Here is a 139,034-nt window from a genome sequence, read left to right as displayed (position 1 = left end):
TGCTTGTCAGAGGAGAAAGTGGAGAAAACATCGGCCTGGCTGACGAAGAGGATACGGGCTGTTTTTGCACCGTCAAGGAAGCGCATCAAATTCAGTCTGCCAACAGGAAGAAGCTTTCCAGAGGTTTCATTTTTCAGCTTCCTTCCTTATTTGCATTGCTTTCTATTTTAGTAAGTTGTGGAGTGCTGGTGAAGTTCCCAGTGCATGACGAGTGCGGGTATTAAACCAAGGCTTAAAAAAGAGAAATCTGTTGAGCTCAGTCACTACTGCCTTGGCTCAGTGGCCGTACTGGACAAGAGAAAGGTTCTGGTAAACAATTTGACTAACAAAGATTGAAGAGGCATTAACATACTACTAGCACCAGTCAACATCATTTCCGGGAAAAATCAATCTCAAATAAGCCCAATCTTTATTGAGACGACAGGACTGATTGCCAAAGGTAAGGGCACAGAGGGTATATGGGAGGCATCCAGCATCCAACTGCTAAAAGTACAGCAAAAGAGCTTTAACTGATTCAAAGACTCATTAACTGATTCACAGATTCAAAGCTGGCTGTCATCCCCAAGAGTCCAAGACCACAGGACCATGCAGATAAGCCAACAGAGATGCTCTGTCTGTCCCCTCTGGCCATCAGTCCTGAGGGAGCCATATTTTTAGCAGCTATTTGATTCAAATTCATAATAAACAACAGGAAGAAAGCCCTTGATGCTTTGGTCACACAAACATTCCTCACTAGCTGGCCAGCAAACCCTCCTGTCACTTTTTTCAGTGAAAACAGGAAAATCAGGGCTCAGCATTGTTAGTCTCTGAGTAAATAAATAAATAAATGCACATTTCCATCACTGCTCACCAAAAAAGGGTCACAAATGGAATTTTCTCTCCTTTATCAAGTGACATTTAGAGGAAATACCATCTTGCAGCTTGGCTATGCAATAGCCCAGGAAAAGCTACCCCAGACAAGTGCAGTATCTCTCTGCACCTGGCACGGTCCCAGCTTGCCTGTCACTACAGACCCCACTCCCACACTTTTCTCCATTGGGTTTCCTGCAGCAGTGGTGCCTCAACGCCTCTGGCCCTGCTCAGCAGCCAGCTCTGACTCCCACACTCAGCACGGAGAGCACAAAGGAAAGCAGCCTTCTGCACTGCTTGCTTATCTCCCTCATAATGAAGCAGGGCACTTTTGTTTATTGAGTGCCAATGAATGGCACAGTCTTGGCTGCGAGATCAGCCTCCAGGTCCTGCTCTGGGCATGGCTGCTGGCAGGCAGCTGGAGGCTACATCTGCCTATTGCTACGAGCTGATAAGACGTTGGAGCTGCCTCCAGCTCCCTCAAGGCCATATTATTGAGGGACCCTGAGCTCCTTCCTCAAAAACTGGTGGTTCAACCTCTGCCTTCCAGACATTGCCATTGCACAGCAGTTTTCACAAAATAACTTGATTTAAGCAGCAGGATCTTATTTTTTCTGCCCAGGCTGTGACCAAATCATCTGTTGTAAGGGATTTTTTAGGGTGTTTTCTTGCTACTCTCAGTGCAGCAGGATCAAAGCCTTGCCAAGATCTTCTTCAGCCCAACAGTAGTCACGCTGCAGCACACGAAGGATGTACTGGGCCCCAGAAGCCAGCAACCTGTGTGGGAAGCGGTGTTAGAAGGGAGCAGCTCCAACCAGCAGCACAGCACCTGTTCAACCTCAGCTCTGTCTTCAAGGGAAACCAGAAATCACAGATTTCCTTTTTCTCCATCGTAGAGGGAATGAAACCTAAAACATTTGTCCTTCTTCTGGAAAGACATTGCTGTTTCCAGAGGGAATGTGAGTCTGCAGAGGCTGTGCTGAAGAAGAAGCAAGAGGAAGATTCATACCTAAGCTCACATCCACCTCCAGCTATCTTGTTACAGAGTCCCTTGGCCAGCTCTCCTGTCCTACTTCTAACTGCATTCTAAAGCTTCACTTTATCAGCACAACAAAGCATAATTAGAATCTGGGGTTACCCAGAGCACTTGTATCCTCACCCCATGCTCGTGCCCAAATCTTTAAGCTCTTAGTGCTGCTTTGGAGCTGAGACTGTCCCATGGGCAGACCTGCAGCATCCTGGTACCTTTTTCTAATATCTGCTTTGTGGATTATGAAGGAACAGAACTCAATAATTTCTCAAGCTATTTGTGTTTTTATTAGAAGTAGCAGAAAATACCAGTGCTGTTTCTGACCCATGCAAGCATGGTCTCCTCATGTCCACAGGGCAGCAGAAACAGGAGTAGGACTTGCAATAACACCTAGAGGAAGCATGCAGAGATGTCTTATCTGCTTCCTCTGCCTGCTTCGTTTTTCCACCTACTCCATTGTTGCTGTCTTACTCATCTCCTGCCTGAGAAAGGCAGCCCCAGCCTTTCAGTCCCTCCACTTGGGAATGCATTCAGCTCTGTGTATTCATTTGGCTTTTAACAGATCATTTTCCCACCAATTTATCCAATTACTTTCTGAACACAACATTTATATTTTGGCCTCAAACGTTTCACAGCAATGAGTCAGCGATAGAACTATGCACAGTGGGGAAAAAGCAGCAGCTTTTGCTTTTTGCAGGTGCTGTTGGATCGTTTCATTTGGTGCCACCTAGTTGAGAAACAGTGGATAGCAACCACCTACACAACCTTCATTCCTTCTCAGGAGATGTAATACTCCGCTGTGAATAGAATAAAAATTGCTCTGTAATATGTTTTTCTGAGCATCCTTCCTGTGCTTTGTACACTTTACAGTTTCGCTGTCTCCTACCTGGAAAAGGCAATAGCTGCTCTGATGTTCAGTGAACAAACTGTGCAGACGGATCCCAGTCTCATCCTCCTAAAGCAACCATCAGCACGGGTTAAACCTTCAGACTTAGAGGAAGGAAGGAAGGAAGATAGAGGCAAGATTTTCCATCTTCATGACGCCTACCTGGCTTCTTCATTTCCCAGTCGCAGAGCTGCTTCAAGGAAGCTGAGAAATGGAACAAGTATCAATCAGAAAAGAAATCAGATTCCTTTCCCTTTTAAAAGAAACAGCAGAATAACACTGTCTAGTATGGACATGAATTAAAACTGTAGGGTACCAATCAGCAGGAAATTTTATCAGCTGTTAGGATATCATCTGTGCTCCTGCCAGCTTGTAACAAGGTCTGCAGGGTCACGGCTGAGCCACCCACCCAGTCCTCAAAACACTGCACGTATCACCTGTCTCTTAACAGAGCAATGCAAATGTTGCATTGAATTTTGTAGCACTGTTGTCTGGCCTCAGCTGATCAGCTGAATGCAGACCTCTCAGGCTCACTGCCTACATGTTACCTTCAGGTCTTTTACTGGGAATTATACACCAATTTACTGGTGGGAGCATGTAAAGAATTTTCAACACCTGCAGGATACAGCCAGGTTTCGCTGGTGTTGTTGTGTAATTAATAATCTGATTTGAGCTCGACTTAGGCTTTCATTTCTCAGGTGTTTCTTTTATTAATGTTTAAACCATGAACAGGCTGGAAGCATTTTATCTGGCAGTCAGAGGACTGCACTGGTTAGCAGGAGTTGGAAGTGAAGGTAAACTCAAGAGAAATGCCCTGCTCACCTCCCAGGAACACTCGATCATTCTGCTGGAGATCTGTAAGTTTATATGAAGTGGAAGAGGCTCGAATGATGAGGGTTAAGGAGGTGGAGTCACTATAATCAAAAAGGAGGAGAAAAAAAATGTTTTTTTGCCTTTATTTTTAAATTCATGTTTGTTTGTTTTATAAGAAGATTTTTCAAGCTGAAATGTGTCTGGAGGAATTTTGGACCCGTCAGTATCGTGCACAGTAAAATCTAAATAATCAGGAGGACACTGTGAGGTGCCTGGAAGGCACCAGAAAAAGCCAAATAGTAGCTGGGAAGCAAAAGAGAATACTCATGTTTGTAATGAATTTCTGTCCAAAAAAAAAAAAAAAGAATAAAAAGAGAGGAAAATAGGAATCAAAAGATAAATGCCATTTCATTTTTTTGCTGCTTCAACCACGTACTGCAACTGTATCCAGCATTTCCCATCCATAGCAACTACATGCTTAAGAAAGAGTTACTGTGTCTCCAAGAGATTATGGATAAAGATAACACACCTGGAAAGAACAAGGTTTCTGTTGACTTTCATCCAGCGCAAATATTTGATGCCAAGTCAGCTGAAGAAAAGGGCTCTGATTTCCCAGCACCTCCATATCCTCAGCAGAGTGCTTCGCTCAGTGTCGCTGCAAGGAGAAAATCAGCCACCACCAAGGCCACCCAGCCCAGCAGCTGCTATGCAGCAGCAGACCGGAGATAATGATACACCTCTGAGGTAGTAACTTAACGTCCCTCTCATGTTATCTGCACAAGTTCTGATGATATTGCCTAGAGTTTGGCATGTCTATCTCCTGTCCTATCTCCTACATCTGCCCACCACCCCCTCCAGCAGCATTGGTGCTGCCTAGATCTGCTCCCCATGAGCCCCAGTCATACTCCCAGCCCATCAAGCTTACTCCCTAAATGTGTTTCCTGGTTAACTCCTCTTTAGCACAACAAAGCTGACATATGGTGACACCATTAACTCAGCTGTAGTCTGTCCTGCAGCCTGGGATACTCAAACAAGAGTTCTTCTCCCCATTTCCATGCAGCACTGCCCAGCTCATCCATGTATTTCTGCCAGCAGGCATAAAGAGACCCAGCTCTAGCATACCTCAAAGCATTTATGGAATAGCAGACAATGCAGCGACATGAAACAATTAAGTGCTTGTTTTATTTCCAAGGAGAGCAATATGCCCAAATGCATCACTCCAGAACTGGAGTTAAAAATGAATACCTTGTTGGTACACGTGAAAATTCCAAGCAAGAACATATGACACACACTACCAGAGATTATATGCATTCAAAAGCGAACTGTTGACATAAAACCAGCACGAGACCTGAGGGGCAGCATGGCCTAAGAAATCAGCTCTGAGTGATTCCCTAGGCCCAACGCTACAGCTCAACTTTACAAGTCCTTGTCCAGTGCTGTAGCATTCACTCCGTGCGCTCCATGGCCTGAGATGCTAGGACATCTTAAGAAAAAGGAGTAATTTTATGCCCTTCTTTCAATAGTACTATTTGCATGTCTGAAATACAGCATCCGGTCACTGATGATTATTCACTGGGGGAAAAGGGGAAGAAAGCACAAGGACTTCTCAGACCTGAAGCTGCGGGTCAACTTTGGATGTTACAAGCTGACATTTTTACACAGGCTTTCAGACTGAGAATATCCCTTAAATACTGCTTAGAGGGTGGGAGTCCAAACCCATTGGGAAAGAGCTGAACAGATGTAGATTACAGTAGACATCCAAACAGCTTGTGTGCAACTTCCCACTGTTATTAGTGGGCCATTAGCTGAGGCATACTATGAGGTGTGTAACAGGAAGAGAAGGGCACCTCAGTAGTCAGTCACTGCACAGTTAAAAAGCAATAAATGCTTATGGCCATTTACAAGGTATTCGGATCACAAAACTGGGAGGTTAGCTCAGCACAATTGATGCCAATCCCACGACAGTGCCTATGCAACAGCTGGCCAGACCAGTTTCTAAAATGCAAATTAACATCATGCTTTTCACAAAGCTCTGCAAACTTCTTTACAAGTACACAGGCACATTTCACAAAGAGGATGTGAGGAATATCCCTTGGAAACTGCAAGGGGAAATTTACTTTCAGGCAAGTTAAGGCCTCTTCAGGGTTAAGGATTTCCACGTATTTGTAAAATAAAACTGGAACTCTGTCAAAGACCACCAGTGTGCAAGTCTCATCTAACAAGCCTGGCAGGTGCTGGAGCAAAAATCCTTAGATTTTGTTTTGAGGGAACCAGAAGAGATTTGGCAGAAAACACATTTTCATGGTGAACACAGTTCATGTTTCACCATGAGCAATACACGTAATCAATAGAAGTAGCTGGACAGTCTCCACCACACTACAGGACTTCACACCACGATCACACCTCTACTTTCTTACCAAGCACAGGACCAAAAACAGACCTAGAGGCAAATGCTCACACCCTGTTCCTCCAGAAGAAGACAGTTTCACATAAATAGCTATATGTAAGATCAGTATTAATTCATCGAAGGCTACTTTAGCCACTACTCAGCTGACAGACACTTTGGCTCTGAATTCCTCCAAGTTTCTGAAATCCGACACTCAAGGTCAAGAAGTACAGAAGAAGTTCATAAACACACTATCAACTGCCTGGCCACCATAAACTGCCACTAGCAGAAGTGGCGTGTTAGTATAGACCTAACAGAGCGTGGTAGTCTGCTCACAAGTTGATCAGCATTCAGCTCCTCAGGAAGACACTGGCCCCAGGGGGAACAGCCCTAAGAAACTGTCACACAGAGATTCCCTATACAAAACCTGTTCCCTTCTGCTAGGCACTACGTCATGGCTATCGCAGAGTCTTCAGTGCTGCTCTCCTGCTCCAAGCCCACACGGCGGATGGACTCCCTGTATTTCTGCCGTCCCAGCTCAATGATGGTTTCGATCTCATCAGCAATGTCCTGGCGGCCGCTCTCTTTCATGGCTGCGATCAGCTTGCTCACACAGTCAGGATCCTCTGAGTTTTGCTGGGCCCATGAGAAAAGCATGTCCAGGATTTGCTTATCAAGGTCTTCTCTGAAGAAAAGGAAAAGCACAGAAGTAACCAAGACGCTCTCCTGACTGGCGACCCAAAGAGGCTTTACCTGAGTCCAAGCCAAGGGCTGAAGCCCCACAGTAAAGTAATCCAGACACAAACAAAGTCCTCAGTGGACTTTGGGATTAAATTTGGAATTTAATTCCCCCATAGGAACAGTAAGTTGGTCACAACAAGCCACACTCTCTCCTACTTTCTTGACATTTTGGCCAAGATCTTTTGAATATAGATATTTACAATTAATGCCGTGGTTGACTGCTCATTGTCAAAGATGGAGTCTGGCCAGGTGGCCAGATGAGAGAACAAAGTAGGAATGTGATGCATCTGAACAACAAAGTTCATCAGGCTGGTTATTTCTAAATATTGCTTTCAAACATCAAGCTTTGTTTTATAACAACACGATAAAATAATCCATTTTCCATGAAAAATGTAATGCTTTGAGAAGAATTATTAGTTAACTCATCTTTTATCCAGTGAAACAATGTCAGCGAGAAAACTTTCCATGAGTCAAGCATGAATTTATCCTGCTGTACTGCAGCTACACGTGCTGTTGATTCTTGTGTCCCATCTTACCTGTGATTGTATCCTATGCGCTCAATCTGTTGATAGGTCAGGCCCAGGTTCAGGCCAATGGTCTGCCAGTCAGCTCCCACACGCCTGGCGATGCTCAGCAGGTTTGCCTGTGTAAGGTAGCCAGTCTCAGCATTGCCCAGGTTCAAGGGAGGGAAGGAGAAGCCATTCAATGAACTGGAGGTCTCGCCCCAACGGGGTTTCAATCTCTGTGTCATAAGAGAAGAGAGAAAGAGAACCTGCTAAAAAAAAATTCTTTTCGTAGAGGACAGTGGCCATTCAGCTTCCACACTGAAATTTTCTGTCTTGTACTGGGAGGAAGGCAGATGCTAACCTGGGGCTGAAGGACAGCTGTAAGAAGCAATGAGCACTCACACGGACAGCGATCAGCAGTGCTCAGTGCCATTGAAAAATATAAAATCATAATGCTCATAGTCACAGCTCATACTGGAAACCTTCCTTCTTGCTTTACAGAGCATTTTTTAAAGAATCATCTAAGTTCTTCAACTAGACTCCCAGTTGAGGCTGCGTATGACAGAAAAGGATCATGCACACAATCCGAAGTGAAGCGTTCAGACTACACACGTATTCATTGCTTTAAGTTTCTTGAAAGATGGTTACGTTCCATAAAATAAGGTGCCTTTCTTACTGTAAAACACAGCTTGCCCTTTAAAAGCCAGTGGCTCACGCCAGAGCACTTTGGACCAATCCCTGTAACTACCTCATCCTAGCCCATTCTTTTCCTTGCCAGCATGAGCTAAGTGACTAAGAACTGTATAAACAAAACAGACGCTTCCTCCTCCTCCACATTCCTCATTCATTCCAATGATCCACCCTCCCTTGACCATGCATCCTTCCAGTGCCCTGACTGGCGAGATGAGCACGAGTTGAAGACTGCTCCCAGTTTTTCACATTTCTCCTTTGAGAAGTGGTCATGGAGAGTGAGAGCTCTCCACCATGACAAAGAAAGAGCACATGGGAGATTTCTGTGCACATCTGAGAGAACTCTGACATAAGAAGATTCAAGGAACTGTGTCTGGCTGTGTTTCAGCGATCTGTCACCACAACTCTACCCTTCATTTTATTTACAGAAAACTTCCTTTTCACACAAAAATATCTCAAAAGGAAGAGAAGGCACTTTCCTTTCTTTCATGTAGATGGGCAAGATGATTTCTTGCAATCAATCTTTGCAGCCGTTGTCATAATGGAAGACAAAACTGGCTGAGCAGGAAGGCCCTGCTCTTTTCCCACATAGATTAGGAGACAAAGTAACTCACGGGCAGTTTGATGGGCAGAGTAGCGAGCCAGAGGGAGTCTGGTCCCCTCCTCCTCCTGGTGGCATCTTCAGGGATGCTCTCAGGAACTGCCCCTCGGTAGAAAGAGACCTTTGCAAACAGAAAGCATGCAGTGAGACTCGGATTCAAGCACAGTGGGCAAATCTGTTTGCACCATGATGTTTCTGCCTGAGAAAGAATGAATTCAGAATTTCTCGCCTATCCCCGGTCCAAAAATATGGCCTCCCAATTAAGCGTGATGGGGAGGGGCACTGAAGTTTCTGCTATAAAAACTAGTCTCTGCCAACACCTCAAGAGTTAATGGCAGGAATGTAAAGTCAGAGAGCTATCCTGATGAGTGATCCTTCCAGGTATAGTCAATGAAGTGCAAAGCCACGGGAAAGAGCAGAAGAGTCATGCCCAGAGCTCAGAGATCATCATGTGGAGCATCATAAAAGCGATGACGATGATGATGAAGAAGGAAACAAAATGTCAGTGTCATTGGTTGCTCACCTGGCCTTTTACAGCTTGGCCTTTCCTGTCTACAGGGGAAGTCACATAGATTTCCTTCATGTTCTTCAAGTGGGAGTAAAAAGTAAATGAGAGACGTCCATCCACACAGTCAGGGCGATCTGTGTCAGAAAAGCAGACAACACTCAACTTGTACAGAAAAGTGTGCATGTTTTCAAGCCTAGGCAACAGCTCATCATCCACCAGCATCCCCCCAGCTACCATCCACTCCTACTGAGACCTGAAAGAACTGCAATCCCCCCTGTCCTCTCTGGCTGCTGAGAAAGCAAGTCCTACGGGTGAAAAAGGAGAATGGCCACAAGGTGGAGACCAAGCTCAAGAATGACAGGCAAGGCTAGGGAAGGAGTGCAGATGGGGTCAAGTCCCTCCTCGCCTAGAATGTCTCAGTTTGCAGCTGTAACACATCTAGTCACAGTAGGGTATAAAAAAAGCCACTGTGAGTTTTGGTCTTGCTCCCTCTTTTCCTTCTCCCCTAATGGAAAGGTAGATGAAGCAAGAGAGAGAGATGCGTTACGTTTGGTAAAGGGAGAAAAAAAGACCTCTTTCTATACGTTCACCTAGAAACAAACAATATGAGTTAGATCACCATAGGCACTCTAGCGCACTGGCTGAGATGCCAGGAAAAGCGCGTTACTAGCTGCAGAAACAGATCAGTCATAAAATTAAAGGGATATTGCCCTTTGAAGGCTACAGCAGTGTAACAGGAAACATGAGCCTGTAAAAAGCGCTTTTTACAAACAAAAGTTGAATGACCAGAGAACTTGACAGGTTAAGCGTCCATGGGCCGGCTGCTGTGAGCAGTGCACTGGACGTAGAACTCCCAGAAGAAACAGGCCTGGAAGTCAGAGAGGCACAAGCAGAAAGGAGCCCAGCACTACCATACCCATATCGATGCTGATGCCTCTCTCAAAAGCTGCAAAGAATTGCTCTCCTTCAAACATTTCCACCATGTCAGATGGCTCAGGTCCTTGGTAGCGGTCCTGCAGCTTCCTCAGCACTGGGTCAACCTGGCAAAAAGGACAACACAGGACCCCATGTTCGGTCTGAAGCAACTATCTGTTCCCAGACCTGCGTCCCTATGCCTATAATGCTCCTCTCTCTCATCTTTAATTTAGAAAAACAATTTTCCACAGAAAGGATGTAAACAAATGAACAAATGCCCACATCCTACATCCCAGACACATTTACTACAGAAAAAAAAGAAAAGTAGTAGTATCAGCAACATCTCTGTCTTTTTTAACAGGTTATTAGCCTTCAAAGACAGGGATTTACTTGCTACCATTCCCCTCAGCACATAGCTGAGGACACCAGAGAACTCGTTTAGGTAGTGCAGCCTGGAGTAACACTGTAAGACCTGGGGTCTCAGTGCAGTGCAGGAGTTTCTATTTTTCTTCCTATTTGTATCAGTAAACCTCCTCTTTTACCCCATGACCATCCCTGGCAAGAAAGCAGATTCCCAGCATCCTCATCTCACTGTGAGTGCCATTGCTGCCTTCTCTGGAAACAGAATTCTAGCCCAGTATCCAAACAGTTGTCTATGCCTACAGGTCTTTTCAATACAGGAGAACAAATAAATCAAAAAGAAGCAACCAAATCAGAGCATTATACAGAGGCTTGGAATATGCAGGCCAGGCCAGTTTTAGCAGACTGATTAAATAACCCTTGCGTCACTGAGTTGCGCTGTCTGCCAAGGTATAAGTTCTCCAAACAGAGATGCATTTATTTTGCTAACACCTGAAGTAACACTGCTGAGGGATGATAACCCTAGGACAGAGGCAGCAGGAGTTGAGTGCTTATATCTTCATCAGTACTGAACCAGCCAGATTAGCTCAAACTGCCCTCCTGCACAGCATATACTAACCAGATATTGCACAGAAGCATATTAAGGAGGTTCCATTGCTCGAGCTGTAAACAGCAAGGAACATCGGAAAAACCAACATTTCCAACCACTTGAAATGAAAGCAGTGCTTCTGCTGCCCACACTAATCACCTGAGCCAGAAAAGTAATGCATTAACTTTAATATTGTGAGTGAAGCTTATGCCAACACACTTCGCCTCATGTTTTCTGGAGGCTAACAGCATTCACGAGGCCAGATACTCTGACTCAGCTGAGTTTAACAGCCCAGTTTTCAAGGTTTGCAGGGGAGGAAATCACTGCATGCCATCCACCATTGCATGGCATCCACCACTGCATAGAATGAGTCTTCCTTCTTCTCCTGATTCCCAGTGAACAAGTATCACACTACCAACACAGGGCGATTACAGCATACCTCAGCCATGACCTTGGGGCAGTGACCAGGACCATTTGGCACACTGTTGCCCTCACATTCTACAAAAGGAGGCCCAGGGAGCTCAGGAGAAAGGCAATGCAACCCATACAAGACCTTGTGCTTGGGGAGACACTGTAGGAGGACTTGTTCAGGGTCCTTCTTCCTCTGCAGAGCAATGAAGTTCACCTGGTACATACGTAACCGCTCATAAACTTTCTTAGCAATGCCTCCAATGTAGGTCTTGGTGGTGTACCACAGCCAGTACCTGTCAGACAAGGAATTAAGAAAAAGGATGGTTCCTGCCTAGGAAGAAAAGTTGATGTCACATCCATGAGATTGCCAATAGTTTGGGTCTTCAATGATCATTTCTTCATAGGGGAAAAGACCAAATCAGGATTTGAGAGAAGATGGGTTTCTCAAGCAACACTTCAGGAGCTATCTTATCCTCTGATTCTCTCTGATAACAAAGAAGTACTCAGACTGAGGGTGAAGGATGGTATTTAAAGTGAAGAAGGCAGAGGAAGAAATTGAGAACTTGGGAGCTGAGAAGAGTGTGGTCCGGAAACCTGCAGCTGAAGGATTACAAATTCAAAGTGGGAAGCACTAAATTGAGTGCATTTGTTCTAAAGACACTGAGCTTGCAAATCTGTCTGGACTTTTCTGCATTGCCAGACAAGAAGGGCTGATAGAGGGCAGCAGAATCACAAACTTTGCTCCAGTGAAAATACACAACAGGCAAAGGGATCAGGGTTATTATCAGCAGGTAAAAAATGATGGGTAGAAACAAAGTGGGTCTGACTTGCAAACAGAAAGAGAAATAGGTAGGACTAATGGCATGACCCCTGGCTGGGGTGTGGGAAAAGCAAGACAGAAACATCCCATCATCTCCTCAGGATTAAACCCGCACTTACCAGGAGAAGTGGGTGACTTCAAATACTGCATAAAGATGGGTGAATTCCAGCACCACTTGACTGGTGATGTCATCCCAAGTTTGGCCCTCCACATCCCCACAAAGAAGATGTAGCCTTGACCGATCCAAGTTTAACCCTAAGGACAACAATGATCAAGAGACGTTGCATACAGCAGAATTCTTTAATATGAGGTAAATATATGTATCTGACTCACTACCTTTATTCACAGCTTTTCAAACCCAGCCACAGTTTTGGGTGATTTACTTTTTAAAAGTGCCCAGTTAAGTCTTGTGCCTTTCCCTACAGCATCAAGGACTAAAACTCGGTTAAAGAAGAGCAGTAATAAAAGAATAAGGCAATCTGAATGCTAGAATATTCTCCAACAATGTAGACTCACAATACAATTCTCATCATCAATACCTAGGACTATTAAGATTTATCTCTTTCTAAACTTGCAGACTGAAGGCTTTTCAATCCTGATGCACTTCTGACATAAAAATACCAGGTAGTCTTACAATAAAGGCCAAGCCAATATCCAAAAATCTTTTATTTCTTCACAAGAAAGACATGACATGCCAAGGAAAACTGGATTGAGAAGACATAGAGTATTCAGCATGTCAACAGAGGAATCCCTGGCAAATCTACTATTGATTCAAGGCTCTTCACATTAGTATTCAGAGTGGGAGATGGCTTCATGTATAACTGTGTAATAGATGAAAGACTGCAGTGGCTCAGAACCTGATCTATCAGCAGGAAGTAAAATAGAAAGTAGATCCCTGGAGGCAGCATCTTCATTTTCTGCTTCAAGCTATTCCCAGTCACGAATCAAAGCCCTTTTACAACACATTTCCTTGTTTTGTAGGAGTGTCTCTCCAATCCACCATACCAAATCCAGCAGTCTAAACGCACATGTGGTTCAGCAGGGAAATCTATTTGCCACAGCAATTCTCTCAGCTTGTGCTGGTGGTTCCGTGAGGCCCAGTCCTGGTCTGCTGGGCCTCAGCTACCTTTGGCTCCCGCCATCCTGCACCAGCATCAACCACACAAATGTACTTCATCAGTCAAAGCTAAAAGCTTTGTTATTTTCAGTAGAGTCAAACAAAATGCCCAGCTTGCCGCTTGCTGTTTTCCACACAGTGTTTCCATTTTCCAATTTTGAGAATAAACTGACCTGTGACCCCAAATGGGAGCGGGAGCTGAATTTTCACGGGCCTGAGGAAATCTGCCAGGGAATCCTGGGAGAGGCAGAGCAAAGGACTGGCTTTGCATCCTGCATCAGCTGTGAGTTCTGCTATCTCTTCTGCAGAGACTGGCAGCACCTGAGCATAGAACGCACGGCAGAGAGAGGAGCAATCAGACACCCAAATCCCTTCGTTTCCCACACAATACCCCCAAGCACTCAGTAAGCAAATACAGCTCTTGGCTCACAGTGGGAAATGAAAGCGTAAGGAACTTTGGCTGAAGTTTGCTTTAATATTGGCGTCAAGGGCGCAAGCTGGGCCAGACCAAGGTATTACAATAGCATTTAGCAGCATCCACCAACTATATGGAACAACTAATTTTAGTGGGTCTGCTCTAGAATTAGATCTGTGTAAGTAATCACCACAAACCTCACTTGCTGAGCTGTTCTGCCAGGCTTGGTATGTTTTGTAATGGAACAAGAAGCAAATGCTTCTCTTCATGGTATCTCCCTGCTGATCTGCAGGAGGGAGCACCAGGAGGAAACCCACTTTCCCACAGGGGGCAGTTTGAAGAACAGCCTGTTTTGCAGGCAGAAAAACTAAGGTAGAAAGTGACAGGAGATGGGTCTGTCCATGAGGCATCCATGTCAGGCACTGCTTACTCTAGGGCAGACATTTCACCATCTGTTCTGCTACTTGACATAGATTAGCTGCACCAAGGGCTTACCGGGCTCCTTTATTTAGGCATACATACCTGCAGTTTGACATTGCGAGTCTCTTCAGTGACTCCAGGAGGGAAGGTCACTTTGATGTTTGGATCCACACTGGAAAAGAGCAAAGTCCCCTCTGTTGGCACTTTGCATTCATTTTGCACAAGTCGAGACACAACAAGGAACCAGGAGAAGTGAAGGACACTACAATGAGCCACGTGCTTCTGTAACAGAAGACAGGAAAGAAGAGAAAACATATGGGCATACCACACAACATGATAATGGCAGGAAAAAAAAAAAGAGGCAGTAACATCTGAGCAGATAAGAGCACCAGGATGGAAAGAGCAGCAGGTCATCACCTTCAGCAGACACACCTCCACAAGAAATCCTACAGCTGAAATCCACTCCATTTCATAGCAGCCAGTAAAAACACAGCTCATGAGATATTTCAAGCAGACTCCCTCATGGTTGGGCAAAAACAAGGCGAGCAACAGGAAAGATGTGTGTCAGCAGTCATTCCAACCTGCTTACCTTTGACTTTCTCTTCTTCTCCACTTGTGTTCTCAGGTCACTCCAGCTCTGCCCACTAAAGGTCCGAACTACCACCTCACGCTGGTGAAGAGTTTCTGGGGAGGCATATGGCATCCAGATCTCTACCTCCTGGCACAAAAGCAGACCCGTAAGACACCAACATAAAGCCTAAAATCAAGCCTAGCTCTGCTCAGTGGCATCCTGTGCAGACAAGAAGGGGAGGCAAAACACGGCCTGTAGGCAGGGAGTAGGGCAGGAGATGGGAATCCGCTCTGCCTTGCAGCCTCAGGAAAGGTGACAGGAGACACCTGATGTGCTGTGTATTGTGACTGCAGGAAAAGCAGCCGGTGGGCACAAATGGCAGAGTAACTTTTCCAGTGAGTTGCTGTCAGCCATGACAGAGCTGGTGACATAAATATTCACCAGCACGAATGAAAATGACACAATCAGACTTTTGGGGAACAATGTGAACCATTTTCCCCACAGATTAAGGGCAAATGCTGAAAATCGTGTAGAAAGAGGGCTGTGAGTTAGGAAGGTCACAGCTCAGCTCAAGCAGAAGTACTTGGAAAGGAAAAGGAACCAGAACAGCACAGTACCAAGGAAGCTGGCTGTGTTCTTTGAGTCTTTGCAGTGCAGCTTCTTTGACAGTAAGCCCTGCAGCTACTTACAAACTGCAGGGAGGGGGTTAGCTGGCTCTGAAGTCCCAAAAGACTCTCCCAGAAGACTCTGCTGAGCTACTGCATAGGCAGATTGTTCAGCAGCAGCCTGTGTCTGCTCTCACCTGCTGGAATTTGACCCCATGAGGCTGCAGCTCCAGGACTCTACTCAGCAGGACATCATGGTGTCTCAGCTTCACCCATCGAGGGTCTGGTGCCAGGGTTCGGAAGTAGATCTGCAGAGGGTCAGAGGCAGCCCCCGGTGGAAAGCAGAAACGGATGCCAGAGGCCAGGACCACTTTGCAACCTTCAGAGGTCACTGTAAAACTTTCAGAAGAAATACGTGAATGTGTGGCAACGCAACGACTCCAGCTGTCCAAAAAGTCAGCAGAGAAATCTCCCACCTTGTATGTGATTGGCCTAGTGAGGCAGTAAGTCCCCCGTGCACACACAAAATGTCTACCATGCACAATCTTGTCTGGGGCCTTGTTATACTACTGTAATATAAGTTCTTAGTTCTTAGAAGCATACCTATCCTCTTCTGATGCAAGGAACAGTCTCCGTAGCTCTGTGGTACTGGATTCATCTGCAGCAACCAGGTTTCAGTAGGAAGAGGAGGCAGAGGTTATTTAGATCAGGGTAGACAAGAAAGGTTGAATTTACCTTTCAGTTTTGGCTTAATCCTAATCTGACAAAAGTTGCTAAAGGAACCCTGCCCACACAGTAGCGGGCTTCAGATGAAGCAGCAGCAGCAGCAGCAGGAGGATAGGAAGAAGCCAAGGGGTCCCTCGGACACACTGGAAATGCTGATTCTCTCCCCAAGCAAAACTTAGGAGTTAGAAAATCTTCCACTCTACCAGTCCTGTGGCTCTCAGGGCCATGACTGATCACCTATGGCCACCTGTTGGAACCAGTGCTTGTTCTTGTGAATGTGAGCGCTATCGCGAAACTCTGCTCAGATTCCTCCTCGTATACCATCTTCATCTTAGAGAAAGGCCTGCTGCCCTGCAGCCCGGGAATAAGGGCAAAGCAGGAGATAACTGCACAGCTGAATCATCTCTGATTGCTCCCGTGCTTCTAGCATGAGCCACCACAGCCTGAAGGTCATGCACCAAGTATTTTCTGCTAAAAAGGTGAGACCCCTTAATGTACGCTCCTGATCTGCTTCACACGAATCCAATTTTCACTTTCACTGTAAAATCTTTCCAAAGAGCAGGCCTAGCAAGGCAGTTTATGGGACCTCTAAGACCTCCAGAACAGGCTTGGGCTCATAAAAACAAACCGCCTGAATCATTACAACCTACTAATAACACCAGACAAATAAACACTAATCTGATTGCCCCCCCGCTTCTCTTTTTTAATCCAAATCCGTTCATTCCATGCTGGGCTGAGCAAGGGAACAGCTGGGCAAAACCCACAGAAGCAGAAGCCTTGCAATTACCAGCCTGCAGGGACGGCTCAGTTTCTCCTAAGGGGTTGCCTCGGAGGTGCACGAACGGTGCAGTCTGGATCTCAGGGGGGACAGCACGGAGGCAGTTATTCTGCAGATCAAGCCTGGACAAGTTGGGCAGTCTGGCGAGCGATGCAGGGACTGTCACCAGAAGATTGCTGTGAAGATGGAGCCGCCGCAGAGACTTCAAATTGGCTGCAGGTTAGAACAAGCAATGACTCCCCATCCATGCTGTTAATTGTACTGCACATCAGCTCTCGCCACACGCACACACACACTCCTGCCTTTCAGCACTGGATATTCATCCCCTCACACATGTGCAATAAGTGAGAGGTACAATAGCTCTACATATCTTTGGATCCCAAAATAAATGAGGCCAGTGAACTAGCAGAGAGGCAATGCAGCTACCCCTGTTCTGTGCTTTACAGCATCAGTGACAACCCCTGGACAAAATGAGAGGAGTCAAGAGCCAGCAAACCTATGGGAAGCTGGGCACTGGAATTCAGAGCCTGGCTCAGTGCATTGCTCCATAATACTGAGCCTGATTTCAAGCTGTTCTGCTTCCTCTTAAGCCCCAGCTCTTCTGTTTCCAGTCCTGGATGCCCCCAGAAGACAGCCAGGCCAGACTCAACTACTTTAGGTTGTATGAAAATCCTAGGAGCCTTTCTGATTCACAGAAGCAGAAAGCATGAACCCTAGATGCCCAACTAATGCCCACAGGGACTGACTTGACCCAGCAGGTTTTTCCGGATATCCTTCCCATTTTGGCTCTAACGTAATGGACACTTTGTGCTAGCAACTCTGGGAACAGAGGCAAAGGGCTCAGGGATCCTAGCCTGTATCAAAAACTCAGCAGACTCACGCTATTCTTGTCACCTAAGAAAACAGGTACCTAAGGATTCTGGGATGCTTGGTAGCCGATTTCCAGAGAGATCCAGTTCCATGCAGCTCTGCAGATTTCCAACCTCTTCAGGGAGAAGTTCCAACACATTTTCTGAGAGATCCAGGTCCTCCAGTGCTGCCAGCTCCCCAATGCTCAAAGGTAAGTCCTTCAGCTGATTTTTCATAGCAGAGAAGAAAGTCAGCTTGCTCAGAGAGCCAAAGTTCTCAGGAAGTGCCACCAAGTTGTTGTGGCTCACCAAGAGTGCACGGAGGCTGGTGAGGCAAGGGATGCAGCTGGGCAAGGTGGAGAGGCTATTGAAGCTGAGATCCAAGTGAGTGAGATATCTAAGGGTCCCAAAATCTGGCGGCAAGGTTGTCAGGGAGCCGTGCTGACACGAACCAAATTCATCTCTGACATGGCCACCTAGGTGAAAAGGGAAGTAGGGGAAGAAGACAAAATAAATACAAAGATACCTCATCAGCCTCAGGTAATGCTCCCTTCTGAAGCTATAGCATGGATACTCAGATGATGGTGAGTTTCTGAGCAGCACTGATTACAAAGTTTGCTAGGTTTTCTGCACCTTGCCTCAGTTTCCTGATCTGTGACAGGGTATAACTATGAAGACCTGCTGGGTAATCAAGAGATGTTACAGTGAACTCACGGGGCCCTGCTAAACACATGTGGGGCAAAGTTCAGAAAGAACCAGGCCACTCCACACATATACCACCACTCAGTGTAGTGGCTCATACTCTTCCAAGCCCCTGAATCTTTTTCCCCTAGTCCCAACCAGTGGACAACACACAACACTTTATGGACAAGGGAGACCTTCCTCACCCACCCTCCAGACTCTGCTTGCGCTGCTGGGGAACAAGCACCCCCAAGGAATGAGACCTGCCCTTGCAAGGCAGATGAGAAAAGCAGTGAAATGTGGCAAAAAAAAAAGGCAAGTCATTGAATATTGTGAAGGCTAGATGAAAATGCAGAGAGAGAAGGGTACAGGTCCCGCCCCAGTTTGGTACACTCAAACTGGTGAAAGGTTGCACCTCAGAAAAAAGAGGTCAAGTCCAGGATTCCCCATTTCTTCTTTGCCTCCATTTCTCCTTCCATTGCTCTACTTGTGAATGCACATAGCAGAGGGCAACTTTTGTTATGCTGCATTATGGAGAAGAATGTAAACAAACAATCTAAGAGAAACATTCTACCTGGGACGTAACAAAATCTAGTTGAACTACTTTATTGCACTTCAGGATGTTCAGAGGATGCGTCTGTCTCACAAAACAAGCATCATAAAAAGGTATTGCCGTTAACATCATCTTACTGTAGGAGAAAAGACAAATGAAATGATCTGTATGAGATTTTATAAGAAATCCATAGTAGGTAGAGAAATGAACCTCAGCCTTGAGAGCTGTAAGCTGGAACCCTGAATTCTTTTCTCTCTCATGATTTTAAAATTTCACCGCCCAAAGATCAAATGACTCAATCTATACAAAAATTGCATCATTCATATTGAGACCCTCCTACAGCTAAGAGTTAAGGAAATCAAGAAATGATATAATATTCAGACATGTAACAGTTATTACAGAATACCGAATGACACGCACTCCGACAGGCACATTTTTCAATTCCCCACTCCTTACACAGTTGTGCAAAAAAATGCTCTTCTTCTAGAGCATGGATAAAGAAAGTGTCGCAGCATCAGCCTAACCAGACTCCAAAAACCGATCTGCACACAGCTGTAGAGGCAAAGCAAGGACATAAATGTCTAGAAGCTGATTCTTGTTCAAATCTGCATGCAGCTCTGAGCAAGGCTAAGAGCCGATGCTCTAGCACAGGGCACTAGAACAAAAAAGCTCTAAGGCAGCTTGTTCTGCAGATGCGGAACGATGGAAAAACCCCAACATGAAGCTAGGCAATGGGGTCCGGGAACTCACCTTTGAGCACCAGGGACTTCAGGCGCTTCAAACGTGGAAGGATGCCCAGCACGGTGTCAAGCAAGCGATTGTTACTGCTGAGCCGGAGGAGCTCCACCTGCACCACCTCTGCCTGTTGCCTCTCAAACAGCCAGCGCAGCCGACAGCAGCCGTCGGGACAAACATCCAGAGTGAGTCTGTTGTCTGCCAACCAGGAGCCTGTGAGCGCAGGAGCCTCTGAAGCCCCCTCCCCACGCTCATCCCTGAGCCCCAGCAGCTCTGCCATCTTCTGCATCTTGTCCAGGGGGACCAGACATGCTCTGACTTGCCAGGCGGGCAGGCACCGGCAGCACTGGGATGCAGCCGGGATGGGGAAATGGAAAAAGGATGGCTCTGAAAGGGAACAGATGTGCACAGTGAAGGCCTCCCACCTCAGCCCAGGGTGGCTGGAAACTGTTTAGAACTACAAGAAGGCAAGAGGCGTGTTGCCGAAAAGCTTTGCGGGCAGTGGGGACAGAAATGCAGGGGCTCTGCGGAGCCTTCTCCTTTCTAGAGAAAACCCCTAAGTTTTCCCAGCTGACACCTGCAAATTCAGGGAATGGAGTAAATATCTGTTATTCCAATTATCCATCATAATAAATATCACTAGGAATTTTAAAAGGTATAAATGTAAGTGCCTATGCTTTGTGCAGAACACAAAGTGCCTTAGCAAGAAGGTTTGCGTGCAAACAGGGAAAGAGTGGCAGGGAATGCTGACACAGGAGCAGCAGCTCTCCCAGGCCAGCGTGCTGCTCGTGGGCTGACATCAACTCTCATCCAACTCAATTGCGAAATTTGGCAACAGTGGCTAGTAAATGGAAATGAAAACAGGCAAAGGGCAGTGGAGCAAATGCAGCAGGGTTGGGGAGAAGGTATTAAAGGCAGGGCCACTGCATAGGGCATGGGACTGCTGCCCTCAGCAGCAAATAGGGCACAGAGCCACAGCAGGTAGCTCTCTCCCCTCCAGCAGCTCCAAAAGGAGGGGGAAAGGGGAAAAGTAAGTGGTGTGCTAAAGAGGGTTTCACGCTTAAGGAGCAGAGGTACAAAACTTGAACAAATTAATTAGTCCTCCACCTTCTCAGTATTAAGATGCCTTCGTAATCCACCCACCCTTTGGGTTTCCAAAAGTGGCCGCTATCACTGTGGTATGCTGCGAGCACAAATATGTAAAAACAAAGGCACTGCCTTTGTTTTTACACCACCAGTTACATACTGGGGGTGTTATTAGCCGTTATTTCCACTTCCTTTATCTTTTGCAACTCCTCCCGAGCTTGGTAATTAAAGCAGTTTACGACGCGAACATCGTATCTTTTAAAACCCTGCCACGGACTGAGGCAGCAAATAGAAGCTGGGTTTGAGCGAGGGATGCGGGATTCCAAAAAACGCCGGGCAGCACAGCAGCACCGCCGCTTCCTGGCCACAGAGAGGGGAGAGGGATCGCACCTGGCTCCCGGAAGGAGCAGAAACTCTCTTAGAGACACGCGTGGCAGCTTTGTAAATCTGTGGAAGGCTCCGAGCAGCCCCAGAGCCCCGAGCCCCCGCTCCCGGCCGCACACCCCGTGCCCCGCAGAGCACTCCCGCCTCGCCCCGCGCACACACACCCTGCGTCCCGCGCCCGGCCGCGCTGCTGGGGCTCGGCCCCGCCGCTTCCTGCAAAGTTGGTGCCAGGGCGGGCGGAGGGGGAGGTGCCGAGGCAGCCGGACGAGGGGAGGCGGGTGCCAGGGGCGGTGCCCTGTGCCGCGGGACCGGGCCCGCGGGGCTGGGGGCAGCGAGCCGCGCTGCGTTTGCTGCGCTCCCCGCGTTGCTGGCGGAGCGGTGCCCGTGTGGACGCGCTGATAGCAGCGGAGACCATGCGCTTCCCCAGCTGCAAAGCCTAGCAGTACGCTACCACCGGAGAGAAACCGCTCTGCCCTTGAGGAGAGGCTCTTTCCTCAGGGAAAGCCTTGCTTAGGGGGAACTAACAGTGCGTTCTGGGACAGAACCTTTAGAGGGGAACTTTCCGGTTGTGCAAAGGGGAAACAACGAGCCACGTGTCTGCGCCTCAAACGCGCATGCGCAGACCTGTGCTGAGAAGAGCGGCGGGTGCGAAAAGCCCGCGGCTTCCCATTGGCTGATCCGCTCCCTCTGCCTGGTCCAATGGCAGCGCGCGTTGTTGAGAGGTGACGGGAAGAAGGCGTTGCCGAAGCCCCGCCCTTTCCTTTTCGCCGCCGGGCTGTCGCAGCGAGCGCACGTTCCGGGCCTGTCTCACACCGCCGCCTCGCCAAGTAAGCGTGGGGCGGCCCTGTGCCCCATACCGCCACCCCTGCCGCGGGAATGAGCGCTCCCGGCCTCTCGCGGCTCTCAGCGGGCTTGGGCCAGACCTCTCGGGGCGGGGAGGGGGGCAACGGCGGCCATGTGCTCCGCCGGCCTGGGCCTGAGGAGGGACGGGTCGACAGCGCCTAGGTGGGGAGGGGTGCACGCCGCGGGGCGAGGAGGGATTTCGAGATCGGGAAGCGTCGGGCCGCGCTGGCTGCAGGGCATCGGGGCAGCGAGAGCTACTGGGCCCGGCGGCGTTCGCGGCCTCTGTACTGGGCCTACACTGGCGGGAGGCGGGAATGCGGCCTCACCCGCGACAGGTTTTATTTAGTAAATAGAGCAAAAGGAAAAGAAAATAACAATTATCAACCTAGTTCTGTGGCATTGAAGATCTCGGTTTTTGTTTTCCAGGATGCGTTACGTTGCAGCATACCTTCTTGCAGTCCTTGGTGGCAATGAGTCCCCCACGTCAAAGGACTTGAAAAAGATCCTTGACAGCGTTGGCATCGAGACAGACGACGAACGCCTGAACAAGGTGGTCTTGCCCTCTGATTTCAGGGGTTACATCCCTGTTGGCGATGAACCTTGGAGCTGTTCTCTTGTCTTCAGTGTTTCTTTATTCCCCTTAGTGTTGGTCTGGTCTTACTTCTCACTGATCATCTACATACGTGATTTCCAAAACGCTGCTGAGCCAATCAGAACTATTTTCTACAGCATCTTTGTAGAAGTCTGTCTTTACAGTTCTAGATGTATCTCTGTTAGTTGTTGCTGCCTTTTGACATAAATCCAAAAAATCCCAAATCCACTGGGATGGTAGCTACAGATGATATTTATTGAAAGTGATTTCTTTTCTAATATAATATGTAGTTTGCACTTAAATGCTTAATTTTGGCTTTTGGTCAATTTTAATTAACAGCAAGAAGATCTGAAGATCTGATATTCAGCATTACATTATTTCTTGGTGTACTGTAAAGAAGGGTTTCTACCTTCAGCAAGAATTATAATGAGAATATAATAAACTATAATGAGGACAGTGAAGGCATTCAATAATAATACGGAGGACAGTTTTAGAAATAATTGCTGAAATGGTTATATTGAGAAGCAGACTTTTTAAGAGAGAGTATCCTAATTGAATGTTTCTTGTGAGGTAGCAGAGCTTCACTCCTTTTGAACTTAAGGATAAATGGCTACAGGAGTGGGAGGGGAAGTCTTGCCACTTGCCCCATATGTGTAGCAGAGCGCTTCTGGAGAGGAGGAGAAAGCTCTAGACTGTTCTCCCATCAGCACAGCCCAATAACCTGTAGACCCAGCTGGGAGCATCCTTATGGTTTGGGATCTTGGCTTGAACTTACGGTGCTCCTGTTTAAACACTGGGTGCTACTGCCTTGGCTTGCTTTTGTTTCATTAATACTTTTATGCTTGAATTGTTTCCTCTGATCCTCCAATATCCTGAAAGTGTCTCTGGAACTGGTGTTGGTCAAGATTAATTCATCCTTTTCTATTTGTACTGGCTGCATCTTTTGCCAGGGTAAATCTAGCAGGCTCTTAAAAAGCATCTTCTAGTTGAAGCAGGCACACAAGAATGTCATTTTGCAGATCAGCATGATGCGTAAGCAGGAGGTGCACGTTGAAAATATGCCAAAAGTTCTTTGGTGACTGTGGTGTTCACCACTGGCACCTGTTAGCAGGAATTCACTAGTAGGATCTGCGAGGTACTCTATTGTTTTTATAAAATGCTTGCTTGCTTTATCATTTTTTGTTTCTATGTGTTGCTTTCCTCATCCCTGCTGATAGAACAATGGTAGTTAGACTGAAGTTAGGACTCTGCCCTAGTGCAGGGGTGTAACCAGCTTGGCTGTGACATTTGGTAATGTTAGGAACGGGGCCCTGTTGTGGTTGTTGGTCTGATGCCCAGCACTTCAGAGCCTTCCAGTGGATATTGAGCAAGATATGCAAACAGTCCCGCAGCGACTAACAGACCATTAGTGGGCTTTCCCAGTTGGCTCAGTGACATCTGTGTATCTTGCCTTCTGTAATGTTCGTGGATTCATTGTGAATTTATTGCAATAGGTTTCATGAAGAAGCTTTTGCAGGGAAGAAAAAAAAAATCTAGATGGAATTCTTATTGCAATGTTCTGTTCCTTCCACTGAGAAATAAGGAATGCTGGAGCTGTGCAGGCAGCAGGATGGAGGCATTGCACATAGTAATCAGTACTTGTTTAAATGTAGCTTATACTCATGTTGTTTTGAAGCTATTAACATTGTAAATGTAATTTACACAGGTTATTAGTGAGCTGAATGGAAAAAACATCGAAGACGTCATTGCTCAGGGTAAGTACAGTCTGGAGTGTCACAGATAATTGCCTCCGCTATTTTGGTAACTTAGACTTGAGAGCACGGAATTGCTGCCAACTTCCTGATTATTCATCATTTTCCTCTTTCAGTTGAGGACTTTCATGCCATGTTTCTGCTGAAACGCTTGAAATCCAGCAGGTCCATTCTAACTCCCAGCAGGTTGGTGCCAGTACCTGCTGGGTTTCGCTTGTGGACAACATTATACTGGAAGACTTAAATGTGTATGAGCTTACTGGTAGTTTGCTCATGACATAGTTTTCTGGACATGTTGAAGGAAGAGAGAATTAACTGTTCTTTAGTTTTGGTTTTTTTTTTTGCGTTTACCCACTTGTACATACAGCTTTTTTAAGGTATTTACTTATTTTACTTATTTATTGTTAAGTGTAATTACATGTCAATTCATTTAAAGGCACAGTTACACTCACAGTGATTAATACAAGCTTCTCCAGTCCATATCTCTTCTGGGGCTCCCCACATCTGGTACTTCCTTTTCTCCAGGACAGAGCTCTTAAGTGCTGAAGAATGCTTGAAAGCTTATGCTCTTAACTGCTGGCTCCTATTGGGTCTGGGACTTTTAACTTTACTTGACTGAGTCATAGGGTTGAAATAATAGAGTTGGGGTAGCGCAAAGAGCTAGATATAATTATTTTCTGTTTTTGAAAATACTTAGGCAAAAGGGAACTTTTCAGCATATGTTTGCTTAAATGTTGCCAGGACTTTGCCTGGTGTTGCTGCTGTTCTGAGTGGTAACAGGACGTTCTGTTGGTGTGGTTTCAAGGCCTAAGAGAGCCATTATGCATGTTCTCGCAACGCATTAACTGTTTCTTTATGTAATACTTTTTCTTAAAACAAATTGTTTCTTAGAACATATTGACATGCATATGGAACATGTTTGTTTACTTGGCTAGTTCATTAGAGCTTGAAGTAACAAGGAATTATTTGGAAACAGATTCCCAGAAACTGGAATGTAAGTAAGCATACAGTGTACATGACCTCTGAGGGCCAAGGGAGCCTTGGTATGTGAAAGGTAGATGCCAGAGAGCTAACTAACTTTTCCAAACACAAGCATAAATCAGAAGTGAGTTTGCTAATCTCAAAGGAGATGCAATAGGTTTCATAGTGTGTTGGAAAATTTGGTTAAGTTACTGTACTCTTTGCCATAAATATATATTTTTTTCCTCCCCCACAATCCCAGTCATGCCCTCACAGTTTTCTGTACCCTTAAAACAAAACAACAACAAAAACTACCCAGTGTTTTTGAGATATCTTGAGATTATCCATTTCTGGGCTATTCTGCTTTATCCAGAAAACACAGTTTTTCTGTATTGTGTAAAATCGGATGTGTTTGCCACTATTTTTATATGATCGCTTTTGAAGAAAATAGTGGACTTTGTATGCAGAAGAAAGCTTGTTAGTATGCTGTTAGTGGTCTCAGGATAAGCTTTCAATGTGAGGTTTAGGTGGTTTTTTTTGTTGGTGGGTTTTTTTTTTTGAGGTTTCATTCTTGCAGGTGCTGTTTCTTGTTCCTTGCAGTGATAGTGATGGAGTGACAGTTCAGTTCATGAGACATGGAATGGGTTTTTTTTTTTTGTTTGTTTGTTTTTTTTGCGCTCCTGTTCTTGCCTGACTGTGCTGGTGATGAGCAGTTCAATAGTTTCTCTTCTTTCCTGTTCAGGTAATGGAAAGCTTGCCAGCATGCCGGCTGGGGGAGCTGTGGCAGCCCCTGCTGGAGGGGTCTCTGCTGCTCCTGCTGCAGGTGCTGCCCCTGCTGCCGGTGAGTATGACTGGAGAGGCATTGTTACAGGACAGTTACATTTTCTCTGTTCAAATCTTAGAATCTTAGGATCATCAAGATTGGAAAAGACCTCCAAGATCATCTGGTCCAACCATTCACCTACCACCACTATTTCCCCACTAAACTGTGTCCGTTAGTACAACATCTAAACCTTAATGTTTAAGTCCCAATTTCAAGGTCTTTCCACTTTAACAGTTAGCTATGTAATTGAAAAATGAAGTAAACTGTTGTTTTTGCTATGGGCAATAAGAAACATTTGCTCTTTTTTTATCCACTTTAAAGTTTGTTTTGGCTTAGAACTGAAGACTTCACCGTTTAAAGGACATCCCTTCAATAGTAGTGTCTGTGTCCCTTCAGCGTTTGTCTACTGAAAGGGAACAAAAGGTCCCACTGAAGATCAGCCATGGAGGCTGAAACACTATTAACGTGGAAGCTGAGAACACTAACACATGTTTCTTGAAAATCTATGTGCAAAAAGGTAAATACTAACCCTTGGCTTGTCTGTTTTCTTCAGCTGAGGAGAAGAAAGAAGAGAAGAAGGAAGAATCTGAAGAATCTGATGATGACATGGGATTTGGCCTATTTGATTAATTATTTGTTATACAGAAATTATTAAAATTGTTTGTTTAAATTTTTTTGAGTTTGTTATTATAATGACGTAACTGCTGTTGAATTCTGACAGCTCTTTAAATAGCTCTGACAAAGCTTTAACTTGAGCTCTGTGTGAAATAGAGAGGAGCCAATAGAGAGGAGCCATGGGAGTTTACTTTTGAAGTTGTCAGGAAACTGCTGAGCTTTTATGAAGCTGGATGCTTGTTTTTGAGACTCCTATTTATTAAATACTATGTATAAATATCTTACCTGATAATAACTTCTCCATATTAATTTCCTATCTCAGTTATTCAGGAAAAAGTCCTGTTCAGCAATAAAGAGAAAAAATAAATTTGGGGCATCTGGTTAATTGTTGTTATACAACAGGAAACCATTTGAATTGAGAGCAAGTCTGAATTAGTCCAGAAACATTACCATTTCAGAGACAATTAGAATAATTAGTTCTCTGTAAACATCTACAATCAGTGGTTTCATGGCTACTTCACGTTTCCAGGATCTAGGGGACAACACCGGTCAAATGCTTGACTACTTGGACTCTATGTAGCATCCATATGATTAACAGAACCTCTAACGAAAAAAAAAACCCAAAATGTCTCCTGTTCTTAGTGGAACCCTGAGATCAATGTAAAGATGTTCTTTTTGTACTCTTATACCTTTTATATCTCTTATTCTAGCAGTAGATGAAATATATAGGATATTAATCTCCTTGATTTAAACAAAAACCCAAAACTTTCTGAGGAAAATAGTATTTTTGGAAAGCTGCATATGATCTCTGGTGTGCCTGGAAGAATGTGTCAGTATGTGAGGACAGCAAGTGTTGCTTTTATAAAGTTGCTTTCATAAACTATCGTATGTTAGGAAACAGTTCCAGCAGGCAAATTCCAATGACTTTACACAGAGGTCTTTGGCTGTCGTTGAGTAGTGTGCAGGTAGCACGTGTGATGATCTCCCTGCGCCAAGTCTCCACAGGTAGTTTTGAGAGAGAGGGGTCCCGGAGCACTCTGCGCTCTAATTCTTTGTCAGTGTAAGTTGTAGGGAAAAAAGAAGGCACAAGCTTATAATGCGATGTTGGCTATGAGTCATTGGATAAAGCATGGCAAGTACTTCTGAGAGGACAGATGGGTGAAATCCAAGTAGGAAAAATGATTTTATCTTGTACTGAGAGAAAACGCCCTTCCCGGGAGCCAGCGCAGAGGGCAGCTGAAACTTTGATCCTCAGATCATGAGTTGGCTGTCAATTTAGCAGTTAACCCTTGGTGTCCTATGAAGACACAGGAAGCAATAACTTTCAACTTCTTAATCTCAAATCCTAGCATAACAGAAGTAGTAGTGAAAATTGCTCATGTTTGTTCAAGTTCTCTGCCAGAATTGTAATGGCTGTGGCTTGATACTGGAAAGGCTGCAGGCATTCCTATGTGTTTCTTTCCTCCCTGATTTCTCCAGATCACTGGAAAATAGTGGTTCTTGGATGTGGTTTTACTGAGAGCTCCCCAACCTGCACTGTTGCCTTTCTTAGCTGCTACAAGAGCAAAATCAATGTTTCCACAGGATCTAGCTATGCCCTGTCAATCCATTCAGAAGGGTTTTTCCATGTACAAAGGAACTGGTTGTAGTGGGACTGAACTATTCCATACGTTTTTGCTGTGTCCAGGCCTGCGGGATAAGGCCAAAACCTATCCTACCAGCTGCTGTTTTCCACGATTAGCCACTTCAGCAACTACCTACTGTGGTGCGAAGAGAGGAGCTCACCGCTCTGGTGAAGATCTCATTGAGCTGGGATCTCTGCTTTTGCTCTGTGGACACAGTTCTGAGTTTTTGAGTATATTGCCCCCATATCCCACCAATGTTTCCAAAGGCACGGAGAGCAGTGGGGTAGATGTGCTGTATTCCATGATGCTTTCAAAGAAAACTAGTGCCTGCAAAGACCTAGTCTGCTCCCCTGCATAATTAGTTTTAATTAGAACACATTTTTCCTGACTTCATACGGAAATCTCGAAAGGTACTGAAGGGAAAGGACAGCCTTCTGCCTGGTGATTACACTGCTAACTGATTATTAGTAGATTGACAGTAGGGGAGAGTGATTTAATCATAGGCTTGACACTGAAACACACGAGCTTTCCTCACTGATAGGCAAATGCTCCATCGCAGATTGGCTCCGACTGAAAACTATTCCTTACAAACATTACTGGTCAGGGAGAGTGATGTGACATGTTCACTACTTGGAAAGCAGTGAGAATGTCCTGGACACAATTGGAAAATAATAAGCAAAGGATCCCTGGAGGCCATTGTCACGTTATCTGGTTTCACTCTTACTATTAAGGCCCAATTTTGCAAGTGGTTACATACATCCTGAACTACGTAGGTTTCACTTATGTAGGGTAGAGATGTCTGCAGTAGCTTTCCTATGAGGTGAAATCCAGTCCCCAGAGAGCAAGACAATAGACTGCTCCATTGCTTCAGGAGATGCTCCTCTGAAGCAAGTCATAATGTTTTCCATGGAATGGTCTGATAGACACACGCCTCTCAGGTGAGAAAGACATTTTTCAGGCTTTCTTTCCACTGACATCCACAGCACAGTGGTTGGGTTCGTGACCAGTGTTCCAATCTCCTGACTGCAGGCAACAATATTAAAGAAAGTAATATTCTGAAGACAACAGTCTAACAGACTCTCAGCTTTCATTTAAAGTTATTAATTCCCCTTTAGCAATCGACAATCAAGGTTTTACCTGGGAAAACAAAAACAAACAGATTTTGCTTGTATGGTGTTATCTCATTTATACTAACAGCTCACAATTCATTAGACTAGTAAACAAATACAACAAAGGAATTGCACGAGAAGTTTTCTCAGTGGCATAATATGTAAGGACAGGAGTGAACTTGCAATGTTCTGATTTGAATTTCACGCACAGTTTCTGTGTAAATCTTGCTGACCTGACTTATCACACGGTTACAAACATTTACGTGGCTCTACTTCTGTACTGAGGAGAAAAAGATTAGTTGGGGGGAGAATTAATTTTGGAGAAAAACGCTGTTGTTTTTTGCCGGCCTGCTTGTGCCAGTTCCCAGGAAGCATTCCACAAGCGATAAGTGTTCACATGGTTTATTTCAATCACCCATTTCAACAGCACAGCAATAATATCCTCAGATAGGTAAGCCCGAGGGTCAAGGCGCAGTACAATGAACAACTCACAACGAACTGCTGCTGAGAAATAAGCGAAACTAATCCCAGGATTGACACTGCATTATTGTTTCTATTTTCCAAACAAAGGAAGAATCTTAAGAGTTGGGAAACGAGTAAAAAGAGGAAGCAGCTCTAGCTCAAGAACAAAGCTGGTTTTGAGGTTGCAAGTGCTAGGGAGGTGCCTGTCTTGTAAGGTTCAGCATTCAGCTTTACCACACATTTCCTCTGAGTACGACGAAGGCCTGGGCCTGCGGAGGGGCCGAGCTGAGGGGCGGCGACATCGCCGCCCCTCAGCTCGGCCCCTCCGCGGGCCGGAGGCGGGCCGCTGGGCCGGGCCGCCCCATATAAGTGCGGCAGCCCAGTAGCAAGCGTCGTTCTGCCGGCAGCTCCTTCCTTCCCCGGTAGTCGGTACTTCTCTCGCCCTCCAGCCCTCCCGCTGAGCGGCGGGGGGATGTGAGCGGGGCCCTTCGGTCTCCCCCGCTTCGGTAGGCCATGTTCCCTTTGGACTCCGCTTGGAACATCTCCTTCGCTGGCTGTGGCTTCCTGGGGGTCTACCACATCGGCGTGGCCAGCTGCCTCCAGGAGCATGCCCCCTTCCTCGTCGCCAACGCCCGGAAGGTGTACGGGGCCTCGGCCGGCGCGCTCACCGCCACCGCCCTCGTCAGCGGCGCCTGCCTCGGTAAGCGCCCGTGCTGGTGGGTGGGTGGGTGGTTGCGCTCGGTGATCTTAAAGGTCTTTTCCAACCGTTGTGATTCTGTTCTATGAAAATCTTCCCGAGGCTTGTGGGGAAGAGAGAAGCCAGCCTCTCGCTGCACGGTTCGGGCTTCTGGTGGCTGCCGGCGGGAAGAGAAGCAGCTGGAGATGGAGAGGGCGTGTGTAGGAAACCTCTTATTCTTAGCATTACTATTCTTGGAAGAGGGTTGTTCCTGGGGGTGTGAGGTGCTGAGCAGTTCGCTCATATTTTGAAGGAGTTAGATCTTCAGTTATCTGTGTTTTTATGTTAAAAAAATACAAATTATTAAGTGGGCACATAATGTAGTTTCTTCCTGCTTTAGGGCATGTCAGGGGAACAGCTGAAGAGAATGGTGTGGGCTGCCTTTTCTGCTTGCTTGGGAGCTTAGAAAAGCCAATGCCTGCCAAGTTGAGCTGGCTTACGGTGTGATGGGGGGGTGAAGGGGTGTAAAAGCACACTAGAGTTTGCTGCACTTGAAGCTTTGTCATTTATTTTGAGAATAGGAAATGCAGAAAAGCATCTTAAATGTGAAACGTCACGTGAGAGTATCAGATGCATCTGTTTACTCTTAAAAACTTATCAATAGAGAAACAACTGAAACAAATGTGAGTTAAGTGAAACTAGAGCTGTTGACTGCTTGAACTCCTCTAACTATGATCTTTCTAGGGCACTCCCTGTTCTTTGGGGACAGGTAGAGTCATGAAATGTTGCTTTCATGCAGCAAAAAGCTATCTGTTTCTCTGTGGTGAGGTTTGAACTTTTCCCCCTTAGTGTTATGTTTACGGCAGGGACCAATGGAGTGTGGCTGTTGCTCCTGGAGCATACTGGGAGGAAGCTCTTAGCAGCTCCTCAAACATCAGTCTGGGATTTGTAAGGCTATTGTGTTTAGATGTTAGGCTTCCCCAGGGATGAGGGAATAGGTATCCTCTGATTCCTTCTTCTGTTGGGGTCCATTTGCTGATAGCTGCTGGGGTTTGGTTATTCTGCTAGTTCTGCTTGTAGTGGTGATGTGACTGCACAATTAGCTCCTGAACTGGAAGGGCCTGGTGTAATACTGCCAGAGGTGTGGCACCTGCATGAGACAGGCTGAAGGCACTGCCCGAACCCTTTGGCTCAGACACCATTACAGGGCTGAGCAAGTCTCTTATCTTGTCTACCTTGTTTTTGCTATTTATATATCCAGAGCATCCACAGCCTCCCAGAGGGCAACACCCAATTACTTTTCTCATTCCCCTTAGGGTGTAAGGGGACACATGAAAAAGGGGATTGAACAAGGGTCCACCTTCAGGTAATATTTACTGCTCTCCTCACTGCAAAAATGTTGTTTAAAGCCAGCAAAGACTTGGATCTTGGCTACTCAAATTATGTTCCAAGTTTTAGTGCTCTTGGGCATTTTACTAATATTTTTTTTTTTTAGCTCTGCCTGTGGCTGGCATGTGCCTTAGGTAAGGAACGGGTGACTTCTGAAAGTAAAAGCAGATGATGGGATGCCCAACTGAGGCCTGGTGTTGCTGCACTTTGTCCCTGTTATAAACCATTCTGACAGTGCAGATCGCAGGTTGAGGTCCAGAGGTTGGAGTGAGCTCATAGGGAAGAAGGGGATGGTGGGAAAAGAAAAGGTAAAGCTGCAGCCTGTTCTGGGAGAGCAGTTCTTTTGCTGCTGGGGAATCCTGAGTATGTGCTTGTGCAGCTGGTTTCTCCAAGAGAGAAACCATAATAGCCTGTGGGCTTTTCAAAGCTCATGGCAAATTCTGCCTCGTGCTGCCTAATGTGCTGTCTATTGAATCGGAGCACTAAATAGCATCTCTGGGTGGATGGCAAGCACAAGTCTCGCTTATTTGGCTGTGTGTAGATAAAGGTTAGTACTTTCCTGTATCTGTACTTTGTAGTGAACTTTATGCAAAGAAATACTTTCAGAGGAGTGGATAAACCTTTTCCTTTAGGGTTTTCTTTTGTTTCCCTTGTTTAAGACCCTGGCCAGAGAAAACGGAAATGATCCTGGACTTCAGAGTCTATGATGCCACTTTGTTTCTTATCCAGTTTTTCTCTTCTGATCTCTGTGCCAGTCCAGCTTACCCCTGAGCTGATTCTGCCTTCTCCCTGAGCTGCGAGCACTCTGCTATTATTTGCATGTGGCAGTAAGGCTCTGCTGTGGGCAAACACTGAAGTGAATGCCCTCACTACATCATCTGCAGCCTTGATAGCTCAGCATAGGCTTTAAAGGCATGTTCGAGCACAGCAAATAAAGGAATGTTGGACACAAATATTAGCTAGGCAGAAGACCTTATTTCAAAATAAGAGATGAGGAGATATTAATAGTCTGCTGTGACCTCACCTAGCTCATGTTAAGCACTTTACTATTAGTTGTAGAGGTCTTGTATTAATTCTCCAGGGCTATGCCAGTGGTGTTGCCCTGTGTTTGAAGTTTTCTCTCCAGCTTTGACATAATTCTTTTCACTGGCAGGAAAATGCATTGGTTTTTTTCCCCACTAGAATGATCTGTGTGGATGTCGTAGTTTATTGGGCAGAGTCTCCCAAGTTTACAAGCATGTTAGTGTTGTAGCACATATCACTTCTTGCCCGGAGGATTTTTCTGGAACACAAGCTTCTGTCAAGCCTACACCTTCTCCTGGTGCTGCTGGAACCTGGCACACTAAGAAGTGCACCTCTGTGTGCCAAGCAGTGAGAATTCCTTTGATGTTGGCTCTGTGGTCTTCTCCTTGTGTATGTCATATCCTGCAGCTTTTCACAAATTCTGTGGCTGTAGCTTACCTTTATGACTAAATCCTGAACTCGAGGGGCCTGGATGAGTAGAACTGGCTCACATGATGCGGCAAGACTGTCCTTTTCCAGTCACTAGTCATGCAAAATACAGTTAATGTTGGGTTCCTAAATCTTTTGTATGAGGGTAGGGAGGTATATTTTTAAGGGCCTGGAATCATCTCACTTCAGTGAGTTGCATGGGATTTGGTGTGCCTGCTTTGAAGGCATGATGCCTGGTATGAATTATGGGATGCGAACCTGTAGTCACTGCAAAGCTGTTTTTGAGCTGATGCTTAAGCCCCGGACTGTGCTTGTGATGCTCGTGACTCATAGTTAACCAACAGCATCTCTACTGTGTGCAGCACGTGAGCATTGTCCTGTACTGCTCCCTTCTGAGGGTGGGGGGAGAACTGAATTGTGCCTCTGTTGTGGGAGAAGAGGTGGATTCTGCTGTCAGAGGCAAAGCTGCCTGTCAAACCCCCATCTGTGGGAGTTAGTGTGAATCAGCCATCAGTGTCAGCAAAAATAGTAAAGCGAGCTGAGGGGATGCTTCTGGTACAGGGAATGCAGAAAGGAGCGTACATCTGCTAGACAGAGCCACATTGTTTGGGGTGTACTTGAAAAGCTTTTCCTAGGCTGTTTACAAACTCCTGGGTTTTTTTTATTAGCATCTTAGTTAGGACTCTGTCCCAACCTTGTCCGGTGATGAAGTAACAGTTACTTGATGGTCAGGCTTGCTTGTCACCTGTCATCGTATGACCACCAGGAAACTATGCTGCTGGACTGTAGAACTTCTTCCATTGAGTAATGGAGGGAGGATGGGGGGGGGGGAACCCTTTCTCTTACCTTTCAAAATTGAATTATGCTGCTGTCAATGAACAGTAGCAACATCTTTCATGGTGGGCTTCTGAGATTAGTTTTTATGCATGCAGAGGCTTAAAGGCTGATAAGAGGTTATTTTTTGTGTGTGGAGTCTAACATCAAATCCCAGATTGAGGGAAATAAATCAGCTTAGTTTCTAATGAGTCCTCAGAGTAATGCCAGTTTATGCTGGCCAGAGCATGAATCATGAAGTCTATTCTGGGGGAAGTGTGCTTGATGCTGCTTAGTGTGGCTGTGGGAAGGGATCTATGGATCTTTCCAGGTATGTGAGGGAGACCTCCTTAGCACATGGGAGTCAAAACCCAAGTCCCTCCCTGTATCTCATGCAAAGACCTTAGCTGGGAAGAAAGTTCTGTTATGTTCAGCAGCCCCAGTCTAGTCAGTTGTAGAAGAGGTACATACACGGAGATGCAGACCTAATTCTCCACAATTCCCACTGTTCCCTCCATGAAGTGGGGGTGAAGTATTCACAAACATGACCGGGGATAAATTTTTTCTTAACTTGGCTGCGCTTTGTTCTGTACTTGAGAGTGACCACGCAAGGGCTGGGGAGATGGTGATTTAGTTGGCATTCTTTCATTCTGGAGCTGGGAATGGACAAAATCTCTCTTCAGATCCTTTGCAGAAACTCCAGTCTCCTACTCCAAGGAGTAGTACGAGCAAGTGATTCCTGTCTGCTTTGCTCTTCAGCCAAGCTCTGCTTGCTGGATTGCTAACTGGCCACCACTTTCCAAGTGAATCCTCTGCGCTTCTACGTATACTTCCATTGCCCAGCTCTAATGATCTGTCTCTTTCTTTCTGCTGTGTTCCTGTAACTTGAGGTGAAAGTCCAGATGTGTCTTTGGGAATCTGGGGGTTGAGTGAGCTTGTGTATGTGTATTTACCTAGTGATGCCTTTTTTGCCAATCATGCATAAGGCAGTAGGGAGAGCAAGAGGTGGTAGAAAGGAAGAGTAGAGGAAATGGCTCTGTGTAGGAGGGGAACTTAAGTCAGTGTCCTTGCAAGAAGGCAGTTGTGTCTTGGAAGTGGTAGGGTCTGGGGCAGTAGGAAATTCCTTCCAAAGAGCATAATGGAGAGGAGGGCATTGGAGACCCTGGGAGCGGTGCTGAAGGTGCTAGAGGCTGTTCTAACTCTGACTGATGTATCTGGGAAGGATGGAGGAGGGAGGAGAGATCTGGCACTGGCCAAACAGTAGCGATTGTGACGGATCTCTTTCTGGCCCTGGGGCTGTGCTGATCTGCAGTACAGTATGTTCAGGAGGATTGCCTGTGATTTCCTGAGGAAGGGGACTCTCCAAAGCAGAAGGGCTCAGAACAAACCCAACTCCGTGTGTTCCCAGCAGTGACTGGTCAGGGTGAGTGTCTTGCACTTTGTTCCTGGTGCTTGGAACATGTCAGTTGTGGAAGGTCAGAGAAGCCCAGAAAATCAAATCAGCCTGCAGAAGCTGGGTTGTTGCTGAGTTCTTTATGTAAAAGATTCCCTAAGGAAGGAAGAGATAAGTTTGCTGCAAAATCCAACTCCTACTTTGAGGCTTTATCAGCCCTTTTCTCATGGGGTGACCCCTTTTGTGTGGGATGACTCTTGAGAGGAGGGGTCTCTGCCTTTGTTTGTTTCTTCACATTTTGTATTTTTCTGCAGTGATGTGCTTGCTTCATTCCTCCAGTTCTAATCTTCCCCTGCCTGGGGAAGTTGATAGTTCTACTAGAACCTAGTGTTTTGTGCTGCTTCTGGTGTTTGCCCAGGCCTGAAATCTTGATGCTTTCTGGTGTGAATAAGGGCCAGACCTATGCTGGTGGCTTCTGTCTGCCACTTCCTCTGGAGCTGTTTTCCAGTCTTTTGTCTACACTGTACTTAAATTTCTTCTCAGAAGAAATAATCCTCTTCCTCTTGGTACAAGTCTACCCAAAGAATCTGCAGTGTTGGTTTTGGAAGCCTTAGCATTTAAAGGATTTAGTACCACTTTCACACTGGAGGCTCTGGCAATGTCTCTGTACTTATACTCCTGTGGATAATCTAGTTTACAATCCTGAGATAAAGGTAGCAGCTGATCTAAATGGATCAAGGCTCCCTTAGCATATGTTAATTATAAGACTTGCTCTTGCTGGCTTATTTGAATGCTGCTGATTGAAGGCTGGGCCCGGTGAGAAAGTTATTTCGGCGTATCATTTGGCAGGGTGTGTGTGGATTCATCCTGTTGGAGTTATGTCATGCATGGAGAAAGTTAGAGCCCTGTTGCAGAGCACGGGGGAGTTGTATCACTTTATCTAGCCCATAGTTATATATAGTGGGATTGGTAAAAACTTCTTGATGAAAACAAGCTGGCCATTAAACCAGTAGCTGTACTTCTGCGTATAGAAATGTTTGGTGTGTGTGAGCTTTAGGTGAATGTTGCTACACCTGTCTTGCTGCCTTCCCTGCTTCTGCACTCTCAGCTTTGCAGGAAGGTTTGTCCAGGGGCCCATCTGTCAGAGGGTCTGTGCAACCCTCTGTGAGCAATTCCTGCCCTGCTCACATAGCTGCTTTTGAAGCCTGAGTCATTTTGATGCTGCTGGGGGGACTGCTGCTGACGTCTGTGGAAGAAAGGTATGTCAATCCCCAGATATTCTTGTCCTGTGGTCTGCCTGATGTTGCTTCCTCAATAACCTTCTTCAGAACGAGATCCCTTCTGAGGACTGCTTTGGAGCGAGGTTCCTTGTTCCCACTGTCTTGCTCGTAACCTGCTCCACTCATGTTGTTGATACAGGGAAAAATTCAGGGGTGTAAAGTGACACCAAACGTGTCTGTGTGAGATGGAAGGGCAAAGCGGGCACAGTGGCTAACAGTGCAAACATGTGGGAGCTGGTCACGATGTGGGCTCAGAGCCAGGAGTGGACTTTAGAGCCATTATTTCTCTCATTTTGTGCCAGGGCTAGGCAGTGCTCTAGCAGCCATGCAAGTGTGCAGGGAGAAGGGAGTAAGGCTGCCCTTTGCTGAGAGGCAGAGCCAGCCTACAGGAGAGCACTCAGCAGACTGAAAACCTTCAAAAGCTGTATGTAGGCCTAGGTGGTCAGACTTGCTTTGGTGTTGGTGAGCCAGCTGAGGGTAGTTGCTCGTGCATGGTGAAGTAATGCAAAGCTGGAGTGGCAGCTATTTCTTCAGGCTCTGGAGATGAAGACTGCTCTCTCCGCTTTTTGTCTTTGTGGATCTGTGGTGCAGGTATTTGGTTCAGCTAGCTTGCCTTTGCCTTGCTGGCATTTGGTAGCAGGAAAAGCCAAAACATTTCTCTACTGCCATGTAGCACTACTCTCTTCCCTTCCAGAGCGTCTTATTTCTAGAGGCACTTCCACTGTCAAGTAGAAACAGTGCACTATATCCTGAAGTCTGTGTTGCTAATCTGCAAACAGACCCTGAAAAGTGAGTGTGGTGTATGATGTTGTGCTTGTGAGTGATACTTGCTCCTTCTGCACCAATTCCTGTTCAGAATAACAACCACTGGAGGCTTTGTGGTAGCAATTTTCACATGGATAAATAAAGCAAGATGTTCTACTTCTGCCTCTGTGCAGGGCAGAGGATAAGTGCTCTGTGTGTGTGTGAAATGACCTGGGTTTGGGTCCATCTTTTCTCCCTTCCCTTCACACACTCTCCTCCACTGGGTTTTTCTTGCTGAGTACTTTTTCTAAAGCAGGTAACCCGAAGCCCAGCATTGCTCAGGCTCATAGCAAACAGCAGGAATCTCCTGTCACCCCATGCAGGTTGAGTTGTACTCAAATACTGGCAATGACTGATGGATGGAGAAGGACAGGACTTTGAGTTCAGCTTGCCTATGGTCCTGAGCAACTTTTCTCTTTCGAGTGCTATTACACTATTTATTTTTTTCTCTAAAGCACTAAGCAGAAATGTGATATTAATCCTTGTATTAGAGAATTACAGCGGAATAAATTAGGCTAGTGGTGATTGCTGTTGTGACTGTGCTAGTCAATAATCCTGGCTGTCTGCCTGACCTAGGCTGCCTCTGGGCTTTCCTATTGATTGTTTCCCCATAGAAGCTGCAGTGTTTTCTGCTTTTCATTGCCAAGGCAAATGCTCCAGTCCCGTGTCTGCAGAAACAAAATGGGCCTTGGTTTGCAGGATGTCTGCTAGTTGGTGAGGCTTCACTGTGTCAACATTACATTAATGCCAGTGCAGAGTTTCAGCTCAAACATAATCAAGGCTGGCTGCTCTTGTGCCTGCTCTCCTGCAGTCTTTTTGCTTCTTTCCTAAACACAGCAACCTACTTCAAGGTAGATGAGGTATGGGTTGGATTATGTGTGTTTGGGCTTGCGTGAGGGTCCTGGCCTGTATGTGTAGTACAGTACGCTGTGGGTAGACGAGCTGATTACAGTTGCTGTGGGCTGCTCTATGCAACAGATTAAAAAGAAAAATGGGGTGACATGCATGTGAAATCTCTTGTCATCTGCACCCCATATCTGGGGCGTGGCAGTTTATCTATCAGCTGGCGCGCAAAAAATAACTATTCCTCTCATCTCAAGAGGGAGGAGAGGCTCCTTCTGTTGTGTTCCTTTTGATAAATAAAGGATAGCCCTCTGCTTTTTTTCCCCCAAGTTTTATGTGAAGTGAACGAACATCTTATTAAGAGAGGCTTGTGCATCTGAAGCAGTTGCAGTCAACCTGGATTTGCTCAATCCTCCTGCTGCACCTTGGTGCTGTTTGTAGACTTAGCAATGCTGAGCTCTGAGTATCTAGGCCAGAAAGCATTGTAGGACGAGCCCTTCCTTCAGCATCTGCCTTTGGCTGCAAGAGCTGGCTCTACTTGAAAAGCTGTCTGTGTCTCCACTTGCCCTACTCGTAAGGTGAGAATGTTCCTTCCATAGTCTGAGAGAGATCCCTACAAGTTACTCCAGTATGGCATGAATTGGTGCTTCTCCCTCTTGAGCAAAGGGAGAGAGACCATTATTTATGGCCAGGTTTTCTAAAGAATCTCACTCAAAAGAATTTGCTTGTTGAGTTCTGTAGGTAATGCCCTGATGGGAAGGGGTACCTGCCACTGGGAACAGCTAGTTGAATGAGAGGGCTGCTCTCAGACTGACTAAGGATGTGTTGTGGGGACAGTTGTATCTGTTGCCTCTGCATTGTCAAAAAAGAAATCTCCTTCTTGTGTCTCTTATCTGGATCTAACTCATCAGAGCTGCTGCTTATCTGATGTCAAAATAGTAGAACAGAAGGAGTGAGAACCTTAAATATGAGTGATGTAAATATAACTTGGATCAACACAAAATAGGGAAGTCCCAGAAGAACAGCTTGTTCTGGTATGTGACGTTTCTCAATATTGTTATCTGCTTATGGGAAGATGTGCACGGATGTGACAAGAACTGCTGTCTTTAGAGGTTCCAGTGCTAGCTGCCTTCTCCCAGCCTCAAGCATTTAATAGAGGACAGTTTTTCTTTGTGTTAATTAGTGGGATATACACAACTTCTGGCAAGTAAGGGATAGTTTGCTCCACCACCAATGCTTTTAGGCATTTGTCTAGGATTTCACACTGAAATCGAGGATCTGTCTCCAGCTGTGGGGTGCACACCACCTGAAAATGTCTTACAAGGGCAGATCCTAAGCTAATGCCAGCAGAAAATGACATGAGAACAATAATTTCTTTTCCACCCTTTCCTTCCCCCTACCCCTTTTGACATCCTCCAAGCCTTGCTGATATGTAGTCTGGTTCCCATCCAGCACAAGTTGGCCTTCTTTCAGCCCATATGAAGATCTGCCTGGTTCTTGCCGTGAAGAAGAAGGGGCAATGGGTGTAAACCAGTTTGCTTCAGTGCAAGCATGAAGCTCAGCCAAGGAGTGAAGATCTTCCTCAAACTGAGGTCACTGCCCACAGGAATTAGAGTTGTCCTTAGATCACCACTGTGTTGCTATCTTCCTTCTGGTGAGCAAATGGGCATTCAGAGAAAATATCTGATCAAGTTATCTCTGTTAATTATTTCCTAGTTGTCAGTTTGCAGGCTTCTGGTTCAACATCCCTTGCTTAAAGCTTAATGTTTTTAGGCTGGTGATAGGGCTGTGTTGTAGTTGGGACTGTATCATCTCCTGGGAGAGGCTGGGTGGGAGAAGCACGTGTTGCTCACTCAGGATTCCAACTGAGTTGGAGCAGCTTGGGGGTTTGTGTTCAAGATGAGCATACGACAGTTCTCCTGAATTCTGTGCTCATCAGTACAGGCTGGCTGTTAGCTCTTCCAAGGATGAGTTGCTGGAACAGCTGCAGTAGCAGTAATGAACATACAATCCAACTAAATCAGCCTTGTGGGAGTTAACGGTGGTAAATTCCTTCTGACTCCTACTCCTAAATTCAGGGCCAAGCAGGGATCTATGAATGGAAAACTCAAGAGCTCCAGTTGTGTCTAGTTGCTGCCCAAGTTGAGAGCAAAGTGCCAAGATGATGGCTTGGAGCTCTCCTAGGGAATATCTGGGCCAAGCACCACACAAGCCTCACTCTAAACAGATAGCTAAACGTGGGCGCTGTGCAACCACCACCTTACAAGTAGCTCCAAAATGAGGTCCCTTGTTATGATATAAAGCAGCTTACTCCTGTCCTGGGGATCTTGTGGCCAAAATGCCTTGGTCAAGGCATTGGGCTTGCCAGGTGCTGGAGGAATGTCAAAAGCACCTGCACTTTCTGCTAGTTCCTTTCAGAGCTTTAAGTGTCTGTTCAGTCTGGAGCCTCTGCTGGGAAATAGGACAGAAGGGAGAGGAGTGGTGCCTTGCTGGTGTGTAGGAAGGCATCTGAGTTCTTGTTGGTGCTGGATACAACACAGGTTTAGCGAGAATCTTTTGGGGCTGCGCAATTCCTTGCCTGCTCTGTAAGTCCAGGTGTAGTATGGCATCTGCAGTCTGGGCTGTAACTTCCCTGCGTGTGCCATCTAGCAGCAGGGATGAGGATGCGTTCCCTATATCCACCCTACACCTATCCATGCTGTCCTCTATTCTCCATCCCTATTTGAAAGACTTTCAGCTTGCATCCTGTTTACCGCTGCACTAGCCAGAGAGCAGGAATGTCCCTGGCACAGAGGGTGATCTTTGTACTGATGTGAAGCTCTTCCAGCTGGAAGCTGCCCAGAATGCCCCTCTGCCTCTTCAGCCTGTTCTGCTCCTATTTTTGTTTCTTTCTTAAGCTCTTTTTCCACATGAAATACTTCATGGGTCATCTGTCCTTTTGGTGACTGGAAAATGGATATCGGTGTGGTCTGATGTCAGCAGGCAAGCATTGCAGTGCCCTTGGTGCAAAAGCCCTGCTGCTGAAGAGGTCAGATGATGCCCTTCCCTGCTCACCTTCTCCCATAGCAACTGACACTCCCCACTGCATCCCACAGGAGGTGCTGTAGGATGTTTAACTCTTGTGATAGCCTTCATCTACATGTATCACACAGTTGAAGTAGCCTTTGCCTCAGGTCTCATAGCTGCAATTAATGGCGTTTCCTGCAGCATCACGTCCATTTGGTGACTGATCTTCAGGTCTTCTCTCCTTCCAGGGGCGAGGGAGTAGCAGACTCTCCTTTAGCTGGTGGTTTTTGTATACAGAGATAAATAGTACATTCCGATGAATGCTTCTAAGGTTAGAGAAGAGTAATTTAATCTTTCTGGGTGGAAGGTGAGCAGCCATACTGAAGAATGCAAGGCAGCGGAGGCTTTGAACCTGGGTTATTTTGGAGTTGAGTGTGTCCGGGAGCGAGAGCCAGTTCAAGGGAACTAACCTTGCCAGGTCAATAAGCTAGTGTGAAACTCTTGACATACCTCAAAAATGAAATGTGAACTAGCAGCTGCCCACAAGTCTTTTTGCTTGGATAGCAGTAACTTGCCCTTTCTAGCTACTGCAGGAGGATTGCAGGCTGAGCCAACAGATGCTCTGGCCTTCCTCACCCAGCAGGTGTTTCAGGACTCAGCTGTCTGATGCTCCTGTGCATTGTCGCAACTGGAGTTTAGTTGAGGAGGATGGCCCTGCAGTAGTCAGGCTTGTGGTTAATAATGCAAGCTGGCATGGCAGTGCAGGAAGGGAAGAGTGGTGGTGGGGGGGGGTGTCTTTTCTACTGAGAATGAAATATTCCTCGTAGTTTTTTAAGAGGAATAATGGTTTACTAAATCTGTATGAGGATAAATGTTGGATAAACTGTTTAACAGGAGAAGAATGCTTTCCCGGCAATCAATACCGACTATTAGAGGTTGTCAGTGTTCCTTACAATGTACCCCACCAATGTATCCATCATATCATTAGATCCATCAAAAACCATGCAAGACTTTTCTGTGGACTGGAATTAGCACTGGGCTAGTTCTGATAGGAGCAGGCAGTTTGTGGCTGACCCCTTCAGGATTTCTCTCTCTGCTACCTCTCATTCAACTGCTTCTCGCTCTGGCAGGCTATTTTAATCCCATCACTACCGCAAATGTTTTTCCAGGAAAACCAGCTCAAATTCTGCTCACATTCTCACCTCTTCTTTCTCCTCCCGTGCTTGGTTCCAAGAGGGCTTGTCCTCTGTCATGGATTTAGCTATATAAACCTGACTCCTTGGCTGAACCCCCAGCTGGCCTCATTTCCAGGAAAACTGGTGGTGCTGCAGATCACTCTGTGCCTGTCTCAGCCTTCTGAGCTATTCTGCGTTCAGTCATTCAGTTTTGGTGTGAGTGAGCCAGCAAGTCCAGTGGGATCACAACTGCCCTTAAGCTGAAATACCTGAGAAGTTTCTTCTTGCAATCTGTTTATATGCATGCGTAAAGAAAACCAAACAACAATACCCAAGGTATTAAATAAATGAAATTGCTAACTAGCAGTAGTTATTATTTTGTCCTGTTTTTCCATGTCCCTTCCACTGCACTTGACTGTATCGTGATGGGTGAGCAGGTAGCTGCACTTGAAGTTCTTCCTCAGATTTTGAGACAGTCCATTTCCTGGCACATTCAGGACTTTGCAGTTTTCTTCAGCAACTTCCAGCTCAGATTTCTACTCAGATATTAGTCATAAACTCCATTTTATTGTGGTTGGTTTCAGTATCACTGTCAAATCTTTCTTCAGGTGAGATTCCAAGTTTGAAGGTATGTTTCCCTAAGCACTATCTCCTGGGTCACCCTCTCAGTGCAGCTGAGTTTCCTAGGATCATGCGGCCGAGGTGCCAGACTGGAATTCTTTTATTTCTCCTGGCTCTGTTGCATCTGACAGGGGGAAGAAAGAACCTGCAAAGGTATCATAGGGATCGAGTGCTGATGTCATGGTGCTCATAAACTCATTTCTGTGAGGCTGGCTTACTTTGTGTTGGGAAGGGACTTGAACCATGCAGCTACTATCTGGAACAGGCTGGGCTCAGTGGCTTACTGCTAATTGAGTAAGTAAGATCAGAATTAGGCTGCTAAACATTACTTTAGGAAAGAGCAGAAGACTGGGATTATAGTGCTAAAAATTGCTTCAAAGAAGGGAACTTGGATTTTCTGTTAAGTTTCTATCTTGTATTACCTAAATCCTGACCCCAGAGTTTCTGGTCATGGTCAAGGGTCTCATTCTGAGCTTGCTTGAGCTACTGGTGTTGCTGGCTTTCCTACGCACAAAATCACGTTCCCAGGCTGCATTAATGGAAAACATGTTGCTGGCACACGTGTATTGCAAAAGAATGGGATGTGTCAATATAGTGTTGAGGGTGGTGTTTCCCTTATCTCTGTTTATTAACCTGGGTCGAACTTAGCTGTGGTCGCAGGGCTGGGGAGGGAAGACAGCAAAACAGAGAGGTCTCAAGTCAATAGAATTGGCTTGAACTGACAGCAGCTTTCGTCTTTGTCCACTAACCAGATTTCAGTTTGATTGCGGAGAAGATTTGAGTCAGCATAGCTGTTTTCCCTCTGTTTCTGTGATTCTTCCCCTCGTACTTTTCTCACATATATAATCACTATATCTCTTAAAGTGCAGTGATTGCCTTGTACTCAGAGGAATGCCTGCCTTGTATCCCACTGTGACTAGGAGATGCATGAGGAGGCATCTGACTGTGTGCAGAGGGCAGTGTGCTGGGTGTGGAGGGTTTGGCTTGGGTTGGTGGTTTTGTTTTGTTCTTTCCCACTGCAGAGCTGTGATACTCTTGCCAGATTGGGCTCCCAGTGACTGTGAGATAATGGGTTTAGCAGCTGCCTTTGCTTTTGTGCAGATGCCTTCTCTTCTCCAAACTCAACAGGGTCACTGAGTGAAAGTGTAAAACAAGCATGCCTTTGTGAATCCTGCTTATCCCCAGGGCCTGTTGGTAGTGCTGTGAAGTGGGACATGGAAGAGATAGGGCACCAAATCCACTTTGGATGTCTCTAAGTCACCAATTGCCGAGAGGAGAATAGCGTCATTTTGTTCACCTGAGATATGATTGACACTGCTGGCAGAGCTGTGATGATGGATCACTTGGAAAGAAGTGATATTTCAGTTTACTGGCACTTTTGCTTACAGGTGGATGGTGTTTTTCATAACAGGAAAAAGGATTATGTTTTGGAGTGGATTCAGCCATAAGCTCAAATGCAACAACAAAACCCCAAAATGACCTTGTTTGCCATGTTAGTCTGTCTTTTCACCAGCCCTCCATTGTTCACTTAAACAGGACCTCCTGAAAAAGCACGAGGCCTTATCCAGATCCTTGACTTGATTGAACATATGTAGGATGAGGTTAGCTGTTTGCAGTGGAGGTGTATGAGTGCCAACACAGCTAGCTTCTGTGATCGTGTAACAGTACCTGTAATAGTCACTTACCTTGAGCTCTATCAGCAAGTAAGGAGAAACCTCTAACAAAGCTGTGAATGAAGGTTTTCTATATCCTATTCTGTGAAAAAGGCTGATTTCTTGCTACCCTTTCATGGTGTGTTTTTCTCATTACAGGTGAGGCTGGTGCCAGCATTATTCGAGTGTCTAAAGAAGCACGAAAGAGGTTCCTGGGTCCGCTTCACCCCTCTTTCAACTTGGTGAAGATCATTCGGCTCTGCCTGTCCAAGACTGTGCCAGAGAATGGGCATGAGGTGGCAGCAGGACGTCTGGGTATTTCCCTCACACGAGTGTCTGATGGAGAAAATGTCATACTGTCAGACTTCCATTCCAAGGAGGAACTGATCCAGGTGACTCGAAGCTTTTATCCCAGAGGGCTGGGCAAGGACCACAGACTATTTTGTTTTGTGTTGGTCTCAAATGTCTTTCATAATGTAGTATAATTCCCTGTGCGTGCCCATGTGGTGCTCTGACTAACTCGGTAGGCTTTGATGTCATTCTTACATGCTGGATCTCTTTCTTCCTTAGGCCTGTGTCTGCAGCACCTTTATCCCTGTCTACTGTGGGCTGATACCTCCAACCTTGCGTGGAGTGGTAAGACTTAAAAGATTTCTTCAATAAATCATGTACTAATGAATAAGAAAACAAATGCTGGTACTCAATTTGGGCAATCCAATTGCCTGTCACCTGTTAGCAATTATCCTGAAGAAGCATGAGAAATTCCCAAATAAACAACCTTAGCACTGGATATACCTTGTTTTCAGGTGCTGCAGTTGGCTAAAATGTCTCAAAGTCTGGCTGATGTTACTTGATTTAAGTGCTGGTTGATTTAGCAGATAGTTCCCCTAGCTCCTTGGTGAAAATTTCTTCAGCACTGAGGCTCCAACCCTCTGTGCATGTGGAAAGAACTTGGTGAGGGTAGAAACTGTTCCTCTCATACAAGCCTGGCACCCTTTGAAGTGTTTTAACTAGTGCTGTTACCACGCCTCTTTTTCATGGCGTTCATGTCCTTCCTCTGAGAATAATGTCTTCAAGTGTCCTTACAATTTCCTGTCCAATAGTGTCCAGAGGAGTTTCTCCCTTTTGTATGTTCATGTTAGAAATGAAAAAGCTTGAAAGTTGCACAGAGCTGGAGAATCTTTATATAGCAGTAATGCTTAAGGACCTCAGCTGAACTTGGACTCCCATTGTGCTGTGTGAGGTAATGCACGTTAAAAGGCAGCCTGTTTGCAGTCTAACCAGTTGAAAGGAAGAGCTGCTGTTCGCGTCTGTGTGTCTTAGCTTCCCACAGACGAGCTGATCAAGATGCCTCAGTCTGACAGGGCATCAAATCTGTTAGCAGTGTCCTACGAGTGAGGTCAGTTTTGCTCCTGCATAATATACAACTGGACTGTTTTTGTATTGTGCAAGCATGTCGAGCAGGGAAATGATCTAGAAGAAATGTTTGATGTCTAGCCCTTCAAAGAGGTGACAGGATCATGCTGGTTTGGCATTTGCTCAGCAGCTGCAGTCTGGGTTTTTGTCCCACAGCTGGTGGGAATGCAGCAGTGGCTCTTGCATAAGACCTCTTTGGTGTTAACTGAGGTGAGCCTGGCTCAGGCAAAAATCAAAACATTGTACGGCATCAGGGATTTTGAAATTAGCAGCTGCTCTGGCATACCAAGAAGTGAATTCTCATGTGAGGTTTCCACATTGGGAAAGCTAGGGGGTGGGCGTGGGTGTGGGGTGAGATGAGGAAATTAGTTTTTACCTCTTCCCTAGAAAATAAAGGCTCTTCCTGAAAATGTGCTCTCTAGCTGTGACCTTTCTGTGGCATGTGGGTGAGATGAAGCCTTAAAAAGAGTAGAAGAGAGCTAGCTGTTACTCTTGTGAGTGCAGGTCCCAGGGATGGGGTGGACTCAGTAAGAGAGTAGAGCTGGGGATCTCGGACTGTGGGCTGTCCCCAAGAGCTGCTGCTTACACCTGCGGGTGGGTTGAGGCCCCAGCCTGTGGCACTGATGCTGCTTAGAGCTTTGCAGGAGATTGGATAGTGGTCAGCCTTGGATTGGCTGGAGGTCCAGGTAAATCCAAAGTAGTGCTGGCTGACTTTGAGTAAAAAATGTAAACGGTGCTGCTTGCAGAATGGTGGGCCAGAAAGCAGGGTGTGAATGTGTGTTCCTTGATTTCTGTGCAGGCTTTGCCTGCCATCTTTATTGTAGGCTTCTTTCTAATAACGTCTGTAAGCTTCTGCTGCCACCCTCAGGGCAACTTGTGTTTTTGCATCCTTACCACAGGCTAGCTTTGTCTCAGCTAATTGGCCCAAACCCTCATCTCTGTCTTTAAGCAAAGTGAATGTTCCTGTTTCCAACAGGGTGCGTGTGTCTTTGAGTTATATCTATCTCGTCCTTCTACCTTCTTCACTGCCCGAACCCAGGTAACACAGGAGGCACTAACCATGTCTGCTTTGATACCATGTTTGGTGAACAAGGCCCGACTTAGCATGGAGCATTTCATCTATGTGTTAACTGTGGTCTGTAGCCTGCAGTGGGAATTACAAGCCACCTCTCTTGAACCTGTACGCAGAGGTAGCCCCAGGGTTTAGTTTACTGTCAAGAAACTCCCTATGCTGTCCACCCTGATCCTGTTGCATGGATGGGAGCTGGATTCTTCCAGCTGCATTTGCATGCTTTAGGTCCAAGAGCCTACGAACTGTTCATCAGGCTCTTAGAACTTGCTTGAAGAGGTCTCAACATGTGTGCCTTCCAGAGAAAGTGGCAAGCACCCTCCAGACAAAAGTGTTTTCCTAGGTTTTCCCAAACTGTCTTGTCTGCTCAGCTGCCTACCCAATGGAGAGCTGGAAGATGTTACAGATGCTGCTTCAGGGGCTATGTAGCAGTGTACACTGACTTATTTCTGAACCCATTCGAAGGAGAAGGCTTTTAGGCAGCAAACAGCTAGACCAACCCTTCTATAAAACTAATCATCTCACCTATATCAGAGGTACACAGGAGCTCAAGTTTTGTCTCTGCAAGGATCTCAAGCTTGCTGCTCTTTCAACTTGACCAGTGTCTCCATCTTCTGCATGTTGCTTACTCTGCCAAAGACCTCTGATAGGGATTCTCTTGCTCAGCGCCTTGTGCAGTTATGGTACATTGAAGAATACTTGAAGTACGTACTGCTAGGATTGTCCTTCTAATGAGGGGAATGCAGCTGTTTATAGTACATACGTACAGAATGTTTTCTGATAAGAACTCCTGTTAGGAGCAAAACCTAAGTCCCCATGTACTCTGTTATCACACCAAAACTAGCAGGTTATAAATGTGTACCCATGTGTTGGAATTGCTGCTTGATTAGCCTCCTAGCAACAGATCAACTGCTTTCCTTCTTAGTTAACAAACTTTGGGACAGTGGGGACCTGTGTTTGAGCTCTTTGTTTTGAACACAGGTAAAAATGTGTCTCACTATTAGAGTGTGACAGCTTAGATCAGTTTGCACTGCCGGTGGTGGTTGGTTTGTTATACTGTTGAACTGAACGGGACTCAAACCTTGTGGCAGATGTAAGTCAGCAGTCACGCGAGTGAATTATGCTTTTCTCATTGAATGCTTGTGATCAAAACACTCTTTCCTAGGAGAAAAGGCATAGCAAAAGGAGATGATAACCAGCACAGGTGTGCTGTCACTACTTCAGCTCTCCTAGCTCTGGTGGATGTTGTTCGTTCTTTCCCAAAGTTTTTGGCACAAATTTGAAGAGGGACACAGAATAGAAAAGCTGCTTCATCAGTTATGAGAATAAAGAGCGCTTCATTTGTCTTTATTTCAGAGATATGTTGATGGAGGAATTTCTGACAACTTGCCACGATATGAGCTGAAGAACACAATCACGGTGTCTCCGTTCTCAGGAGAGAGTGATATCTGCCCACGAGACAGTTCCACAAACATGCATGAGCTGAGAGTCACCAATACAAGCATCCAGTTCAACCTTCGCAACCTCTACCGCCTCTCAAAGGCTCTGTTTCCTCCAGAGCCACAGGTGAGATTCTTGGCAGGATCAAAACTTGAGGAAAGTGGTTAGACACTATGGTGTGTGCTTCAGCAGAAGATTGTAGGCACTTAGATAAAGCAACAAAACTGTTTTTTCACCTTGACATTTAGCAACCCAGTGACTTGGCAAGCCTTGACTATCTGCACAAGGTCATATAAGTGGCTTGTTTTAATTTTGCTACTGTAAGATCTGTAAAGTAGGTGTTTAAAAAGATTCCCACATGGCTCTCTATGAAGTGGCACTTGCCAGGAAGCCAGGCTTACTTCTGAACAGGGATCTATCAGCAATCAGGACTCGTGCTCATAAGTTTGTTTCTTCTTAAGGTCGTGCTAGTGGTGCGTGCTCAAAGCCAGAGGCTACCTCTCCTAAAAAAGTGTCAGTACAGCAGGTGACACTGTAAACAGCTTTGCATGCTTCTACTTCTGAGCAAATGCAACACTAGCCCTGTCATTTGGGCACAGTAAGCATGCATCCACATCCTGAATCATTTGTCCAAGTTTTCTTTTGCTGCTGCTTCACTAGTCTTAGCTGGCTTTATCTGTGAATTCAGTGGTGCTTCCTGGCATCTGCAGGGAAGTACTCTGACAAGCAGCCCAGAATGACTTCCAGACAGCTGCCCATAGTAGCCGTCAGCTCTAGATGGGGAAATGAAGTGGCTGCAACTCTAAGCTTGTATTTGATAGTATTCCAACCTGAATTATGAAGTGATTCCCGTATCCAGAGCCTTCATGTTACACCTCTTATTCCTGTTCAAAGCAGGACAATTTCTCTAAAAGTCAGTGTAGAGCTGAATGTTCGCTCTGCTCAGCTGAACAGCCTCCAAATGAATTGCTTTTGCTTCCCCTTGCCACAGGTGTTGCGGGATATGTGCAAGCAGGGCTATCGGGATGCATTGCATTTCCTGAAGAAGAATGGTAAGGCACTGAGTGTTTGTGGGGTGTGGTGAATTGCCTCTTTGGTGCCAGGCTTCGTGACCTGGCTCTGAGCCTAGCTAATTATGGGTGTAAAAGATGGAAGGACAAAACTGATCAAGGAGCATGCTTCAGTTATCAGAATATGGAATTTCCACTAATTTCTGCACTTCAGGAAGCATAGATGGAGTAGATACCTTTTCATTGCAATACAGGACTCTCACTACTTTGAGGCAAGAGCAGTGGCTTTGGCACAACTGAGTGCTGAAGTTATGTAGCATGTGCTTAGTGTTATGCCAGTGGAGATGTTGTACTGTTTGGGGTGTCAGCTGATAAGCCAGTGCCCTTCTACATGCAGCTGGGCTAACCCTGAGGAGGCAGAGCAGTGCAGTGCCAGTATGCCCTCAGCAGCTCTCAGGGCCTGGCAGTTTGATGCTTTTGCAAATCTGACGTTCCAGCCCTTAGCTTCCTTGCGTCCCTGAACTGCTGTTGCAGGCTGAGGGTGTTTGATGCCACCTAGTGTCAGTTTAGCAGACCAAACACATTTGTTTGCTTTGTGGTGTGTACCTTACTGGGATAAGAGCAGTCATGCAGCTCTGTGGATTAAGCTGTGGGAGGGACATGTGAATTGGTCACTGGTGAAATATATAGCAACAAAACCCTATGAAATGGCGCTCTGCAGTGTGTGGAGGGGAAATACAAGAATTTCTGGTGGGGAAAAATGATGATGTTAAAGCAGTCGGATTCCTAACACAGTGTGGTAAGCATTGCAACAAATATAAACTTAGAGACAGGGTGTTATGTCTGCCTTTTTGGGAGGTGGGTGAAGTGAAGGGTAGTATTTTAAAGGCCAGGCAAGAAAGAGTAGCTAACTTGTATAATCTTTATCACTTCTCAGGTCTCCTTCACCTTCATCGTCCAAGTCCTGCTCGTCCTCTCCTTGCAATAGAAGCCCCTCCAGAAGAGAAAAAAGAGGAAGAAGAAGAAGCTGAGGACCAGATGGAGGACAACACTGCCCTTGCTGTTGTTGAAGACCACATCTTTGAACACTTGCCTCCCAAACTGAACCAAGGTATGATCCAAAGGAAGCGAGCCCTTTTTTGTGTGCTGCCTGGTCTGTGTCAGAGGACTGCTGGGATGTGGGTCTTGCTTGTTGGTACCTGTGGATTGAACACCTGCTGGTGCTTAAATAAAGTAAGGGCATAGATATAAAGGTATGGAGGCTGAGATGGGGGAGGGTGCCTCATTTGACACTTCTACAATATAAGGCAAGGATAGAATCTTGATGCCTGTAACCTTCAGGAGCTCAATAAAACTACAAGTTGTTGTTCCTCAGCCGTACTCAGAATTGCTACCCTGAGCTAGACTTGATTTAAAAAGTGGAGGGTGAGGAGGGGGGACTCAGACTGGGTAACTTAAGAGATACCACAGGGAAAGGGATAGTCCCACTGGAGAGAGATTCAGCTGTGTTCTTTTCTGTCTTCAGCTCTACTGGAGGCTTGTGCTGAAAGAAGAGGTCTCTTGACTGGTATCAGCAACACGCTGCCTATACGTGTGGCTACTGCAATGATGGTCCCCTACCTGCTGCCTCTGGAGTCTGCTGTTTCCTTCACTGTCAGGTGTGCCTTCATCTGTTTCCTCTGGTGGTTTTCTATCCAGTGCAGCTAAATGTTATATGTAGCTGGTGGAACATGATTAGAGAGAAAGCAGGATCCTTTCTAATACTGTAGTGCCAAAGTTCCTGGGGAAGGAGTTCGTGCCACTTAGCAGCCATATGCAAAAATATTCCTACCTTCACGTGTCGCATAGCTGCAGCCAGTACTTCCAGCTTGAAGTAAGACTGCTGTGTGCTGGAATTCGCGCTAGAAAAACGATAAATCTTGGAGTCTGGAGAAAAGCTTCTAAACTAGGAAAGCAGAGATGAAAATGAGAATCTCATGAGAAGTGACTTCTCTGGAGTGAGAGGAGAGTAGTCCTGTCACTTTCAACTCTACACTTAGGCAGCTGGGAAGGCAGGTCTGTCAGATGTGTTCTTAGTACTAAGTACCCTATGGAAGGCTTTTGGGAGGAGGTGGTTTGTGATAGGAAGACTTAGATTTGGGAAATATTTTGTTGCTGAAAAAAGATGAATACAGAAGGCACAGATGCAAAGTGTAAAGGATAAATCCTGCACTGTTCTCATCTTTCACAGCTTCTCCCACTTACTTTTATGAATGGCAGTGTAAATGACTCTTACAGTGACTGCCACTGAAAACAATGTGTAACCATTCACCAGAGGTGAAACTGTTTCCTCCTATCCTTTGTGCAGCTCAACTAATGTTTGCCTCCTGTCTCTTTCCAGGTTGCTGGAATGGCTTCCAGATATCCCTGAAGATATTAGATGGATGAGGGAGCAGATAACTGAAATCTGCAGCTATCTTGTGAAGAAAGCCAAGAAGAAACTGGGCAGTCATCTTTCAGCCAGGTATGGCTGTCTTCCTCCACAGCTCTGTCCTGTAGGAGAACACTCAATTTCCCTTTCTACCTCTGACTTTATGGAATCTACTCCTTAACTGTTTGATAGACTCAGAACACGGTCCGCTTCCCTCTTCCCATTACAGGGCAGACCTTGTAATGAAGCTGTTATTAAAACAGTAGATCAGAAGATGTATATCTAATTGTAATATCCTAGCTTATTCTACTTTCCCTTTGTGGAAGACAGCTGTGGTGTTTGTCAGTCCAGGGTCCCCAGAATATCCCTTCTAAGGGATACTTGGGCTCAAATGTCTTGTCTCAGAATCTAAGCTTGGTTTGGAGCGGGGAAGCAATAGAGTGGCCAGGAAATATCAGAGGATTTCCCAAATGTGGCATAGTGCTTTGGATCTGTGTGCGTGTCCCTTGGCTCCGGCTTTTCTGAGCTGAATTCCCTGCAGTAAGGCTGAGGCAAGACTTGAATGAGAGTAGGAAACTATTACAGTAGTAGGCAGAGGGTCCTAGCTGTGATTCAGATCCTAGCATGAGAGAGTGATTCTTCCCACAAGAGCTCATGATCTGAATAATTGAGAGCTGAGAAGGAGGACTATGACCACGCAGCCAGTTAGCAGAATAGAAACAGCTCTCCGATTCTGGAGCTCTGGTCTGATAACCTGCTCAAGTTGTCCCACATACTAATTCTTTGCGTGTCTGTCTTTCAGGCTTTACTATCACCTTGAGCTTGGAGGGCCCCAGAGCCTGCCAATTTCTCCAGCATCTCCTTGTGGTGAAGCAATGCCTATGTGGATGAGAAGCAACCGTTCCCTGTCTGATGTCATGCTGAAGTGGGAGGAGTACCAGCGTCAGCTTGTGATGGGCTTACTCTGCATCAACGTGGACATGCAGGCATCCTTCTTCCCTTGGGAAGGATTTCAGATGAAACTTCCACCTTTGGACTGTGCAAAAGAGTGCCTGCCACTCTTCTGAGCCTGCTGCGCTGGGGGGATGGGGATGGGTGGGAAGGGGAACAGGTACAGAGTAAGACCAGTCTCATCCCTTGGCAGCAGGCTGCCCTGTGCTCATGAATATGCTGCAAAAGGGGTTTCCCCAGGATGGAGACTGGAATTGTCTGTAGCCATTTGTTGCCCACTGGGCCGGGTAAGTAGTCTGTGTTCAAAGACACAGAGGCTGATCCCTTGCTCTAGACTTGTGTTGAGGCTTGGCCATAGCCCATAGCCGTGCTGATGCTCACCCAGCTGGGCTATCCCAAATAATGCACTTTGAATTGCCGTTGGCTTTTCACCGCCAAATAATCAGAATGTAGATGACGCTCTCAAGTTCACATAGCTTCTAGCTTCCTTTGGCTCTTAGAGCATATTAATCTGTTTTTCTCAAATCATCTGACATCCCTTAGGTCTTTGTGCCACTGAAAGATAAGTAGCCTCTTGCCAAACCAATGTTCAAATCCCCTTTTGACTTCATCCTTTATTGATGCCAGATCATTGTCTTTGTCCCTTAACTGCATCCCAACTGAAAGCCAGAGCTGGCCCTACTGCAGACTGCACTGGGGCCACAGAAATGTAGAAAAGTAGTGTATTTATCCTGGTTTATTTTGTTGTGGACTCTCCCTGTGTAATTTCCATTCTGATAGAACTTTGGCAGCTTGAACTTAGAATGTTAAATGTCACTGAGCTTAATTTAAAGCAGTAATTTAGGCTGAGTTGTTTTTTTACTTTGTGGAGTTCTTGTCATTGAGAATGGAATCAGTGTGGGGTCACACTGGAAGAGCTCAGCCCAACTACGTCAGCATCAGTTCAGTAGTTGACAGTGGGGTAGATGTGAAGTGCTTGTAGGAAGGTGAGATTGTATGGGTCGTGTTATCTTTGAGAGGTTGGTGGAATGTCATGGCAAGTTCTGGGAAAGTGGCTGCATTTGACAGCAGAGGTTGGGCTTCGCTCCTTAAGGGACCATACAACGGAAGGAAATTCCAAGCGGGTGCCACGTAAGCCCCAGCTTGACAGAAGATCCCTTAATTCCTTTATTTGATGATTTGGGGTGAGGAAGATTCAGGTTTGCAGTTATATCAGCCTCACGGTTTGCCTCTTGTGTTGTGGCTCACTGGTACAGCTGTGCAGCTGGCAATGCAGCATGAGAAGTGGAAGTCAAGTCAGGAGTGCTGGTGCGTGTGCCAGCCTTCTTGGAACTGTCTGTGCTTGTCTTGTCCTTTAAAAAGCTGGAGCAGGGCTGAGCTCTGCCTTCTCAGTAGCAGTCTACTTGTGACTTGCTGTGCAGAAACATAAGCTCTGTGCTCTTCCCAGGATGAGATGTGGCTTCCTGTGGGGTTTGCGTGTACTCAAGTCTTTGCACTCTGACACAAAGCCAGCTCCTGGTATCTCTTTCTGCAGCATGTCTTGCTGCATGAGGTGTCTTCTACCTCTCCTAGCACAAATAGTATGCAACTGGCCAAAGCAAACTTATGCTCTTTTCTGGGGAGCGGCACAGGGTGTCTGAAGCTGATATATAGCCTATATGGGGAATAGTAACTTAAAACACTTTGATTTCTCCCTTTGATTTAAAAAGTGAAAATATCCTCAAATTCTAATATGTGGAGAAGGTATTGGCTCTGCTTAGTGACATCTCCACAGGCAGTGTGGGTGAGGTGGTGGATGCTGTCTCCCACCAGCACAACTGTGCACTGGGTGCAGGTTTGGGTACTGGTAGCAGAGACTGAGCACTGGGGCCCTTCACCAGTGGCTGTTGCAATCTGGGAGGCAAGAGTGGGCAGCTGTGACTCCGATGCAGTCTGTGAGACACCAGTACAAATACTAACTTGTGGCTGAGAATATCACCCCACTGTCCTTCCTGGATATAACTTTCCTGTGTGACGTAAGAGCCTGCATAGTTTATGAAGCAGGCCTGCACTTAAAGTCAGACTTATTCTTAAGCTCCTTAACATAGTTAAGGCAGCTAGAGTGTAGAGGAATCACTGTGGGGAGAAGAGAGAGAATTTAGAGGCTTCTAAAACCAGATTAGGAATATAGGGTTATAAAGCATGTTGATCTTGTGATTTTTTTTAAAGCTTGTGAGACAAGCTGGATGCCATAAATGTAATGAAGGTGAACCAGCAACCAACTACTGTCAGTTTGTGGGAGCAGGATAAGTTTGAGAAAAGGTGCGTGTTTGTGATTTGGTACGAGTACTTACTGTTTTCCTCTGCTCAGGGCTACCACCTTAGTTTGCTGAATGTGTATCTCCTGTCCCTAATGTACATAGAGCAATTGGTGAGAATGTATAGCTGTTTAGCGGCTTGAAATTAAAGCATTGCATCCAGAAGTAATGCATCTGTGAAGGGTAAAGCCAGACGAGGAAACCTTGTGCTTAGAGGCTGCTGACCTCTTAACTCTGCTTATTTGTGTTAACATACGGGTGGAGAAAATGATGCAACTATTTTTATTTTTTCCTCTTTCCTGGACTGGTAAAACCACTGAATGATTTATATAAACCACTAAACTGAACCAAATTCTCTTGGCAATAGCACATGCTAAGAAATTGCAGCTTGGCACCCTCAGCCCCTGCTTTCCTCTTGCGTATCACACCCAGCTGGGCTGGTGCCATTGTCTTCCAGTGCTCTGATCCAGAAGGCTTGCTGGTTCTGGTCCACACATTTCAACAGAGTAACTGCTGTGAGTGGTAAAAGGCCTGAATTTCGTTCTGTTGCACCTCATCTGCTGTTAGTTTATTATATTAACTTCTCAAAGAGGAGCTTTTATGCACTGCTGACTTCAACCACAAATCAAAGCCTGGCTTTAAATGTAAAGGTCTCCCTCTTCAGAGAGGAAACTCCTGCTTTCCCTATGCTAATTTGCAGGGTGTGGAAGGATACTTGGGGAAGTGCCACTCTCTTAACCCATTTTTTGCTTGTATTCCCAAGTGGCTGTTGTGTGATAGCTTGTTGGCTTTATAGATTTAAGCTCAGGTAAAGAAAGTGCAGATCTGTCAAAAATAAATACCACACACTACCCTCTGCTTCCTTAGGAAATGTTTCATTATTGCCATGAAATTCTTGCTGATCATTCATCACAGATCGCAAAGGATGAATCAGATAGGGAAGATTTTCTAGCTCCCTGATGTAGGAAAAAGGGGAGAATGTGTGGTTGGGAAGCCTGGTGGTAGTGGCCAGGGCCTATGCTCTCCTGTGTATGGTATTTGAGAAGTCAAGATCCTGGACCGAAAGTTCATCTTGCGCTCCACATCTGAAATCCTTACAACATTCACTAGAACTCTGCAAGAGTTCCAGCCCTTGTAGTTTGTTTCACTTAAAGGGTCTGTGCTTTCAGGAATCCATTTTCTTTTCTTTCTATGATACAGATACTACTTGCTGCTTTTAACAAGGCTAACACACAACTTCTTGTGCATCTAACAGGTCCCTAACCTGTACAACATGTGGTTTGATGTTGTGCACACAGTATGTATCCGTGGCATGCTCTGTAAGCCCCCATGAGCGTGTGGTGTGTTGGATTGGGTTTGCTGCCTGACCTACTGTTAATAGTTCCACAAGCTGGTTTTTCAAGGGGTAGGAGGAAATGCTTCTGAAGACTGACAGTAGGACCTAGGAAATGCTTTCTCATGACTTCCTGGGGGAAGCTGTGTACATGCAGCACTCGGACTAGAGAATAAGAGGGTGGTGCCATCTGCCAGCACTGGAGTACCCCCGAGTTCTTACATATTTCCCACTGTTTTTGTCCATTTTTAAAAACTAATCTGGTAATCCAATTTCCAGGCTTTTACTCCTTTTTTTTTTGAGAGAAGGGCTCTCACTTTTGCCAAAGTAGTTGTGGGAGAAAACCTGAAACTCCCTGCATGTGTTTGCGTGTCTGTTTTCCTTAGGGGTCCACTTCTGCAAAGTGCATGGTAGATGTGGTGGGTGGCAGCGCTGCATGTTGCCAAAGTTTGAGGGTCTTGCCAACAGTTCTCTCAAGCTGTTTGCTCCTCTTCCCCTTAAAATGATGAGAGAATGGACCACCTTGGCTGGTTGCCACACCAGCCAGTTAATTTGTGCCAAACTCACCCTGTGCCTTCACAGCGGGTTCTGGCCTGCCTGCCCCGCATCCCCATGGTGTCTGCCTTTCTTAATGCACCGGGACTTGTTCCCTCTCTTCTTCCTCCTTCCCCTTGCCCACCTGTGGGACACTTCTCTGCTCCCAGTCTGCAGGACAGTCTCTAACTGCATCCATCCTGCTGTGTGGATGCACCTCAGCAGTCTTGCAAAGGGAGACTAGAAATTTAACTTCGAAATAAATACCTTTTTCTTACGGGGTTTTCTCTTGCTCTGGAAAACAGCATCTAAAGCAGATTTTTTGAGCTAAATGTGTCCTGGGACTCTGTTGTCCCTGAGTTTGAGAAGCCTCTGAGGCACACAATGCATGTGGGAATCCTGTGGAAATCACTGATGTCAGAGCAGCAACTCGACCAGCAATAGCATATGCAAGTGATGTTATTTACATAGCAATGTCCTTAAGTAGTATTCACAGTAATTTTTAAAGTTCAGTATTAAACAGATGCTTTTTTCCTCCTGTTTCCTTTTTCTAATGTTTTCTGGAGAAAAAAGAAGTATTTATTTTGGCAGAAATATATCTTCTAATAAAAACTTTCTCAGTGTACTTACCTGGCTGGGGTAGGTTGTTTGCTTCTCCATGTAAAGGTATATTAAATATTTCTGAATGTGTTGTGCAATGTGGGTTTGTTTTGCTGGGCCCTGTCCCGTTCACTCTATTCAAACTGTTCTCAGGGTAAACACATCAGCATTTACCAAACCATTTGCTGTGGCACTGGGGGCCCAGGGGGCTTGGTGGGGATGGGTTGGGGTTGGACTAGATGATCTTAGAGGTCTTTTCTAACTGTAATGATTCTACGCTTGATCTTAGAGGTGAAAGCGAAGAGTGGTGTGGCCCAGTTCTGCTCATGTTTCTGCAGAGGTCCGGGCAGACCCGGGTATCCAGGAGGAGCTAAGCAGTGGCCTGGGGCAAGGGCAGGTGCATGGCACCTGTGAAAGGACACCTTGTACACGCTCGAAAGGGAAAGTTTTCCTCCAACCCAGGGCGGTTGCTTGAGGAACTGAGCCCGGCCTGCTGCCTGTTTCCTCATTCAGGAAACAGATCATACTCGGCTGCTGCGAGCTGCAGCTCAGCGCCGTTAATCCGTGAAGTTTCTATCTCTGCCACGAATCAGCCTGGCTGCGCCGCTGCTGCCTCTAACTCCGCTCGGAGCCGGGGCCTCGCGGAGCGCCGGCGGGCAGCGCGGCCCCCAGCCCCACCTGCCGCTACCGGGGCGCAGCTCCCCGGCTCGCGGGGCGCACGGCCGCGCTCATTTCCGGGTCGGGCCGCCTCCGGCGTCCCCGCGGCTCCGCTCTCTCCCGGTGGAGCGGCCGTAGGTGCTCGCTCTGCTTCCCCTCGGCCGGGCCAGGTAAGCCGGGCGGTTCGGGGGCTTCGCTGGGCGGGCAGAGCCGGCGCCTGCCCTGGAGCCTTCCCTGGCGGTCGTGGCAGGGTCGGGCCGGGCCGGGGGCTGTGTGGGGCAGGGGGACGCGTGGTGCCGGGGCGGCCGCCCCCCGCCCGCCATTTTGTGAGGCCGGGGTGGGCGCTGTCGTACGGAGCCCCTCAGCACCTCAGCTGAGAGCCGGGGCTGGCTGGCTGGCTGTCGTGAGCGTCCTCTTTCCTTCAGAACTGTCTGTCCCTTCTCCAGCTGTCACTAGCTGAAAGGTGGGTACGGGCAAACATTCCTTCACAGAAGCTCTCTCCTGGGCGAGTGCTGCACCTGCGGCTCCGGCGGTGCGTGGGGAGTGCTCTCCAAGTGGCCTCAGGTGCTGTCCCTCCTTTCATAGGGGGGTTTGCAGCCGTGGGCTTCGTGCATCCTCTGCACCTTCTCACCCAGATCTGGGTTGTGTGGTGGTGCTGAGGTCCTCTGGGCCACCTCTCCTTCCCTTTGGGAGGGGCACTGACGCTCCCCTAAGCCGGAGCCTTGCTGAGCCGCAGTGCCGTTCTCTGTAACGTCCCTTGAGAGCGGGATGCACTTCGGTGAACTCATGTGCGGAACCTCAGATCCTTCCTGTAGGACTTCCTGCCAGGCAGTTGCCCGCATTAGCTGGAGATGTGGCTGTGTCGGGAACAGCCTGAAGAGACCAATAAACAAAGCACAGTTTCCCTCTTTAAACTTGACCCACTGAATCCTTCTTGTTCTGATGGAGCTGGTGGCTGTTGTGCATCACGGGGCACTCAGAGGGCTGCTGGCTTCCAGCCTTGCTCTGCTCAGGTTCGGGAGCAATTCCTGTCTTACTTTTCATCTTCTAGAGCTATTTCTGGGGATTGCATAAGTAGGTGTATATATATATGAACACACATCTGTCTGCTGAGAGGTATGGAAACCCTCTGTTCTAGGTCAACAGGGAATCAGCCCAGGCTGTCCTTTCACCAGGCAGTTTGAGTGATCTGGCAAATAGAAAGATTTCTTCCCGACCCTAATTTGATACGTGCTGTGAATTGAGGCTCTGTCATCCCCTGCTCTGGAGATATGATTGCAGGCGAGGACTCCACGTGCAGCTGTCTTCAGCAGCGTGCAGGCAGTGCTGGCTCTGCTGTAATCCTGGCTGCCTCAGGAATGACCTAATGGGGTGAGGTTCAGTGGACAAGTAACGTAAATCAAATGGACACAGCTCCCAGCGCAGTGTTCTTCATGGTCAGAGAGCTTTGCAGATATTGATCCCCATGTGCAGTAAGCTAGGATGGGTTTCCGTAATGCAGCTCATGTATTATTCACTGCCTAAATATTTTTGACTCGATATGGCTGCGCTGGGGATGGAATCCTCCCACCTCTTCACCTGCTTCCAAGAGCTCAGCAGTGATAAGAGGTTTCAGCTTTAGTACGTATGTTTTCTTCACGAAGCTATGCAGTGTCTTTCTTGCTCCTGCTCAGTGCCTTTGCTGTCTGCATAAGGGCGAAGGTGGAAACTTTTGTTTTACTTCAGACATCTGAATCCAGAATGACCCATTTTGATGTGTCCAAGGAGCAGTAATAAAGCGATCAGTGAGGCTTTGTCCTCTGTTACTGTGCTCCCTCTAAGGTAGTGCATGGCCCAGCAGCTCCAAGGGGAGATGTTCAGTGTTGCTGTCATCGCTTCTCTCGATATTTTGTCTGGCACTTCCACTTTTCTCCTTTCTGCATCCTGAAGCTTTAATTTCCTGGCTTTCCTGACGTCGAGGTGGATTTCCCTGTGCGCTGCTCTAATTATAGCTTTGCTAAGCAAACCTGACCTCAGTAGCTGCATGGGGAACACTGAGTTTGGGTCACTAAATGTTCTGCTGCGGGACAAAGCACAGTGTGTGTATGCTAGCTTTACATATTTACTTATAATCAGCCAGAGATTTAGGGGAAAGAAACAACAATGGTTGTATGTTTAAGAAAAAAAAAAAGCCAGCTGCCCAGACATGTCATACAGACAATGCAGTGTCAGTGACCTATGCATAGGATATAGTAAAGCGGTTAGGAGAAGTGTGTGAGGCTGTGTGAAGGGATGTGCACAGGGCTGCCAGGAGTGCAGCTGGGTTTAAGCTGCAGGGTTCTGTGCTGGCTGATTGCAACTGCATGGTGTTGCCTTTGCTATCTACAGTGCTTCACTGAGAGGGAGGAAACAAAGCTGGCAGCAGTCCCGTTATGGCTGTGCACTGTCCAGCCCATGGGAAGGGAGAGTTGGCACAGGCTGCCCAGGGAGGCGGTGGAGTCACTGTCCTGGAGGTGTTTAAGGCCTGTGGAGACGTAGCACTCAGGGATATGGTCAGTGGGCATGGTGGGGATGGGCAGGGGGTTGGACTAGATGATCTTAGGGGTCTTTTCTGATCTTAACTAATCTGTGGCCTTCAGCAGACCACCTCCAAGTCAGAGCAGTGCTTTCAGCTACCCACTTTCCATAACATAAAGAAAACAGATTGAGCTCATCATTAGCTGGTGGTTGGAGCTGTAGGGAACTGCACTGGCAGCATGACGTTGGTGGATCTTTCCCTCTGGTCTGACTCTTGGCTGATGTCGGCTGGGCTGAGCCTTACCTGCTGCAAAGGCTGCGTTCAGAGAAAGTGAGCAGTGTGCTGTGCTGGGAGGAGCTGAGGTGAGGGGATGGGAAGTGTAAAGATTGCTCAGACTGACTTGCACATAATCCAGGCATGTGGACTAAATGCAAATACCCATGCCGTTTTTCAGGTGGGACGGGTTGGCCAGCAGAGCTGTCCGTCCTTCTCCACTGTGAATCACCTGAGGCTGAGACCTGGCAGCAGGCGTTGGGCCAGCTGCCCTCCTGGGCAGCTGCTGAGCTTTGCCCAAGGAGAAAGGCAGGCGTCATCACTGAGATAAGACATAGCGTGACTGAGTCCTTGTTCCCCTTGGCAGGCGCGGCTGAGTTTGCAGCCTGGAGGAGCAACCAGGCCTCACCTCTCCTCTCCGAGACATGGAGCCCTGACACTGGAGCCTCAGAGGGAAGGTGCGTGTGGCTGTGCCCGAAGGGACGGTGAGAGCAGAGGAGTGGCCAGCCGGTCACTCCGCAAGCAGAAGGCATGGAGTTGGGGGATCCCATGTCTGTCTGCTGGGGTTGGAGGTGCTGCAGCTCCGTGGGCCTGCCGAGCTCGGTGCCCTCTGAGCTGCCCTGAGGCCTGGCAGGGCTAAGGGCTTGTCCCTCTCTTCAGCTCCCCGGTTTTTGGAGGTCAAGGGGTCTGTTGTCCTGAGCTGTGCTCTTCTGCCTGATATCACAGGAACTTTGTAAAGGCATTCAGATTTATTGGAAGGATAAAGAATGCAGATGTCCCTGCAGGTGCATGTTTCTTCCATTGCACACTTCGCTTCTGTGCTTGAGAGCTCCCTTCCTTCCTCCTCACCCTCTTTGTATCTTACAGGAGCCGGCAAGATTTCTGCCCTTTAGACACTGATCCTGAGGAGTAATCCTCTGCTCCATCACAGATGCACAAAACCCTTTGATTTAACGCATTTCCTATGGCACAAAAAATCTTTTGCTTCCCATGCAAATCTGGCTGCTCGCTCTAAGCTGCTGCATGCAAAAGCACCACTTGTAGTTACTCACGCTGGGCAGAGCGGTGCGGGCTTTATGTAAAGTATGAAGATAAGATTTCAGAGGTTCGTCAGAGAGCACAGCAATACGCAGGTTTATGCTGGAGAGAGGGCAGCGTGGCAGTGCTTCATTCATGATAATCCCATAAAGAGCTCTCACCGGCTTGGGGTTGGATATTGCTTTCCCCTTATGATATATGGCTGTTGTTATGGGTCTGACTCCTCTTGATGGGTCGTTGGTATTGAAGGATGGACCCCCAGGTAAGGAAGTGAACAAGCCTGTCTTTCCATACTTGCACAATCCTACTCTCAGCAGTTTCCTATGCTTCAGGCACAGTTTTGAATGCAGGCCACTAATCCAGTTGAGTTGTACGCACTGTTCTCTTCCCACGTCATCTGCGCACGGGAAGAGAAACTGCATTCAGCAAACTTTGCTTCTGCAGCAGGGAGAGAGCTGGCATAGTCCTGCCAGAACACAGCACTGGCTCTAGAGATTCACTGAATGATATTAGTATGGAAAAAAATGTGCAGTGTCTATATTCAAATGAAAAAAACCTGTCATGTTTCTCTTCGTTTTGTTTTTCCTTTTCCTCCACCTTCCTGTGGTGATGCTGCTCCTCACCTGTTTTCAAACTTGTGAGCTAGGATCCTAGGCAGGGGGTATTTAAAGGGATATCAAAGAAGTTGACGCTCGCAAGCTGTGGGTGTGTAGGGATTGGTCGGTTGTCCTCTCCCCTCTCTCCTTGCCACATCCCTGCTGCACCCAAGCTCAGGATCGGGGCAGACTGTGGTACAGTGACTCACCCCGTTCTGATGCCTGGGTCCCTCTCCTCTGTTCAGGTTGGGCACATGGCATTCAGTCTGTAATCATGCTTGAGAGCCCTCACTGCTTCCTGAAGTATTAGGGAGGCCGCAATGATGCTAAGATTGGTTTAATCCAATTTGATCTGTAAATCCACTTCTCTGAACAATAAAAGAGTGGGGGGTGGTAGTCAAGTGTCTTTGCTAAATCAAAACCCTTTCTGGCATCAGAGAATGAAGGCTTTTTCTTTTCAACGTTTACCTCTAAATACACAGGATATGCAGTATGGTTGGATTAGCATTTCTATGGGAACCATAACTTTTTGCATTCCTTGACCTTTACCCACATAGTGCTAAAGATTCATTAATGTGGCTCCAAAACACGCTTTTTTGTTTGTTCAATAAGCTTGTTGTTGTGTTCAGTACTTGGAGAAGCTTTATAAGGGACTGCAGGAGGAGATGAGAAGCAGTGCAGGCTGCGAGGCACAGAAGGGCAGCTCTTTTCCTTCTCTGTGCTGCTTAGCAGCATCCCAGGCAACATGAGGTGTGCAGGCTGAGACCGTGGGTCAATGTTAAGCATCTCTGCTGCAAGGATAAACAGAATGGTGAGTACTTTCCCCTGCTCAGAGGCAGGTAACGCACTTGGTTCGATTTTTTTTTTTTTTTTTTTTTGCCTTGGCTGTGCAGCCAGAGCCTGCCCCAAAAGGCGCGTGGTCGTTCTTGCTGCCCTTCTCTAATGGAAGAAAACCGTATGAGGAAGGTCCCACTTTTGCCTCTTGCAGATCCTTCATGTCTTGCTGCTGGGAGCTGCTCCCTTTGCAGTTTGCAGCCTGATGCGGTCTCTGTTCCTCAGATGCCAGCTGGAGGCTTCTGGTTTACTTATCCTTTTCCCTAAGCTTTCTTACTTCTCTTTTTGAGACAGGTAGTGCAACAATAAGTCAGGGGCATCGAGTTTGAGGCAGGACTCACAGGGACAGTTTCCAGCCCTCCTCTTGCTGAAGTGGGGTGGGCAGCACGCTGCATGCCTGCCCCGAGGAGCTCCAGCTGTGCTGTTGTGACCCTACAGCACAGATAAGAGATCATTGCTTCCTTCCCATTTCATCCCCTCTTGCCCAAGGCAGTTTAGAAACAAGCACTTCCCCTTCACAGCTGTGCATGGGGCAGGATTATGAGGAATTTACCCTGGGAATGTAATGGCAGCCTTCCTCGTGCCTTTTCTGTACTGACTGCTGCTAGCCTGTGTTGGAAAGGGGACGAGATGCACTGGGAGAGCTGCAAACCACACCTCCTGCCGGGACCTGCTCAGATACTCTGTGTACAGTGGCAGTGTTATTTCTTCCTTTGCTTTTTGTTGTGGAATACTGCTGGCTCCAGGGAAGGGGAGCGAAACTGTTCTGCTCCTGGAGGTACTTGGGGACAGCCACGGAGAGCACATGGGGTTGTGGAACCAGGGAGGGGGCGGAAAATCTCTCTTGGGCGAGGATCTGAGGGAAGGAAGGCTGAAGGAGCTCACAGCTGCTGTGTCTCGGCAGAGTTTCTGCCTAGGAACTTTCTGTTCTGACTTCCTGCCTTCCCATGGCAGAGGAAGAATGCGGGGATCAGCTTCAAGGAGTTGGAGATGCTTGATTTACAGGCAGAGAATTCTTCAGGTTGGGTTACCCAATGTCTTTGCAAGTGTTGAAGTTAAAGTACATGCTTTCCATGTTGATATGGTTCTGCGGGTTGCTTAACCTGTGCTGGTGACCAGTTGGTTTTGGAGCTGTGAGTTTAGAATGTCACTGCAATGGCTGCATTGCAATGTCAAAAGTAAGGAGAGAAAAAGTACTTGCTTAGAGTATGTGGGATTGTTACATTTTCTAATGAAACAACTGTACTCAGCTGGTTAGATGGAATACTGAGGTCTTTTTTTCCTGCATAATTTGTGAAAACAAAATTTGTCTGTAAAAAACATTTGTTAGGAAGTTTTCTACCGCCTCACCTACGTGCTTCTCTTACCCCCTGTTTTCTGCAACCCCGTGTCAGTGCTGCTACCGTGGGCTTCTGACCCGGTGGCAGCTTTCAACAAGGAAGGGAAGATTTCCCCCCAGTAATTTTGATTTCCTCAAGCAGTCAAAGCAGCTGAACAAAGGGAGCTGAGCACAAGCACCTCTCAGACAGCATTGGCTTCTGAGTTTGCTTGAAGTGCTGCTGCTTGCTGCTGTTACCTGCGAGGATCCCCACTGAGAGGTAACCGAGCATCGTGCAGTGGTACTGTGGCCATTTCTGTGAGGCAGAGAGCGGGTTAATTGGCTTCTTATGATTGGCTTCGCCCAGCTGCCTCAGCTGTGTTTGTTTAAATAGCATTTGCAGACAGGTCAGACTGTCCGTGGGTCCCATACATTGCTCGTGGGCGAAACCGATGGAGCAGCAGCTGCAGAGAGGCTTCCCTCTTCCTACTCATTCCTGCTCAGTAATCTTTGCTTTTTATTTTTTTAATCCCTTAAGTGCATCTTGAGGATTCAGTTTAGTAAGGTGAAACTTCTCTCGCTGTCCTGTTACCAACGTGCAAGCCAGAAGTGATCACAGTGGTAAGATCACTCTGTCCAGTTCTCAAGAGAGGCTGGAGGTGAGGAAAAAAGGTTTAGCTTCCTACATCCCCCTGGAGCTGTGCCCCTCTGGATAAGTGCTGTTCAGGTGCCACAGAGATCTTGCTGGCTCAGGCAGAGGAGAAATTGCTCTCAAAATTCCTCACGCAGTGTGAGGGGGTGCTCTACCCAAGAGTAGAGTGCCTCCTTCAGAAGGGGACTGGGTGGTCTGGTGTTTCATCCATGTGTGGTGGAAGCTCTGGAGCACGAAGCCGTCAGTTGTTCTTTGTATAATGTTAACTTCTGAATCAGGGATCTTGATCAATGAAGATGTAAATCTTTCCCCACTTCTGTTCTTTGCACCTGGCATGGCCAAGTGGCACAAGTCCGGTGGGAGCGCCCTGGCTTCTGGTTGCTCTTGCAGGTACGACCTGCACCGCACACGCGTGCTTTGCTCAAGGAGCAAGTGAGGCTGCTTTGAGGCAGTCACCGATGACGTTTGGTTCAACAAGCTGAGGAGCTGCTCTGGACTTGTGTTATTTCCAGAAAAGATTATTTGCAGAGCTTTGAATGCCAGCTTAGATCTGAAGCTTCTTCCTTGTGGGGTGTTGCTGGCTGCCACGCAGCCTTGGGAGTAGAGGAGGAGTCAGAGGATCTGCTTTGATGGAGCTCTCCTTGCTCGATTTTCAGCTCGAATCAGAAACAATCCAACGTGTCTGATGTCAAGTGCCAAGTCCTCTATCTTCTCACCTTCTTTTCCTATATCTTCGCCTCCTACCTTGCCTGTAGGTACCACCGATGGAGCAGAGCACATCTGGTGAGCATACTTGATGTAAGCACATGGAATCTCCCTACTAATTGCTGTACTCAGAGCAGTGCATGCCTTCAATTTTGCAACGCTGCTGGGAGTGCTCAGCTGCAAATAAAGGCTGTGTTATCTCTTTGCGATTAAAAAATCCCATCTTTCTCAATTCCCGTTCTTGAGCGGATTGCCCCCGTCCTCTAGCAACCACATACTTGTGGTAGAACATTAACAGCAGTGGCATCAGCAGGAAATCTGATACTGCTCAGGGCCTTTTCTATTTGGCTAAGTGAACGATATTTACTTTCTCCTGGCTAATTGTGTCCTTTGTGGATGTGCAGCATGGTCTCCGATCTACGGAAATACAATGAGTTCTTCTTGACGCCAAAGGGCATAATACTGTGGGGTTTTTCCATTCCTCTGCCTTTGTGGTATATGAGGTGAATCCTTGCGTTGCATTGTTTGAGATGTTGCCCTGTTCTGTTTTGTTTCATTAAAAAAAAAAAAACAAAACAAAAAAACAGGAAACTTGTTAAGCCTTTTCAAAGCGAAGGAATTTGTAAAAATGAGTTGTTTCTAGATGAGCTGTTGCTATTTGTCATGCCTTACTGCAGGCTTGTACTTTATTTTCTGGAAAATCTGCTGCATGCTAGTTGCATTGACACATCCTAGACCATTAGATGTTTATGGAAAAAAATGTGCTTCGGATTTTGTTTTTAATTGCTGGGAATTAACTCCTGGCCCAAATATTGTTAGAGGAAAAATTGATGCTTTCTCTCCCGCTCCCCAAGACAAACAACCCGACAAAGCCAAAACCCCAATTAGTAGGAGCGGTTCCAGAGCAAACACGCGCCCTCCGTGTTTGCAGTGCCAACACTGTGACGCTGCCAGTGTGACAGCTGTAAAGTGTCCTTGGCTTGTGATAGCTGAGGAACGGTGTGTGGGCGCTACAGGGACGGAGCATTTGTGGCACTTTCTGGGGGAAATAATATTGTTTTGGAATGTCAAGGATACCTGCGTGTACTGCAGACCGGTTGCTCTGACAGTTCTTGGCGTGTGTCGGTGCTTTCCGTTGTGTTGTTGAACTGTGAAGCTCGGAAAGCAGTGGTGAGTGCAGCTTTAAGAAGTTTGTTTGCACTTATGTCTGGAAGTAGAGAACTGGTACCGGCCTCTCCGTGTAGATAGGGGCGTAGAGTCTTCATCCAGCAGGATTTCTTCATGGCTCGTTTTTTTGACAAAGTTCAGCAAGTTGGTATGGTAAGTCATAAAAAGGAATTTCTCTCTGGTCTTTGAGGGAAATGGTGCATAGCAGCAAAGTATGTCCTTGAAGACACTGCTCAGAATGACAGAGCCCATTCCAGCAGTCCATGGTTCTGGGATATACCTCTTTATCTTGTTGGCACGTCCCATTATGAAGTCATCCGTCGATAGTGCAGCGTGGGTTAGCTCAGAGCTATCAAACTGGACTAATCTCCCACTGAATAAACAACACAAAGGTTCCTGGATTCGTTCCTATTTCCTTAAAGGAGTACAATCAAGTGCAGGCAATTAAAAGAGAGAGAGAGTGTGTACCAGATATTACACCTGATTGCAAGCTCACAGCCCAGGGTGTGTGTGGGTTCTCTTAGCTTTTAAAGAAAAAAAACCTTATAAAACAATTGATGTTTTTCTAATTTTTCAATGTATTTCTTTTCCTGCCATTCCCTTTGGGAAGGGAGAACCCAACAACCACCCAAACAGATCCCAAACAGTGGAAGCAAATTTCCTACAGGAGGGAAAGATTAAAAGTAATTTTGTACAAAGTATGCCGAGAAGGAACTTTTCATCCTGCTTTCCTCCCAGCCTTCTGAGAGGCTGTGGCAGAGCCCTTTAAAACAATTTCCACCAAATGGGTGCCCAGTGTCTTGGAGCAACTTTTGGAAATTCAGTCTGCATGGAAGCATGTTTGACATGGAGATAGATGTGGCTCTCTGGCAAGGCTCATTTCTCCCTTAAGTTCACCTGATCAGAGGCTTGTCTGGCTGTAACGCGGTCAGAATACGTGCTTTTTGCCTGCAATGAGGATACTTGTTGTAAATATGTGTAAGTAATGATAATCATTGTAAATATGTGAGATCACTGAATCTGACAGTGCTATAAAATCCAAGAGCCTACTCACATATAGAGGTATTTGTCCTCCAAGGAGCAGTTTTTACAGTAATTACTGGCTTTCAAAAGAGCAGGAGAGAAAGCAAGGTAAACAGAGCAACTGGCAGATGTTTGATTCAAAGTGATGTAAGAGACCATAAAGCTTTTGCTGCCCTTTTCTTTTAAATCCTGCTTGTTACGCAGCTGCTCCTGACTAATGCTTCCATTCCACGAGCAAGCAAATGCTTTGTGCTTTGGTATCTTTTGGACGAGAGGTAATGCCTTTAAGTTGCATCAGAGGAGGTTCAGGTTGGATATTATTTCTTCTCCGAAAGAGCGGTGATGCACTGGCACAGGCTGCCCTGGGGGTGGTGGAGTCAGCATCTCTGTAGGTGTTCAGGAACCGTGTGGATGTGGCACTGAGGGACGTGGTCAGCAGGCATGGTGGGGGTGATTTGGTGACTGGACTCGGTGATTTTAGAGGTCTTTTCAGCCTTGATGACTCTATGATTCTGTGATCCTGGTGTGTTCCTGCTCTGCATCTGTCATGGGCTGGAGCAACAAGCTTCTGCTGCAGAAACACCTCACCTTGGCCCTTCTTCTCCTCTCTTTGCGTAACATCCTCTGGATGTATACACCAGAAGTGTGATCAATGCATACCTGAACACCTGCTGAAGGATATATCTGAATTCCTTAGGTGCTCTTGTATCAGCCTGTGTTTGCTGCTGGTTGGTCTCCTTGTCTGGGCCTGATCCTGCAAAGCAGCTTGGAGAGCAGGTGGCCCAGCCTGTGGTACCTTGCTGCCTCCTGAAAACAATTATCTGGCATTTCTGTGGCTCCCTTCAGTGCTGCAGGACTCTTTCTCATGGGTGTGTGTCCCTCTGATCTATTTCAACAACCAGCTTAACCATTTAGCTTTTGTACAAGGGTGGGGCTTTTATGTTTCTAATGATGTTGTCTTAGGCAGAGAGATGCAGGATCTCCTCGGGTAAACTTCCCAGAGATGATCTGAACGCTCTGTTTTGCAGTGCATCTTGGACACCTACTACGTGTCCATAAGGAATCTTCTTTACGAATCCCCACTACCATAGTGTCACCAAATACAAAGCAGTACAGGATCACAAAAACCTGCTTTCCTTTAGAATCATAGAATCATATAATTGCTCAGGTTGGAAAAGACCTTCAAGATCATCAAGTCCAACTGCAACCTAGCCATACTGCTCTAACTCTAACAACCCACCACTAAATCACGTCCCCGAGCGCCACATCCAAACGGTTTTTAAACACATTCAGGGATGGTGACTCAACCACCTCCTTGGGGAGCCTGTTTCAGTATTCCATCCATCGATGCAGTCTATCCAGGTCCCTCTGTAGTGCCTTTCTACCCCCTGGCAGATCAACATGCCCTCCCAACTTGGCGTCATCTGCAAGCTTACGGAGGGTACACTCAATCCCCTCATCAAGATCATTGATAAAGATGTTGAATAGAAGAGGCCCCAGTACTGAGCCCTGGGGGACACCGCTCGTGACTGGCCGCCAACTGGATTTAACTCCATTGACCATAACTCTCTGGGTCCGGCCATCCAGCCAGTGTTTCACCCAGCAGAGCGTATGCCCATCCAAACCATGGGCAACCAGCTTCTCCACAAGGATGCTGTGGGGGACAGTGTCAAAGGCCTTACTGAAGTCCAGGTAGACCACATCGACAACCTTACCTTCATCCACTAAGTGGGTCACCTTGTCATAGAACGAAATGAAGTTTGTCAAACAGGATCTACCATTCATAAACCCATGCTGACTGGGCCTGATCCCCTGGTTGACCTTTAACTGATCCATGATGAATCCTGAGATTTTCCATTCTGTAACCTTCCCTGGCACCGAGGTGAAGCTGATAGGTCTATAGCTACCAGGATCATCTTTCCGGCCCTTCTTGAAGATGGGAATCACATTTGCAAGTCTCCAGTCAACTGGGACATTCCCTGTTAGCCAAAAGATGATGGAGAGCGGCCTGGCGACCACATCCGCTAACTCCCTCAGCACTCTAGGGTGCAATCCATCTGGCCTCAAATTTATAGCTCTACAGACCCCAAGCATTGGCCTTGCACCATAATCCCGGTAAGCCACTTAGCCAGTCATCCTTAGTTTATCCTTTGTTCACTGTAGGTTCATTGTGCTGCGTTCTGGCAGGACTGCTAGGAATGCTGTGTGTTTAGCATCTGTGCAGTGCCCTGCCAGTGACGGAGGTCATCTGAGGACCAGCTGTGCAGAATTTGGCTGTGCTCCTCACTTTCCTTTCCTAATCAGGCTGAGAAGAACCCCGAAGTTGTCATGTGTGCACGGTGCTCATGGTCACGTAGATAAGGAGTTGGTTGTTGATGGTGTTTGAGTCATGGCTTTACCTTTTTAGCACTGCTGCTACAATAACAAGAATTCAGAGAGAATAAATTGGAAACCATGACCTTGTAACACTATCTTGAAAATAGTATCTCCACTTTCCAGGAAGCGCACCTTGGGTTTGTTCTTCTGTTTGCTGAAACTCACAGACCCTTCAAGTTCTGTGTTCAGGTGTTTTTTCTTCAGCTCTGAGGCTTTGAAACTGTTCTGACGCTTGAGTTTCGTAAGTAATTATCAGTCTCCAGGAATAGAATTTTAAAACAAAGTGCCAGCTGTTACAAGAATTGGAGTCAATTTGGAGGGTTGACAGTGCCAGCATGGGCAGGTGACATGCCTTGCCCAGGGCTGTACGGCACATTGAGTCAGGATTAAGATTCAGGTCTTGTGACTTCCTAGCAGAGGGCCTTGCCTGTCAGATCCAGCTGCTTTTTTGGCACCACTTTGCTCAAGACAAAATGCAGTTTATGCCTTTAGAGGTTAAAATATGCACATAAGACTGGTCTGAGTTACCTCTGTGTGGAAAGCACCTGGTGTTCGTTATCTTTACCATCAAGTTCCTCCTGTGCTTTGTCCAAGATGATCCGTGTTTGCTTTGTGGACTCTGCACACCAGGAAGGTTGTCTTCTAGGAGCAAGTGAATTTCTGCATGCTGGGCCCCAGCACACACTGCGACAGGAGGTAGCTGTTGTAATCCACAGATCCTGAGGACTGTCTTTTCCCTCTTGAGCTCTGTATCAGGATTTTTGCACGTTGGACGTCTGCTCAAATCTGGACTGTGCTGTACCAGAGCTGACTGTGAGGGAAGGGTGAGCTGTAGAACGTGATGTGCAGAGGTGGTTACATGCAATTGCAGCTCATTGGTGCTTTTGGGCCCCACACAATTCCATCTTCTGGTAGATCTCCCAGGCCCTAGAAAGGAGTTGTTAGTCTGGGGTGGATGGACTTTCTTGTGACCCACTGCAGATGTTCTGGTGATGGAAATTAATAGCCTAAAGGACAGAGACTACCCTGATCCCAAGCTAAGTGTAGAAATGCCTAACTGGTGTTGTCTCCGTGATTATCTCACGCTGCCAGATGAGATCTGGAGAAATGAGTCCTGCCAGGTCTTTGTCACTGGAAGGTGACTTGGTTACTTCTCCCTGTGGAACATGGTAGGTTTGGCTGACCAGAAGTGTTAAGTGTCTGTACCTGTCTCTTCTGCCTCCTCTATTTATGGCAGACAAGCGTGGCTTTTGCTGAGCTGATCCTTCTGTCCCTCAGCTGGCTTTGCTGGCCTTGCTGTTGGACACCAGTACTCAGGTTTTCTACTCTAGTGACCTCAGCCTCATTCAATGTTATCCTTCAGTGAGACTCTGCATCTTGCTGATAGAGCTGCTCCCCAGTAGTTTGCAGCAACTAACTGTAACTGGGGCAGGTCTGACAGCATTTGTTAGATTGAGATCTGCTTCACGCCTCTCATCTGTGTTTCTGCTGTGCAATGCCAGTACAAATAGGGATGGAGATGAACAACTCACAGACTCTGGGGGAGAAGCCCAGTAGAGAGCTGCTTACTGAGGCTGTCTCTTATCTGTGGCTTTGTTCCTCTGTGAGTGCCATCTCACCACTGAAATCCACATCTGGCTTCAGGCCACTCAGAGCAGCTTGAACAGGAGACTCTGTGCTCTGAATGTTGAATTAATGGGGTCGGTCTCCTTCATGTCTGAGTCAAATCCCTTCAAACTCTTGTCCATGTCAGGCTCCCAGCTCTTCTAATTAAGAGGTTTTTAGCATCATTGATGTTTGGGAGCTACAATTCAGTTGCGCTTTCAATAAAATGGGGAGGTGCTAGAGGTAGGAATGTCATGTTTCCAGTTTCAGCTTGCAAATGATCCTGAAGGGAACAGAACATCCTCCTTGTACAACCTTTTGTTTGCTGCAGCAGATATGAGAGTCGTCATCTGTGTGGGTTGCTCTGGCCTTTGAAATACAAGTTGATGGAGCTCATAGCAAAAAAGTAAGATCTTTACTTCTGGAAGACATTGGACCCTCTTAGATATCTAGAGGGAAGTTTTAGAAAATGTATCTCTTTTTTGTGCTTTTTCACATTCTGTTCCTTTTTTTAATTTTTTGTCCTCATTCTTGTCATAGCTCTTGCTTTGAACGTGTTTGTGGAAGAAATGGGTCTGTCAAAAGGGTACAGCAAGGTGGCCTGTGTGACAGCCAATAATTACAACTCACCGGTGTGGCTGTCTGACTCCTCACCATCATCACCTGTAAAATCCATGCAGCTAAAGATATTTGGGTCTTTTTTCTTCTTCTTCTTTCAGGTCTAACTTTACAACTTTTACTTGAGTATGAGGAGGAAGCTGAGGTTCTTTCTGTTTCTTTCTGATTTCCAGCATGTACAGACGTGCCATCGGAAGCAATGTGACTGCCCAGCTAGTGGGTAGAATCAGGCTTTAGCCTCCACATGTTGCTCTGTTGGCCCAGTAATACAAAGAAGCTTAAGCAGAAGGGTTTATTTGAAGAAAGAGTGAAAGACCTCCCGCCCACCCCCATCTCACTTTGCTTTCTTCCATCATTCTTTGCTCACACGCTTTCTTCCCTCCTTCCCTGTCAGTATTCCCCAAAGCATGGGCCCAGCTCTATGTCCGTTGCTTGCAAGGTTTGACTGCTTGACTCGAAACGTATAATAGCACCAACTTAAAGGAAGTCTTCTGCGGAGTTTCAAACAAGTATTTTTTCAAGTGACACTGAACGGATGCCCTGCAAAATTACCAATTTGAAAGGGGGAGTGAAACATTCTGCTCGTTCTTTGAAGCAGAACAACCCTCTGGCTCACGGACCAGCAGTAATGAATGGAGTCACATAGCATGGTACATAATCGCCTTCTCCTTTTGTATTAGTATCATGCAGTTCTTGCATGTGACATTCTTCCAGGCCATCGTGTTCTTTATCATCCCAACGTACTAAGAGTACAAACAGAATTAAGTTCCTTGTTATCATGGCATCTGTACGTGGCTTTTAATTTCTCGGTGATTTCAAAAACAAAAAGAGCCGAGCTCTCTTGGCTAGTGCTGTGTTTAAATCTGCTCGCAGCCTGCTTGCACAGCTCACTTCTGCCCTGCAATGCAGAGCACGGATCTGCGGGAGGAGAAACTCAAAGCAGTGCAGCAAGGCTTAGAAATGTGGCGCTGGTGCTGAAGAAAAGCTATCTGGAGAGTGTTACGTGGGAGCAGTAAGTCGGAAGGTGGGTTGGGGTAGGGATGTGCTGTGAGCATCTTTACAGGCCCAGGACTGTGCTTAGAGGGGTGCTTAGCCCCTTTGCGTTGGGTACTTGTAAATAATGGGAATTATTTTCTTTGGCATCTGAAATGTCTCCGTAGTTGTGTGGTTTCCTTCCTACAAATGTGAGCATTTCAGATAAAAATTCTGTTTGGCAGCATTTGAGCTCTCAAAACAGAGGCAAAAGGGGCAGGAGTGCCCAGCTTATTAATTTTTTCCCATCTCATATCCCGGTGTAGGAATGTTCTGACCTTTTTTTGCTGTGCTGTAATAACATGAAAGAAGATTGAATTAGTATTTGGGAAGTGTTCACAAGAAAACATCAGAAGTGGGTGATCAGCTGTGGGGCCTGGGCGGGAGAGGGCCAGGAGAGGCATTCCTGTTCCTCTTTCCTCCGTCTCATGCACAGATCGTCCTCACTGCCTTTGTCCCACTCTGCAGTTGTGGTGCAGGTCTGGAGTTCAGAGGAAGAGGAAGAGCTCATTATTACCAGAGGAAGCAGGAACAGAGAAAGGTGTTGTGGTCAGGGCACCCGTGGACATGCTCCGCTCTTGGTGTTCAAACTCTGTGTCTCAGCTGACATGGGAGTTCTGCAATGCTCCCCATGCAGACTGATCTATGTGCTTGAATATATTCTCTCTTCTCTGCTGAAACCTTCCCTTGGCACTGGGCTGTCATCAGCAGAGAGCTGAGATTTGCCTGTGGGTCTGAGCAAGAGGACGATAGGTGACAGAAGAGCATCTGTGCTATGTGCAGGGTCTGGAGCCCATCACAGTGTAGAGTTACAGCTGCACTGAAGGCTCGGCTATGCCCGTGTTGTGTCCAGCACGCACCTCTGACAAGCTCTCTGTGCATTCACTAACCCCTGGCTTACTGCTCAGTAACAGACACCGATGCTGAATATTATTCTTTCAGACCAACAAGGTGTTTACACCTAGGTGATGTGTGGGTTAGAAGCAGAGGGTCGTGTTTGACTGGGGTTTCTCTGTTTCCTGCCCCACAGCTCTTCCATTTTCTCCTGCCCTGGGGGGAAAGGCATTGAAAAGATGGAGAACCAGAGGGGCTCTCTCCTGGGATACGTCCACTGGGAAGCAGAAGAGGAGGGGGACGAGGAGAATGAAGTGGCTTCTGGTGCTTCTCCTTCCAGCCAAATGAGTGAACTTGAAGACGTGCAGGTGGAGATGCTCGAAAAGGCGAGGGAACTCTTCCAGCTCTGTGACAAGGATGAGAAGGGCTTTATCACCAAGTTGGACATGCAGGTGAGGGAGGAGCTATGAAGTCATGAGTGGCAGAAGAGAGGAGAATGTGGCACGTCTTACCCTTTGGCATGGTGGATGCACACACATCTGTCTCATTCAGATTTCAGGGAGCTGGGCTCTGGCCCAGCCTGCTGATCCAGGAGGGGCCTTGAGCTCTCGGGAGTTCCTGGGACAAGTGGGATTGCAATTCCAAATTTTTAAGAAATGCATAAATAAATAACTAAAAGCATCAGTTTGTACAAACATGAAGCAGGCAATGGATGGGAAATCTGGGGGAGACAAATCTTTTGTTTATTTTAAAAACAAAATAACACAGCTATAAACAGCAACAAGAGGTCTGTCAATCTTCACAAAAAGGCTGCATAGCTGAGGTCTTGTCTCAAAAACATGTTAGACCTGAATTATTACTTTGCTCTGGCATAATGTGTTTTTTTGTTTTTTTTTTTTTCTTTTTGTTTGTTAACAGAATCTCTTTCATTGTGCTTTTGCTTTAGTGATTTATCAGGAAGATTACGTATGGAATGTTTTTCTCCTGTCCTATCTCTTTCTCCATCTGTAGTTAATATTTGGCAGGTCCTGTTGAGTAAACAAGTGCTGGCTTAATTGCTGACTCACTTTGTTTTGGGTTGTGCGATGCCTAATTTTGTGTATCTACGTTAATAAATATTTATTAAGCTTTATCTAAACCTGTGTTTTTAATGGACAGTGATGGGATTTTGGCCTGTACCTCAAGTTATTTGGAAGCTTCTTTGGGAAAACTTTCACGCTGTGTACTCCACACACGTAATCCAAAGGCAAATCTCTGTTCCTTAACTGTGTAGTGAGAATAATGGTGCGGTCCCAGCAAACAAACAGAAGTTCTCTCTCTACATTCCTGGTTGAATCACTTGTTAACTGAAAACCTTATCAGTGGGCTCAAACAGGGTGTACTGTCGTACTGTCTCATCCTAGCCAAGAGGCAGTGCTAAAAGGGCACAGCACCATAGGCCAAAGCTGGGAACAGCGCAGGCAGCAGTCACAGGAAAGGCTTTGAGTCATGCTTTCATCGTGTTCATTCCTTTTTGTCTGCAGAGGCTTCAGAGTGAACTCCCCCTAACCCTTGAGCAGCTGGAGACTGTTTTTGACAGCTTGGAGCAGAACAATAATGGATACCTGACACCTGTGGAGTTCAGCATGGGACTAGGTAAGAGCTGCGCAGAGGTAGAGGAAGGACAAAGCCCATCTGTGGCATGATTTTTTTATGCTATTGAGAAGGCTGAAAGTGCAGTGCTTCTGCTGAAGCTGTACCAGTTATGCAGGGCATTGCCCCGTATTTACGTGGATATCCTTGGAGAAATGTGTGTGCAGTACTGCTGACCGCATCCTGAGGCTTTGTGTCCCCTTATTGCAGTCTGTTGTCATCTTCCTGCCTGGTAGAGGTTGCCCCTCAGCCTCTCTTACTGGAGATGGCACATACTAGATCTTCTTGTCAGGGTGTGCAGGGGGAGATGAAGGGAAGGAGTTCAGGCTGGGAATTGTGCTGCCATCAGCTCTGCTTCCTGAGAGGGCTCATTGCATGGTCCCTGGCAGGTTACAGGAGGCTTCTACACGACTGACAAAAAGAACAGCAATTTTAAATGCTCAATTTAAAGCAATCTGAGATCCTTCTAGGGTGTCAAAACAATCTTAGCATCATTCTCTACCCCAATTTTCTGAGCTGTAGGAGGCAGATGATGAGAGATAATGACTCTTTCTTTAAAATAGACATCCCAAATGCCTCATCTAAGCCCATCTCCTTAATTAGCTGCTCAAGGTTTTAAGCTGGAGTCGGTCCTGCCTGTCCACACTGTATGTTTTTTACAGCACACATTTTAAGAGTGGGAGTGAAGCTGCTGTTCTGCATCCATCTGCATTACTTCCAGTATGCGGATCAATCTGTTGCAGATCTCATGCTGGACTGGAGTGGGCCTGTATGTAGTAGGTTTCTAACAGATGCCAAGGATGCAGGGGGCTTGTAACCACCTGGGAGGAAGAAGAGGAGCAGTGAGGCAAACTGCCATGTGTTGGACACTGAGCATGAAAGGATGACAGAAAAGAATGACAGAAAAAGAAGCTCGCATCAAAACCTTAGCATTTTTTACAGTATTATATGTAGTTACTGAAAAGGACTTGTTGAAGACATTTGGAGGCAAGAAATGGTAGAGTTAAGTGACGTGAGGTACACAGATTTTTTTTTCCTCTCACAGCAGCTCTGAACATCTTTGGCTGCTGGTGCTGTGGCTGGGATGTCACTTCGGTCTGAACTCTGTGTAAAGGATGGGGCCTATGCTTTGGACAGAATTCCTTGATTTGTTTCTTTAAGAATTTGTTCCCAGCAACAGTATCTGTCGCATGCCTTGCATAGCATGAAATTCTCATGGCATTACTGTTGCAGCATGAAACAGAGGTTGGAAAGCTGGAAGTCATATGTACGTGGGGGCTGTTCAGAGGATAAGTTCGTTTTGTTCAGACACTCCGCAATCCCAGCAAGAGGCAGTCTTTGTCCTGTAGCACTTAAATCAAACCAGATGTAGCATATGGGAAGGGTAACGATCTCCCTGACACTTTTTTGTGAACTGAGAAACTGAGGCATGGAGCTGTTCAGTGCCTGGCTTGCAATCTTTGAGGGGGTTTGTGGCATCATTGGCAACTGAATCCATAGCATTGCTCCACAGGAGTGAAATGACCAATTGCCGCATTTCACATGCAGAGGATCCAAGGCTGCGAGTGGTATGTCATTTTAGCACAGTGAGCAGAGCCATTACAGCTTGTTGTCAGGCTGGAAGCCAGTTTCAGTCTCAGCATCACAGACTGGACGCTGACATCACTCGGCACGTCTGAGCAGAGGCTCTTTACTAACTAGGAGCTGTATTCTACAACAGTAGCGTGCAGGCAGCTTCTCACAGAGCTGTGTTGGGCTGCCATTTGAATAGCAGCCTTTTAGGTGACATCCAGATTGACTTTTTTCTCTTCCTCAGGAAAGTTATTAGGAATCGACTTGTGTCAAGGGGCTGGAAGGACAGATCGCTCCAGTCACGAGGAGACCTTTGAGTCAGGTTGGTCAGATGACATGGACCCGGCAGACGATGAAGAGAAACGATTCTGCTCCATGATGGAGCAGCTCGGAGCAGCCCAGGTGTTTGAAGAGTAAGTAGGGGTGTCTCGTGGCCTTATCTCTACCCTGTTTTGATCTTGCAGTACCAAAACTTGAAAGTACCAGGAAACACCAAGGAGGTGAACTGAACTGCTTGCTCCTGTACTACTGCTTAGTTCTTGCCATTTTGTTTTTTTGTATGCTTGGTAACAAATGCAATGAAGTCTGGGTTGTCTCATCAGTTACAAGTTACCTTCAGCACTGTGCTTTTCACAAATTGTTTCCCAAATTGTAAGTTCATACCACAGCTGTAAAATGTAGCAATTGATGTGGAAACTCATCTGCAAGGAGCAGATGGAAAGAAGCATGCGAGGGTTAGACAAGGTGAGGAGGATGTGTGCATTGTCTGTTCCAAGAGGGCCTGTGACTGTTCACATATGTTTGGAAAATCTTAACTCTAAGAGTCTGCATGAAAGATGTGTGCTCAAGGGGTTGCTTGGGACTGAGCTGATCTTGAAAACAGTGAGAGGCTGAAATGGGCAAGAGATGCTCACCTGAGCCTTGAAATTTGGTATCAGTGCCCTCGCATGTGGCCCCAGTAGAGTCTGCTGACCCAATGTCATCCAGCTGCCAAGCTGCAGTTTGTTTTTTAGGGCCTTCCCAACTGAAGCATTTTCCATGGTTGTTTCTTACTGGTGCGAACCTGTTGGAACTGGAGTGGCCTCAAAGTCTCTATTTGCGGTGGGATTTTTTTGTTTTCTCCAGACATCATATTACAGCAATTGGCACCAGTTTGCTGGGAGCAGGCCTGCTCTAAGCGGGGATGGGAAACAGACAGGATTGAAGACAGAAGCTGAGAGCAAAGGACTTTGCTGTTGGCAGAGCTGTGTCTATCGTGAAACAGATTGTGGTGTCTCACATGCATTGTGATGCAAAGCACCTGCATGCCTCTTTTTAATGCTAAACAACTTTGGAAGGAAAATGTAATGCTGCAAATAATGTGAAAGCCAGGATTGTTTTGGATAAGTAGCCTCTGCTGTTTACAACAATTTGTGAAGCATCCGGTCTTTAAGTTTGTTAAGTCTTACCCTTGTTTTGGTTTCACCACTTGCAGTTTTATACAGTGAGTTCAGAGGCTGCTGTCATGCCTTTGTGCTGAGGCAGCTGTTGTAAGGAATTAACAGAAAACAGAAGCTATTGAGAGGTGGAGGAGGAATCTGATCTTCACCGTTTTTGCTACTGAATCTGATCTTCACTGTTACATTATCTATAATGTAACACCATGAAAAAACTGCTTCTTTAGATTGTGACTTAATTTCCAAACTTACTAAACAAACGAACAGAATGGCAGCAGCATCCACTAGTACAGCCATGGTGTGAGAACGACACCTGTGTGATGTGTGCCGAAGTCCCTGGGCTGTGAGAGTTTGCTGCTTGGTCATCGCTCGCAGCCAGTTTCCTGAATGTTCATCTCTTCAAATCTTAGATACCATATGAGTTATTACTCAATACCTGGAAAATAATCATTCCAGATTTGCTTCCTGGGCAACTCTTTTTGTCTTTCAGATGACCTCCTCTTTGTAACCTTGCAGTTTATTTTAACCTTTTTGCTGTGTGGTGTAACAGAGGAGGTGACAGGACAAGGGCAGTCTGCCCTCCCCTGAGTGCATGTCGGAATTAGAGTAACAATCCAGAAGATGGCACAAACGCATTTGCTTTCTTTCTCTCCTGTATGCTTGCTCCAGTCCAAGTGAGGTTCGGGATCTTTGGGCCCGGCTACGAAAGGAGCGTCCAGAGCTCTTAGCCAATTTTGAGGAGTTTCTGTTGCGGGTTTCATCGTACATCAGGGAGGTGAATCATGAAAAGGAGTCTATGGAACAGGCATTGAAGCGGTAAGGAAAACATCGGTGCCATTTGCTGTTTGGAAACAGCTGATACTTAGATGAAATTGCGTGTGTTATGTTCTGCCTCAAGTACGAGAGGAGGCTGGGTACAGGACACTGAGATTTTTCTTGCTGTAATAACATGACTTTTTATCTTGACTTCATTGCACAGACTTGTTTTGCATCAGCACACACCCATAACATTTGATCTGGTGAAAAAAACAAGTAACTTTTTGGCAATGCTACACAGCTCTTAGTAGGACTCTCTTTGCACTGTCCTCTCCTGTTTTCTTTCTGCATTCTCTTTCTCTGTTGTAATATGTATGCACCTTTCCTTTTGTAGAAAGGAGACAGACCATGACCGAGAAGTCAGGTGCCTTTATGAAGAAATGGAGCAACAGATCAAAGCAGAAAGGGAGAGGCTAATCTGTCAGGTACCTCATCTCTCGTGGCCAAAGTCAAACTTTCTGTGTCTGAGGCAGGGAGAGTGGCTCATCTGCCTAAGGAACAGCTCTTAACTGTACTGAGTGTTGTGTGCATAGCTGTGTGTCTTAACCTTTGCAGGAAGCACTGAGACACAACAGGAGTAACCTGCTCCAAAAGGAACTGTGTAGCAAAGAGCAAGAGCTGGAGAAAATCCTCTATCGCCAGAAGAAGGTAACAGAGCCCAAAGCCTTTCTAAAGTGCGCTCTCTTCAACTGTCTTTCTACAAAGACCTTTTCTGACTGGGGGTGGTTTTCATCTGCCGACAGTGTTAGCCAGCCTAATTTTGCCCATCTCTGAAGGTGTTGAAGTGGGCTAGTTTGTCTTCAACTGCAGCGTCACCCTGTGAATGTTTTGGCCCTCATTTTCTTCTCTACTTTGGTTTCTCTTGTACAATAACTTAATTTGGCAAGGAAAATGAGGTAAAGATTTGGAAGTTGTGAGTTTGGAGCCTTTTGTGGTGTGTAGGAAAGCTGTGTATAGATATGCAAGAGCCAAATAGTTTTTTCTGGTTGCTCCAAAACAACCCAGAGGGAACAGTTCCCTGAAGCTTTGAGCTGCATGTACTGCAGACTGGCATTTCAGTACCTAATGACATATTGATTAATCAGTCAATGAAAAAATCAAAGCAGAAACTTTCCGTTGGCTTGCTTGTCCCTGGCATGTGCATTTGTACATGGTGGTCCATTCTGGATGTCTTTCCCTTCTTCTCTGGAAAACTGAAATGTGTCTGCTGCAGAAACAATGTGTGGGAGGTACCTGGGAGGTTCTGGTGACTGGAGATATCCAAGTTGGATAGCTAGCTGTGATGAGGATGAAACAGAAGTTCTTTGAACTCAACAGCTCAGTGTGCAGCAGTTGGAAATGCCAATAAAACTTCAGATGCCATGAGGAATGGTAATGAGAAAAAGAGAGAGGATGTCATTTTCCTGCTACCCAGTCTTGGTGTGTCATTTTCTCAATTGGTTTGCGCAGTTATGGTCACCTCTAACTCCACTGTGTTCTTGAGAAATAAAAGTACAGATTGCTGATATAATTAAGGAGATAGAGCATTTGCCTTGGGAAAGCCTAAGCCTAATTTTGGAGTGGAGGAAGTTATAACAGAGCTTTACAGATTCAGGATAGTTGTGGATAAGGTCCACGTGGAACTGTTATTCCTCAAATCCTGCAACAGCAGAGATGAAGGACACTCGACAAGTCAAGCAGAAGATTGATTTCAAAGATTGTACTTCTGTACAAGTGGATTAGTGAACTAGAAATTTTGCCACAGGGGGTTGTGAATCAGCAGTTCAAAAACAGATTGGACAAACTAATGGATAGCAGGCTCCTAAACTTATTGAAAGGAGAAAAAGTCAGGGATGTAGATTATATCATCTCTAGTCCAAGTACTATCGATGCTGGGGGTGTAGTCCATAGTGGGTATCTAGACATGCTCTTCCTAATTAGCATCTCCTCTTGCTGTGGGTCAGGGAAGTAGATGAGACTGTGTGGACACTTACTCAGCTGACCATTTCTGATGTCTTTATCTCGGAGGCTTGTACCAAGTTACACGGGCAACCAGGTCCCTCTTGTGGTGGAAGTCCAGTACTGTGATTGTGCTACTCTGCTGTATCCTTTCAGTGTACAGACAACTTAAAACCAGAGTTCTTCGTGATTCTGAGAATTCTTAGGGAGGGGCACTTGCTTTATTTGAATCCTGTCCTCTAGCTTATTGAAAGACCCAGAGGCTGTGGACTGGTGTTGCTGTTTCTTACTCTGAACTTGACTGCTCAGCATATGCCCTAAAATTTTCCATGTTGTCCAAAGGACTCGAACTCTCAAGTCAAAGCTGGGTATGACATGTGCTTGTAGTCATAGTGGGAAGAGATGTAGGGCTTGTGTTTCAAGGAACCTGGGAAAAGTGAGCTCTATTCGTGACTGTTGTACGTGTGTGTTTGCAAAGAGCAGGGTTGGAAGGAGAAAAGCACTTCATCTTGTGCCGTAGTATGTTTCTTTTACTTTTCTCTTGAGAGTCTACTTGAAGGAGCAGAAAAGGCAGGCTTAAAGCATACATGGGTTTTCACAGGGGTACCTGCTCGCTGGTGAGATCTCATCTCCCTGTGCCCTTGCCTAATGTTCCATCTGTGTGGTTAAGAAGTTGTCACACGTGGTATTTAAAGGACTAAACATGCTTGTGTGTGCAGAACTTTTGGGAACAGGCAGTTCAATTGGCTTGAGTAACTGTGACTGTGGAAACTGAGTTCAGCTTGTGCTTCTGCCTAGCACCAAATTCAGCAGAGGGCCTTGGTCAGCAAATGTGGTTGACTGGATACTGAAATATCAGTATGATCCTCCCAGTGACGCCGTACTGAGACAAGTGAATTTGACTGATACATCTGTCTTTGTCTCTTTCCCAGCCAATGCCAGCCATTTGCAAGCGGTCACATTGCTAGCTGAGTACAGGAAGCAGACTTCAAACTTGTGAAGTTAGGCCTGTTATTTGTGCTGGTGTCTCGTGGGGAGCTGTGCCCTAGCAGCATTTAAACAACCCCTCTAGCCCAAAGTTCTGTCTCTAACAGTAGTGAAGATCACCAGGTCACTTAATTTTCTGTATGTGTGTAGTGTGACATACCCCAACACCTTGATGCATCCCTTTTTCAGCTGCCATGGGCTCAGGAAGTCCCTAAACCTGAGGATGCATTTCAACATCTGTGCTTAATAGCTCCCAATCGACATAGCCCCGCTTCCACCCAAATTTTTCGGGTCCTCCTATGACCTTTGTTTGCGCTCAGATTTCTACACTGCCTGAAGCGCTTCCTCAGCAGTGCCTGAATAACAGCATTGCTTGCTCCTCGGTGCTAGCACTGATGAGAAATAATTGCTTCTAGATCACCTTTTTGACACCCCTGGTGGTCTTGTAGACCTAAACTGAGTTTTCCTCCCTTTTTTCAGCCTGTTTTTATTGTCAGGATTGTAGCACAGAACCCTTTCTCTCTATATTTAACTCCTCCTCTCCCTTTGCAGCTGGAACATCAGCTGCAGTCTCTGAACTCAGAGCAGCTGGAGACCCGTGTGCAGAATGAAAGGCTCCGGCACCTGAATGAAAACCTGCTGGAGGAGCTGGAGAAAAGCAAATGGGAGCTGGAGGCTGTCAAGGGGCAACTGCAGAAGCTCCAAAAAGAGGCCCAAAATGAGCAAGAGCAGAAGGACAGGTGGGAATGGAAAGGGAAGCAACTGTGTGGGCTGTCACAGCAGGAACCCAGGCAGAGAAGGAAAGGTGTTCAAGTAGTTAAAGAATAAGGTCCTCTATTTAGAAGCCGTGGTCTTATCAGGGAACTGCCTGTCTCCTCTTGAGGAAGGAAAGTAACATTGCAGTGGTGTTGCTGGTATAAACAGGCAGTGTTATTGCTGCCTCCCACCTGCCTGTAGTGGGGAATGAGTATGTTCATTGACAGTTGGCTTTAAAAGTACTGTAAAAATTACAGATGTTCCTCAGCCTAGAGGAGGGTTCCCCTCCTTCTAATTTCCAGTTCATTGTTGCCTCTGTAAAGTTCCTACAAGTCCTATGCCAATCTAGTAATATTTTGCTGCAACGTGGGGATGTTTCAGCTGCAGTTCCAGATGGCAGTGAGCATTCTTCCTATCTCTAACAGCTGAGGAAACTGATGTGTGAAAGTGGAAAGTGGACTGTCTGCCCTCATGCCAGAGGAGAGCAGGAGAGCTGGGGTAAAACTCAGGCATCCCAGCTCCTGTGGCAGTGCTCCTTCCTCTGAGTCCTCCTGGCACAGGGCAGCCCTTTAACTTTGTGAATATTGCAGGTGTCCCTGAGAAAGAGGTCTTTGCATTTCGTCTCCCATTGATTTATTTCCTCTTTTAAATTCCCTAGGGATGTGTTTAGAGTCTCCAAAAACATGCAGAAAGAGAAACAAAGCCTCCTTCGGCAGCTGGAGCTCCTCAGGTAAGAACAGGACTGGGGCAGGTGTCAAGTTCTTGGGCACATAAGGGACAGACTTGGACCAGATCCTACTTCTTACTGGAGGCTGTATGAACTGCCAGCACGGTCAATGGTCAGTTTGGGGGTAGAAGTGGTGAGCTGGCCTTTCTAGTGAAGCTTGTTCCCTGCTTCATTGGCAGTGCTGAGGTCTCAGTGCTGTGGAAGTGTATTCAAGCAGCACTCACTCGCTGCTTATTTTTCTAGGCCCAGACAGAGTTGTGCAATCTGGTCAGCTCCAGCAGGGTACAGGCTGTGTTATTTTACTGAGTAATTCCTCCAGGGGAGGAATTTAGTCTTCCCTGCTGCCTGTTAGCTGAACTGGGATACGTGGAAGTCCCAACATAACCAAGATTACAGAACATCTTTATTTGTGCCCCTAGCTGCCTTTCCATCTAGCTTTCAAATGTTGGTCTTTATCCCATTTTCAATGAAGGCTTCGTTTTCTCTCTCCTGTGTCTTTCTTTGGAGCAGAGAGATGAACAAGAAACTTCGAGATGAGCGTGACACTTTTGAAGCCAAGAAGCCGGTTAGTCTAAGAAAGAAAATCCTAATTCCCAGCCACCCTCCTTTCATCTGCTGCTGTTGCTGTCACCACTTGGGGGCCTCTCACATCCACGGGGGACAATGACCTGACCTCAGAAGGCCTGGTGTGGTGCTTAAAACAGACTTTGTGGCACCCCTCTGCCTGTGCCAGAGACAAGCTCTGCTGGTTGCTCTTGCCAGCTGCCTAGGTGTAACCCAAGGCATGTTAGTTTGGGACTGCAATGCAACTGCGTGCAGGGCTGCAGTGGGTGCTGCACGTGCTGGGCTTGTGCTTTTTAGGCAGTACTGGGCACCTGTAAGGCAGGGAGCAAAGCTGCATGAGTCCTGGCACTTGGATGGTGAGGAAGATGAGTTCCCAGACGTGCTGCCAGCTGACTTGGGGTGGAGGGGCATGGGAGAGTTTGAGAGTTTCTCTGACCCCTTGAGCTTGTAGAAGATGTTTTCAGAGAAAACGGGCAGGTCCACGTTCCTGCAGGGAAGGTGCAGCAGTTTGCTGGTGGAAAGCAGTTGGCCCCTCTACAGTAGGAGCCCTGGGGAACGTCCAGGACAGTCAGTGCCATCTTTGGCCTTTCCTAGCTTCCAAGGCAAGTATGGATATGTGATCTTTTTTTCAATTATATTATTTTTTCATGAAAAAGTCTTTTTGCTCACAAAAGTCACTGCTAAGGTTGCTCTGTGCCTGTCTTGGACCCATCCCTGCTACCATGTGCCTTTCCTGGCTCTGCCGCCATGCTCCCCTTGCAGATCTGGAATTAGCTGTCCTGCAGCGATGACAGGCAGCAGTATGCTGGGACAGACCTGGCTGGTGTGTAAGGGAACACGAACGGAAGTACAGGGAAGGTGCCCAGACAAAATACCCTACGGAGGGGAACCTGCTGGGGAGAGGCTGGAATTCATCTCCAAGCCAGAGAAGTGGCTGTAGAAAATAGCTTCCATACTGTTTTGGATAGAGATGAGGTGTGTGTGCGTGTGCTTGTGTGGCTGTGTTTCTGAAAACAGAAAGAGGATGTTTTTTTTTTTCTTTTTTAAAGTTGCTCTGTGTGTGTGTGTGTGCACGTGTGCACATGTGCTAGTGCTTCCTCTTGGAAAAGTAACAAACGCAGTCACTCTCTAACAGAGTCCAGTGCAAGCAGGGAAAGAAAACGGTGCATTCTCCTCTTTCCATGTGCAGTGCTTCAGCATTTGGGTTCCTTTGGGTGGGTGGGTGCCCTGTGGAGACCATGCTTCGGGTATGTGCCTCTGTGTGCAAAGTTTGTCTGCTTCTCTTCTCTTCTCCTTTTCCCCACTGGGACCCACACATGGCTGCTCTGAAACATGTCTGCTGCAGGTGGACCTATGAGAGGGCCTTGCAGAGAGCCGTACTATAGAGGAGCCACTTTCTCCCTTCTCTTTCCTGTGCTGGCTCTAGGGATCAAGCAGCAGGTTGAACTCGGGCTACCACCTTTGCTGATCCGGCAGCATCATGTTGGGCAGATGAGGCCTGCACTAGAATAAGCTTTTTTCCTTTGTCAGCTAGGACATCTCGTTGGCTGTTCTTGTTTTGGACTTCAGGAAAGCAGGGCTCCAAGGGATTGCAGAGATGCTACTGTTGTCATGCACCTGCAGAAGATCTGCTGTTCAGTCTAGCCCACTGTAAAAGAAATAGCAGTCCTTCCTGCGGCAGCAAAAAGGAGATTCCAGCCCTCTGCTGTGGATCCCTAGTGGGTAACATGCTCTCTGGCAGGCAGTATCGGTGCTTTCACAAGCTAAAAAGAAACCTAAGGCTTTAGTATCCTTTGTTAATGCTGGGAAGGATTGTGTTATTTCTGTGAAATGAAGTTGTGACAAACAGTGATTCTTTCATAGCAAAGACTGAAATGGTTGGAAGGAGGAGTTGGGCTGCACATGGCTGAGCAAGCCAGCTGCTGCTCCTTTGCACTTCTCAGTGCCCAGCTCAATGCCTTGCTCTTTGTAAGAGCTTCTGGCCTTTCCTAGGTGGGCAGACGTGGCCTCATGGCATGGGGCACAGTTTTGCCCTGGTGGCTAGGTCACAGATGGCAACATGGGGCTGTGTCTGCCTGTGTGCAAACTGCTGTTGGGTGTTTTTGAGACCCAGGAGTTGCAGGTTCCATTTTGCACCCATCTGGCTCTGGAGTTATCCTTGCATGCTGCATGTTGATAGAGGTCTTGCCCTGGATGAGCAAATTTCACGTCTGCTCATCATGAAGAGTGTTTGGGAACTTTGACTGCACTGAATATATGTTTGTATTTCACCGGTAAACCAGAAGATGTTTATATTTTCTGTCCCATCCAAAATGCTTGCGTACATGCTGTTCTTGCTGTGGAATCCTTGTCATCATGTGTTGTACAGCTGCAACGTCGTGTCTGTCCCTATACCGTCACTATGAAAAGTCAAATGTTCCATAAACCTGGCAGGCCAATAAAGCATGGCAGAACCAATGGCAAAATGCACCCTGTTGTTTCTCCTTTCTTCCCAGGTACGTACCGTGCAGGCTGCTTCCTCTCTCAGTAGGCAGTGCAGTAGCAGATTGCCTGGGAATCCCTTTGCTCCATAGGTGGCTTGAAGGCTGCGACTGTGCTGAATATCTAGTGGGTTGCAACGTGATTTCCTTGTTCCCATGGGTCTAGAGAGTGCCCTTTGAGGGAACGTGCTGGTCTCAGCACAAACCCTGAAAGCTTCTTCTTCCAGTTCTGCTGGAGAACCATTGGTTGGCTGGACCATACATAGCCTGATACCGATGTTAACCAAAGGGTCACTGTGGACTTGGGATTCCTTTGCTTTGGAAGATTTGTGGTCCACAGTTGTGAGCCTCCTACAACAACCCAGCTCTGGGCAGCACCGTGTATGTCCAGCAAGGTCACTTGCTTATTGACTGTATGACACTTGAGGTGTGTGGGTTTTCCAGTTGGTTTCCGTTTCCCACGTTCTAGAAATGAAACTGCTGAACAAGGGCTCTGTGGGCTGGATTTCTTCTGTGGCTGAAGTTTTACTTAAATATCAGTTTAATATGTAATATTTTTTTTTCCTTTAAGCTCTCAGTTGGGTGAGGCCCTCTGTGGAATCCAGAGTGGACCACTTCTTAGTGGATTGCATTGTGTAAAGGTGTTGCAGGGGTTCTGGCCCACAGAGCATCTTCTTAATTTTCTACCTTTTGAAACAAACCTGGGGTTATTTAAGAAATAATTTTCGTAGTCCTCCCCTGAGCTGTGGGCAGCAATGAAGGCAGACCTGTCAGGAGCTGCCTGAAGCTGTTTGGTCAGCTCAGAACTGCTGCTGGAAGCATACCTGGCAGGCTGGACTCCTCCTTTTTGCCTCCCCCCCTTTACTCCTAGAAATAACTTGTGAGGACATGTCAGAAATCTTTGTAATCTCAGAGTGAGTATGTCTCCCTTCTCCCAGTGCTGGATAGCGGGCACCTTGTTACGCTGTCTCTCACTTTGTGATTTTTTGGGCAGGAGCAGTTAACCAGCTTGTATGTGAGGGAAGGGACCAGGCTTTGGCATGGATTTAGGAGAGCTGGTGGGTCAGCTGTCCTCTGCCACAGGCTTTCCTGTATGGTCTCAGCAAATTTCTTGTCATTGGTGCTGGTAACAACAAGGCTGCTGTATCTAGAGGAATAGGATTGTGAGGAATTGTTGCTCTTTATCCTCTGGGAAGCTGGTGAGTGCTGGCTGTAGGAAGTGTGGGGAGGTAAGTAGGAGGAAGGCATGGGGGAGGATGTATGTATAAAGCAGAGCCTGTACATTGCCCGTTGCAGAACAGTCCCCTATTTTTCCTTTTGGTGTATGTGCAGCTATGGTTGAGTACCAGAAGAGGAGAGATTCAGTCTGTCTCATACAGCATCATCATAATAAAAAGACAGGTGGGGAAAGAGAATCAGCTGTGTATCACAGTGGCAAACAAGCCATAGAAATAAAAGCTCTGGCTGGCAGAGGAAGACTAGTTTGGTTCACCACCATTGTTGATGGTCTTTGTTGCAAAGGGGAAAGCAGCGTCAGAGGTGCTTTCTTGCATGAGCTAAATGAGCTGAACTGAGAGGAGCAAACCCTGTGCTTGCCTCTGTTCGAGCCTTGCCTGTGGGGTTCCAGCCCTGCACTCCAATGCAGTTTGTGGCTGTAGCGAGTTGAACTGGGGCTGGCCAGGTTCCTGGGCTGTAATGACATTCTTCAATCCTTCTCTTTTCAACTTCCAGGCACCTCAGAGCAAAAAGCCCCTCTTGAAGAAAGGGTCAGTGCTAGGCAGTTACCTGCTGGACGACAAGCCGGTCAAACGGTTAGATGGGCATCTGTGTTGTGTCCGTGGTGTCATTCTGTGCCCGCTGGAGCACTCTGTCGGTCAAACTGTGTCCCTTGTCTGGTTCCATGCCTCAGTGCTATCTGTCTGTCTGTGGGAACGTGGGGGAGATGAAGCTTGACTGTTGACACGAGGTGGTGTGGGCTCAGCGTGAAACTAAGGATGCTGTTGATGAACTTGCATGTGGTGCTGGCCCTCATCTAGGAATGTTTGTGGGATAGGAGGCAAGCAGGTTGCCTCGGAACTGGGCAGCTCTGCTAAAATGCCTGGATCATCTCCCAAGTGTGCTGTTCCTCCTCAGGCAGAAACCCTGTCTGTTGGTGCCTCATGCCAGAGCTTGTGTCCCTGGGGCATGGGAGAGGGCAGGATTTGCACAAGGCTGATGTTCTCTCTGGCAGCTGAAAGCCCCAAGGAGAAGGCCCAGCTCCAGGTGGGTCTGTCCTGCCCATCTGCCTCCATACGTCTGCAGGTGCTCGCCTGACACACCAGGCTTCTGGCCAGCCAGGACAGACAACCTTGTCTGTGTGGCCTATGCCTTTCTTTGCCTCTCTACGTGCAGATAATGCAGTGGTTTCAACAGCCACGTATGCATGCTTGTCTCACCTGTGCTGGCATTACGCATCAGCCCTTGTGAACTGTGTGCCATACCCACCTGTATTGGCCAAAAGCCTGGTTCTTCAGAGAGGCCAGCTACTGACCAGCTACTGACCAGCTATTTCTTGCAAAGATGCCACTAGTGGCTGCTGGCACAAACCAAATAGAAAGGCTTAGCAAGAAGAGAAGTCTGGCAGGAGAGGGTATTTGTCAGTTCTCTCTGTCCCAGTGCTGTCATACCACATTGCTTGAGACACATGAATAAACTGCATTAGATATAGAATCACTCATCACTCTTCTTGTGTTTGTATCCCTCCCTTTTTTTTTTCTCTTCCCTGAAGAGGCTTTTGAGCCTCAGCCCCTCATTGCTGCTTCTCCTCCTGGCCTTGGGAGATGGGGACTGATCCCCAGCGCCTGAGCCCAGGAGGATGTGTCTGTCTGTGCTGCAGAGGGAGAGGTCCCAGCTGCCCAGCTCTGGCCTGGCATTTGGGGCAGATGGAGGGAGGATGAGCAAGGGTGTGAGCACCATCTAACAGAAAAAAGTGCAGATGTGGCAGCAGGTGAATCTTGCAGCCTTGGTGAGGTGTAGCCACTGGAGAGCTGTTGCCTTAATTCCTGCATTAGTAGCAAGGGAAAAAAAATTGCATAGGCGGGATGTGCTGCCTCTATGCAGACTGACTGCAGTAAGCCTTTGGTCTCTCTTTCCTTCCAAATGGAATCTGGTGGCCAGCAAAAGTAATGGAGGTCTCTGATGGATAAAACCTTTGAATTGTGAGTCTTCTCACTCCCTTCTAGTTCTTTAACCACAGAAAGCCAAGGCAGACCAAAGACGATTCCTTGCTCCTTGGCAATGATTGCAGTAGTTTAAAATTGTTATTCTAGCTGTCTTTTGAAGTCTGTTCCTCCACTTACCATGTAGCAGCGTTTGGAAGTGATGGGCTGTTCAGCAGAGGGCAGTAATGTGCGTGCTTGCTGCATGCAGCCTCCTAAGGGTAATCGGACAGCCCTCGCTCTCCTTCCTGCGGCCAAAGCCCTTTTCACTAACCTGCAAACCTTTGTTACTTATTTTTGCATTGTATTTTTAAATCTTTGTTTCTGTTGCCACCTTTGTATACGTTGCCTCATTTTTCAGTACTGGGAAAAGTGGGTTGCAAAGAATCCTTGAAAAATCCAGAAGGTGGAAAAATTTCTGTTAAAATGAATGAAATATGTGTCAGCACATGAGCACAGCATAGCTCCAGGGAACTCTTTTCTCCCAGGGGTGTTGCTGATGCCTTAGTCACGGGGAGCAAATGCATGAAATAATATTCCTGCAAGTGTTGCGTATGCACTAATTGAATCACACTGGGTGTTTTGGGAACTTGCAACCCCCTCCTCCTTCTCTTCCCCTGCTTCCCCGCATCTGCCCGTTGTGGTGCCTGTGGGCTTCAATACAGACAACTGGCCTCTGCGGACCTTCCTGTCACCTTCCCAGTGGATATGGCAATGGAGGAACCCAACAGGAAGAATTGCAAGTACTTCTCGGGCAGTGGGACATGGCTGAAGGCAGGAGAAGGAGGCGGCGCGAACTTTGGAGAGAAGAACAGAGACCAAGATAAGTGGTCAGTGGGAGCAGATGCTGAGAGGCTGAAGATGGCTTTCAAGGGTGACGCTGACTGTAGAAAAAATGCAGATGGGTTGGATGATGCTCCGTTGTCTCCCAGAGGACAGCCAGTTGGCACTGAAACCAGGGTGAGTCTGATTACTTAGTGTACAGCCTCAAACACCTGCTACTGGGGACTGGAGGGTGTCTGACTTTTCCCATGTAACTCCAGCTCCATAGGTTTGTAGTACATTTAATGTTTTTCTTTTGTGATTTAATACCTAAATCAAACCACGGTCTGTGGCTGGGCTTTTCTAAACTGCATCTCTGTCTTCCATTATAGCTCCCCATGCTGGAGCCAGCTGGTTGTTCCCCCGATCGTATCTTCAAAGTTGTGTTTGTGGGGAACTCTGGCGTTGGTAAGAGTTCCTTCATCCATCGCTTCTGCTATGACAGGTTCTTGGCTGATCTCAATGCAACTATCGGTAAGAAATAGGGTTCCAGACTCATCTGATTAAGAAGGATGAGGAAGTTGGCCTGGAAGGGGTTGTTTTTGTTTTCTTTTCTGTCAGTTTAGCCCAGACAACTTCTAGCTCTTAACGACCTCAGTGAAGGTTGAGGAGGTGATCCTCCCTCTCTGCTTGGCCCTGGTGAGACCACATCTGGAGCACCGTGTCCAGTTCTGGGCTCCCCACTTCAGAAAAGACAGGGATTTCCTAGAAGGAGTCCAGTGGAAGGCCACAAAGATGATAAAGGGCCTGGAGCATCTTCCTTACGAGGGATGAGTAACCTGGGTCTGTTCAGGCTGGGGAAAAGAACACTGGGGGGTGGAATCTGATAAATGTTTATAAATACTTGATGGGAGGTGGGAGACAAATGGATGAGGCCAGGCTCTTCTCAGTGCTGTGTAGCAACAGGACAAGGAGTAATGGCCTAAAACTTTTACATACGAAGTTTCATACAAACATGCGGAAGAACTTTTTTACGGTAAGGGTGATGGAGCACTGGAACACGTTGCCCAGAGAGGTTGTGGAGTCTCCTTCTCTGGAGATATTCAAGACCTGTCTGGACGCCTAACTATGCAATCTATTGTAGGGTACCTACTTTAGCAGAAGGGTTGGACTCGATGATCTCTTGAGGTCCCTTCCAACCCCTGCAATTCTGCAGTTCTGTAAAGGTGGTGCCTCTTTCAGTTTTGAGTCAGTCTGGCAGTTTCCCTGCACTAGTGTTGATCTTGCTCTTGTTACCTCTCTGACAGGTATTGATTACCAGGTGAAGAGTCTGATGGTGGACAACACCCAAGTTGCTTTACAGCTGTGGGATACAGCTGGACAAGAAAGGTAAATAATTATGTGAGGATTTCCTGCTGCTGGGCTCAGTGTAAAAAAGAGAAGGATGGGGCAAGGAGTGCATGCACCTGGATATATCTCTGCTGATAAACTCGTGGAAGTGATAATTCTTGGCAGAGGGGCAATGTAATTTTTGGTGATGGTTCCTCATTTGAAATCCTCTAGTTTCAAAAGCATGGGCCATCGCAAGAAGATGTCACCAGCACTGCTGGAGAAGATCAAAGTAGCAGAGGACACACTTAACATTCATCTACAGTGCTACTAGAGATGAAGGCCCGCTACTACTTTCATGTAGTTTATACTTTATTTAGAATGTACTTTGAAGCTTAGGTTCAGAGGCACTTTTAAGGAGCTTGTCAAGCTCAGAGCCTGGCAAAAATAAGTATTAGGTATTTAATGCTAAATATGGTATGGGACCAAGCCTTCAGGAGGCAGCTGAAGTCATGGAAATATTAAAATCATGAGCAGTGCCAACAGAGTAGGGATGCTGCCTGCCTCAGTCAGCTAGATCATGCAGACTTTTTGGGAATGCACAGAGTAGGGTTTTCTATTGCAAGGCAAACTCTTCCAAACTCAAAGTTCATGCTGAAGAAATCATGATTTCTATTTCAGAAGACTACTCTGTTTTTTGGGTTTTTTAAAGTGCTGTAGGTGAATAGGAAGTTCTCATGACATTAAATGTGACACTTCATTGAGGCCAGGTTGCCTTAGAGGCCAAACTCAATGTATTGTCTCTGCAGAAGGACAGTACGCCTCTGAAGCAATAGTAGGTCTTAGATGTGAACTTGGAAGAAAGAACATGGCTCAGTGGTGATACTGAGTAGGAGGAAACCAAAACTTTTCTTACTTCTAGAGAAATATGAATTACTTCTAACTGGATGTGTGCAAGCGAATATCCTATAACATGCAGAGGAACTCCTTGTGCAGGGGAGAACTCCTTAGTGATCCCTCTGAGACTGGTTCGTGCTATATTTGACATTTTTTTCTGGAGCATCTAGCATGTCTGTATTTCCAGAGGTGTGTTTTGACTGCCAAAGAGACAGTCTGTGCTTTCTCAGTTGGGTTATCTGCCAGAATGGCATGCTCTTGGTGTAGTGAGACAGTACAGGCTTCAGGCAATCAGCTGAAGAGTTCAGGAGGGTCACTACTTGCTGCAGGTTTTCTTGGCTCTTAATAGGAGAGCTTGTTAGCTTGCACAGGGTGGAAATTCACAGCTGTCTAGTGAGATCTTGGTACTGGTGCTGCATGTATTTCCATCAGTTTGTAGGCAATATGATGACATAGCCTTATGACAAACTGCTTAGAGGTTTTAAGCGGGTTTTTTTTTTGTTTGTTTTAAATTGGAATTTATTCCCAAAATACAAGTCTGTTGTTCTAGCAGGTACCCACAGGACAATGTAGATGTCTGGTGGGAATTTCACCTGGAAATTGTTTCTAACATCTGAGTTTATGTATAACAGAATTGCTTTATAGATTTAAAATTGAGAATGGACTGTACTGATGCTAAGATCTTAATTGCAGTTTTAGCAGCACTGGGGCAGACATTATGCGCCTTGTTTATTCTGTGCTACAGCTTAATCTTCAGATTCTTCCAGACTTAGAAAAAAGTTCATGTTTTTTTCCATCCATTTCCTTTTATACAGGCAATTATCTTTTTCTGCCTCACCTAAACAGACTATTCTGTGCTTCTTTCCTCCTGACTTAGAAAGGTCCTGCTTCCTCAGCACCACATGTTTGGAAACACTCCTTACTCATGGCTGCCTGGTCTGCTGCACAGATGGGGTCTTAAAAGCCCAAGGATTTAACTGAATTGTCACCAGTCTGTACGCCAGCTCCAAGGGATGCATCTCATGCGCAGGGGCTGCCAGGCCTTGCAGGGAGCGCTAGAAGCCAGACGATCACTTTCTGTTTCATGTCATTACACCATCATGGTTCTGAGAGTGCCTTTGGTTTTGTTGGGGCTCAGGTTCCGGAGTATCACCAAGCAGTATTTCCGGAAGGCAGATGGGATTCTGGTGATGTACGACATTACGGCCGAGTGCTCCTTCATGGCAGTGCGGAACTGGATGAGCAGCATCCAGGTGAGAGCGGGGCTTCAGCTTTCTCATGCTGGCAGTGCTGCCTGTGCCTTGCTCTGGTCTTGCTCTGATGGTCTGTCTGGGAGCAATGTTCTTGGAGGCCTCAGGAGGTGCTTGGGAAGATGAATGCACAAAGAAGATGCTACAGGTACTGCCAATGGTAGCGTGTATGGAACCAGGGGCTTGTTGAAGGTACAGTGGCAGCCCTTTAAATGAGGAGGGATGTTTGCATGGCAGAAAGTAGTGGAACCTGCTAAAATAGTGGTACATGTAAGAAGCTGGTATGTGCTGGCAACATCTCCAAACAGCAGTTGTCACACCTATGTTCAGGTGAGGAAATCTCCTGGTATCTAGTCTGCGTGCAGCAAAGACATTTGGCCCTGGTGCATCTAGGCTCAGTTCTGCAGCACATACAGCACTTCACACAATCGCATTCTGACTCCTTTTGAATTTTCTAGATGACGCTCTAGAAATAGCTTATACTCGAAATAGCTTATGCTAGAAACAGCTTATTTTTCTTCATTTGCTGTAACTTTAACAGTTGATTTTTGTTTGTTTTCCTTTGTTGACTGTCTATCAATTTTTCCAAATTCTAAACAAAAAATATTCTTCCGTGGCTTGTGTCTGAGACTAAAATACCTCTGTATAATTTAAATATATTGCGTTTGGGTGGCTCAGAGTTGTAGGGAGAGTGTCAAGAGTGGGTTTGCTCTGAGATTGTGTTGTGTCGAAAAACAAGTCCTAAATTGAAAGAATAAGCATTGGTTGGAGGTTTCTAACGCTGTAAATTTCACAGGCCTGCTGGGCGAGGAAAAAAAGCTCATCTATTTCTCTAGACTTTAAAAGATCAAAGGTTAAGATTTTTCAAAACTAGCTGCTGGAAATCAGGCGCCTTTCCGGAGGGTTAAACTGAGCATGCAGAAAAACAAAGCACCCAAAATCTGTAGCTTTAAAAATATCTCATCTTTTCTTTCTCCCATCTTAGAATTTTTCTTACTTTGAAACCTCAGCTGTTCAGGTACTGTAAGTCCCCCAGAACAATCAAATTTGGAGATAATTTAAAGCCTTATTCTGCAGTCTTACTGTGATGACACTCTAGGGGAACACAGGGGGAGCTTCGCATAAGATAATGGGCTCCAGAAGTTGCCTAGGAATGACAGGCAGTACAGAGACCCTATGTCAACATTGAGAGCTGCTTAGCCGCTTACAGCAGCTTTCAGTAAGCGATGGTTGAGTTTAGGGTAGCACGTCCAATGAATAGTATCACACACACCAAAAGAGTTTTAACTGAAGAAGTCCTGCCTGGTCTTAAATGCAGTTTGCCCCATCAAGCTGTTGGACTTTTCTTTTGTCTTCTTATTTCCCAGAGAAGAACTTTTTCCCTGCCTTTCCTCTCTTAGCATCCCAGCTGTACATTTGAACCATTTGAAATATATTCCCATGGTTTAAGCTTCCTTCCACAAATCCCTGGGGCTGTTTGAGGAATGGCCCTTTAATAAGCTTAAGAGGCATATTTTGGCAGCTCCTTCAGGGACCCTAATCCTGCTGCCACTGAAGTCAGTGGCAATGCTTTTGTTTTGCATGATCTGGAGCAAGACCTGCTCCAAGATATTTCTGTCCCTCAGCTGAGTCTCTAGGATGTTTTGCTCTCTTTCTTTTGCAGGAAGGTATTGAGGATGGAGCTGTGGTTTTTCTACTTGGAAATAAAACGGATACCGCAGGGAGAGAGATCCGGAGAGTGCCCAAGGTGGAGGGGGAAAGGCTGGCAAAGGTGTGTCTCTGTGCTCTCCTGCTCCACTTGCTCTACAGCCTCCCTCCAGCTGTGAGCTGGACTGGTGGAGAGCCCTTCTTGGAGCTATTTCCCAGTATGGTACCTTCCCTCTCAGCCCTCAGTCTGACAAACGTGTACCAACGTTATGGTACCTGCCCTCCCTCCTTCCTTGCCGCCTCTATTTGTGTGCCTGCTGCTACCTTTATCCTCTCATCCCTGGGGGCCCTGCGGGGTGGGGACAGGGTTTCAGAAGTTTTCCCCATTTTTTGTACTTTGCAGCACAAAGGTAAGGCAATCCACTTATCCCAGAGGGGTGGTGTTTCTTCCTAAACACCTCCCACTTGTTACCTTCTGGATGCTCTGTCTGGGCCCACAGTTGCTGAAAAAGCATCTCATGCCCTGGCAAGGTGGGTACAGCAGCAGCAGCTACGTTGCTGGCCCCATCTGCTGCCAGCAGTTTCAGGTGGCAAGGTGGGTCAGTGCCCAAGAGTGTGGATAAAAGCTGGGGGAGAGTTGGCAGCTGACATTGGTGCTTGCTGTGTTCTTTGACAGGAATACAAGGCTGTCTTCTATGAGTGCAGTGCAATGACTGGCTATAACATCATGGAGCCCATGCTGCACATGGCCAGGTTAGTGATGGGAACAGTCACTCTGGGATATTTCCTCAGCTGTAGGTCACTGGTGGGCTCTCCTAGGGAATGGGCAAGAAGAGATGCTGTCAGAGACTGACTTTCTGCTGTGTCGATAAAAAGATCTGGAGCAATAGGTTCTTCTCCACTGACTCCAGGGCCCTGTCTTCTGTGGCTGGAGAGTACCAAGCATAGATGGGATGTCATCACATGCAAATCTTCCTCTGGCAGAGCTGGCTATTGAAAGATCAAGAGTTTAACTTGAATATTTCATCACAAGACTTTGTGTGCTATCCCAAATTTTAAGCTGGCATTTTCAATTTGAAATCTACATGCACCTCTAGGGAGCGGTTCTTCCATGCAGAATGTGATGTTTTGGAAGTAATATTTTTATTGCTAAAGATAAGGGAGGATAAGACGCTTTATAAAGCTGAAGGAAGTTTGCATTAAGATTTTTAGTTTCTTGAAAGCACTTGTGTTTGTTTTTTTTTAAAATACTTCGAAATCTTGTAAGAAAAATATCCTTTTGTTTTCTTTTATCCCTTCCCCTCCTGCTGTATCACCTCCGTTAAGCTCACAGCAGGACTTAGGTGTTTATTAACTGTGATGATTTAAGTAGATAAATCTTGTCTCCATGGCCTATGCCTTCAGCATGCTTTGTTACCATGCTGCTGCCAGGGACTGCCCAGAGAAGTGAAGTGAGCAGCATGAGATTCTGCCATCAGTGCAGGAGCTTGAAAACAAACTACAGACCACTAATGTCCAATCTGGTGTTCTGACCACTACACCATGCTGTCCCCTCTTGTCCATGTTCAGTTCCTTTCTCTGTTTCCCTGGAAATTCATGCTCCCTTTCTGCGTGCGGTTTATCTTATCCAGCTCCCAGAGGTAGCCCAGTCTTTGGACCAGTCACTTTTTACAATCCTAAACAGCCCTGGCTGATGGGAGAGCAAAGGGCGCGGTCAGATGCCGCTGCAGGAAGAGCTGAGTAGTTCGATTTTGTTCTTGATCTGTGCTGCTTGTTCCAGGTTGCTGACAGCACAAGAAGACAGGCAGAGGGAGAATGCCCTGCAGCTGGAAGATGTCAGGAGGAAAGGGTGCTGCACGTAAGGAACATCAATATGTCAGCAAGAGCCAAGTGTCAGCACCATTTCATGAAGCTGGGATTCCTTCTGAGCAAGTTGAATCTGATGGGATCAGGTCTGCAGAGACTTAGGGAAGCTGGTTTTCCTCATCAGGGAATTTCTAGGCACTAAATCAGGGCAGAATGTGCATATGATCTGTACTGTTCCCTTTCCCACCTGCATGTCCAGCCCTGGTCTCTGGAGGCCTCTGATCTCTTGGGGGAATTTGGCAGGCCTTAGCAAACAGCACAGACAGGGTCTTCTGTCCAGAGGTGTCATTTCCGTGTGAAATGATGAAGTCTTGTTCCTTCAGTTTCTGGCATAAAGGTGGCCTAGCAGCAGAGGGGAGGACACAGTGGGTGTTGTGTTAAATTATTTTAGTGTAAGAAATAAAGAGATGATTTTAAATTTGGGCTAACTCTAGGTAGTGAATCCTTTTCTCTCTAAGAGCAGCATCTTTTCTTGGTTCTGTAACAGCAAAGCCCAGCTGACAGCTTGCTGAGGTAGATAGGAAAGCCTTTATCTATTCTTGTAAGATCTGGATCAGACTCTGCACTTGGTGGGAAATCTGGTTTGACTTGCCAACACTGCAGATAACTGATTCCATATGTGGATATAGCACGAACTGATAAAACCATTCATCCCACTGGCTTTCTTTACTGTGTTACCCTAACGAACTTTGCCACTCTCCTTCTTGTACTGCTCACAGAACAGAGAACAGCTGCCCTGGGACTCACAGGCGACTGTTGTGCTGGCACATGCTGCTGTTCCATAACGTGCTGTGGGAGCTGTGCTGTATCTACTGGGGGCCACATATAGCCTGTTTCAAGGCTGAATGCTGCCTGTTTCCTCCCATTCTCTTACCCTTTCCTGAAAGGTCTTCAGCAGTTAGGAGTGGACATATCCGCAGTACTGAAACGTGCCCAGATCCCACCCTGCTGGCCTGGCAGCAGTGCTCTGAAATGTACTTGGGCTGGAAGGATGAGGTGGCCACCTCAGCTGCGGCGGGTACATAGTGAAATTTTTGCTTTTGCAGTGATCTTGTGCAATAACCTCCATTTCCTTATGAAGGGCCTCAGCAAGAAAAAGGCTGAACCTATTCCCTTTAGGAAGTAGCTTATTTTCCACCATGGAGTGGTGCAAAGCAGAACGAGGAGAAGTGAGGGCAGAGGTAGGAACTGGCCCCACAAACGCATCTCTCAGCTGCCCAGGCTCTACGTAGCTGCTGCTGTGCCTAGGTGTGAAGAGCCTTTCTTTCTCTGTTTTGTGGCTGAGTTGTTTTTAAAGCTTCGTGGGTTTCTCCCTGAGCCCATTTCTATATATGTCTTTGAAATCTTGGGCACAATATGTGATACTGCAGCTAGGAAATAGTTCTCCACCCCTCAGCATAGGCAAGGCCTGTATTTATCCACTTTCCTCTCATGGGATAAGGCGATTACTCTGGCTCCAAACATCTGTTTACTGCACAAGTTTCTCTGGGAATATTCCATGCAGGAAAAGTGCTCTGAGTCACCTACTGCATTACAAAATCTTTCCATGGTTCCTCCCAGTGCCATTTACTTCTGGTAGGAAAGAGGAAGCTTCTCATCGGAAGAGCCAGGTTCCTGACTTAAAGGAATAGCCAAAAGTACTAAATGTCCGCTCAGTCCTTGCTGCTGACTGTGGTTCTTGCTGTTGTACAGCTAGTGGGTTTAACTGCACAAACTGACCAGGAAGCAGTATGTTAGAAGAGGTCCTGAAGGAACCAGGGCTGCTGGTTTTGAGCAACACCACCAGAGCTGCCAGTGGAACTGCTGGTGTTTGCAAGAAAGGATGCTTGGGAAGCGAAATCTTCTCTGTTCTTGGAAAACACCTACCTTGCAGATACGGATTTTGTGCATTCTAGCCAGTGTGAAGGAGCGCAGACATTGTCACCTGCTAAATCAGTAAAACTCACTAGCTGACTTGGAGGAGCTGCTGTCAACAATTCATTTGCCTCATGCTCCAGTTGTAGGTTAATAAGGAGTGGCACTAAGAATTGGCATCTTTAGTCTGGGCACATCAATAATGCCAGAATTTACTTACCTGCAAGGATTTTGGAAGCTGCAGCAGAAGGAAGAGTGCACTATCTAATCTGCTAACATGGTTTGAATGTGCACCTCCCACACTGTGTAAAACCCACGTGAAAGATAAAGGAGTAAAATATACCTGGCACACAAGTACCGTACAGTATGTGGTAATTACCTTCTTCAGCACTGTCATACCGCAACAGGAAGAACTACCACGTGTTTGTTTTTTGTTTGGTTTTGGTTGGTTGGTTGTTCTTAATGTACAGTCTTAAGGATGTTTTCTTAGTGGGCAAGCAGGGTGCAGGCAATAAAGAAATACTGTCTTGCAAATGTTTGTGTTGAAATTTTTTTTCAGTAGCTGCACGAGATTCAGCCTCACTTGATTTAATTGCGTACTGCAGCATGTAGTTCTCAGGAAGGGTTGATAAGTCTGTTCCTGGTGGTGGTACGTACAGGAGACTTGTAAGTTATAAGTAAGGAGAGAGTTGATGAGAAACCCTTGTTTCTAGAGAAGCACAGGAGCAATTCATCTCCTGTTTTTTCTCTTTAGAGCAGCCAGAGTCTGGATGATCAGAGAAGGCAGAGCAGGGCGAACTAAGGAGATGCTTCCCCAGACTCTGGGGCCGATGTAGAGCTTTCAAACACAGCATGTTGTCTCCTTGTATCTATACTTGTAGAGCCAGGCATATTTAATAACACTCATGCATCCTGTTCACCAGAATTTGGAATTTCATAGCTCTTAGTCCTTGTACCCTATATTTATTTCAATATGTTTGTGTCTTACAGAACTATCTATCCGTAACTTTGGCCACAGAAATTATTACTCATTTCCCCTGCTATAAACAAACAGCACGGGAAGTAGTGCACTATAACTTTTTTTAGCAGGAACAGGGTGAACTTTTGGTTTGCCTATGATAAAGTGGCACAGAGGTTGTGCACTTGGACAACAGTAAGCGCTAGGGCGTGTTTTATACTGGATGGTGTGATGGTGTTTTGTTGGTTTTCTGGAGAAAATTTAAATTTCCTATTGGAAGACCCAAACACAACCTAGAGAGGCAGAAGAGCCCTTGACTGTGTGTGAGCACTGCTCTGTAACAACTAAAACATCGGTGTGGTACCACTGCTATTTTAATGAAAAAGTCCAAAACACAGCACCATACCAGCTACTATGAAGCCAATTAATGAGATTCCAGCCAAAACCAAGACATTGTGAGAATTTCTCCCGTTGCTGAATGGAGATCCCGGGAGCAGCCACACTCTTCAAGTGGCTGTTGGAAACTCCAGTATAAACAAAAAGCAAATAACAGGGATATCCTGAGGTGGTATGAGATAAGGGATGAAAAACAGACTGCCTGGGGGCTTACTGCTGCGCTGCATTGGCTGCAGTCTCTTAGTGGACAGGTGACTTTTTGCACACAATCTATAAACCATTTTGGAAATGTATCACAAGAAAGTACACTTCTTACAGCCTGGAAGGCTATCCTGGCACATGCAGCAGTGCAGCTGTGTATACAGTCAGGCTTAGAGCAAAGAAGAAAAAAAACAGCTGCTCTGACAAGCCCCCTCAGACCCACAAAGCTCTTGCACACAGGCAAGGGGACCCTGCTTTGCCTCGCATTTCACTCATCTCTTTCATGTTAATATGCTAAGGATAAACATAACAGGATTAGCCTGACAGCATCTCTTTGGCAGGCCAAAACAGGGATGAAGAGAGAGCATTAAGCCATGGTGCTAAGTTTAAAGCTTTCCCACGGGACAAATGCATGAATCGCAAAGGCCTGGGATGTTTATTTGTTTCTACCTACAACTGTGATAGGTGAGACGCAGGGGGAAAGCTCAGGGAATGATAAATAGCATTGCTAGAAAACCCCTGTAAAAGGGCAGATGGGGATCCTGATTCTCTGCTGTTTTAACACTGTCACTTCTACTTGAACAAGTTGGAGACATGACAGCATCTTCCACCCACCTCAAGTGCCTTCTTCTTGGGGCTGGAGCCCAGTGGGATTGACCCAGAGTACCTGGAAAGAAACGGGGCAATGCAGGGCCTCCCTTGGAAAGGCTCACCATCAATCAGGAATTAAGTCTATGCACCTGGCTGTGGTTTTATGGAGTGCCTCTGCTCTTTTCAAGCAGCTTGTTCCTGAGGTACCACAGCAAGTGCAACTGCTCAGTGGCTCACCAGCTGCCCTAGAGCCACTTTATTCCAGCAGCTTCAACTCCAAGAGATCCATCCACACACATTTAATCAGTCCCTATGGATCTCTCCTGGATTATTTTCTATTCTATTACCCTCTGTTGTTCATATATTTTCTTTTTTACTTCTTTAATTACTTAGTCCATACATAAAAAATACTTCATCCCTGGGTGTAGATTTTAGAGATCTTGGAGCTCATGCTTTATACCTTTAAATACTTTGTTTGAAAATCTCTTGGCTCCAGTAGATCTACAGTACTGCTGCTCAGCACTTTGGCAGCTCGTTGAGCTGCTGTCAGTCTACTCATTACTTATCTGCCTGTTAATGAGCCACACTGAAATTTCAGTTGGTGCAGCTACAATAATCTGGCTCCAGACTCCTCGGGCCCCCGAGGCATGCTTTAGACATCTCAAGCCAAGCAGTTTAATATGGCCTGATTCTGCGAACAGAAGATTAGCTGCGTGCTTCTTTTGAAGTGAATAAGTCACAGTAGAACTGGCCAGATAAAATTAGTTGTTTTTCAAGGTAAATATATATGTAATTAAATGCTTACAGGGATTGTATTTGTGCAGTTCTGGGCAGAGGTGGTGGTGGTGGCTCCGACAGGTGAGCACTGAAATGGCAAAGTGCTGCAGTGCAAATCCCTGCACGATGTGACCGTGCTGCTGGACTCATGCCTATTCCTCAGAGATGGCGGGGGGAAAAGGGGACATGGTGGTATAGCTCACATTTATCTGCAGGCTTTCCTTTTTCTTGCCCTGCCCAGCTCTGTGTGAAGCAGGCTGTTCTCTCCTGGTTTTGGTCTAACACAGCTCCCTGTTCTTTGAACCAGTCCCTTCCCTCTGACTCACTGTAAACTGAATGATGGTGAGCATCATCAGAACAAAACTGCTGTGAAGTGGGTCTCTCCTACCAGTCCACAGAGAGCTTCTTAGGCTGTCTGTCTTGGTCTCTTGCCTTAAAAAAAACATGGTATCAGTTTACTAATTGGTTTACTCATTGGAAAGGATGAAGAAGAAGTGGAGGCTCAGGGGAGACCTTATCACTCTCTACAGTGACCTGAAAGGAGGTTGTGGTGTAGTGGGGATCAGCTTCTCCCGGGTAACAGTGATAGGACGACATGGAATGGCCTCAAGTTGTGCCCGGGGAGATTCAGGTTGGATATTAGGAAAAATTTCTTAGAGTGGTGATGCACTGCACAGGCTGCCCAGGGAGGTGGTCGTGTCACCATCCGTGGAGGTGTACAAGAAAGGGTGGATGTGGCACTGAGGGATGTGGTCAGTGGGCATGGTGGGGGTGGGCTGGGGGTTGGAATTAGAATTGGTCATCTTAGAGGTCTTCTCCAATAGTAATGACTCCATGAAGCAATTGGGCATGTGGATCCCTAGTTAAGTCACAGTAGAGGCCAACACCTGCTGGGCCCTCAGCTGGCCTTTTCCCTCACTCTCTGCTCAGAACTCATCCCTCCCCAGCCAGCCCTAACAACCTGCAAGACTGCTCAGCCTCTGAGCGGAGCGAGTGGGGTCTCCCTTTGGACAGATCCCAGAGGGGCTGTGAACTGCCGTATTTGGACTGAAGTTGAAATGAGGTAATGGAAGGATGAGGCAATGCACCAGTCAGGGCTTGATCTTGATGGGCAGGATGTATCCTGGAAAAATCTTTAACAAGCAGCTCTGACGCCTCTAAAAAGAGAAAGGCTTGGAAAAAGAAGAGGTCGTGTTCTTCGCAATGTGGTGCCTGCGGCGATGGGAACGGCGGGTGAGGTGAAGGCGGCGGGAGCCAGAGGTCGCTGCTCCAGGGCGCGCTTTCGCGCTTGCACAGCGCTCCGAGACCACGCCGCAAGCACTGCAGGTGGACGGAATTCGGGGTGTTTTGTTTTGCAGAAAAACTAATTTTATTCTGTTTTTCAAAGCCGAAGGGGCGCCGCTAGCCCCTACCACCCGCCGGGCGAGCCGTACGTGAGGGCCCGCTGCCGAGGCACCGCCCGCTGGGCGTCCCGGGGCTGGGCCGGGCTGGGCGAGCCGTGCCGCCCTCCTCTCCTCCCTCCCCGCTTCCTGCCGTGCTCCCTTCCCTCCCTCTCCGCTCGGCAGGTCGGGGCGTGAGGCGGCGCGGAACACGGCGGCCCGGCGCGCTGCCGCTGAGGGGTGAGGCGGGGCGCCCCGAAATGGCGGACGCACGGGTTGTGAGGGGGGAGCGGCGCGCGGGGCTCCTCGCGGCCGTCGGCGCCGTGTGGTGCGGGCCGCCGGGTGCCTGCGGGCGGGAAGGGGTGAGGGGGCAGAGTCTGGGGGCTGCCGGCCGGGAGGCGGCGTGCGTGTGGTGCCCGTGGTCTCCTAGGGCCGGCTCTGCTCACGGGGTTGCTTCGCTTCCCTTTGAGATTTGCAGAACTTCCCTCAGGCTTTTCCAGTTTGAAAAGTGTTTTCATGTACCGCCTTCAGTTAAATTTGTAGGGCTGTTAGAGGCAGAGGATGGGGAGAGCTGGGGCTGACTGGAAATCCGGGCGACGTCCCGTTCCCTTCACCTGGGGAGCTGAATCAGTGCTGGTGATGGGTTGCTGCGGTGCTGTGTGTCCCTTGCCATGCGGGATCTTTCCCGTTAGTCTCTGCTGTTTCGTCTTACAAAGAACGTGAAGTGCTGTACATTTAACAGCAAAGTAAAATCTGATTCTTCTCAAGGACATCTACGATCAACCTGTTGCAGTATCCTGCTGTATTTTAACAATTACTTAGCCCTTGAAGTTTAGGCTAGCCTGTAGCATCCCTTAAAGTACCCTTCCCTCATCTCCCTCACTCACTGCCTTTCTTGCTCTGAGAGCCTGAGCGGTGTCTGCTAGAACAGGAGGTCACTAAGTGTCATCACCCGTCAGAGGTGGTGCCCAGGGGCAGCCGTTTTCTTGAGCCAGTTTTGAAAACAAGCCCCTTCTTCAAAACATGTTTCCATTCCTGTGGATGAGGCTGTTGCCTGGGCTGTTAAGAGATCTTTTGGAGCAGCAGATGCTGTCTGGGTGTTACTGGAGCTGGAGAGTCTCTCTCAGACAGCAGTCCATCCCCGTCCTGCTTGACTATTACTGCTATTGAAAGATGATGGCTTGAGATGGGGAGAGCATAGCGTTGCTCTTCTGAGCTGTTGCAGGCAGAGGTGAAGAGGAAAGGAACTGTTTCAAATACGTCTCAGCACTGAGCAAGTTCGGACTCAGTAAGTCTGGCCGTGGACAAAATGAGTGACTGTCTGAGCAGGACTGCTTGCCAAGTCCTGAGTTCATACAAAGTGGGTGCCTAGTATTCTTTAGCATAAACTGGGGTCTAATTTCCTAGCATAACCTTAGGCTTTCATGATTAAAAGCTACTATTTTAAGGAAAGTTCTTTGACACCTTCGTTTGATGTAGCGTGTCATTCATCTTAGAGGGGGACTGGCTCTTCTCTAAGCCCTATTTCATGGCAAACAAAAAGGAGCTGTCCTTCATGCTAAACATAGTTAAGTGCTGTGGCACTCCGCTAGAGAATGCTGCGTGTAACAAAAATTTACATGAGCTCAAGGTAAACTAGAAAAACAGGTGTAAGAATTTTTCTGAAGGAGTTTGTATCTAGGACAAGACTTCAATCCAGAAATCATTGGGAGCTTGGGAATACCTGGGGCAGCGTCACTTAGAGTTTATCTGAGGCATCTGATGACAGGTCCCTGTCAAAGAGGGGTGCCCTACTTGTGTGGGTCTTTGCTCTGGCTCGCTATAGCTGCTCAAAGGAGCAAGTATTTCAAGTCAGATATCCTTGCTGAGAGCTTGGGTTGTGAGTGGGAGCTGCTGGCACCCTTTGAGCTCCTCTGTGTAAGTACCCTGAGATTACATCTTCGCTCTTTAGTGTCCTGATGACCTTGTGTTCCTGCTGTGGACATCTTTTTGCCCATATGCAATATTTTTGCAAAAATCATCTATTGTTCCAAAGCTGCCATCAGCTACCCAATGCATGTGACTTCTGTTAAATAATAGCCTAGTTTCATGGTGGAGTCCTTCTGTGATGGAGGAGAATCACTGGTTTCAGCTGCCTGGTAAAAGTCTTGGCAGTCCCTCAGTTGGCCTCAGTAAACAATAAGAACATATCTTTTCTGTTTGTTTGGAGTAATGTCCTATGTGTGATAGCTGTTCATGTTTCACTCTGGAGTCCAAAGTGGTTAGTCCTTCCTGCTATGTGTTTTTTTGTGTGCTTAACAGCCACATTTTCATCCTATCTCAAGGCAGGTGTACTGTGGGAGGACTTGCTTTTAGGGACAGTGCCAAGAGCAGACTGCTGAGTAAGAGGAGTTTTGATAGCCTGATTGGAACTGTGGCTCTCCTTCTCTTGGACCTGTTATAGAAGCCATCTTCTGAGTTAGTAAAGAGCACCACCCTAAAAAGATTTTTCAGAAATGCTTTGGCTTCCCAGCCTTGTGCAGAAGGAAAGCACAATGCCAATTTGAAAGGGAGCAGGAAACAGGCAGAGCAATTTGGCTTAAGTCTGTGTTTGAGATAAACACGGCCACATTTCCTGCCCTTCAGGGTTTCACTCTATGATTTGTGCTGTCATTAGTGCTGTGTAGGATGAACAGCAGCAGCCCTGTGCAGCATTGCTTTTCATTTTGCTGCCAGGTAGTTCTACTAAGAGCAAAACATGGCTTGTTCTGTCAGACTTCAGTATGGCACGGGAGAGATGAACTGCCTCACCTCGCTCCCACTGGCTGCCAACCCCATGCAGCATCGGCAGCTTTGCTGATCAGTGTGAGATTTTGTGGCTGTGACTCCTGCTAGTGCAGTCTGGCATGCTGTCTCGCCATGTACTGCCTGTGTTGTTCCTGCTTGTCTGCAGAATTGTTGTATTCCTCTCTATTCCCACAGCCCCTTTTCTTCCTCCAAACAGCAGACGACGAATCCAGCCTTAAGTGAGCGCTTCCATACTGCTGCTGTGCTGACTTACACTTCATGTTGCTTCTTTTTGAGTACAGTAAGGCATACGTTGCCAAAATCCTGGGTCTGCAAAGGACGTTTTTGGTGTGGCTTCCTCAAGTTTGTACGATGAGTTGTGAGAGATTCTTCAGCAAGGGGGTGGAAGAAAGCTGCTTGTATCCCTTTGTGAAGCAAAAATGTTAGGTGGGGGTGGCCAGTGGCATGGTATCTATCTATTAAGAAGTTTCCAAGGCACATTCTGTATTATTCACAGCTAATCAAAGTTGTAGTGCAGATCTGTGGCTGTTTCCATTGCACATATGCAGACCGAGCAACAATTCTCTTGCTTTTGAGGCAGCCCCAAAGAGGTTGTGAGCTATATGTCGCGTAGTTGGTTGACCACAGGTAAATGTCTGGCATTTCCAGGTCTCTTATAAAGCAATCGTGCTGTTACTGTGGCTTTCTTGTGCCTTCTGCCTAAGAATAAAGCTCTGAAAGATAAAATGTGGAAGTACCGACTCTGAAAAACAAAAGGGGAGCTTTGCTATTTCATGTATTTCATGTTTCAGTCTACTACTACAGTCCCCGGTGGCTTTGTCAGCCTGGCTCCTTAAAGCTCATGAATAGATTCTCCTGCCCTCCCCAGCTGTATCTCTGCTCCCAGACTTGACACTAGGTATCTCCAGCTGCTCCCTGAGTACTTGTACCAACAGCGGTCATGGAAAGCCAGAGGGAGAGTTACTCCCGGAAATGATGGCACATCCCTACTTCTTTGGCTGTGAGGAATGGAAACCAAGTCTTCATGATTGTTTAAAATCCTCTAGATCCTTCTGGTGAAGACCTGGTCTCCTTCCATCTCTCTTCTTCATCCTTCCTTTCAAACTCTGGACACAATTTTCCTCTTGCCGCAGCAACGTGCACTTTGGCAGAACTTTCCCCCGCAATAGTGACCATCTCTCCAATCCAGGAGAAACGCCCCTTTCCCTGTGCCTGAAGCTCAAGTGCAGAGGGAGAGACAGGAAGAGAAGGGCTGCAGGATGCAGACGAGGTGATCTGTCAAGTCTGCAGAGAGCACCTCGCACCATCCCTCCTGAGGGCACAGAAGCCATTTGCTGCCAGCCCTTGGCAGATATCAGCACTGAAATAGCAGCACTGATGAGCATCTCGGCAGTGCTCTGCTCCTTCCCGCCTGTCAGGCTCCTCTGCCTGTGATCTCAACAGCCTGGCATCCGGGGGGAATGGTTTCAATCAGTCCTATTAATCCTGAGTTCTGGCTGCTCTACCATAATAAAATTCTAGGCAGAGTGAGCAGGAGGATAATTGCTGTTTTGCACTCCTGATGTTTCATGCCAAAATAAGAGAGGTTGGAGCTGCATTTGGGTATGACTGGCTCGGTCCGTGTTTCTCACGCAAATTCCTCTTGCTAGCCAGGTGCTTGTGGTTCTTCCCTGCTAACTGGAGATGTGCCAGAGGTAAAAAGATGTAAACTTAAGTAGCCGGTGGCACGTGTCAGCTGTATGTGTGTATATTGTGCATTTTTTGATGCCAGCAGTGCTGGATGGTAGTGGTATTTATCTAGGGGGATAGGAGAGGACATCAGGAATTAATGTTCTGCAGAGGTTAATGGAATACTTGGCAGCTATGTAACTTCTCTTGGATATTGACCCACAGCCACTGTCAGCAGAATACAGACCACCAAATACAGTTTGAATCGTGTAGTGAGCTCCACAGTACGAATTGCGGGCTGCGTCCATGCAGGCTGCCACTGAGTTGCTTATCATACCTACTGCTGAGCATGAGTGTGAAGGGCGAGAGTGCGTCCCAGTGAGGATGTGGGAAGAAGCACGTTGAGAGGAAACAAAACAGTTGTGGGAAAGGCCGGAAATGAGAAGTGTGGGAGGTGTAGAAGGGATGTTGCTCAGAACCACAGATTGTTCCTGCTAGTTTCTCCTGACAAAGGCCCATTATTGCTGAGCCAGAAATAGGTGACATCAAACGCTTGGCACCGACTGTAGTTTCTTATCTATTGCTGGTACTGGATCTGAATGCAGAAGGAGCAAAGTTCACTTTTGCAGCCCAGGGAAACAGAACAGAGCAGGGGAAGCTGGCGCAGTGGAAAGAGTTGCCAGGCTCTACCTAGATGGCTGGATTCAGGTGGAGTTTGTCCCTGTAGCTGCAGAGTGGAAGGTGCACGTTCCTAAGAAGCTGTGTGGTTGTGCTGAAGTATGCAACATGTTTCCTATGTATCTTTGCTGTCAAAGGAGTGGGACAGGTTGGAAAGATGAAATACCTTCTGGAGATGCTGTAGGAAAAAGATCTGGATGAGCTGAAATTATATCTGATGCCTCACCCAAGAACACTTCCCCCTTATGTGGGAGAAGTAGACAGGAGAAACACCAAGAGATTAATTACTGTTTTGCACTCCAAGTGCTGTGTGGCAGATGGAGTTGGTTTTTGGGGTCTGGACCATGTTTGGGTATGACCAGCTTGGTACGTGTTTCTAACCGCAATTCCTCTGGCTGGTCAGGTGGTTGTGGTTCTCCCCTGCCAGCTGGAAGAGCGCAGAGCAGGTCTGTAGGTGTGTTTCAGGTAGCAGTGCAGTCAGCTTGATGAAGTGTAGGTGGCTCCTTAGAAGGATGTAAGCATAAGAAGCCACTGGTGGAAGCAGATTGCTGGTCTCGTGGGATGAGGAGAGGCAGTCAGGAAGGTTAACAGCTTGGCAGCTGGTTAGATACTAACTATGGCTTACCAGCCTCATATACACAGAGGATTTTAGGCTTGTGCCGGCTCTGTTTATTTAGACTTTCAGCTATGTACAGCACCCAGCAAACTGCTCACTCGTGAATGTAACTGGACAGCAAACAATGGCTTTTCCATTGGCTAAATTCACTTACAACTGCAACCAAGAGAGGTTTGGAGTAGGAATTTCTGGAGGGGACGTTTCTGTTGTGTTTGAGCCTTGATGACCTGTTATCTGCTAATCTGTCAGAGCATGAGCAGCAGTGTCTGCGTGGTTGTGTTTTCAGAGCGTGCTCTTATCCTCAGCGACCACAACAGTGCAACATTAGAAAAAATAAGGGAGAAGCACAGGACCAGTCCATTTTACACACTATTGGAGCCAGCCTGTGGATGCCATTCATGCTGGTGTGTCTGGCATGCCAGCCCGTGAGCGTGGAGGAGGCAGGCGTGAGTCACAGCTTGTGAATGTCAGTATCTCTTCTTAGCTGTGGTGGAATCCAGAAGGGAGGAGTTCATGCCCCCATATCCCCCCCCATGTTGCCCTGGAGACAGAGGTGATGTTTCATTTTGCTTCGTGGTAGCTGTAAGCTGCAGGCAGAGCTCCAAGGGTGGCTGCAGGGAGCTGCCTGTACAGTCTGTCTGTTCCTTAAGTATAATCTCTGCACGTTTGGAGAAGTGTTGGGCTTTGTGCTTGTCAGTACAACTCTTTCAGCATAGAAGGGGTGAATCTGGTGCAGTGTGGGAGCACTGCTTTCTGAGGAGTGGAGCCACCAGCTAGCAGAAAAATGTGTTTAGTTGCCCTTAGGTCTCCCCTCACTGTATGGAGAGCAGAGCAGCCCTCTCTCACCCCTGTGGCTTAGATGAGAGGTCTGCAAGAGGTGAGATGTGTGATTTGCCACAGCCTGCTGTAGTCTGCAATTTACCTTGTTGTCTTGAAGAGGATTTATTTTTCTTTCCACTTTTATGCATAGGATCTCTTTCTACATCTGTGGAGGAGGAACTGTTGGGCTGCTGGCTGCTGTGCCTCTGAGTCCCGGGTTGCTGTCTCATTCCTACTGCTGAGAGGGGAACGTACAAGCATGCTGCTGAGCTCCTGTGCTGTGCTAAGGAATGAGTAACAAAGCCTGCTCTGTTCGCTGCCTGCTCGCCAGGGCTTTCCTCTGCTGTGTTCCTAGGCAGGAAAAAAGGGAATTTAAACCACTGTACTTACAAAAAGGAAAAATCCCAGCTATTGACCTCCCAGGCCGTTTGCCTTAGAATTGGTCAGAGTACTGGGGAAATGTTGTTCCTGACTCACAGCTGTGCTGTAAGAAGCTTGCAGGGAGGGAAAAGCTGACAGCTGGAGGGGGAAACTGCTTTCTCTAGCGTCGAGATGTTTGCCATCTTTCTATCACAGAGAGAAATGCTCTGCTGCTTTTTACCAAGCTCAGAGTAGTAGTCCAAAGCCTGAGCATGTGCCAGTAAGATTTGGAGAGGCTCCTGAAGGAATGAAGTATGTGGTTACTCTCGTTTCCTGAAGTGTTTTTTGTGTCTTTCTGGTGTTTGAGAGTGAATCCGGGTTGTCCCAGACAAGTAGGATGGACTACTTCAAGCCTTTAAAATTATAACCTTTAAAATAGCGGGAAGTCAAACGAGATTATATGATCCCTCTAGATGTGAAAATTAGCTCTGCAGGGAGGGGAAAAAAAAAAAAGAAAGGATTAAGTATCAAACTCCTTTTAAGCTTTCCTGTAACAAGGCTTGCTCATACAGTGCTGGAATCACCTGAAGGCTCATTGATGAAGTAATCCATGGCAGGATTTTTCAGCTGCATCTGAAGTGCAGCCAATGTGTGCTGACACCTGTTAGAAGAGCTCTCTTCCATTTTCTTATCCCTCCCTGCTCCAAATGAAGCAGACGATACTGAGAGAGACCCACCAAAGCCCAGCGCACCTCTGTGCTGATTATAGCTCTGTTCCCTTTATGAAGCCTCCGCCTGCCCTTTGCCTGGAGTTTACTTGAAGCAGCACGGAGTACCTTTGTGAGCCCAGCTCCCAGTGCTGCTGTGAGCAGCTCTGGCTGGTGGCTTTAGAGCCTCCTGGCGTGCGCTCTGGGGGCTACTTTTTGCCTCTGCCTTCAGCCCTGGCAAAGGGCCAGCAAGTAATTGCCTTGAGGACAGCCCTCTACTTCCAGTTATTAATTCACGTGGTGATGCCTCCCTGTCAAGCTTACAGGCTGGTCTAAAAACAGCGGCATAAATGGTTCTGGTACTTAAAGCCTACTGCACAGGGGGGAGGCAGAAGGGGGAGAAATGTTTTATTTTTGGCTGGTGTTGTTTGATTTTTGCTGGAAGGACGATCCTTCCTCAGTGCAGCCTCATGCAGAGTGGATTGGGTGTTTTCAGTATTGCTCCTCTAGCAAGAGGAAGGAGACAGCTTCTATGCACTGGACTTGCAGCTCCAGGGAATGAAAAGTCACTTAATTTGCCCTTGGTTGTGCTTGATATTTGATCTGGCTCTAGTGAAGTGTTTTTAGCTCTGAAAAGAACTCCTGATAGCATTTGATCACTCCAAAGCGGACTTGGAGACACGGACCTTGGGGGGGCTAAATAAGGACTGACGATCAGAAGAGACTTCTTGGCCATTCCTGTGGTTCTGCTTTTAGAGGAGTGGTTATTTCCAGGTGTGACAGCAGTGCTGCATGAGGTAGCTGTGCTGGGCAGGAGGGGAAGCTCCTGCAGGTCCTGCCAGCAGCTCTCTAGCTGCCTTACTGAGGTGAGAGGTGCTGTAGGCAACGTTCCCTTTCCTGTCAGCACACAGGGGGTCTGCAGAGTGCATTGCCCCATTCCTAGTTCTACAGGTACCTGGTCTATCGCAAGCATGCTGAGAAGTTGTCGCTTGTTGCTGGCACCAGTACTCAGCTAATCAGCAACGTGTCCAAAGTGATAAGACTGTTACCTTCATTTCCATTGTCAAATCCTTTCTCAGCTGCTTTTAAAATACAGCCTTTGTGCAGCTTAGACTGAGGCTGGCTGCCTGGGTAGGGGTTGTGTTCTGGCCCCTAGGACTTTGGCTTTGTTGCTTCCACCACAGAAAGTGCAAACAGGAACAGCCTGGTTAAAGCAAAACAGGTGTTGCACAGCCGTTAAACGTGGCCAGCTGTTCATGCTCCTCTTACGTTCTGTTGTGCTGTCTACAGCCAGCTGTCTCAGGTGCAGGCATGGAAGTGCTAACAGGTAGTTTGAAAACTTGGCATTTTACAGCTTTGTATTCTGCAGTGGTCTTCAGAGGACAGAGCAGTTGGGCAAATGAATCTTGAATCTCGAGATGCGAGAAGAGTCTTTTCCTACTGCTCCTGTTACATCATGATACCTTTTTTCTTTGTTGAGTTGCTTTGAGGAGGTAGGGTCTTTCAGACTGTGAGACTGCTGGACTTTGTGTCATCGAGAGGCGAGGAACGGTGACATCAACTGCCTGCACTCTCTTCTAAAAAATGCTGGTCACGTTTTTGCTGGTGGCATTTAAAGTCTAAGCATTCGTTTGTGAGCTAAGTCAGATGAAGATGGTGAACTGCTGTGAGCGTGCACCTGATATTGTAGGTAGCTAGAAAATCCACTGGCTTTTAGTTGGTAGCATTTTCACTGCTGAGATTAGTAGGGAATAGCAATGGAAGCACCTCTGCAAAGAGACAGCAGCCAAACTCTGAATGCTAGCCACAGCGCATCCCTCGGTTAGTCTTTGCACCAAGCCCGAACTCCTGTGTGAAAAGCCACCTATTTATAGAGTGAGCACAAAGTGGTGGTCACTGCATTATTTGAAAATGGCTTTGAATTTGTGTACAGAATTGCCTGAGTAGCTTTGTGGGGGCAGGGAGGATTATAATGAGTGCGTTTGTTGGCTTGGTCCTAGAACTGGCCTGGTGACAGGGAGGGGAGGGAGGCTCTGTGCCTATTGCATGAAAACACTGAGGATGCGGTGGCTTTGCTTCTGAGAGCGGAGCTGAAATTGACAGTGTAATTAATAGGAGGGGATCAGGAGGAAAGCTGATTCTGCACAAACTGTTCTGTTTAGAAAGACGGCTTAATGCTGCTGGTAAATTCTCCAGTGCAGACAAAGCCCTGCTTTTGAAAGCAAAACAAAACATGGTGCCCATGAACAGAGATGGGAATACGGAATTTATAATATCAATAGTAGCCTGTAATGGGCGTGGTTTGTCTTGTCTGTTGGCTAACCCTGATCTGTCCGAACTGTTATTCCTTATCCCAGCAAACTCTCCTTGCTGTGAGCTTTCTGCAAACACACCCCAGCTGCTGATTTCTTGCACTTCAAGTGCACAAGAAAAAAGGCGGTTATTGTTCTCCTCAGTTCAATGACTGGTGAAGTGGTTCCTGTGTATAAATAGTGTAGAGTGCTAGGGCATCCTTCTGAATAAAGGAGGCCTTATTAGATACAAGATGATGTGGCTGGACACAGAAGGAGTTCCCATTAATCATGTGCTGGGTGCCGCTCTGTGGGCTGCCTTCCAGCTCCCGCCGCCGCCGTGTGTTTGCAGGGATTGATTGTTTTTTTTCCCCAGGTTGTTGAGTGCTGGGAGCAGTGGCCTGGGGCTTTCTGAGCTGGGGATGTGGCTAGCGGTGTATGTTTTGCAAGGACCAGAAAGCATTATCAAGAGTTCTTGTTTATGTTGGAGAAGAACAATTCCGGAGCACAAACACACTCCTGGGCATGCTTGATTGCTCTCTCTCTCTCTGTTTCTTCTTCTTCTTTCTCTTTTTTTTTTTTTAATGTTTGTGAAATCAGTTTAGCACTAAGGTCCCTTTTATCTTTAACAGTGTCGCAGCAAGCCATCGTCTCTGCCAGATTTGACTAACCCTCTTGTAAAACACATTAATACACAAGTATGCTGTGGTGCTGAACATAAATATCCTTGCTAAGTTTGAAGTTGATCTCATTGCTATTTTTGCTTCAGTAACTCCCTCCCTTGTGGAGTACAGTCATGGAAAAAAAAATGACAGGGACGGCTAAGTGGTCTGAGAGACGGCTCGTATTGAAGAGCATGTGTCTCCTCAGGTGCTTTAGGCACATAGTTCTTCATTGGATACCTGACTCCTTATCCATATTAACAAGAGTTAAGGGTCTACATCTCTTCAGGGTTTGATGCAAAACTAACCAGCTAGATCCAGAGTAGAAGAAAGGAGAGAATTTGCAAGTGTCTGGAGGAGTGACAAACACTCCTGAAGCCCAGTGTTGTAACGTCTGTGGAGATGGTGTCTGGACACAGAGAGTTTGTCCTCCCAAACTCCCAGGACAGGATCTTGCTTATCTAAGGCCTTCAGAAAGGTGCTGTTGCAGCAGAGAGGTAGGGCCAAGGAAGGTCTGCCAAAGATGGCCAGGAGACCTTACTCTTCATTGAGAGTCAGTGGCTTTCTAAGTTGATTCCACCTCTGCCAGAACCACTGTGCAAAGGCCTGTTAAAATGAAGTGAGGATGTTGCTTTGTGCTCCTCATTTCTCAACAGCCCCAGGGGCTAGGGGTGAGCAGCTTCTGTACCGGGCACTCTGCAGTGAAGGAAAATGGTGCCGTGCTCTGAGGAGCATGTCATCGTTCAGACAGCGTGCAGAGAGTAAAGGCTGTTTCCAGGCTGTGCTCTAGGGAATCTCGTTCAGCAGCACTAAATACATTTGATTTCCTCCTCAGGGAGGAGGGTCTTGGACTCAGATCTGTTTTGCGTGTCTCCCCCTTGCCAAGTATAAATGAAAATTCCTGAGGAGGAGCTGCTTTGCCTCACTGGATGCCTGGCTCCTGTTTTGCCTTCTCCAGTGCCCCTGAGGCACAAATACGTTGACTTTCCAGCATGTTCCAGCATGCTGTAATGGAAAACAAAACATTCAGCGTTGCATCCTGGGTCAGCTTTTTTTCTGGAAAGGAGTGTGGGAGCAGCAAGGAGCAGATGTAAAAATGGTGCTGCAACAAGGCTGCTTGGGGAGTGTGTCGGCCCAGCCTCAGGACCAAGGATGTGTCAGAGCTATTGCTTGCTTTGCCGGTGACTGCACTCTGCTTTCCCTCCTCTCCCCCGTTTCTGAGAAAGTTCTCTTGTCTGATCTTCAATTTATGATTCTAGGACATTGGCATGCAGCTGTACGGCTCAAGTGTTGGGATTTCCACTGTTTCTCTCAAGAGATTTTCCTGTGGTCTAGAGGCTAAAGAGTAATGTGAATTAACAAGTTTCTAGTTCTTACCAGAGCATTCCTGTTCAAAGGGAATGGAAGCAGGGGTAAACCAAGCTGATAATAAATGAACGTGTGCTGTCTGTGCTATGCCTGAAAAAGGCCTGCAGAAACCTTCCCTTGAAGATAATAGGAAGTTAAAATGGTTATGAATTGTGCTGAAATTGATCCGATAATACGAAGTAACCTTTTTCTCGTCCCAGCTGGTTTGTGAACACTTCATTATCCCACCCAGGCAAGTCAGGGAATATTACCGCTTCCATTTCCCAGAGGGAAAATAGATAAAAGACTTCAAGCCTTAAGCTGTGGAGTAAGTTAGTGTCAGGGTATAGATCAAAAGACCGTTAACTCAGTATCCAAATAGACAGGCTAGGGAGAAGAATTGCTGTTCTCTTTCCCCTCTCTATGCAGCACTGAAGGAAACAGATTTCAGGGGAGACTCAAGCCTGCATGCTGTGGTATGAGGGTGAGATGGCAGAGGATGCATCAGTATGAATGGACACAGCAAATCTGTGATCCTCTATCTTAGATATACAGGCCTGGTTTTTCAGCTGCTTCAGGCTTTTTGTTCCTCAGAGGGGATGTTAGAGGCTGTTCTCCATTACAGTGTCTGTATGCAGCCTAGATACATCCCTGGAAATGTGGTGAGATTTAAAAAAAAAAAACTCCTGTTACGCTTGAAAGCACCTTCCTGTAGTGTGTTGCTTATCCATTCTAAAGGAGTCACTTTGCACTTACACTGGAGGGAAAAAAGCTTGCTGTAGAAGGGCTGGCTGTGGCAGAAGAATTCAGAGGAACTATTTTCCAGCAGAGCCAGCCATGGTGTACAAGACCTGTATCTTGATTATGCATCATCAGGGACAGAGGCTGAAGAAAACAGTGTCTTCCAAGCACCTTTTTCTCTGCAGGGGCCCAGCTCTGGTTCCTGCTGTGTTTCCAGAAGCTCCTAAGCCCTGGAAGATGAGGATGGATGTGTGCAATGAGTTCTGGCGCTGTATATGCCCACCTCTTTCTTCTTCCCAGGCAGTTTAGAAATGCCTACTCATGCTTGGACTAGGAGCAATGGATCCATTTTGAAGCACTTAACATAGGGTACAGCACTCCACTTTACAGAAGGGTCTTCTTCAAGAGCTTTCTCATGGAGCTGTTCGTGGACTGTTCAGAGCAGAATGAGATGTGACTGTGGTGTGTTCACAGGCTTGACAGAAGCAGTAGCAGCATTTACAAGATGCTGCAGACATGAATATAAACACATTCTGGCATCTTCATACCGTCAGGTCTTTACGGTGCAGTCTTACTCCTCCTCATTATCCAGTGCACACTTTCCAATTTAATCAAATGCTTTCATAGTGTCTTCTGAAACTCTCTACTAAGAAGATGGCTTAATGACAAAGCGTATTACCACATACTGATTCCCATAATAATCCTTGACATAAAGGATGATTCTCTGCTTCTCTCTCCTTTTCTTTTTCAGCTTTTTGCTTTCCCAAATCCAGCAAAGGACCGGAGCCAGCAAGAAGACTGGACTGCGTGGAAAAGAAGCTTTTGAAGAGGGCTGAAGGTTTGCAGTGGTGCTGTGGATTGCTTTGGTAGGGAAAGGTCAGTGTTGAGTCTGTTGACCCATGTTGGATGGCAGTTTGGGTAGATAATGAAACTTTGTAGTTCTGTAAGTCAGAGCACTTCACTGAAAGCTTTAGAGCTCCTCTGCTGGGAAGGTTTCATCTGACAACTTCTGGCTGCTTTCTGGGCTGTGCAACATGTGCTTATGAGTTGATAAGCAGCCAAAGGCCTTTTCTGAAGATCATCTAGTGAGGTGTGTGAAGCAGCGGTGGTAATATCTTTGATTTTACAGAGAGGGAGCTTGAACACAGAGGTCATGTTTTCAACAGGTGGAGCTTAGTCTTACTGGAGGATGAGGTTCTTCAGTCAGTGTGCTGAAGTTAAAAAAAAAAAAAAAAAAAAATTCTGTCCCACAGCTGCATTGCACGTACCAAGGAAAGCATGTTTGTTCAGTTCCCAAGAGCTGCCTCAAGGCCAGAGTTATCTGGTCCAGCTTTCTGGGCCAGCTGTACCTTAACCCCCAGTCCAGCAGCATGCCTGCGGCGTGCATGAGGTGGCTGTATTAGCAGGAGGCTGATAGTATTGAACTTAGAGCCCTCTGGGAGCTGTGCTTTCCTAGCAGCATAGGTGCAGCAGGATCTCCTGTAGCACATCTGTCTTGTTGCGTTGGCAAAGATGGGCTGTAGGGCTGCATTTTGCCCTTGCTTACTGCTGGGCATTTAGTTGTGGGAATAAGTGCGGTATAAGGTGTGGGATGTTCTGTTTTGCCCCAGTTCATAAAAAATTATCTATTAAAGAGACAGTACTGACATTTTGGATACCAATTTTCTTGCCATCACTCATTATTTTTAAGTATTGTTTGTTGTTGTTTTTTTTTAAATGCTTTTAATGGCCTGGGAGCTATTTCATTTGCTTTGGCATTGTTTCTTTACCATCCATCAGGTGCTGCTTTAGGGCAGGTTCTGCAGAAAAAGCCTGCAGACCTGGATTTCTTTGGTGTTTAATTAAGTACTGTTACTGTGCAAGTTGAGGCAAATGGACCGAGAGGAGTGTGCTATGACTAAATGAATGTCTGGCCAGCATCAGAGTGTGTGTGTGCGTCTGCCACGTGCTTTCTGAGCTGCGGTGTAGGTGTGTGCCTGTGGAAGCCTTTCAGTCTGCCAATAAAAATACTGTGGTCTGTCTGATGTGATCTGCCATTGAGATTTCGGGTGCCTCAGTGTCAGTGCAACAAACTGCTGCCTGTGTAGTGCTTCTGCTGTCCTGTGCTCAGCACACAGAACTGGGGCCAAAGTACTCAATTTTTGGTGCGTTCCTCTTGTCCGGTTTGTCCTGAGGGATCAGGCTCAGTAAGGATGAGAGCCTGAGACTGGTTGCCTGGAGCTTGTCACTCTCACAGCTGGCACTGCTTGGGCTGCAGGGCTTCTCATATCCTTACAGCACTGCTAGATTTAGGGAAGTTTGAGCCTCCTGCGCTGAGCAAGGGATGGGTTAAGGGCCTTGCCCAAGATCATGCAAGAAGCCAAGTCTGGTGGACAACTGGATTCAAGCCGTTCAGTGCCTCATTTATTGAATTAATATTCAGACGGTTACTTCTTCCTTTCATGTGCAGCTTCTCTCACACAGAGATTTTTTTTTTCCTTGTTTTCTTGTTTCATCCCATCTTTGTGTATTTTGTTTCCGAGCATTGTTTGTGAGTGTGGTAGGAACCTGCTCTTGATTTCTGGTAAATGAATGTAAAAGTAACTCTTTTCATTGCATGACTAAGTTTCACCGCCTGTATTCCGTGATTACTTTTTAAATTTGGTTTACTGATGAAGCTACTCTCTATTGGGTTGGACCAAATGGACTTCATTATGGAAATGCTTTTGGTCTTTCAGCCACTTTTTCAATTAGCAAAACATTTCCTGTTACCAAGCTCATGTCTTATTAATATGGTTTTATGCATCTGTAAATACACCCTTGTGGCATGGCTTGCCATTTTCTGTTCGCTGAAGAGCTCATTTATAATTATCTCTGTGATTCAGAACAGACCTTTGCTTCTATGTTTGGAAATAGAACTCAGCCGTGCGTATTAATTAACGTTGTTTGTTCTTGTCCAGTTTCAAGAGTGTTCCATATTGCTTCTGTGGGTCTGTTATCAGTACTGAGGCCGAGGGACCCTGACAACATTGCGGAACTCTGCACGAGACCCTGAGTCCCCTGTTGTTCACCGCAGTGCCGTGGTGCAGATTGGCACCTCTATGCTTTTTGGGGCCATCCTTAGCCCGAGCAGCAGACCACGGCTCACCCCAGCTGTAAGGAGAGCGTGGTGTGTGAACGGCTCGCTGTGTGAGTCAGTGAGCCTGCTTCTGCCTAGGAAGGATAGATCATACAGGAGACAGCCCTGATTGCTCTCTGATTTATGGTCTGCCATCCCTGCGTGAATCACCGTGCTCTATAAACCTGCAGCTGTTCCCTGCCAGCATACTGGAAGGAGATAGATCCCCTCCTCCCAGCATCAAAGCTGAGCCCTGTGAAAGGCCCTACCAGCTGTGCTCAGTGGAGCAGGACCTGCAGTGTGGAGCCAAATTTCAGGCTCCCTGTCATCTGCCTGCAAGTGCAGTTTGGGCTGTGAGCAGCTTAGTCTTGGGTTTCTGAGGACTCAGATCAGAAGAAGGTAGAAGTTTGTGACATGTGGAAATGACCATGCTGGCTTTTTTTTTTTTTTGAGGGAAAGTTTCTAGAGTCCTCTGGAGCTGAGGATCCAGCCCAAGGACAGTGAGCGTCGTTACCATTCCCAAGCTGTCAGATGTAAACCAGCATCCCCTCAGCAAACTTGTGCAATTTCCTCTGTATGTGTTCCTGATGTTAGTAGGAGTAGGCCAACTTACAAAGCCCAGCATAGCCTTTAGAGCCTGTTTCTGGGGAGCATCTGCCTGTGTCAGGGCTGAGGTACCTGTTTTGGGTTGTGCAGGTGCGCATAGCAGTGGGAGCGTGCCTGGCTGCTGCCATTCCTGCTCTGTGGCTAAATGAAGCCTCTGGGAGCTGTAAATCTGTCACCTTCCCTGAACGCTGCATTCGTGAGGCAGCTTCTCATTGAGAATTACAAGTCTGTTCAGAGCAGACGGTGCCACCAGCATCTATTCCTTCCCCCTGCCCCAGGCTTCTGTGCTGCAGCGTGGTAATTAATCTGAGCATTGCTGGAGTTTCTGATCTTTCATGAGGATCAGGAGTCAAGTCTCCTTGATATATATGCCACCAGCTCAGAGCTGCTCTCTTCTCTAGTGAAATACTATTCTGCTGCCAGCTGTTTTGTCAGATGTTATTCTAGAGGTGAATGTTTTCTTGCAAAAGGAGAGGACGGGCATGGTAGGACTGCTTGAGCATATTCTCACCCTTATGCTCCCTACTAGCTTTATTAGTTCCTAAAGTGCAGACCTACCTGAGGTTTTTTTGTGGACCAGAGCGAAGCAAAAGGGAACAATTTCCTGCGAATAAAATACAATTATGCTGCAGTATTGGCAGCTGCTCCCAGCCTTGCTTCAGGAATAAACTAAAACCAGATGTTAGAAATGTAGCAGGAAAGAATACACTGACCAACCCAGCCTGGTAGCCAGCTGAAGTACAGCCTGGCTGTGAGTACTCATTGCCTGCAGGTAAGAGATCTTACCTGAGGATTTATCTACTGGAAGTGTCTTGCAGTGGGCTTGCCAGGGTCGATGAATGTCTGTACTACATAGCTGGGTTGCGGGTGCTGTTTGTCCCTGGAGGAAGCTTGTGAGAAGTGAACTCTTTGCCCTTGGAAAGGGAGAGGTAGAAGCTGTTTGTCTGCCTGCTTCAGTGGAACTCTACAAGATTTTCAAACAGAGAGAAAGCAACTTGTTTGCCTCGTTCTGCGTTGGCTGGTGTGGAAGGAAGAGGAGGGCTCTTTTGATTGAATGCAGCTCTTGGAAGGGGAGAGGTGGTGAGGATTCAGTTGTACCTCTTCAAACTGCCTCACAGAGCTGCTGGTGACAGTGATGCTCTGGGCAGTGCCTTCGTCCTGTCTGCCCAATCAGGCAGGAGTGAAATTTAAATTTAATTTGTTTTCCATCAACAGGAGGCAGTGAAGTGACATGGAGCTGTGCTTACTGCTGATGTACTCAGGAATATAGCACATCTTTAACATTTTGCATGGGGTCTGACCCACAACAAACTCTGGTTGGTTATGTATCTGCAGTGTTCCATGTTGTCAGGCTATCCAAAGCTAGTGTTTGTGTTGCTTCCTCCTCAATAGCTGGGAGGCAGCAGAATGATGAGAAGGGCTGTGAGAAATAAACAGAGTGAGGAAGAGAATTAATTATCCCAACGTATTGCTGGGGTTCAAAAAGAAGAGGGTGTTTGGGTGGATGACAAGTGTGTTCCTAGTTACATTTGTAAAGATTAAAAATACATGGAACTTAGAGATCTATTTAAAGCAATTTTGACAAGTATTAGTGAGCAAAGAAAATTCTCTGGAGACAGATTATTCTGTAAATGCTGAAGACAAAGTTTCTGTCATCTTCTTCAGAAGTAAAAGCTAGGTGCTGCAGTCAGCCAGATCGTGGGATGTGCTGGGTAACAGATCTGAGACTTCATTTATTTTGGTTTAAGTAGGAGGAATTGAACATGGAACTATACTGAGGTTTCCTTACAGTAATGTTGATGGCAGTAGGACCCAGCCACCGTTATGGCTTGGTCACATAAATGCTGTGCTCACACAACGGTAGGTCTGATCCTTCTACCACAAGCATTAATCTTAAGGAAAATGAGCTTCCAGAAGTGACAGCAGAATGAGGAGACAGAAGGAAGATGATGGCTGTGCAGGAAGGCCACATGCTGATACCATCTGCCTCTCTTTCACACCCTGTGAGGTCTTGTGCTGTGTAGGTCACTGAGATGGATACAAGAGCTCTTAATATAAGTGAGCACTGCCTAGCATCCCTGAAGCCGCTTGGATGGCTTGCTCACTGCATTACCTCAGCAAAAGGCTGGAAGTGTGAGTTCTTTGCAGGAGGCGAGGAGCAACATTGCCCTTTGGGAGGAGGGGCACGGTGACTGGCTTCTCAAACTTTCTTTTTTTTTTTTCTTTCTCCAGGAATTTGCTAAGCCAGAAAGATGCGTGAATATACTGAGAAGAAAGAAACATGCGGGACTATCTGTCTCAAGTACCTGCTTTTCATCTTCAACTTTTTTTTCTGGGTAAGAAACTTCAGCCTGCTTCAGAGGCACCCAGATGACACTGCAGATTTGGTGGCAAAGGCACAGAAGCCTTGGCCGAAGTGAAATCTTTAGCAAAAAGCTCTGACATCTGTGGAACCCAGACTTTGTTCCATGGTGTGAAATCCCATCCCTTGGACTTGCCAGCCCAAGCTGCAAAAATTGTAGTTTGACACTGGGACCTCTATCTGTTTATAGGTCTTATTTCAAAGTATGGAAAATAACTGGATGCCTGAAAACATACTCTGCTTTCTCTTCACCTAGCTAGCATATTCAGAGAGCCTGAGTCCTGGCAGTAGAGGAGGACAGCTGGAGCAAGGATAACAAGTCGCTCCTTGCAGCTTGATCCACAGCAGCACTTCTCAGAGTAGTGCTTTCCACTAAAAACTTACAAAACTGAGCAAAGGGTCAGTGTCCCAGATAGCTTGCACCTCCTCCTGCCTGGCCTGCACAGCTGGCCTCCTTACAGCCCTACCAGAGCACTGCTCCCTATCCCAGTGAGGTCTCTGGGAGTCCTTCCTTCAGTGTGGATTTCTTTAGTTCAGGTTGCAGTGCTGGGGCACCTTCTGTTTTCTCAGTTCAGTTGCTCTGGAGGTGAGAAGTTCTCACATTGGATGCCCCTCATTTGCTTGCCTCTGTTTTTACCCAGCTGGCTGGCGGGGCTGTGATGGCAGTGGGTGCCTGGACCCTGGCTAAGAAGAGTGACTACATCAGCCTGCTCTCTTCCAGCACATATTCAGCAACCGCTTATATTCTGGTGGTGGCAGGGGTGGTTGTGATGGTTACTGGCATCCTTGGCTGCTGTGCCACCTTCAAGGAGCGTCGGAATTTGCTAAGAGTGGTAAGTTTGGGGTTTTTTTGAGAGGGATGCTCCTTTTTTTTCCATGAAGAATGCTGGGAGGGAGGGAAACGTCTATTGTACACCAACTCTATTTGTCCTAGGGCAAATACCATCAAGTTTTCCAGCTTTTAAAAGCAGTTTTATCTTTGTCATAGGTAACAGAGTCTACTGCTGAGCCTTTCATTTCATCAGTCCAAAGAATGCATTTACCACTGCATACCTCAAAAGGACAAAACAGTTGTGCTATCTGCACCATGTGTAACAATGTCTATTTGAAATTGTTCAAAACCAAATCTTGTGGCTTTTCTCTTCCTTCTTTCCTGCCTGTCCCATATTCTTTTTTTGGAAAATGGGAAGAGAAAACAATGTACGAGAGACCTGTAAGAAAACTGGCTTTTAACGACACTAAGTTCATACCAAATTAACATGCTTTTTCACAGACTTATCAAAAATAAGAAAATATTAATTGGAAATTTTCCGTAGTGGCAAAAAAAAAAAATAGTTCTGAAAATAAAGCCATAGAATTTTGATAATCTACTGCTTTTTTTCCACCCTTCTCTGTGTTACTTGCTCAGCTCCCTGTTTACCCACCTACACCAAAGTGTGTACTAGCCCTAGGGTTTCTATTCTGCTTCCTCCCTCGCAAATTTCCTTTTCGGTCAGGAGCGCGGCAACATTCTTCAGTATTGAGCTGCAGTGGTGAGCACAGTGGCTGAAATAATGATCAGTGGCTCTTTGCTTCCACAGTAACAAGAAATGATGCTGCAGTAACCCTTCACTAGCTCCTTCAACTTTGCAAGTCCTTATTCACGTGACCGTCCCTTTTCCCTTTTACAGAGGAGCAGAAAGAGAAGCCATGAGCAATCCTGACACTTGTACCACTGCTCTGAAGACCTAGTAATTCCTGTGAGAGGCAGAGTAGGGCTAGGAATGGAGAATGAACCCTGGAGGAGAACACAGGGAGTGCTTTGCTGGTGCTTGTTGACTGGGCTCCCGGTCTGTAACAGTCTATTTTGGCCTCTCTTCACTTACTTTCCATGCCAAAGAGATCTCCCTTTGTCTTTTTGCCTCAGCCAGAAGCTACAGATGAAAATCTGGTTGGGTTTTCTTTGTTATTCTGCCACAGAAAACTAATAATTGTGTCATGGGAACAAAAGGTCACTCTGTCCTTACACCATGCATCCTTTCAGAATGGCTGGTCGTGACAGACCTATTGTCTCTTCTTGCTTGTGCTCTGCTTTGGTTGCCAGTGAGTAATGTACACAAGAACCATGGCTGTGCTTTCCAGGGCTGAGTGAGCCTGCCTGGGGGTCTCTGCCAGCTCTGAGCTCAGACAGTGACTCTGACAGCTTCACTCTCAGTGCCCCAGGGGCTGTGCCAGCCTGTTCCAGTTTCCCTTGGTACCAGAGGCGCATGGCAATATGAGAGGGAATGTTGTTAGCGGTGCTCCTCTCCCCAGTGCCTCCTCGATGCTGTTAAAAATCAGTGGACAACTTCGGCTGCTATTTGTAAAACGTGTCTGGTTGTTAGTTTGTTGTTCTGTTGAAGTCTCAGGAACCCGTGATCTTGTTTGTTGCCTTTCTACTTAATTATGAGTTCTAAGGGCTCATTGCTGGTCCCTTGCAGCCGTGCTACTTCTTTGTCGTTGCCCATTTTCCTTCCTTGTGTGCCTCCTCAGCCAGGAGATTCATTGAGGCTCAGGCAGGAGACATGGCATTTTTGTGCTCTGTGAGCGGAGATGGCTGTGGATCTGCAGCCTGGTTAGTGCAGTGCTGCAGGACAGCCCTGCTGGTGGAGCTCAGGTGGCAGAGGCAGCAGTGCTCTTAAGACCTGCTCAAACTTCAGCTTAGATGCTGAAGCTGCTGCCATGTTCTCCAGGGAGCCGTTTCAGCAGTATTTATTAGGCAAAACCAAGGATGAATGAGTTAGGCTTGCTTTCTCTTTTCGGTGTGCTGTGCTACGTCCCTGCCAGAGCAGTCAGTGTGTGATACAAAGTTGCCACTGGGGCCTTCTCCCTATGTCAGGAAGAATGTAGATAGGATTTATGAACTAGAACTGAACTTCTCCTGTCTCACTATAGCTGAATTGCTGAAGTAAATGCCAAGTGCAGCAGAGCACCAGGGAACAAAAACCTGCATTGCCATCCTTACCCAGCTCCTATATTATACTTCAGTTGAGATGTATACTTTCATCTGCAGAAGTGTACAAACAAGAGTCTTGGGAAAGAACTTATCCAAGTTTCTATCAAAGAACTTCACTTCTTTAGATGGTTGGAAAGATCTCTCCAGAGAGTGATTTGTGTTGTAGGTGTATTGAATCTTTCTTTTGGATTATTCATAGAAAACACGCTCAGATTTAATGCTTCAAATACCTGAAGCTGAATGGAAGAAATCTGGACCCTCTGTATCTGAAGGACACACCGTGCTGTCCTGACTCTCACTTGAGCCACAGCAGGAATAAATTTTGCACAGAGCCCACCCAGATTCCAGACATGTCTCCTGCAGGCCTTTGGGTGATCCCACATTTCTTACTGGTTTCCCAGCTTCTTGGGAAGTGAGAAGGGCATGTCCCTGCAGCTCCACTCCAGAGCTGGCGTACTTCCAATTTCCTTACAAAAGTCTGTTCTGAAAGACCAGCAACTCCTGGTGAAGAGCAAGTAAAGCAGTCCTGTGCTCTATGTGTGTCTGTCTCCAGAGTGAAAGCTGCCACTCCCCTATGACAGCATGATGTGGTGTAATAGATACTCAGATAGGGGCCCTGAGGGGAAGATGAGGCCAAGATAAGGATAATGATGCAGACTATCAGCAGAGGCAGGTTGGTTACTTGGGTGGCAGATGCACTGACCTCACTTACAAGGGTTAACAGGGACCTCATGCCTCTCATTCTCTGAACTCTGCTGGATATGTATTTGTTCGTATCCACAGTAAGCGAGCATGTGCTGAGCTCTGGTGACACAACTCAGCTCCACCTGAATGCCACTGACATGACGACACTGAGCAGAGAAGAATAAATAAAAGAAGCTTTGCAGTTCATTGGTTGTTCCCAGCATCTTGCCACCCTCCTTCCCCTTCTTCAGCAGAGAGATGATGTCAGGGCAGTAAGGCATAACTAGCTCCCAACAAAAGAAAGCCAGCCTTTGTATCAAAGTACTCCAGTCCTTTCTTGCCCCTTTCAACCTACTGTGAGGGCTGGGACCAGTGTTTGGCTACCCCCCCCCAGCCCCCCAGTTCTCTGCTGAGTGACTCACTGCCATGGTATGAACGGGTACCTTGTACAAGAGTATGCAGAGACTTTCAGTGTGGGGCTGGGGAGTGAAAGCCTGAGATTGTGTGCTCAGATTAAAGCCTGGCCTGCAGATAAAACCCAGCTGGTCATCCTTCACAGCTGCTTTGTACCACTAGGAGTGAAAGAGGAAACCTGAGCTGCATTTGTGTCTGTGTTGTTTCATTCCTGTGAAGTAGCTCAGAAATAATACCTGTGTCTACCAGCCAAGGAGGGTTGCGTAGCTCGGAGAGTAACCCTTGAGTAACAGAAAGCAATCTTGCTGTGTCCAGGGCTTCACTGTCCTTCTGCGTGCTCGGGAGAGATGCTTTCATGGCTAGCTATGTTTATAGGGAGCTGTTTGCTTAATCCCTTGGGAATAGCCGTGTTCTGAGCTCGAGTAAAACAGAAAGTGGGAGATGCAGTGTTAGTTCTGTCCCGAGCAGGACAAGTCTTACAGGGACTTTGCACAAGGTCCTTGTTATGGCTGAAACTGGTGCCACTTTGGCTTCATCTACAAAAAGATGAAGTTAGTAGCAGTCGTAGAGCAGCCTGGATCTGTAAAGAAACTGCCTTTTTCTTTTCATCTAAAATCTATCCGCTTCATCAGTGTGCTTCAGATGGTGGTCGAGTCCCACAGAAGTCACTGGGAATGTAAATCCATGGCTTAAACTTGTGTTTAATTGGTCTTCTGTGTCCTTGGTGAAGTAGGCCCTTTGTTGCTTTATTGAATCGTGATAACATACGTTTTTCCTTAGTAAATTTGTGAAATTCCCTAAACAATATGAAAGCAAGCAAAAGTTTCAAAATTATTTAGTAATGATGTCAGAAGCAGATATTTTCTATGATATTGAATGTATTCCTCAGGTTATCTGGCAACCACTCTCTTCTGTCTAGTGATCTTATCTTGGCTGCCTGCATTATTCCATTCTCGTATCCTTCTGGCTGTTTGAGTTAAACTCACACTTGTTTCTGCTTGTCTTCAGTTATCAAGCATGTTTTTTTTTTGTTTGTTTTGTCGGTTTGGGTTTTTGTTTTTGTTTTTTTAACCTGTGGAATTGTTCCCTTCCTATCCTATTGAGGTCCTAATCTCAGCTATTGTCTTTGAGATCTCCTGCAGAAAAACATCAGCAAAGACAGTGTCATGCATTTTACTAGCTAGTGATAAGCCAGCTCCAGGCTTCTATTCTAACATCCTGCTTTTCCCATTATTTTACAGTATTTCATATTGTTGCTGTGCATCTTTCTCCTGGAGATCATTGCTGGAATCCTGGCCTATATCTACTACCAGCAGGTGAGTGGACAGTAGTCCTAGAGAGTCAAACCGGGGAGAGAAAATAGCTGATCATCATCCCATTTCTCCAGCCAGTATTGGGCTTGAAGGCTTGGGACCAAGGGTCTGGTTGGGATTCATCTTTCTACATGTCTGTACTCACTTTCTACCCCATACAAAGACCTTAGATTATTCACTACTTTTGACAAAGCATTAGTGGTTACACTGGTTACACTTGGGAGGCTGTTCAGCCTTGCTGCTCAGCTCCTTCTCATGGTTCGCCTTTGCACGCTGCAGAGCCTTGTAGAAGACAACTGTTGAGGCTGTGGAGATCCCCCAGTACCCTTTAAGTCACACTGCAAGCAACTGAAACGACATTAGTGCTTCCTAGTATATTCAGGACATGGAAGTGATCTTGTTGCATCTAGCAAGGTAGCTGCTATGCTCCTGAACAAAGATGGTCCAGCTGATAGGTCCTTTCAGGTCATGAAGTTTTTGAGATCTTCACTTAACCAGCCCAGCTGAGGGTAACAGCATGGACTCCCAGCAGCTGCAGTTCTAACTTGGCTCTTGCAGTTGCAGAGAACAGAGGCTTAAGTCATCGCTTTGTTTTCTAAGGCTATTTAGCCACCAGAACACAAACAGCCTGGGAAATTGCTCTCAAGTCTGGAAATTGATTGGAAAGGGTGAATTAGAATTGTTGTCAAGTGTCTGTCTGAAGAGCAGCTGGACATCCCATCCCATCTAGTTGGCTTCACTGCTAGGATTTCTTGCCATTTCTTTCTATTTTGAGACTTTGCATTTTCAAGATGGGCACTGGCAGTTTGAGAGGAGTCAGAGAGTTGAGAGTTCACTTGCTTGGTAGGAACCAAGAGGAATCAGTGGAATGAGTGCATATATTTAACTGGGATAGATCAATCCCTGGAGCATGGAAGAAAGCCAGGGTCCATCTATGCGAAGTCACTAGGTTCACGTATGACAAAGGATGAAAAGGAGCTGGTCCTTATAGTAAGGGATGACACGTTTGAGCTGTGCCCTTGAGTGCTTTGAATCACTCAAGGGCTCTCTGATCAGTAGCTGCACTTTCCCCTTGCACTGTGGCTGACAAATGCCCCTTCTTTCCTGGTTGCAGGCTGCTTGCTGTGTTTGCCACTGTTTTTATTTCAGCCCCTGCTTTGGTATCTAAGGCTTGTGTGTCTAAACACCCTTTCTTTTGTTGTCTTTATTCCATGCTGCAGTTCTTCCCAGTGAGCCTGCAGGTAACTGCTTTTCTCCCAAGTACTAATTCTGCTAATGGATTCTCCTCTTTATTTGCCTCTGACGCCTTCCAGCTGCTGAACCTTTTGCTTTCTCTTTATTACATTAAGTCCTTTGCACTTCTGTAGAGCTTCCCAGCCCAGGATCTCAAAGCATTTTGCAAATATTTATGAACGATGCCTCTTATCAACTCTATGAGGTAGGTATTGTCCCCGCTTGACACACGGGGTTGGGAAAAAACAGTATATCAAGAGGAAAATGAACTGCAGACTGTATTTTGCCCAGTGAAGCATAACAAGATGTTTGACCTCTCATTTACTGCTTACTGTACAGAATAAAAGGTATATAGAGAAGCTATCTCTATAGCTATCTCTACAGATGTGTGAGAGGAATTTAGCTAGATTAAGAGCCTCCATAGGAAGAAATATTTGAATCCAGTCACCTGAACCTACCAGTGGTTTATGATAGGAACGTTTTCAGAAATGATGAACTTACAAAATCAGACTTTATCTCTGTGGTTTTACAAATTTGTCACTGTTATCAAGAAATGCCGTGGAGTAATCTTGCAATCATGCTCTTAATCCCCTCCTCTAGGGTCTTTTTTGCTGTCATTTCAAGAGCTATTCAGACTATGTGGCCTCAGTCCAGTGTGCCCAGGACTCTGATTTCTTCCTGCTCCAGGACAGACTGATTGTGTTTTAGTATTTTGTCATGTCTTTCAGGGAGAGAAGACTGCATGTGGTCTCATGGCATATTCATATTCAAGCAGACACAATTTTGTATTGTATTTAGATGCAAACGTGTCTTGCCAATCTCTTATTTATGTGAGGTGAGGACCCATATGGTGATGTGTTGCACAGACTGAAATTAGGCCCAGAATCACCTCATTCCAGTTACAAAAGTGGAGGCATCGTCTTTAATCAGCTGGAAGTAAGCTTGCATGCTTCCTGGAAGCCAGTCCAACCTTGAAAGATGATCTGAAGGAAGCTGTAGCTTCCACTTTCTGGCTTTCTGTTCTCTTGGAGCAATGGCAGTGAAGCTTACTCGGGTCCCGTGAGTTTGCCTCGTGATTTTATCCCACTTGTCTCTTCTATTCAGCTGAGCATGGAACTGAAGCAAAATCTGAAGAACACCATGACTCAGAAGTACCGCAAAGAGGGAGAAGAGAGAGTGACCAGTGCAGTAGACAAACTGCAGCAGGAGGTGGGTGTTGCTGGAGGTGGAGAGAATTAATGCAGTTGCACTCAAATACACAAAAAGTGTTGTGAGCTCTTGTCATCTGACATACAGATCGCTTCTTCTGAGTCAAAGCAGGTTGGGTGGCGTGCAGGGTCTTGGCCACTCTACCAGCAGAATGGCATGGGGTAATCTCTGAACTGGATCGTTGGTAGGATTGAGTAAACAACATGTAAATTGCTCCTGGAGTGAACTGGAGTGCCGAGTCACTCTGACAGCTGTTTCTACTTACCACATGAAAGCTTTGGAGAAATTGCTGACATTTTTCATTAAGCTTCTCGGTACCCTAGAGAGCGAGATGTAATGAAAGACCCTGCTTGCTGCTGCGAGCTGTATCTGGCTCTGGGGTGGTTCAGGTATGGGCTGTCACAGTTCTGACAGGCTTTTCCACGGAATGGACCTTTGTGCGCAGGCATGGGTCCAGCAGTTTCAAAGCACGTGGCCTGCTATGCACATAATGCCCTGTTGCCAGGTGCGTATGAGATAGTAACTGGTGGTTATACTTACCCTGTTAGCGCTCTCTGGTCAGGTGATTAAGAGCTGAGGCAGCTGCAGGTGCACTCTAGCTGCAGTTCATCTCAGCAGTAACAAAAGTCACAACTGCTGAGAGATGGATGAAGCTGATAATTAACGGCCAGCATTAAAACAGAGCTCACTAATTACAGTAGTCAAAAAATCTAGGCTAGTGAGATTGCTGGAGTCTGTCGACAAAGGAGAGTGAAGCCCGGAGCCTGAAAAGGGGTGGCTGGAGGGAGAAGGAAGCTGCGGTGCTTGCAGGCTCAGCTTTGCTCTATGTGCTTGCAGTTCAAGTGCTGTGGGAGCAACAACTACACAGACTGGGCTGACAGCTTCTGGATCAAATCTCCAGATGCCAGTGGACGGAAAGTTCCTGACAGCTGCTGTAAGACAATAACTGACCTGTGTGGCCGAAGGGACCATCCTTCCAACATCTACAAGGAGGTAAAGAACAAAAGGGCTTCGGAACCTCTTGTCACAGAGTTCATCAAGGAGGGGTGGGTGGAAAGTGAGGATATTGGGCTGGTGCTGCAACCTGTTGGCACTTTGTGTCTCTAGCTGAGTGCTGAGTATTTAAAAATATTTGTGGAAGAGGAAAAAAAAAAGAAAAAAGAGGAGTCAGAGTGTCTGGGCTCCTGCATGTGGGCTGCTATTACAGAAGCATGTATTCGTGGCTACCGGAGTGATACTATAGCCAGCGCCCAGTAAGTATGGTATGGGATAAATTGTCTGCACAGGAGGGGCCACAGTTTAGACAAGGAGAGTACTTCAAAGCTGTCTCAGAGCTGTTCTTGGCATTTGCAGGGAACCTGATGTGTAGGAGAGGATTGTAAAGGCAGTAAAGAAGAGACTTTGGGAACTGGAGAAAAAAGCAGGGATATGTTCTGCACCATTTTATTTGATATAGAGAAAAATAATAAGTTATTGCAGAATATGCTGGTGGTGAGGGAGTGGGAGACATTATTGCTTCTGTCTGGAGACTTGGGTTTGAGCCCTGCATAGAATCATAGAATGGCTTGGGTTGAAAAGGACCTCAAAGATCATCGAGTCTCAACCCCCCTGCCAAGTGCAGGGTCGCCAACCACTAGACCAGGCTGCCCAGAGCCACTTCCAGCCTGGCCTTGAATGCCTCCAGGGACGGGGCATCCACAACCTCCCTGGGCAACCTGTTCCAGTGCGTCACCACCCTCTGTGTGAAAAACTTCCTCCTAATATCTAACCTAAATCTCCCCTGTCTCAGCTTAAAACCATTTCCCCTTGTCCTGTCGCTATCCACCCTCACAAACAATCGATCCCCATCCTGTTTATACGCTCCCTTCAAGTATTGGAAGGCCACAATGAGGTCTCCCCGGAGCCTTCTCTTCTCCAAACTAAACAAGCCCAGTTCCCTCAACCTTTCTTCATAGGAGAGGTGCTCCAGCCCTCTGATCATCTTGGTCGCCCTCCTCTGCACTCGTTCCAAGAGCTCCACATCCTTCTTGTGCTGGGGGCCCCAGGCCTGGACGCAGTACTCCAGATGGGGCCTCACAAGAGCCGAGTAGAGGGAGACCACCACCTCCCTCTCCCTGCTGGCCACTTTTAATGCAGCCCAGAACATAGTTGGCCCTCCGGGCTGCCAGTGCACACTGCTGGCTCATGTCCAGCTTCTCGTCCACCAGGACCCTCAAGTCCCTCTCCGCAGGGCTGCTTTCAAGTACTTCTTCCCCCAGGTTGTATAAATACCTGGGATTGCCCTGGCCCGAGTGCAGCACCCTGCACTTGGCCTTGTTGAACCTCATTAGGTTCTCATGGGCCCACTTGTCCAGCCTGTCCAGGTCCCTCTGGATGGCTTCCCTTCCTTCCAGTGTATCGACTGCACCGCTCAGCTTGGTGTCATCTGCAAACTTGCTGAGGGTGCACTCGATTCCATCGTCTGTGTCATTGATAAAGACATTGAAGAGCACTGGTCCCAGGACTGAGCACTGGGGGACACCACTCATGACCGGCCTCCACCCTGACATAGAACCATTTATCACAACCCTTTGGCTGCGATTCTCAGCTGCATTCTCAGCTTCCTGTTACTGCACTTAGTGAGGAGCAAATGGAGGTTCAGTCAAGGATCAGAACTGACAGATTTGACCTCCAGCATGAGGAAACAGGATATGGGGGAGGAAGGGAACTCCCTAGCAGACAAATCAGGCCAGTTCCAGAGAACTGCAGTTAGGGATGAAAAGAGGTTGGCGCTGAGCTGGTAGAAGGGCTTGTTTCACTTCTAGAAGAAGCCAGTCGAATCCCAGAGTAGCTCAGTTAATAGGCAGGTAGCTCTCAGACCTGATTTATTCATCCTGTTGAATAAAACTGGTAGAATTTCTTGTGTTTTTGTACCCTTCAGTCCTATGACCTGGCTTTAATTTGCTCACCATAGATCTCTCTGTGAGTTAGCATAGTCTGTTTTCTCAGCAGTGCAACTTGTGCCTTGGCTGGCTGTACTGAGGCATGGGAGCAGCAGCTGGAGCCTTTTCCTTGTCTCTGCCCCCTGCCAGGTGCAGAGATGAAGTCCAATCTTTCTGCTCTGCTAAAGCCGCACTTTATTATGTCCAGCTGCTTGGCTGGGTTTTGCTCTCCTGAAAGAAGACTTTCCAATAAGATCTGTTATCTTCCAAGGGCTGATGAGATGTCTCTGAGTGTGGAAACCTGCAAGTGTGTGAGGGCAGAGCTGGCTTGCCCTAGCCTCGCTGTGTGCTCTGTGAAGCTGGAGTTACTGCCCAGCTGGGTTACTAAGGAAGGCCCCGTGGGCTGCCCAGTGCGCAGCATTAGCTCTGGACTGTAAAAAGCTGCCAGAGGCCATGTGGATCTACATTTAGACGCTGTACCTCATGATACAACATCTAAGTCAGAGTTTAGAACAGATTTTAGTGGCTTTGGGCAAGAAGAACCTAGAAGACGGTCAGATCAGGACACGGGAGCAATTGTTCCACATTGGGGCAACTGGAGCTTAATCTCAAACCTAATTCAAGCATGGGAAAAGTGAGGCCTTTGCCATCCCTCCCTGGAGAGGTGCATGCTCACTCGTTCACTCTGCCTGTGCACTTGTAGGTGTCTGTGTTCACTGTAAACTCCTGGGGCTGTAGGGCCCCAGCACCCTTGGGGCACTGTTGCAGCCTACACAACAAATCTCCCTGATGTTACCATGGAAAACCTGCCTCACTAGTTGAAACAGTTTAATTATTTAAAGTGAACTCTTCCAAAATAATCAGAGAATTCTCTTACTGTTTTATTTTTGCCTTATGGCAACAAAAACACGGGCCTGAAGCTAGGAGGTTATGCTGCCAGCCAAAAATGCAAGTGAAAGGCAGAGGTAGGCAGCACCTGCCTTTCCAGGTCCGCACTGAAACTCATAAATAACAGTGGGAGGAATTTGCTTTTGAAGGGCTCCTCTCATGTTAGAGGTCTTGATGCTGCATTTCCTTGGAATTCTGGCCTGAAAGGAGCAACCCCCCTCTCCAGTCATGTACTAAGCAATGAGGGAGCCCTCCTCCACATACCTCAGAGAAAAATGAGCTGTTCCTTCTCTCTAATGTGCTGTTTTCTTCTGCACTTCTTCAGCCACCTTGGGTTTGTTCAGCAGTTCCTGAGACATTCAGCAATGGTATGAACTTTACGTCATCTATATAGCTTTTCCAGCGATACTGCAAGGAGAGGATGCTCACAGACACTGCTTTTTATAGGAACGCTTTCAAGGGTTACAGCTGCTGTCTTAAAGTGAGACGCAAGAAGTTAAAATGAAGATGACTTTCCTTGTCTCCTCTCTCTCTCCCTGCAGAATGGTTGCATTACCAAGCTGGAAAACTTCATTCAAGAACATCTGAAAATTATTGGCATAGTTGGGATCAGCATTGCTTGTGTGCAGGTATTGTGTGGAATCGTGTGGAATCTTGGGCTTGCTGGGAGGAAGCTAAAGAAACCCAAGAGCTAAGGGATGGAAAAATTAGTATTTCAGGCTTTTCCTTGCCTGACAAAGAGAAGTTGTCACGTAAGGGAAAGTACTTCAGCAACCTTGGGATTCACTAACTCCAGAGCAAGTGCATCTTCTGTTGGTCTGTAATACTTCATTTCTGGTGAAGGAAGGACGCTTTTCCGCTCAGACAGGTTTCTGCAGCAGGGCTGTGAGAAATGAGGTGCGGCTATGGCTGCTGGTTTGGTGGCCTGAGAGAGACCTCTGGTGGGGATGTGCCAGGATTGCCTGTGCTGCCAAAGAGCTGGTTTGGAGGAGTTTCCCATCACGGTTCATTAGCTCGTTCTTTTTACATTCAGAGTTTCTGCCCTGGCTCTGTCGTACTGAGGAACAGCACTATGGGTCAGCAAATGCTTAAGGAGAGTCTGAAGAATAAAGGGATAGAATATGGATGCTCCTACTCCATTTTAGGGGGGAAGACAGCCATAATATTCTTTACTTACAAATGCATTTATCTCTGGGAGTTGCTCATTTTCCCTTCTGTCCTGGCATACAGCCAAATTACATTCTAGAGTAGCTGATAGTGATTAATTATGAGGATTAGCACAGATTATGTTCTCTCACACTCATTGCAAGCTGGAGTGCTGTAGCTCCAGGCTGGAGCTGATTGCCACTCTGATCTGGGTCCAGACTGCTAGTTTGCCAGCTGCTCCTTCCACTGCATCCGTTCTGTTTTTTCATGCATTTCTCTCTTCTCTTTCTACCCTGTAGATCTTCGGGATGATTTTCACTTGTTGCTTGTACAGGAGTTTGAAGCAGGAGCCGTATTAATGGCTGTGGGAACTCTGTCAGCTCCCCCTCTGCCACTTCCCTCAGTGCCTGCCAACCTCACCACCCTCCACCACCACCACCACAGAAGCATCTGCAACCTGAGGACTTCGCTCTCATTAAATGCCTCTTGAACCGCGCACAACCTTACCTACCCCTTTTGGGGAAAGTCATCCTCCTCATTATGCACAAGGCAGCCAGGAATTCAGCAGGTCCTCTCCATTGCCAAGAAACAAGAGAGTTGTGGGTCTTCTGCTAGAAGCTTTAGCAAAACAGTCCCTTGATGTAACTACAAAGCAACATTTGTCTAGGGCCATTTCTCTTGGGGCTCTTCCTGAGCCAACATGAAGGTATTGGGATGCTACACAGGAACCACAGTTTGCTTTCTGAGAAGTGGCTCAGCAGAGCTGGGCATTGACTGTGAGGACAGATGATGTTTCTGCACTGAGCTGGAACCAGATCTGAGTTTCTCAGACACAGAAGATTTGTCAGTCTCCCCACAGCCTGTGCACTGATGTCCTAACACAGCTGTTCTCCACCTGAGAAGATGCCTGTCTGGTTGTATGGCGCAGGAGCTGTGCTCTGTGCTGATCAGGAGCACAACTTGGTACAGCTGAAATCTTGTCGCGGCTCTGATGTTGCCGATATCTGCGTGCCTTAGTATTTCTCAGCAATCCTTCCTCCTCTTCCTTGAAGCTTCCCTGCAACACAGTGCCATTAGGAGCCACAAGAAGCCTTTTGCCTCCTAGCAATTCAAGAGCAAAGACATTGGACTGCTTCCTAATTCTTTTGGGTCTAGTCTGTTTTATTTAGTGGCTTCCAGTGCGAATGAGAAAACTCAAGAGTTGTTTCCTGCCTGTCCCCTGCTGAGGTTTGGTGAAGAGCTGGTCTGTCTGTGGAGCTGATGTATCTTGCTACCCTTTGGCCTGTTTGGTTAGTGGAAATGCCTTATCACATCTCTTATGTGTTGAGAGACACCCTGGGCTTGATGCTCTAAATAAAACCTCCAGCCTTGTCTCTCTTGGGTGAGAAACGAATATATACAAATGTTGTATCAGCCTCCAAAGAGCTCATTAATCAGCTGAGGGTTTTCTGGCTTTAATGAGATCTGGAAGCCCACTTTCCAGACTATCCCAGCAGTAAACAGTAGAGTCAGCTTCCCCCAGTTGCCCCAGTGTATTTGGTAAATTGGTAGCGCTGGGTTTAACTGTTTAATTAAATAGATTTAATTAAATTTTATCTCTGCATTGGGATCCTGGATACATACAGGGCATAAACACGACTGCTGCCATGGAATTGGTGCCACTGTTATGCCAACAGGGTCTTAGTCTGGATTCATAGGACCTTGGGTGCCTCTCCTGTCCTGAGGGATTTGATTGTTTTCTTCTTAATCATCCTGGAAAGGGTTCTCATCAAGAAGTCTCCTTGGTAGAGCAGAATTATCTTATTTTCACTTTCCTGACATGCTTTGTGCACCCATGAAGCAGGAAGGGCTGTAGGGATTTGGGGTTTCTAAGCAGTGAAGATAACGTCCTTCTGTAAGCCAAGTAATTTACTCACTCTCTTGTCCTTTTGGTGGTGCCTCGTCCCTTGGCAGCACGCATCAGCAAAATCACCCAGAGCCCTGAAGGGTCTCACAGCGTTGTGGGGGTTTTGATTCACAGAGCAGCAATTCTGGACTGGTCCCTCAGAAGGGGCTGAAGGGTGACAAGTTAAAATTCAGAGCAGGTCAATCTGAAACTCCCCCATCAACAGCAGCAGCATGAAATAATCCCTAACACTAATGCAAAAAGAGGTGGAGGAACTGAGGTGTATCTGTTGTCCCGCAGCAGTGGGAAAGAGGGGAGAGAAATCTAAATTATTGTGTAATGATCTAAAGGAGAAATCTCTAAATTATTTCTTGTTTTATATTCAAGTTCCTGACAAGTATTGACTACTAACTACGAGGAA

General features: G+C 46.7%; 5 protein-coding genes across 9 annotated transcripts; 4 read left to right on the top strand and 1 right to left on the bottom strand.

Moving 5' to 3' along the window:
- On the bottom strand, positions 4,739–21,455 carry PIDD1 (p53-induced death domain protein 1). Of its 2 annotated transcripts, none has more exons than XM_021402384.1 (16): positions 21,189–21,455; positions 19,570–19,941; positions 17,648–18,061; positions 16,747–16,950; positions 15,837–15,891; positions 15,431–15,632; positions 14,647–14,775; positions 14,160–14,339; positions 13,396–13,543; positions 12,225–12,360; positions 11,428–11,578; positions 9,927–10,050; positions 9,026–9,144; positions 8,516–8,623; positions 7,242–7,447; positions 4,739–6,649 (listed from the first exon to the last, which is right to left on the bottom strand). In XM_021402384.1, exons 2-16 carry the CDS (start codon positions 19,841–19,843, stop codon positions 6,412–6,414), a joined length of 2,688 nt encoding a protein of 895 aa, XP_021258059.1. In that variant the 5' UTR covers positions 19,844–19,941; positions 21,189–21,455; the 3' UTR covers positions 4,739–6,411. The 2 variants fall into 2 exon arrangements, with proteins under 2 accessions (XP_021258059.1, XP_021258058.1); XM_021402383.1 differs by lacking the exon at positions 21,189–21,455 and adding an exon at positions 21,031–21,159.
- On the top strand, positions 21,701–26,667 carry RPLP2 (ribosomal protein lateral stalk subunit P2). 2 transcript variants are annotated; one of them, XM_021402385.1, is made up of 5 exons: positions 21,701–21,851; positions 22,294–22,417; positions 24,165–24,213; positions 25,913–26,011; positions 26,547–26,667. In XM_021402385.1, exons 2-5 carry the CDS (start codon positions 22,295–22,297, stop codon positions 26,621–26,623), a joined length of 348 nt encoding a protein of 115 aa, XP_021258060.1. In that variant the 5' UTR covers positions 21,701–21,851; position 22,294; the 3' UTR covers positions 26,624–26,667. The 2 variants fall into 2 exon arrangements, with proteins under 2 accessions (XP_021258060.1, XP_021258062.1); XM_021402387.1 differs by lacking the exons at positions 25,913–26,011; positions 26,547–26,667 and adding an exon at positions 24,327–24,469.
- PNPLA2 (patatin like phospholipase domain containing 2) lies at positions 30,171–58,066 on the top strand. Its single transcript, XM_021402760.1, has 9 exons — positions 30,171–30,504; positions 45,068–45,300; positions 45,479–45,544; positions 48,750–48,959; positions 49,825–49,885; positions 50,781–50,954; positions 51,369–51,501; positions 52,224–52,346; positions 53,056–58,066. Exons 1-9 carry the CDS (start codon positions 30,318–30,320, stop codon positions 53,318–53,320), a joined length of 1,452 nt encoding a protein of 483 aa, XP_021258435.1. The 5' UTR covers positions 30,171–30,317; the 3' UTR covers positions 53,321–58,066.
- On the top strand, positions 61,525–101,433 carry CRACR2B (calcium release activated channel regulator 2B). Of its 2 annotated transcripts, XM_021402759.1 has the most exons (18): positions 61,525–61,853; positions 75,390–75,645; positions 76,717–76,828; positions 78,642–78,810; positions 80,503–80,649; positions 80,984–81,074; positions 81,205–81,297; positions 84,127–84,314; positions 84,989–85,060; positions 85,568–85,622; positions 89,833–89,912; positions 91,964–92,258; positions 92,453–92,594; positions 93,368–93,449; positions 95,425–95,539; positions 97,200–97,307; positions 97,860–97,936; positions 98,964–101,433. In XM_021402759.1, exons 1-18 carry the CDS (start codon positions 61,540–61,542, stop codon positions 99,043–99,045), a joined length of 2,478 nt encoding a protein of 825 aa, XP_021258434.1. In that variant the 5' UTR covers positions 61,525–61,539; the 3' UTR covers positions 99,046–101,433. The 2 variants fall into 2 exon arrangements, 1 of the variants encoding a protein (XP_021258434.1); XR_002440410.1 differs by lacking the exons at positions 97,860–97,936; positions 98,964–101,433 and having other exon boundaries at positions 95,164–95,539; positions 97,200–97,233.
- Positions 105,289–138,323, top strand: CD151 (CD151 molecule (Raph blood group)). 2 transcript variants are annotated; one of them, XM_021402762.1, is made up of 9 exons: positions 105,289–105,445; positions 118,633–118,757; positions 123,817–123,920; positions 124,588–124,779; positions 129,260–129,334; positions 131,669–131,773; positions 132,611–132,766; positions 136,125–136,211; positions 137,028–138,323. In XM_021402762.1, the coding sequence occupies exons 3-9, from the start codon at positions 123,837–123,839 to the stop codon at positions 137,085–137,087; spliced, it is 759 nt and encodes a 252-aa protein (XP_021258437.1). In that variant the 5' UTR covers positions 105,289–105,445; positions 118,633–118,757; positions 123,817–123,836; the 3' UTR covers positions 137,088–138,323. The 2 variants fall into 2 exon arrangements, with proteins under 2 accessions (XP_021258437.1, XP_021258438.1); XM_021402763.1 differs by lacking the exon at positions 118,633–118,757 and having other exon boundaries at positions 105,297–105,445.

This window comes from Numida meleagris, chromosome 6, assembly GCF_002078875.1.
Source record: "Numida meleagris isolate 19003 breed g44 Domestic line chromosome 6, NumMel1.0, whole genome shotgun sequence".
In the NCBI taxonomy this organism is placed as follows: Eukaryota; Metazoa; Chordata; class Aves; order Galliformes; family Numididae; genus Numida; species Numida meleagris.
Note: the sequence above shows the minus strand (reverse complement) of the source record. Positions and strands in the feature narration are given on the sequence as shown.

What these genes read in the sequence shown, in the direction of transcription:
- CD151 (XM_021402762.1), top strand. Translation starts at nt 123,837, where the DNA reads ATGCGTGAATATACTGAGAAGAAAGAAACATGCGGGACTATCTGTCTC. An exon ending in GTCGGAATTTGCTAAGAGTG is followed by an intron (nt 124,780 to 129,259) that starts GTAAGTTTGGGG and finishes ATTATTTTACAG; the next exon opens with TATTTCATATTGTTGCTGTG. An exon ending in TCAGCATTGCTTGTGTGCAG is followed by an intron (nt 136,212 to 137,027) that starts GTATTGTGTGGA and finishes TCTACCCTGTAG; the next exon opens with ATCTTCGGGATGATTTTCAC.
- CRACR2B (XM_021402759.1), top strand. Translation starts at nt 61,540, where the DNA reads ATGTGGACTAAATGCAAATACCCATGCCGTTTTTCAGGTGGGACGGGT. An exon ending in GGGAGAGGCTAATCTGTCAG is followed by an intron (nt 81,075 to 81,204) that starts GTACCTCATCTC and finishes TAACCTTTGCAG; the next exon opens with GAAGCACTGAGACACAACAG. An exon ending in GACGACAAGCCGGTCAAACG is followed by an intron (nt 89,913 to 91,963) that starts GTTAGATGGGCA and finishes GCTTCAATACAG; the next exon opens with ACAACTGGCCTCTGCGGACC.
- RPLP2 (XM_021402385.1), top strand. Translation starts at nt 22,295, where the DNA reads ATGCGTTACGTTGCAGCATACCTTCTTGCAGTCCTTGGTGGCAATGAG. An exon ending in ACGACGAACGCCTGAACAAG is followed by an intron (nt 22,418 to 24,164) that starts GTGGTCTTGCCC and finishes TAATTTACACAG; the next exon opens with GTTATTAGTGAGCTGAATGG. An exon ending in CGAAGACGTCATTGCTCAGG is followed by an intron (nt 24,214 to 25,912) that starts GTAAGTACAGTC and finishes TTTCCTGTTCAG; the next exon opens with GTAATGGAAAGCTTGCCAGC.
- PIDD1 (XM_021402384.1), bottom strand. Translation starts at nt 19,843, where the DNA reads ATGCAGAAGATGGCAGAGCTGCTGGGGCTCAGGGATGAGCGTGGGGAG. An exon ending in GAAGTCCCTGGTGCTCAAAG is followed by an intron (nt 18,062 to 19,569) that starts GTGAGTTCCCGG and finishes CTTTTCACCTAG; the next exon opens with GTGGCCATGTCAGAGATGAA. An exon ending in AGGCATCAGCATCGATATGG is followed by an intron (nt 9,145 to 9,926) that starts GTATGGTAGTGC and finishes TTTCTGACACAG; the next exon opens with ATCGCCCTGACTGTGTGGAT.
- PNPLA2 (XM_021402760.1), top strand. Translation starts at nt 30,318, where the DNA reads ATGTTCCCTTTGGACTCCGCTTGGAACATCTCCTTCGCTGGCTGTGGC. An exon ending in TGTTTCCTCCAGAGCCACAG is followed by an intron (nt 48,960 to 49,824) that starts GTGAGATTCTTG and finishes CCCTTGCCACAG; the next exon opens with GTGTTGCGGGATATGTGCAA. An exon ending in GGCAGTCATCTTTCAGCCAG is followed by an intron (nt 52,347 to 53,055) that starts GTATGGCTGTCT and finishes TCTGTCTTTCAG; the next exon opens with GCTTTACTATCACCTTGAGC.